At 37.4% G+C, this 144,179-nt stretch overlaps 1 protein-coding gene across 5 annotated transcripts; it reads right to left on the bottom strand.

The window, feature by feature from the left end:
- Positions 1–28,518: 28,518 nt before the first annotated feature.
- GABRG2 (gamma-aminobutyric acid type A receptor subunit gamma2) lies at positions 28,519–95,367 on the bottom strand (the record flags this gene model as incomplete). 5 transcript variants are annotated; one of them, XM_084268411.1, is made up of 10 exons in its annotated part: positions 28,519–28,794; positions 30,247–30,270; positions 32,152–32,357; positions 34,077–34,229; positions 62,687–62,824; positions 63,499–63,581; positions 68,747–68,967; positions 69,911–69,978; positions 71,564–71,712; positions 95,261–95,367. In XM_084268411.1, the coding sequence occupies 10 exons, from the start codon at positions 95,365–95,367 to the stop codon at positions 28,519–28,521; spliced, it is 1,425 nt and encodes a 474-aa protein (XP_084124537.1). The 5 variants fall into 5 exon arrangements, with proteins under 5 accessions (XP_084124537.1, XP_084124538.1, XP_084124539.1 ...); XM_084268412.1 differs by lacking the exon at positions 95,261–95,367 and having other exon boundaries at positions 34,077–34,247; positions 71,564–71,699; XM_084268413.1 differs by lacking the exon at positions 95,261–95,367 and having other exon boundaries at positions 34,077–34,226; positions 71,564–71,699.
- Positions 95,368–144,179: the final 48,812 nt, after the last annotated feature.

The following is a 144,179-nucleotide window of genomic DNA, read 5'->3' as shown; positions in this document are numbered from 1 at the left end:
TATTCTTAATGCTTCGAGAAGTTATATGCTGGAATCAAAGTGGCTGATTGTGTATGAGGGTTGACCAAGGTTGGTATTGGCATTACTGGATGCAGTGATTAATCTTCCTTTTGATACAAACCCAGAAGTATGCTAAGAGCATGCTTATGATGATGAATAGCAGAGCATAGCTGAGGAACTAGTACATTTATTTCAGCACTGTGAAAGGTATTTTATAAAATTATCTATTTCCCCACACCCACAGTTTGTAATGTTCTCTCGGTAATGGCGATGTTTGGGGGCTTTTGTGTGTGTGTTTTGTTTCTTGGTTTTAAGGAGTACTGTGTATTATGATTCACTTACCACTTTGTATTTGCACTGTTGCAGAAATCTCAGAGTTAGATTTGAGAGAGGCACAGCAAATCCTGTCAGCTTTCAGTTATTCCCCTCCCCAATCTGTATCCTTTATGGTAACTTGTTACATGTGGTAAAGTAATTCACTTGACATAAAGAGGAGCCCAGAACTGAAGCATGTTGACTTTGCAAGATAATAAACAGTGTCTGCATCCTGATTTATATTCCAAATAAAGAGATTGACTGTATTGTTTTTGTACATACTTTTGATCTTTTGATGGTAGATAGATATTCTTATCTGGAAGTTCTTGACAGAGAATAAGGTGAACTCTGCCTTGCAGATAAGTAGGAATACAAGTTGGAAGGACTTGGCACTCACCTAAATAACCAAATACTGGGATACAGCATTGGTAGCAGCAAGTACATTTGAAAACGTAAACTATGTAGAGATGAGAAAATGCACCAGCCAGAGCTGTCCTGTCCAGAGCAGCACAGTCAGTGGGCAGCAGTTACCTGCATCCTTCTATGCACATTATGAAATAATTTATAAGAAATTTCCAAGCTGGAAGTATGCTGCCTTGTCTGTACTAGCTTTATAGCTAATTGGGGCATGTATGGGTAGATGAGGGGAAGAAAAGGGGGAGGTGGGGGAGAGGGAAGCAAAGTATGCATTTGAATATCCTAAAGCATTTGTCAGCTTTAAACAAGTAGATCTTTTGAATTCAGGGTGAAATGTGGTGGGCAGGAGGGCTTCAACATTTTTAGAAACATTTCCTCTTTAGATGAAATCATCTTGGACACAAGCTTACTACTTTAAGCATGCAAACAACTCCAAGCACCAAAGGGAGAATTTTATAGTGACAAAGTTCAGTCCCATTACTGAGAAAATGAGAATTTGGTTCTGCAATTAAATCAAAATGTGGTGGCTGTAGCGCTGGCCCTACTGAAATACTTTTCAAGAAAGAATATTAAAATAAGATTATAAGTATTTTTTGTGTGTATGTGCCAGTATGAAATATCCCCAGGAAGATTTACCCAATTCAAATTAGATGATTCTGTTTTGCTTTTTTTTGCTGTTTTCATTTTTTTTTAATTTAATTGTGAAATGTTTAAATTTATCCTACTTCCAACTCAGTTGAGTCTTAAAAGTAAGGCTTACAGTAAGGTTACTTTTCACTTTGAAGCCTATAGGCACTACAAGGGGCATAGCTTTAGACCAACTCACTTCCATCTGTACCATCACAGAACTAAGAATAATGAAAGTATAAGGAAAACATCTCTTTCTAAGGCAGCTGAGGAAGAAAAGGTTATGTGTTATCTGGAGGTGACAGCAGTTCTATGAGAGAGTTAAAAGTGAGAGAGAGATATATACACATATATAGAATGATCCTTGCTCTTTTACAAAGACAAACTGTATTTTGAACTCTATTTTATTTTAAAAATAAGATTCTCTTATTTGTCTAGAGTAAAATTCAAAAAATTATTTACAGACATAATGGGCTGGGATATAAATGGCCTCATACTTCATACTAGAGGTTTCATGTGACAGATGTATTGCAAAATAGGCATGGTCCTGACCAGACAGGATTTATGACTGTGAAGGTCAGCAAACTTTGTAATAGTTTCTCTCTAATTTGAAATTTATTGTGCTTATCTAGGTTGCTGTGACTTCCAGAAGGATTATAAATGGTAGTGTACAGATGTTCTCACAGATCGTACTGCACATTACCTCGTAGGTTATTCTAATGTAATTGACTATTACAAGATCGCTATCAAGAGTGTTGATTCCTGCAGTTCCTTCCTCATCAGTCCAAATACAGATTAATAAGGTACTCTTTTTGCAGACAGCATGAAGAATAGGAGGGTAAAGATGCATTGACTTGACATTTGAGTGTGTTTTATAATGCATTTGCTACTCGAAGCCTTGTTGGCAACCAGGTTTCTCCCAGGCAACCACAGCCTCCAGTCCAGTTGGCACAAAGAGTTTAGTTAGAGAGAAACAGCATCAAATTAATTATCTGTGACTGATGCATTAGAGTGTGAATTTGCATATCATACTGCTTCTAAAAGAAGTATGCAACTGGCTGTTTCCTATGAGCAATGAGCACCCAGATATTCTAAGTAAGGGCATCACTAATATCTGAGAGCTGCAACTAATTTGCATATTGTTAAATCAAGAGATGCTTTGCCATGCCACAGTATTCATCTCACATCTCCAGATATTATCTGTTCATAAGCACAGCAGCTTTGTTGTGGACTTCCAGAACAAAAGCTAAGGAACTCTAGGATACTCTGCATTGCTTCTCTGTGAATTGCTCTCTTACCAGCTGAAACTGTTCTGGCACCGCTGCCCCTTTTGGCTCAGAACTAGTGTGCCTTACTCTGTTGGCTTTGCCTGGCACAGACTCCTTTTCCTTGGTGGCAGCTGGTGTGGTGCTGTGTTCTGTAGCTGTGCTGAAAACAGTGTTGATAACACAAGGGTGTTTTTCTTACTGCTCACCGGTGCTTACACAGAGCCAAGGCCTTTTTTGCTTCTCACCCTACCCTACCAGCAAGTAGGCTGGAGGTACACTAGAGGTTGGGAGGGGGTACAGCTGAGGAAGCAGACCCCAGCAGATCAAACAGGTTATCTCATACCCTGTGAAGTCATGTTTGGTAATAAAAGCTCAGGGAAGAAGAGGGAGAGGGAGGCATGTTTGGAGTGATGGCATTTGTCTTTCCAAGTAACCATCACATGTTTACTGTACATGCTGTCCTGGGGATGGCTGAACATCTGCCTGCTGATGGGATGTAGTTAATGAATTTCTTACTTTGTTTTGCTCACTCACTTGCATAGCTTTTGTTTCATTGATTAAACTGCCTTGATCTCAACCCACAAGTTTTCTTACTTTTAATCTTCCATTTGTTCTCCCCATCCTGCTGCAGGGGGAAATTGAGCAAGTGGCTGGGTGATGCTTGGTTGTCATCTGGGGTTAAACCACAACAATTATTAAAGATAGCTACATTGTGTGGATATTTCTGAGGATCCTGAGTGGAAATAAGCATTATTACATTGGCTTCTGGGGCAAATGACAAGGAGTTATGATGACATACAGACTCTGAAGCACATGAGCCATGCTGCAGGTTTGGGGAGTGACATCTGATTAGATTTCCAGGGAATCCCACTGCATTTAATGTAGTAACCTTCTTGGTAGTAACGCAGACTTCTTGGGTATAACTTAGCAGTCTGATAAGCCTAGGTCACAATGACTTTAGCTTTCAATGATGGCAGCCTTTGTCAATATCTCTGTAAACTCAGGATGGTTTTGATAATATTTGAAATTAGGTAATTAGATTTTTTTTTTAATGGAGCTTCACAGCAAATGTAATGATGTGTAAAAATTCTATTACATATGTGTGTGGAATTTTTATTCACAAGAACACGAAGGCCTGAATTTCTTTAGCTTGAGGAAGTGCACACTGTATAGAAATTTACAGAGAATAATGAAAATTGGAACAATTGGAGCTATGTGTCAGTCTTTGTTTTTATTAAGAATAAACACTGTCTCCTGCCTGACATAGGGTAGATTTCTCTTTACTAGTACAGCTTTTTCTTACGTATTTTCTTCTGTGTTTTGTGAAAGAATGGTACCACAGGGATTTAAAAAAATGCTGTATTTAAGGGTTGATTCATAAAATGCAGGAGAATTCTGGCATTTGGATTTTACTGATCTGTTTTTCCAAACACTATTTATTTGTGAGGCAGAAGAGTTGTTTGTCTGTTTCTAGCTAGTAATACGAGGAGTTTGCTTCTAGTTGCTATTACAGTCTGAATTGCTGGTCTGGTTTTGGAACAGACTGAACTACAGCTATGAAGCAAACCATTTGTCATATGGATAAAAGCTGCAGCTCAGTAATGAAGTTGAGAAAAAAGGGAAGAGTAGAAGAACATTTCTACAGCTAGAGTTCAACCTCTACTAGCTGTTAAAGCAGCAATAATGGTATATTTATATGCACTTTGAAAGAATTGTTCTTTTCCTCACTATTCAGCAAATACTCTTCCCACTGTTAAGCAAGGCAGAGAGGGAGAAAGCAACACAAGTAGAAATACTAAGCTGGAAGTGATGGTACTGAGGAATTGTGCTACAATAATAAAATACAACAACCACCTTCCTAATATTATTTTCCCAAATGACAAGGAAAAATATGGGATCTGTACTTATGGAGTAGTGGTTTATGGGTTCACATGGCCTAGATCACTGCAAGATGGCTTGGAAGTAAGTGTACACACAAAGAATGTTTAAGGAGTCTTGATGTGAAGTGAATGTAGAATATTAAGTAGATTTGGACAAAATCTGCTTAAATATAAGAAGCACTAAACCACAATAAGTTTTCCATCCTATTTTTTATTAAATAAGGGACAATAGATCATAACAGTTAATTACTATTGTTTGATCTAAGAGAAATGTCAGATAAGGTAACAGAAAAATGTTTTTATATTGGAAGTTTTTGCATTCCCTATCTTGTAAGTAAAGGTTTACTGCTTTTTGGATCCTAAAGATATTATTTAGGGCAGTTTTCCTAGTCAGCATGAATCTATGTAACTGTAAAACAGTTCAAGAGGTCTTGCATTTCATGATTATAGTAATACCTAGACATGCCCCCAAAGTTTAATGTTGTATAAAACATTTCTTGACTGTTAATTTTATGATTTTGTAAGGTTTAAGCTAATGCTGTTCTCCAGGACCCTCTATATACAAAAAGGTTTAGAAATATATTGACTTTGTGCCTGAATAAATACTTGGTGGGGAATGAATTGGTTGACTATATTCTTTTTGTAACAGGTGTCAGTAACAGTGGCAGACAAGGTCCAGCATTTTCATAGCACAACACTGAAGATTATTCTGAAGTACATAGAAACTCATTTCTTCCTCATTTTCAAAACTTGAGCTCATTGATATACTCCAGAATTAAAGGAAAAAGCAGCAGAAACAAAGAGGATGACTGGACAGAACACAAAGATGAGTATTCAGAATGCTGTGGGGCTGGTATGCAGCTGGGTTTCAAGTGGAAGTAGGTTTCTGAAGGAAAAGCCCAAACAACCCCTCAAACTGCACGGTAAAGTGAGTGTTGTGATAGAGGGATTGGAGTGTTTTAGTAAAGTATGTTTTATATAGGTAGGAGAAACAGATGTTTTTATGATTTAGAGGTAATACCATGCTGCTTCTGGAAGCTAAAATAGAAATCAGATTCATCCACACCTGTGGGCAAGAAAACACATGAAAGTCTATCTGGCATTAGGGATTATACTGATATTACTAACTTGATTTACAAAAAAAAACCCCAAAATTCTTATTGGGAAAAATTACACTGGTACAGTAGTTAGTACCTGTCCAAGAACAGGGAAATCCTCTTTTTATTTTCTCTTTTTCTGTGTTTTGGTGGGGTTTTTTGGTTTGTTTTTTTTTTTTTTTCTTGGTACCTTGGCTGAATGCACTACTAAAGAGAGAATTTACTTGGGTTTATTCCAGTGCCCGTTACATATATTATAAATGCATTGTTTTACTGTGTTTAATTAAGCTGGGTTTATTGAAAAGGCTGATGGTCTTGTTAATATTTTCATGTAGGTCTCCACAAAACGAACTTAATTTGAAAGAAACAAAACACTTCATCATATTTTGAATGCTTGCCTACTGTTTCTTTTTACTGTTTTCTCTAAGGTTCAAGAAAAGGAACTTAATGTATACTCATTACTTCTAAGTGCTAAGCCAGAATTCCACAGAAATGCATTTGCAATTGAAATGTAATTTGCAGCAAAAAGAATGTGCTCACTTTAGGCAGTATTGGTTATTTATATGAAGCACCTAATCAGAAATTTAAAAAATGACATTGCATTACTTACTTTACTAACACCTCCTGCATATTTTGAACACGAAGCACTTGTGATAACTGCTCCAAATGAGATCCATGGGCTCCAACTTGTTTGCGAAGGGATTGGATCGAACATTCCTATTGAGAAAGGAAATCACAAGCAGCTTGAGAACGAAAAGAGTGAAAAATAACTGACTATCCTTATAGTTCATAACAGATCTCCAGAATATGATGAAAAATTCACAAGTGAAATGTTGGCTAACTGTACTACTTCAGTAATAAAACATCAAACCTAAAATTAAAATTTGCAGTAGGACTTCAAGCCGTATGTTCGGCTGGGGTGGCTGCTAGCTGCCTGTTTTCACCATTGTCAGGCACAAAATACCAGTACAGGAAATGCTCAACTAGCCATTGACCGTGCCTTTTTCCTTGATAAGAAAGGAGACAATCAGAAGACACATGTTTGCTTTTGGGATTTAGGAAAGTAACACTTTTTTTCCTTCCCCTCCCTCTCCTCCCCTCCCCCCCCCCCCTTCATTCCTATTTCTTGTATTTTTCTCTTGTGCCTCTGAGAATTGATGTGGAATTTGACCTATGATTAGGGATAGGGAAAGAGATGGTGTTTTCTGTGACCAGGCAGCCTGTCTTGTTAGCTAGGTAAAAGTCTCTCTTGGAGGACCATATCCACATTTAGCTACTGTCTATCAAGGAAGGCACAGCAAGTGCAAAGATCTAGGAGAGATCCTCAAGAAATTGAACACCTAAAAACTGCACCCCTACAACTGGATGTGACAAAATGAAAGCATAGGGAATTTTTTCAACCTGAAAACTAGAAAGACAAGCTCTCCAAAGCCACAAGGAGTTATGATCTTAAAATATGGAAGTGAAGCTTCACATCTGATGAGTGAAAACTTTTTTTAAGACTGAAGAAATGAAACAGAGAAATGCAGTGTCTTTGGATTCCCCATCACTGCCAATCTTTCATAACAAATTAGATAAAAATTTCTTGGAAGTACATAGCTAGGAATAGCTGAGCCTGCTTTAGGGAAGGAGAATAGACTATATAACTTAAATGAATAATTTCTTCCATCACTTTTTCTTAGTATGTGATGACTTTAATGTTGATTTTCTTGCATTGTTCTGGTCAGCCCATAGAATCATAGAATGGATTAGGTTGGAAAGGACCTTAAAGCCTTCCAACTCCCTTGCTGTGTGCAGGGAGATGCTCCACTAGCTCAGGGTGCCCAAAGCTCCATCCAACCTGGCCTTGGCAGCCACAGCTTCTCTGGGTACCCTGTACCAGGGCCTCACCACCCTCACAACGGAGAATTTCTTCCTAATGCCTAACATAAATTAAAGCTATTACTTCTTGTCCTATCACTCCATGCCCTTGTAAACAGTCCCTCTCCAGCTTTATTATACCCCCTTCAAGTACTGACAGGCTGCAATAAGTCTTCCCTGAAGCCTTCTCTTCTGCAGGCTGAACAATCCCAGCACTCTCAGCCTGTCTTTGTGGGAGAGGTTCTCCAGCCCTCTGATCATCTTTGTGGCCTCCTCTGGCCTCAGTCCAACAGCTCCATGTCTGTTTTGTAATGGGGACCCCAGAGCTGCATGCAGTACTCCAGGTGTAGGATCTGATGAGAGTGGAGTTAGAGGGGGAGAATCCCTTCCCATGACCTGCTAGACACACTTTTAATACAGCCCAGGATTTGGTTGGCTTTCTGGACAGCAAGTGCATGTTGCCAGCTCATGTTGAGCTTCTTATCCACTAACACCCTCAAGTCCTCCTCTTCCAGGCTGCTCTCAATCAATTCTCTGCCTCGTCTGTCCCTCCAGCTTTTTGACATCACTACACAGCTTGGTGTTGTCACAGACTTGTTGAGGGTGCACTCAATCCCACTGTCCATGAAAAAGATGTTAAACAGTGCCAATCCCAACACCCACCACTGAGAAACACCACTTCTTGTCACTGGTTGGACACTGAGGCACTGACCACAACAGTATGACTGTCCAGCCAATTCCTTATCCGCTGAGTGATCCGTCCATGAAGCCCATTTCTCTCCAATGTAGAGACAAAGATGCCATGCAGGACGGTGTCAAATGCTTTGCACAAGTCCAGGGAAAGATGGTTTGTAATTTTCCTACTTGGGTTTATTCTTTATCAAAACAATGAAATGCTTTCTCTGTGTCTTAAGGAGCTGCTTTTCTAATAAACTTTAACAGAGGCTTGGTATCCATTCTCAGAAGTAATCTAATACTGAAGGATAACTTTACAGCAAGAGCTGTGAAAATATGCATTTGTTCAAACATGCAGAGAAAGCTTTCACATGAGTGCTGCTGAACAGGTTATGCATCGTATAAAGATATAAATGATTTGAAAGGACCTAATCAGTACTTCCAGAGACACTCTTTCTCCTAAATGGATAGTGATATTTATGAGTCAGTGGGAGTAAAGATGCTCAGGCTTTCTTCATGATATGTCTGTTTGCCAGTAAGTGACTTTTAGTGAGAACATAACTGCTCTGGAGTTGGCAGCTACATCTATCTATCCATATACTGTACCAGCTATGGTCATCTTGGTGCTATGTGGGAAGATGTATGAGTGGCCTAGCAAAAAGCTATCTTTTATGATAATGCAGTGTAACAGCTTGGGAAAATGCCTTTCTGTGGAGTTGGGTGGACTGAAAACAAGCCAGGCGCATCAAAGGAGCTAAATCCCACATGAGGGGTTTGAAAAATAGGTCTGGGCACACAGACAAACGGGAACCTGGCAAATTTGGAAGAGAATGAAAGTCTAACAGATAATGTTCAAAAAAATTAATGTTTGGGAATGGGCACCTCTTTCAAGAATTCACTTACTGCTTCAGTGAATGCTTTCTCATTGGGGGCAGGGGCATTAGAATGGATATTTTCTGTCAACCATTCCTCCTGCACAGCTGCCACTTTCTCTCTATTTATGTTTTTAATGAATCTCTTTGAAAATACCTTTTGAGAATTAGACTGGCTTGTATAGTTTGTCACCTTCAAGAGAATAGAATCTTTTCATGTGTCAGGTAAAGTAATAAAGCATGCAGGCTTGGAGTTAGGAAGCTGCTATCTTTTTCTTATTTGTTGTTTTCTTAGGAGACTTCAAAAACAGAGCACACGTAAGTGGTCAAGGAAGCTGGTAGGAAGATGTCAGGAGCAGCAAACTGCTGCTTTTGAGAAGGTAGTTCCAAAATCATCAGAATTTTGGTCAAGTCATCAAATTTAATATTATTTTTGGGTCATGCCTTAATGTTTTCTTCTATGCTAATAGATTTGGGAGGTGATGCTTGTGTGGGAAATAGACAGTAGCAGTGCAATGAGAGAGACATCTAAATATGTCTTCCCTCTCAAAATTAAGACTAAAAATATATACTTCACTGGATGTGTTTTTAAATGTTTCATTTGCTTGTGCCTAGTTCAGGGAAAGTGGAAACAAGTTTTCTAACTTGTCGAAAAACAAGTTAGATAATTGACTTGCTGTAGTAGGAAACTGTCCACTTACACAAGCAAATATTTGGAGAAGCAAATGGCAAAATTGTCTTTACTAATCCAGTATATTTTGCTGCGCTTCCATTTAGATTTTGTCAGCAATGTATAATATTTAGTGTGTTTGTGTTTATGTGTAAGGACACTGCATCAGCTATGGCGACGTGATTCAAACCCAGTCTTCTGGGATTTTAAAAAGGTGTTCTTTAAATACTCTTCTTACGGCTTTTCTCCCCTCAAAAATCACACCATATGTTTTTAATCCCATACTTTTTAATTCATATCTATTCCATTATAAAAGTATTTTAGGCAACATTCCAGAAATCTTTTAGGTTTATTTTTGGCTGTGCTTATTAGTGATAACTTCTCCAGCAGTTCCCTTCTATCCTGTATCAGCAATTATTTTTAATGTCTGTTACTGGGCACTTGCCACTAAACATCTTCTGGGCTCTTCTAGTGACCTGAATTTCAAATCTGCAGGAGAAGCTGTGGGTCTCAGTAGCTTTGAAAAATGAAGACAAAATTAGCTGGCTTGAACATAAACTTCTTAGGCTTTTATCTGCAAAACTAATTTCAATTTTGTCTCAATACTGCAGTGACTTGTCTTTCTGATTGTGGTCCATTTTGTAGTGTGTGTTCCAGGCAAAGCACCAGCAGACCTGTCAATATTCTCCTGCCCTTCCTAGGTCACTGTCAGCCCAGTAACTTGTGATTTTCAGTCCCTCTCTAATGGATTTGTATACAGTTAATTACAAAGGACCATTTTCCTGGCCTACAGCCAGTGTGTAAAGCTTTCTGAAAACCACTTTCTATATGTATCTGAACTTTTGGCTCCTCAAAGGTGAGGACTTTGAAGTTTGCTATTCATCCACAGAGCAGATGGTAGCAGTGCCAATTTCTATAGGACCAACTAATGTGAACCCTGACATGGAGAATCAGTCCTTTGGAATAAAAGGTTAATTAAATGTCTTATGCTTTTGAGTCCTACTTTTTCTAACTGTAGTGCTGATTTAGTACCACTGCAAATTTAAATAACGCCAACTTGCCTTAAGCAGCACTTACTATGTATCTCTATTAGCTTTCAGAAATCTAAGACCCAGACCTTCAGTTCAGCTAGACCAATTTTTTCTATATTCTACTGAAAAGCAACCTACAAGTTTGAAATATTGGCCCTGCATGAGGCAGTTTTGGGCCAGCAGATATACTATAGTGGTATATCTTGCATCAACAAAATGCTTTCCTATAGTATGATTTAAAGAGAGAATATAGTTAAAATCTTTTTCAGTATAGTTTTTTAGTTGAAAACGGAGAAGAAAAAGCACAGGAGATCTGTGTTCAACTGTATTTACTTATGTAGTATTGATAATATTTTGGGGAGAGAAAAGTGAACTGGATACTTCACTGAGGCTAAGGCTTCTGACAGGAGTATAATTGTTGATAAAGTTTTCAGCAATAAGCCTTTGAAAGACCTATGGCAGACTCTCAATGTGCTTTCATGGGATTGAGAGTATGGGGACAAAGCTGAAAAATCATACCATTTTCCTTCTGGAATTTTTGGGAAGATTTTATTCTGACATTAACAGAAATGAATGCAAGTTTCCAAACCGTAAGTTTTAGTAAAAGTCATAACCCATCATAGTCTGCTTGTTTCTAGAGGGAGATGAGTTTTAAGAGTTGTGATGGCTCATCTTAATGACAGCTGTAAAATGTTTTTGTCTTATGCTGTGTTTCCACTTACCTGAGATGCCCATCCTCATTGTATGGAGGGGACTCAACTGCTTGTGTGAGAATCGCCACTGGTTCCAACGCACCACACTAACTCAGCCAAGTCAGTGCCTGTTTACTGTGTGATGATTCTACAGTTATTTTTATAAACAGCTGAAAAGTCTCCTCAGAGGGAAAAAGAAATTTTCAGAGATAGGTAGAGATAGAGAAAGCCAGAAAGAATTTCCCCAGGATAAGCTTTTCCTCACTGATGAGTGAAATTGTTGAGTTCACATTGTGATCTTAGTGTAACTCTGTGCTGCTACTGTGAGACTGTCAATTACTAATTCTCTATAAATCCATGTCTTGCACTTCTCTGTTCTAAGTCAGTTCCTGATATTTATGATAACAATTTATTCAGAAGGAAAAAAAAAGGTGTGCAATTCCTAGATAAGAAAATGAAAAATATATAGAAATTGGAAAAAAAAAAAATCAACATTTCCCAAAATGAGACATTACAAATTTTCATTTTTGTTCTGAAGACAATTAAAATGAACTTGTAAGTTTGTTTGGTTTAACTAGTTCTTAGGAACCTAAACATATATACAGAATATTCACTGCTTGCACATGCCAGAGGTCTAAGATGACTTATTATGGAAAAGAACCTGCTGTAAATAGTTGACGAATCATAGACAGACATAGTGCTTGTCTACCTGTTACGTTTGGCTGTAAAGACAATTCATGTACTTTCAAGCTGAATAATCATACAAAAAATGATTTGGGATCTGGACAAACTGCTCTGTTACAAAAGTCGTAAAGGTATCCTTTTGGCTTTTAGGAATGTTTTTGTTATTTCTTTAAAAATTAAGTTATAAAAATGAGGCTGTCTTTGTTTCAAGACTACTTAGAGTCCTCACAGCCATACCTCTTATTCTAAACTTTCTAAACAGTAGTTACAATAGAAGGACCAGGAAAATCAGTAATGAAATCGTAGTTTGGGGATGGATAATCAAGTTCTAATCCCGAATTTAATATGTGTTCTGTGCTGGGATATGCTGTTCTCCAGTCTCAATTTCAGAATTTTCTAAAAGTATGGAATCATAGAATTGTCTTGGTTGAAAGGGACCCTTTAGATCATCAAGTGCCAACTACCACTAAACCATGTTCCTCAGCACCACATCTAACTGTGTATTAAATACCTTCAGGGATGGTGACTCCACCACTCCCATGGGGCAGCTCATTCCAATGTCCAACAACCCTCTCTGTGAAGACGTTTTTCCTAATAACCAATCTGTATATCCTCTGGTGCAACATGATGCCTTTTCCTCTTGTCCTAGCACATCACTTGGGAGGAAAGGGTCAGCCCCACCTCTCCACACCCTCCTTTCAGGTAGCTGTAGAGAGCAATTAGGTCTCCCTTCAACCTTCTTTTCCCCAGACTAAATGACCCCAGTTCCCTCATCTGCTCCTCATAGCATTTATTCTCCAGTCTCAGAAGTATTAACTCCCTTGTTGGCTAGCAAGGGATGTAAGATATCAGGTGACTGTCTTCCTCTGGCGTAACAGCTACTATCCTGGAAGAGGCACTACTCTCAGAAGTGAAATAACTGGCCTATATGATGTACAGTTCCCTTTTCAGAAAAAGGGAAGTTGTAGCTTTGTGAGTACAGTTAATACGGCAAAAAATAATTTCTACTTATTTTGACTTTTAATGAGAATACTATTTCCACCATAGTTGCATCTCATGTACTGACTCTTCATAAACTCTTTTGCAAATGTGATTTGGTTTGTGTGAACGCTGATTAAATGCAAATTTTTATTCAGTACTAAGATTTGTATAATCAAAACATGATGTTAACAAGTGGCAATAGTTTACCAAAGTCAGATCACACAATCAGGAAGAGAATCAATCTAATCTGAGTTTGATGCTGAGTGCAAGGAGCGAATGCTTGAACAGTCGAACACGCGTTTTGAGAGTTCTCTATACATTGCAATTCACAACTTGTAATAACTTGATAAAATACAGATTGTTTTGAGAGAGCAAAGATGTAAATCAGTTGAATTGTTAGCATAGTGTTTGCATATGGCTGTTCCATTCATAGTGCCACCACAGAACGTATTGAATTATATATATGTAGGCAAAGAGATTTTCATGTTGGTTTTTGCTGATATTTTTAGGTAAGACTGACTAGATCAAAATTGGAGTAGCTAGAAAGAAATAAGCTGTCATGAGTTTAAAAAAACAGTTTACAAGTTCAAAGCAAGCAATTAATGTGCGATGCACACAGGATTTTAAGTTAATCAAGAAACTTAGAGAAGTTAAATAGTGAGTAGAATATTTCCTGATATCAGAATAAACAATATGGATATTCTAGTGTGAGCTTGCTGCTAGAACTCCCAACAATTTCTTCTTGGTACTGGGTGTTGAAAATTAACACAATGATTAGCAATAATTTATCAAACTATTCTATTAATTCACATTTACAGTGTCAACTGCTGTTTATTTCTGTCATTATTCTGCTGCAGTAGAAATCTAAATATATTACATCATAAGGATGTCTATTCAGGACACTACTTCAGCCAGAGATCTTGGAGAAAGGTGTGGAGAGTCAGACTGCTCTATATTTAGCACTGTTAAATTACAATACAATGGAGCAATGGTTATGACCTGCTGACATTTTGTTCAAGAGAAAGCTGAAAATAAATATCTGCAATGTTAGAAGCTGATGTCTAAACTTCAGGGAGCTCTGGAAGTATAAAGAGAGAGAAAGATGTAAAACAAAACCACAGTATGAACTTGGGGCCTTTGGAACTGTCACTGTCAAAATAATGCTTTGAATTTCTGCAAAAGGAAATAGTACCTGAGAAAGTGGTGGGTAATGTGAGGTTCCCTCCCAGCTGAGGAAGTTTGTTACCACAAACAGATGAATACTGTGCTGCAACATCTCTTTCCAGATCTCAGCAGAAGAAATAGAAGGAAGCATTCCCTCCAATCTCAGGCAGCAGCTATGGTATGTTAATAAAATAGGTCTATGGGATCCAGAAAATCAGAACAGATGGATTTTCTGTCTACCAACACTCTTAAGGTCTTTTAGCACCCATACTATAAAAGTGGAGAAGCAACAAAAAAACCCCTTACAACCTGGAAACCAAATAATTACAATCCCTGTAGGCAAACAGGAAATGTTTACTTGAGATAGCTCACCTTTTAACTGGCATGGCCACAGTATGCAGCTGCTCATGTTCCATTGCATCTTCCAAGGTTCAAGGTGATTTTTGAGTAGAAAACAGAGAAGGGATTTTGTCTGGTGAACATATGCTATTACCTGATCTGTTTTCTACTTTAGTGAAACTTAATATGATTCCATTCTGACCTAGGCTATGTGCAGGATGGCAGTATACTATCAGCCAGTCTGGTAAGAGCATAACTTGTGGATGTGAGAAGCCTTGGGTTTCATCTGTTGTGATGGACAACTGTTATGATCTAATGTGTGGTAGCCCCTCACAGTTTTCAAGTGCATTAGTTGAAATACAGGGATCTGTATCACATAATCTAAAATACTTCCTCTCCTGATTTGCACATTCAGGCTCGGGGTGTCCTCACATGCTTTTATACAAAATGAAAAGTTTTGGTTACCCCCTCTCTCTCCACCCCCTTTAGTGTAGCTCTATATGACTTGAAGATACTAAGAAATGAGCCTACACTGCCTGACTAATATCATGGTGAATAATTCTAGGGTTCACACTGTGTCATTCTTTACTCAATGAGTAGTCCCAGGGAAAAATGACAAGGACTGCAGAAAATATGAACTGCTTCTCTGTGAGGGATAACAAGATATTTCACATTTTTAATTAAACTGAAAACTTCCATGTTTGCGTATTAGGCTGGTTTGCTTGCTTGGTTGCATACTCTTTTTGCTGCTCTTCATTATTTCTAAGCAAGAATCCTCCTCACACCTTCTCTTTGCTCTCTCTAAGCAGTTTGTTGTTTTTCACAGTTTGATCTTCACTGACAGCTTGCTTTGCTATGTTTTCAGTGCATAGAGAGCAAAACATACATTTCAGTCTCAATGACTTTCATTTTAGATTAAGAAAACTGAAATACAAAGCGAGAACAAATATAAAATCTTCATGAGAGAGAAAGCAAAGAATCTGTAAGATCTGCAGTTTAAAAACCTCTGTAAAACCTTTCATCTTTAATCCTCTTATAATGTTGTCACTGGCTGACAGGCAGGTGGAGAGATTTTTCATTTTATGGCATAGAAAAGACAGATTTGTGATTAAGGCATACATTGGGTCTCAAAGGATTCTAGTTGAGTTTACATCTTTTGATATAAACTTTGTATGGGTGTTGGTTTAGGCTTCACATTGCCTGTATCCTTTCTTTTCCTCTTCCCTGTAATGATAACATTCCCTCTGTCTATTTAGATGTTGTAATCTCAAAAATGCTGTCTTTTGCACTGGAACCATTAACTTTTCTATGATGTGAAATTTAGGCCTGATAAATGTTATACAGTAGCTCCAGTTCAGATGTAGTTGTGTGTGTGCCTAATCCCTTTGGAAAATCAGAGTAAAAGCATGCTCAGTGAATGTTTCCATACGCTCACCTGAACTGGTGCCAGAGAAGGAAACCATGCAGCGGTTTTCAGAGAAATTAAATGTACCAAACAATGCTCCTATTAGCAATAGGAAACCTACATAGTACAAAGATTAAGCAATTTTCTCTTCAGTGATGAGAAGGATGGGGATGTGCTTATATTTGTGTGTTGCTGACTTGGAACTGCAAGCACAAATGAATATCCATCTTTTTGATGCTGCACAGAATTTGAAATGTATCTAAACATTTTAAAACACTTTTATTGGAATGCTTCACTCACTCTATCTGGCATAAAGGCAATGTATTTTGATGTTGTTCACATTTAGTTGTGGTTTTACATCTCATCTGACTTTAATGCTGTTCAACTCCTCATGAAACCAGGTTCCTTTTCAAATAAGGGCAATACGCCTTGTTTTATTTTAACCTAATTTTTATGTATTGGGAAGCCATGGGAGCTCTCCCATGGTATTCAGTCTTCTAGATTTACAGTTTCAGTCTTGTGAAGATTTCTGCACCAGTGGAAAAGTGAATTTTTGATGGTTTGGCAAACAAAGATTTTAGGGTTGTGGGTTTTTTTGAAGTTATGAAACTAACAAATTGGGTTTTCATTACACACAAAGCAACCTTGAAACCATTTAATATCACTTGCTTACAGTTTCAATATCTGTAGGAAAGGAGAGCTGTGTCTCAAGCTGCCTCTTCACTTCATTCAGAATCCATAAAATAGACCCAGGCAAAAGAATGGGAGAAGACAAGCAAGAAAAGGCTTAAAGAAATCTTAAGCAATTGGCCATTGCCTTTACAACTTCTGCCAGGAGTAATACCACCAGAAAAGTTCTTGGTAGAAAGAATTGCTTGGTAGTGTGAATCAATATTTTTCCTTGCAGATCATGGAGTCCATACAGGAATATGGGAGGAAAGTTCTGTACTTGAGCCCAGAATTGTTGCTACTGCTCGATCTCCCTCATTCTTCTGTAATTGAGTCTTAGAAGGTGTAGGAACTGAGTCACCATCCTGTTGTCTGGTGGCTTTACATTCATTTCCTTCTTCATCAAGCAAAGCTTTCAGATGTACATTTTCTGATCATCATTACCTCCAAATACTCTTTTTCATCTTAAAATGAGCAAATTCTGGCTATGTGAATAAAAATTTTCAGATCAGCTGTAGAGAATACATCCTTGCTTTCTATGGCAGTGTCGTGGTTTCACCCGGCTGAGGGCCAAGATCCACGCAGCTGCCTGCTCCTTAAAGGAAAAGAGCAGGTTAAAGGGAAGGAGGGGGGGGGGATGAGAAGTAAGGGAAGGGAAAAGGAAGAGAAAGGGGCAAATAACCCCAAAATCAAGAAATTAAGAGGCCCGTGGGTTGGGATAAGGATAGTTTACTAAGATAACAGAAAGATACAATGTAACAATACTAACAGGACTTCAGAGCAAAAATATATGAAGCTGTTGCTACACAATGCAGTTTCTCACTGAACCCACAGCTCAGGCCGTGCCACCCAGAGCCGTCCCAGAACCCGACCGTCCCCCAAGAACCGCGCGTCCTGAGCCGCCCCTGTTCTTCCTCCCGTCAGCCCCCGATATCCTGGGCAGGACGTAACTGGCGTGGAATACTCTCTTTGGTCAGCTCGGTCACCTGTCCTGGCTTCGCCCCTCCTTTCTCATGAAGAGCTGAGAAAGTCCTTGACTGTCTGACAGCAACTAGAAACATCAGGGTGTTATCAGCACTACTCCCATTTTTACTCTCAAACACAGCATTCATCTGCTGTTACAAATGAAATTAACTCCATCCTGACCAGAACCAGGACAGGCAGCAAAAGGAATTGCTTAAAAGGAATGTACAAGTAAATTCAAGGTACAATTTTGTGGTATTAGATTGCATGGAGGAAGATTCTGGGTTTCACTATTGTTTCTTGAAACAGAAAAGTCTTCATTTTGTGCAGCAAAATTAGCCAACAATTTGTGAATCTTTATGGTGTTATGGAAACAAAGTCCTATCATTTTTCACTGCCCATGGGTGTGTTGTTGCGACATGTGAGACCATCCCTGCCTGCCAGCAGCCAAAAATTAAGGTCAATATTTTTATGAGAGTGGTAAATAAGCTAAAAGATCCTGTACATAGGTTATAAGTTGATGTAGGTTTTGTTAACATCAGGTAAAGGGGATTTTTAGTTTCCAAAGAGAACCAATAATGTATCTGTATATCATCCTCCAACCTGCAAAAAAAAAAAAAAACCCAAACCAAAAATTGCTAGAGACAAGTAGGGCTGCCTCTGTCTTGTGGGGACATTCATGCTGTTTCCCTCCTTAATGGGGTTAGGCAGTTTGCTAGAAAGTTTGAAAATGGAAAGCAATGCTTCACCTACTGTCAGAACGTAGCCAGGTGGCACAGTATTGCACATAAAATATTTGGTTAATGTTTATGAATCTCATAGAATGGAACACTTTCTTGTTTGCAATATTTGCTGCAAAACTTCCAGTTTGACAAATCCAAGGATTACTTAAGAAGACCGTATACCCAAATGGCATTTTCAGGGTGAAGTAGTAGAGCTAAAGGTATGAGGGAGAATTATTGGTGATTATTGTTGCCTTTTTATGCACCTTAATATTTAGTTTCATATAAGGAAGTGTTTGAAAGAGAGAATGTATCACTGAACTGATGTGTTTTAATTCTGTATGTACGTGTCTAACAATCTGAGAAGAGGAAAGAATAATTAACAACTTATAAAGAAGCTTGTAACTGTCTTTTGCATTTGTCCCTTTATGCTCATTTACATATCTTTGTGAGCTTGTGTATAGTCCCCAAAATCTCCTATTAAATGGCACAGGTCACAACACAGAGATGGTTCTGGTTTTGCTAACACAGGTTAAAATAGTTTTCTGCACTTGTATGCTTATGTGGTATATCTTTGCTCATATAGGTGGGGGAACTTAGGCGAGTTACAAAAATGGGCATATAACAGAAAGTCACTAGGTGCAGTTGAAAGGCTATTTTCCCTTCACTTTTCCAACATGTTACAATGAAATGTCAGTGTTTTCTCTTTAAAAGCGCTGGAGAAAATGAAAAAAAATTGATTCTGAAGTTCACATAGATGATTAAGTGTCTGAGATACATGGGGTTTTTAGTGTTCTAACTTCTCTTTAATTTTGGTTGTCTAAGCGTACTAAGGAACAGGTAAAATGAGATTCAATTAAAAAGAAATTATGTTTAAGGAAGCTTTAGGGAGATGATTTGTGTCTCTTTCTGAAAAAGATAAAATAAAAATATAGATCTACAGAGCTAAGTAAAGACACTTACTTACCTTCAGCTGGGGAATGTATCCATTGATATCAGAGAAATAGCTGTCCAGTGGTTCTGTTTTTTAATAATTATTTCAGATTCAAAGATGAATGTAAACTTTTTCAAGTGTGTTAACACTTAAAATATATCTAGTGAGTTTTTTACTTTAGGGGTTCTGTTACTTTACCATATTTTCAGAGAGAGTTCTTTCACCTGCTTTATTTTTATTTTCATCGCCTATGTAATTATTTCCATTTTTTTCTTAATAAGTAAAGGACTCCTTTTATATTTTAATTCTCTGAAAAGCATATTATTCCTCACAACTGACACTAATTGCTGAGTGTCTTCAGAAACCGGATGTTGTGCTCTATATCTTTCCAAAATGCATTCTGTTCTACTATAGTATGAATGATTTTGATTAGCATTTTGATTAATATTTTTTCTGCTACCTATGAATTAAACGAATCTTTAAAAGTTAATAAGGTTTTTGTTACTAAAATTGAAAAACTGATATTTTCCTTTTCTGTTTCAAAATGTTCATTGAATACGTTTTCTAGCCAACATCAAAGTGTCCATCCATTTATTGGAACTGTAAGAAATTATTCAGACAGGGTAAACTTATTTAAATGTACTAGTAATCAACATGATGTAAGGATCTAGAGCACTTCTCACAGGACATGATAGTCTTAGTCTACCAAGACCAGTTTTTTAAATTACCAGCTTCTTAATTTTCTATGATTTCTTTTAAAACAAATAAAGAACAAGTAGTTGATTGCAGAGTTAAAGTTTTTTTTCCTATTTTAAAAGCTCCCCAAATGCCTTTTCTATGTTTTGGTTTGTTGAGGTTTTTTTCCCCTGAAAGACAGGGTAAAGTAATGGCATCTTTGGGAAGGAGACTGTAGTCTTTCTTTGTACCACATGTGAATTCAAGTGTACTGAGGGCTAGCTCCTTCTGTGCCAACGTGCTAAGGAGAGTGGGAGGGAAGGTAGAAGGAGCAATAACATAATACTCAGCACTTACTTGGAAAAATCCTCCAAAGAGTTTTTACAATTATCTCAAATGTTCATGGGATGTGAACTTCAATCTGTTTACATAATCCAAGCCTGTTTGTATGCATTAACTGCTCATTGCTACTGGTTGTTCTTCTATACAGGTAAGAAAAATAAACTCTGGAGACTAAATTATTTGCTCACACAATGAGCTTGTAGCCAGCTCATCTCCCAGGAAATTCTACCATAGCATATCTTATTTCAGGTTTGGGATGAATTTTAAAGGACAAAATCAAACAAAACAAATGGATGATGTGATTCTCAAATTTCAGAGATCTTGAGCACAGCTAACCACTTAAATTTCTCTGGGCAGGCATCCTGTGTTTTTGTTGCCTTCACAATAGCTCTAAAATACCCAATTACAGACAAGATGCATGCTACTATTTACACTTTGGCCATTTCCAGTCCCAACTGCTACCATTACTAAGAGGAGCAGCCAGAAGCCAAACAAGGGTGGTAGAGAGTAATTAACAAAGCCTTCTCATTCTGACCATTATGTGTAGAAACCAAGTTTGCAAATAACTGTTGCTAGCTTTAACACTGAATCATTAACAGGTTCTCCTGTTCCTCATTGGTGCTGTGCCATTCTAACCATTCTACCTGTTCCACATGATGATTGTACATGCTGCCAGGAACTGGTGTCGTGCATTGGTTCAGGAGCACTGGACCAGCAAACACGAGTGAGAAGGCACCAGGTAGCATGTGAGTAATAATTCAGCAAGGCAATGGACAGGATATGCTAGTGGAACACACAGCTGCTTACACAAGTTGCAACACCCTTAATGAGAACCATTCTTCTAGGGTTCTTCATGGGCAGGTGAGAAGGCTTCTGAGAGGATTTTGGAAGAAAGCTGTGTTTTTTGGATAAAAGAATCTCATAAAATTTTTGAGAGCTCTGTTCAGTCTTGCTATCAGACACGTTTGGGGTTTGGGTTTGTTACTTTGCACACAAGAGGTAGGGTATAAGGTCAGTGACAGCTGGAAGGGGGAACTGTCCTACCTTTTCTTTAAAGTGAGTGCTCCAAAGGACAGAAAGGGCTTCCAGTGACTAAAATGGGATTTTATTAAAGCAAAGACTAATGTACTAGAACAAGATGGCTCTTCAAATAGAGAAAATTCTGATCTGCTATGGCAGATCATACAGAGTAGGTGGAAACAAATCTCTCCATGCATATTAGGAGTTTGCAAGGTGGTTTCTTTGGCACAGTTTTGTTTTCTATTGTACAGAATTTGGATAAATGTGTGATATGAGGTTGTGTGTTTCCCCATTCTCTCAATGAAGCCACCTGTTTGGACCTGTCTGTCCAAATGGTCTGTGGGAACCAGAGTGGAGCAGAACAAGTACAGTCACACTTCCTGTTGCTCGCTCACCTTTGCAAAAAGTCTAATTTGGAGTCTTTCTACAGTAAATTTAAAAGTAAACTTGATTTTGACAAATTAAAAACAGAGGTGTACTTAATAGTCTTTGTGGTTTTGTACAGAATTCTTGTTGGGTTTTTTTTCTTTTTCCTGTGGTAATTTTTGCAAAATATTCCACAGAAATAAAGGCAGGAAACCAGCTTTACAACTAAATGACCATTTTTTTTAAGCTGCTCTTGCAGTTTCATTTTATTGAGTGTTTTTATTCTTGACATTTTTTTCTACTTCCCAAGTATTTGAGATTAAGAACAAGTGTTTTGTAGTGATTTGAACATTATAACGTTTAGTAAACTGCCTTCTCTCATCCCTGTGTAGTCTGTCCCTGTAATTGTTTGACATTGAGACTCCTAAGGGCCATCCAGGACCTGTTCAGTTGGTGTCTATCTTTCCAAAATTGCTGCTGAAGACTTGTAAGAAACTGGCAAAGCTACTGGAACCAGGAAGGGCAGCTGAGTAATGCTCATGAAGTGTTACTTGGGGATTGAAGGAGTTAATGACAATTGAAATGAATGTTTCAGTGTGGCTGTTTTCTTTGCTCTCCAGAAATATTCAAGCAGCTTCAGCATCTGTAGAGAGCATCCTCAGGTGCTTGACACCAGCAGGGGTGCTGCTCTATGGGGCTGGTACAGCTTTATTGATTTGTGCCATGGCTAGGTGTTGTCAGGGTTTACATACTGCCAATACAAGTACTCTCTGAGCTATTACAATTCAGTGTAGAGAGACTGGGCCTTAGTGAAATCTGGCATCAGCTCTTCTGAAAGTAAAATAAAGACAACGTGAAATTGGCAATAGGTCTGTCTCATCTCTTCTTAGCTTCCTAATATTGAGTCCATTGACTTTACAACTTCTCTGCAGTTTCTTTAAAAGTGTTAGTTTTCAAATTACAATAATTTTTCAGAGTTGAAATGGAATCATGAATTTGGGTGAAGCTCTGAGGATGGTGATTTATGAGACAGAAGCATTATGCATGCAAGAAAGATCCAGAGCTGCTAGATAAGCAGCAAAGCTATTAAATTCAGGTGAATTTTCAGTGAGGGCAAAAGAACTAGAATGAGCAAAAGGAAAATTGCCTTTTTCTACAAGAAATCTCATTGTGGCAGCAAATTCAAGAGCACTGATATAAGGAGAAAAAGAATGAGGAGCAGAAAAATCTGTGAAATCTCTATAGGTTTGTGTGATTATATAATTGCTGAAATTGTCAGCCTAATCTTTCATTTCTAGTCTTAAGGGAAACACTGAAATGAATTCTGAAAATTTATGAATATTATTTGTTTTATTAATACAAACACCCAGACTTTTTTTATTGGTCATGGTAAGCTTTCTTTTTTTGTTTTGTTTGTTCTTTTAATCAAATTATCCAACATATCCAGATGTGCTGTATCTTCTCTAGCACGTCTATCTGACTTTCAAGTAATTTATAGTCTCATCTATTATTCTTATAGATGTCTGTTAAATACATTAGATGTCTCTACGTGATTGTGTTTCATTTTAGGAATGAAATCAGAAATCTTGGCTTGGAGGTTTTTTGGGGGAGGGATCTTTACCTTTGGGTAAATTAAGGTTAGGCTCCTCACAGCAAAATGACTGAATCTATAGTTAGGCTTAAAGCATATACCTGAGAATTCTAAAGAGAGTGATGGTTGATTAGACCTTATCAGATATAGATTTCAATATGCCAGTATCAAAAAGCATGTCTTCAGTGGAAAGATCAGTATCTCTAATGTTTTTCATGCTGGCTGAATAAAAGGAATATAAATCATTTTTCATTTATTTTCTATTGTCTAATTTTGTTAATCAATGTGAATTTTATGTGAGTCCAAATGAGAAAATCTTATTCAGTCTTACCACACTGTGCTTTCCCTCCCCCCTATAGAAGAGGCAACCTTTTAAAATATGTTTTTCTGAACTAATTCAACATTCTGGAATGAATTATTCAAAGGGGTTTGCTGACTTATAAGCAAAGCTTTTAGTTCATGTCTGTTATTCAAGATCTTTTAAAGGTCATGAACTTTCTTTTACATATTTAACAGATATGTTTTCCATTGTAAATCTTGACTTTAAAAGAAAAAACAGTCATGGCTAAGTAGGAAGTGTAAATCTTTTCATCTACAGGATCCTTCTAAATAAGGAAGGAAAGTGCATAGGCTTTTCATTTTTAGAAATGGAACAATAGATCTCTCCTAGGTATAATAAACTGATTTACCTGTGAAGTTTTTAATAAGATTTAATTAAATTATCTTTGCAAAGCAACTTAAATTTTGTTTGAAGGACAATACTTGCATTTTAAAGTGTCACTTTTTTTCCCCTGGGCTGTAATTAAGTTTCATTTAGATGACTCCTTTATTTTTTTTTTTTTTACTACTTGTGTTCATACTTACTATTGGATTCTGCCTTGGATCCTTTAGCTGAAAATAACAGGCTTTATTCTTCCAGCTGCATAACCCCATGGACAGGCTTTATTTTTCACAGCATCACCAAAACCTGGTTCCTCATCCATGTAGAAGAAGCCTGAGCCCTAAACACTCTTCAGTTCAGAGCTACAGATTTCATTATTCTGACCTTGTTTTATTTTCTATGAATCGTACTGAATTGTTGTCTTGTCTTGTTGATTCAGGCTACCTCTTTAGCCCATTAGTGTAGATGATTCTTACATAATTCAGCAAATTCTTTTGTTTTCTGCTCAAATTCAGATCTCATCTGCAGGCTGGATAGAGCAGATCAACTCACCCTTAACTTCAAGCTGTGTCATAGTCACACCTGACATTCATTCCTCAACTACCAGGTTCTCCCACAGACTTTTAGTCCTGTCTTTCCTCTGCACCATGAGAAACACTTCAGCAAACCTGTAAAAAATCACTGTTTATCTTCTTTCAAATCCCAAAGTAAAGCTTATTTCTGCCATTATCCAACAAAACCCAGATTTTCTGGTAAGGTAAATGATCTAGAACTATATACATTCCATGCCCCCACCTTCCCCCCTTTTTTTTCCATAACTATTCTATTTTCTTTTTCTATCTGTGCTTTTAGACTGAAGGCCTTTGGGGGCAAATATTTGCTGCTGTAACAAATGGAACTGATGCACATAGTGTATTGGACCAGACCATTTATGTTATATAGATTTATGTGATTTATGTGTCTGTGGAAAGATGAGGTAGAAATTAGTGAATTTAAAAAAAAAAACCCAAACAAAAAAAAACCACCCCAAAACACTTCTGGGTTGCTTTGGGTTTTTTTTCCCTCCTTTTTTGAGGGGGAGGGGTGTGTGTGTATGTATATAATCTGTTCTGAGAACTGCACCTTTAGAAAATGTGGTATTCAATACTGGTTTGATAAAGTGCAGTGTTTTGTGTTTGCCTAACACTGAAAAAGGGAGAACTATTGTTGACTCACATTATCTCTCTGAACACCAGCTCCTTATCTACAAACTGGAGTTTGTAAATGTTTTAAATGTATAAAGGTTTATAGACCCTTTGAGGGTGTTCTCTTTTGATATGTATATATGACATAATACCTGGGACAAGAACGTCTTGTCTTCGTCAGGACATCTACATACTCTTGGAATATATATATATACATAGTATATATATACACATGTATACTGGGCAAAACTCCTTGTGACCATCTGAGCATCCTCAGACATATCCCAGAGCAGTAGTAATTATCTGCAGTGTGATGAGCTTGAAAATATTTTAACTCTGTTGCATATGGAGTGAGTGTTACTGGGAGAGTTAATACATATAATGTATATAGTAATATTTTATATACAATATGTGTGAATGTGCCTATATACATAGGCTTCTGAGCAGTTTTCTTAGAAATAGCAACCCTTATCATACCTAAATGCTGTTTCACTTGATATTTTGTTTGCTGTGGTGTCGATCTGGCTTTACAATACAAATGTCATCTTTTGATTCTGTGCTGGAAAGATAATATAAACTCTGTTCAGAGGAACACTGCACTTTCTGTTTATTTATCACTAGATTGTGCTTTGGTGTCATTTTTCTCACTGGGAATTACATGTTTTTCCACGAACTGTCCTTTAGAATCTCATCTGTTTTCCCCCATTTTTCAGAAAATGTCAAATGACATAAATATGTTTGGCAGGAGGTTGAGTTGAGGTTTTGATTAAGGGCTCATTTCCTTTATTTTGTATATAATACATGGTGAGAAAGGTTCACTCATCTCCTTAACTGCAGGGGTGGTATGTTTTTCCATTTTGTGTGGTTTGCATTATTGAGATGTATAAAACTTAACTAAACTCCCCCCTTGCTGGAAGGAGAAGGCCAGTTTGCACAAGGGAGGGATCTGGTCGATTTGTTCCTGAACGTTGCATCCGATTCTTCAGTGTCATGGACTGTTAATAGGCACATCTAGTCTGATGGCTGAACTAGGGTGATGGGTCCCTGAATCCTTAATTTCACAGACTTTGAAAAAAAAAAAAAAATCCAAATACTTTAACTGGACTCGGAATAGTTTAAGGACTTGGAATTAAAGGGCTGGTTTGGGCTGAGATTCATGATGATCTGTATAAAACCTATTTTGTAGCAGGGAAAATTTCCAGGGGAAAAAATGAAACTGGAAATGTGTAACATAAGCTATTCTTATTCACTACAAGGAACTAACAGAAAGCTGTTAAATCACTGACCAATGAGAAAAAAAACCTAAAAAAATAAATGAATTAGTCATCTGTCTGGCACCAGCTGAAACAGATTTTCACATGGGAGATGATTGACATCATTCAGGGAAAGGAGACAGTCTCTAAGAAGATAAAGAAAGGTTATCTCTCTTCATTAGAATACTTCCAATTCAGTGATTCTAATAGTTTTTCAAGAATAAGATAATTTTCAAAAATGGTTTTAAAGATTTCATCTCCATCCTTGAAAGTTATGTGGCTGAACCAGCTAACTATAAAATGAGACAATGCAGAGGGTTATGAACATTATAGTCACCGATATTTAGGCAGCTGATGAATCAAACCAGTCGAGCAGTCCTGGCCTGGAAGCATGCTTTTAACAAACTTACCACAACCAAACTGAAACTGAGTGCAGCAGTTTTATTGAAAAATTCCACAGGTGTGTGCAATTCCTTTATTAAAATGTTTTCAAATACATTGGACAAGGAGCAGTTGATGATCTAGAATTATTCCTTTTTTATACATTTTTATTTCCAAAACTATACAAACATTGGAAAACTTTCATTTTCCTCCATTTTAGCTATTAATAATTCTGTAGTGTTGAGTTATATACCTCCCTGTTTCAATCTGCAAGCCGACTTTCTTGGAGGTGACATTTTGCATCTTTGACAATTAAAAAAAAGGTCAGTCATATTTACATGTGCTTAAGGTTGCATAATTTAGCATCATATAGGTTCTGAAAACCAGCAGATAAATGGTTTTCAAGATTCACCCAGGTAGGTGGGTTGAAGGTATTTAAATACACATAAACTGCATACGTATGGTTTAGTAGCCAAGACACCCTTTGTCCCCTTTTCAAGGATATCTATGAGCTGTGCTAGCCATGGTAAGGTTTGTTTCAGTAAAGGTACTCACCAAGTGAAAAGCAGCACTGACAACAGCTATTGCTGATCAAGGACATGAATGAGCAGCGAATTGTGTGTGGATATAGAATACAAAATCTAATGTTTCCAAATTAACTTGAAGCTCTTATGTAAAAATAATATCTAGAATAAAAGTTATTTCCTGGTTGGGATTAAAGACTTAAAAAAAGAACCAAACCATAAACAAAAAAAATCTCCACAAACACTTGTGTAAGGAAAACAGTAGAGCTCAACATGGGAAAATAACCATAGAAGCACATGGATTAAATTCAGAAGCTGATCTTGCAATGTATAATTACTGGAAATTCGGTTGAAATATAGCAACATTATCAATGGAGAATGAAGGCTACAACTGCAGCAGACACATACAGTATACTTTATGAGCTATTATATTGGCCATACAGATTTGTCTACATGTTATTTATTTGACTCCTTAAGGCTTCTCTAATGTCTTACATGAAAGTGCTTTCTGCTTGGATCTTCCATGCATGAGGGAAAGGGGTAATTTTTCAAGGAAAGAAAAGTCCACATTTCATATTACAATAGCACATCCAGAGACACAAAATAAAAGACAAAACTTTATGGTACCTTTGTTTCATTTATTTTGGCCCCCAAAAGATGCATGCACTAGACTTTATGTACTACAAGGTATTGAAGTATTTACAGCATTGTACATGTGCTCTTAAAGGGATGGCAAAAGGAAAAGTCTATTTTTATCTTGGTGGGAGTAGAAGTTACTTTTCTAGCGTAATAATACCTATTCAAAGTGAGAGATGACTCTTCCAAAAAGAAAAGCCCACAGAGAATAAAGCTATAGCATAATTATAGCCAATGTTAACAAACTGTACAGCACTTAACCTGGGAATTCTTGCCTCTGTCACTCCTGTTCGAAATAGCACTACCAACTATTAAGTGATGTTGCCATGCTCCCCTTGCCCTGGCTGTTCTATTTCTCTCTATTCCAGCAGGTATAGCTGTGTTTTACCTGTTTATATGATTCTTATTTCAAATTATTTCAGCATGTTGAATGGACATGTAATTCACAATAACCTGATGGCAATTTTTGGACAAATGTTGTGATCGATATTTACTGGATTATGGCACTAAAGAATTCAGACCACTATAAAGCACATTGTATATACTTCAAGTGGACATAGGAAACCATCTCTCTAAGAAACTCAGTGAGTAAGGCTCGTATCACTGATTTCCTTCTGCTTTTAAAGGTAAAGATATGATACCCAATACACCAGGTTAAACAAACAGAAGGCAGTTGGGAAGAAGATGCGGGCATAGGAGTCCATTTTGGCAATGCGGATGTGTATTCTGCCATGCCTCCATGCTCCTGTTCGACAATCCTCAAAGCAGCAGAAAAAACTGGCACAGTCCTTGCCATCAAGACACTCATACCCATATTCTTCATCCCTTTCTTGGAGGTGTGTAGCATTGTTCATTTGAATAGTAGCTGATCGAGGCCGGATGTCAATTGTAGGTGCCTAAGGTGGAGTGGCAGAAAAAGATGGCAGGAGGGAGACACTCTGTTATTTTCACCAGACCAACATGGAGCTAGAGACTAATGGTCAACATGTGAATGATGATTTTGCATGGGGTACATGGGAAATTGCTGAGGAGTTCTAATAGTAACGTTACCTTGAACTTAGTAAAGTCAGTTGCATCATACACTTTACAGGAAAGCAGCACATACTAGTATGAAGTTAACAGCTATGGACAGTTAGCTTTAAAGCCAAACTAAAGAAATATTAGAGGTTAAAGGAAACATTCAGGAATGTAATTGATGCTTTTTTTTTTTAGTCTTTTTTTATGTTCTATATTTTACATAGCTGTTTGATAGCTGGATAGAATTTCTGTATTGCACATGAGAGGAACTGAAAGAACCAATTGGAAATGCAGGATTTTAGGTTAGGGCTGGTTCTTGTTCAGACAAATAGATATACAGGAAAAAAGGCAAAAGCTGGGTCTTTTGAATAAAGTTAAGAGAATCTCTGTAAGACTCTCCACTTGTTTGAATATATGTAGTTCACCATCTATTAATGTGCACCAACTAGAAGGTTCAACATGTTCCAGATTTTGTATGGTAGCTGTACATATATACACACACACATATAGAATTGAAATTAATTGAGCAAAATAAGCATTTAAATCGCAGTTGAACATTTGGTGAACAGTCAGATGACAGGCATTGAAATTTCCTGCTCATAGTTATTAGGATGAAAGAACAATAATTCCATTCCATAAATATGTAAATTTGTTGGCTTTTCTTTTATGTGGCTTCATTTTTCCATGTTTTTTGTTTGTTTTGTGGGCTTTTTATGAAATCTCTGCATTTCTGAATGAAGATAAGGTGGAAGATAGCTAGATAGATTTGGTAATTGCTAAGAGTGTGTTGATCCACATCAATATATGTGCATCTTAAACCCTTTCAAAACTCTGACTTTTTTGCATAAAGAACAGCATTTGAGTAATTGATGATGACATTGAATTTTATTCAGGTCAACATCAGAACACATCTGGTTCTATAATTTGGAGTGAAATCACAAAGGTTGAAAAGGTGAGGTCAGAGCTGAGTTCCAAAAGGGTGTACTTTAGGTTTCTGCTGTGCTATTGGATCCCATGGCAAATTGAGAAAGAGAAGGGCAGAAATGTTTCAACATTAAGCTTTCTTAATTCATGCGATCCAATAGTGCTGGTCACTCTAGAACTTGGCTAAGTTCAGAACCATAGTGAATAGTATTTGGGCTGCTGAATCAACTCTACAAATTGTTTAGAAATAAGTAACCATTCTACTTGATTAGGAAGTTACCTTGAGTAGAATGCTTAGGTGTCTCATTAAAAAAAAAAACTAAAACAAAACACCACTCTCATATAAGCTCTACTAGTTAAATTCAGCAGTCGCATGCAGTGAATTTCCATTCCAAAAAACATTATACCTTGAAGGAAAACATCCGAAGAAGCTTTCATTTTGTAGACAGAAAAGAGAATCAGAGGGTTTTGGTTTAAATTAAAGAAAGAAAGGAAAGAAAGAAAGAGACAAAAATAATGTAAATTAAAAATATGTTTCTAAAACATAGTAAGTCAAAAAGAACTAAATTTATAGAAAGGTTGGCATAATAGCAATTTAAACAAATATCTGTAACATGAAACCCCCATGTGTTTGACTTGGCACTGTCTTGTAACTACATCTGGGCTGAAGACCAAAGATATCAAAGTCCTTTTAGATTTTTTTAATATTCCCAGGGAATTACAATCTTTTATGCTGAACTCTTTTGTAAGAGACCGTTCACAGCTTATAAAAACATTTTTTGAGAGAGAAAAACAAAACTTCTTTTTACCTGAAGGCTGGGTCCCGAACGCTCTAATTTTAAGTTTCTTAGACTCTGTGATTAGGATCCAGGCAATCATTTGTAGTTCTCTTTGTCCCCAAATGCTCACGTATAAAAAATGTAAAGAACAAGTAATCTGCACTTATATAGAGGTGTTTAAATGAGACAACTAAATTTGAGGTAGTTTATCTTTGTTTCTTTAATAGCCTGCGAAGGACATACATGGACACAGCCAGCCTTTTATTTCCCCCACAGACAGGCCAGGATGCATTACCCTCCAGAAGTGCCTCTTTCATTTGACCAAAAGAGAGGCATGTGATCCAATCCAACTTTAGCATACCTAAAGTTAGGGGAGGGTGAGATTTCTTCCTCTCTAGTCTTATAGATATTTTCCTGCCTGTTTAGCCACTAGAGAGTCCTTTTCTCCTTTTAGTTTTTTCCTGAGTTTACTTCTCAATAGCTTTTTAAGTTGAAATTATAGCAATAGTGTGTTATAAAAGATTCTTTACTATTTTTTTTTTGTTCAATATTATTTTTGTGCTGCATGTTAAAACTCAGAGAGAGTATCTTCATAAGTCCTGGAAGATTTTAACAGAGCAAATCCCAGTGACTTCACTGTTTCTTAGATGCCTGAAACGGATTTGAAAATACTCACTATTCATGTAAAGCACTTGTTCTTCACATTCTTTACAGGCATATTTGGATCGTTTTGGGGGTTGTTTTAGACAATTAAGCTAGCTTTCCCCCTAGGATTTTACACTAATATTTTTACCCCAGAGTTTCTAGACAATTCAGAATTTTCTGCTCAGTTGCAAAAGGCAAGAAGATACCTTCTGGAACAAAGTAAACAAACTTTTTCTCTATCTGGGAAAAACCCCAAGTCCCTACTGATGGTAATTTTATTTTAATTATGTCTATTATATAATTTCTCTTTATAGTTGTGTAGCATGCATCCACAAGCAACATTGTCATCTGATAGCCAACTCACTTTCTAAAGGAGAGAAGTAGATAAAGAAGGTAAGAAATACAAGAAAAAAGATAAAGAAACAATGAAAAGGAAACAGGTTCTTAAGGAGAAATCAGAAAAAGCAGACTTGGTAGTTAGAATATAAAAGTTTAACTGTAGTCCTGATAATAAGAAAAACAGTCATGTCAATAATATGGACATAAACTAATGGCAGAGAATATTGTTACAGCTCGGACAGAGAAACTGACAGCTCTTCCTTAAAGGTCACAATAAGAACTCTGTCTATGACATAATGAATTTGGTGATATGATTTGCAGAACGCTTTGGTTAAAAGGATCCTTATTCTAAGAAATTAGTTTTTCTAGCATCCTGACAACTGTAATATATGAGCTTTTCACTTTCAAGGTGAATATTTGCATTCCTATTAATACAAAGGAGAAGTATATATGTAATAATAAGGTCTGAAAAGAAAGTACAAGTAGAAAGAGGGTATTTAAATGCTTTCTCAGAAAGCCTAATTAAATTGATAGTAAAAAAATACATACTGGATTTTTCTTCTTTTTGTCTTTATCCTTGCTTGGCTTTCTGTTGCTGACAAAATAGTGCAAAGTTCCATACTCCACCAGTGCAGAGAAAACAAAAATAAAGCAGACTGACACAAAAAGATCCATTGCTGTCACATAGGAGACTTTGGGAAGAGATTTACGAGCAATTGTACTTAGGGTGGTCATTGTCAGGACAGTTGTGATACCTGGTAGATAAATAGAAAACAACAGAAATACAATGACTTCAAGTAACAAACTTATTTTGCCAGTTATCTCTCTCTGACTTTCTGAAGTATGCCTGGAGTTAAAACAAATAGCAAAGATATTAAACAGCACATTCCAGCAGTGAGATGTGGGTTACAGGAGAGCTTCAAGGATTAGCACAGAGTAGGAAACTTTTTTTGCATGACATACCGCAAGTGTTGCTCTGCAGAATATTTGATTAGATATGGTCTGATTGTAAGAAATTTAACTTAGTTTTTAAATTTTGTATTTTATTCCTAGGGGCCTTTAATTGAGCAATTTAATTTTAGGGGTTTTGTACTCAAATCTTTAAACAGAGCTAAACAGAAGACAACTTGTGTCATAATGAGAAAGTCGTGACAGAGGTTAAAAATCACTTTACTCCATTTTGGAAAGGCCAAAATTTTTGTGCTATTGGGATGTTTTGCTGCTGCTTAGTTGCAGGATGGTGATACCAGCGTCAGTAGAAGACACGCTTGAAGCCGTGTGAGGTAGAAATTAAGGAAAATTCTTAAGAAAACATGTAATCCAGCAGGAACTTCAGGACAAAACATGTAGATTTGTGCGTGTGCTACATAAAGAAATAAAACTTCATTTCTCTTGCCTAAATGCAATCTAGCTGTATGCAAAAGATGCTAACCCCACACAAATTCTCTGCTGCCTGTTATTTAAGTGATTTCTTGTATATCAAGATGGAGAGTCTCTCAGGGCTCCTTATAATTGTAGTGCTTTGACATCAGGTTTCTCTCTGTGCCAGAGCAGTATCTCTTCTGTTCTTCATAAGTGACTGTAGTCTATAACTGAGAAGTACTCTGACATGTCTCACCATCCTTTCTTTCAGAACATTATTCCCTGTACTGTGATGTGAAGAACATTAAAAATGCATCAGAACAGTTAAAATCCATCACATTTTATATGGCTAATTTCATACCACTGGTTTTACTTCCTCAGTGGCATAGACAGACTAATTCTCAACATGAGGGACCAGTCTGTTTTGTGTATCGAAGTAAAATTTAAAATAACAGCTGAAAGCCTTTATTAGTTTGGTTTTTTTTTTTTTTTACTTTTAAAAGCAGATTTTATAACTTCTTGTTGAAGAGGATGTGAAAAAGGCAATAAAACGTTCAAAACTTTTTGTCATGGGAGCCACGGGTCTTCTATTCCTTTGTTTCTTTCAAGGCAGCTCTGAAATGAAAATGCTGTCCATTTTGCACTCTAGTGCTCTGTGCTGTAGCTGTGAAGAAATGAGGAGGCAGAAGGAAAAAATTAAAATGATTCTCACTTGTGTGGATTGTGTATGAAGAAGTAGAAAGTATGGTTTGCTTTCTCTAGTTGAGTATTTCTACTTTGCTGATTCTTACAGCTACAGCTGCTTTGCACAGGCAAGGCTAGCTTGGGCGGTCTGTGTCAAACAGTTGCTAAATTTGTAGAAATTGCTAATTCTGATTAATTGGATGGATGTCTCATTCTCATGTAGAGAATTTTAGATACCATGAAATTCAGTTGATTTTGTGGCCTGAAGTCTGTTTGATTGGTGGTCCCAAAAGTAGAAGTTTGAGTATTGTATTCTCACCTTTGTACCACTACGGCACACAGCCAGCCATATGCAAACTGGTGATCCACAGAAGTGTCAGTTAAACATCATAATGTTTGAAGAAAAGCAGGAAATAAAAGTAACTTACCCAGTGATGTTCTGGCTGGAACAGCATCCTTATTAATCCAGAAAGAGACCCAGGACAACACAACAATAAGTGTGCAGGGAATGTACGTCTGAATAGTGAAATAACCCATTCTCCTGCTCAGGTTAAAGTAAACAGACATGACTACGTAGTCTCCTGTAAAATAAAAGCATACTGAGGTAGTATAATATGTAAAAAAAAGAGACAGTATTTCTATATAATGGTTAGGTTTTTCCTGTTCTGTGTCTGGGGTATATGTAATAAACTGATTACAGATACTCTGATGGCAAATACATGCAAACCTCTCTTTCATCACTGGTATACCTCAAGAACCTGTGGATTTTCCACATTGTTAAACAATGGCCATTTCACTTGGGTAACACTTACTTAAGTATTTCAAGGATACTCTCCCTTGCCTGGCACAGTGGGCTTCTGTCTACCCAAGTCATTCCTCGTCACTTGCAGATGCCTGGTATAGTCCTCTCAGAGCAGTTGAGTGAGTGATGGTGGTCCAGCAAAGCCTCAGTCACCATGCTGTCCTGTCAGCATGCTCTCAGCTCTCCTCTCAAATAATGCATGCTTTCAGATGTACTTTCTAAATTATTCATACTCATTCTTCAGGGCTAGGCTGTGTCAATAATTAATTTTTTATTTCTGCAGACCTTCTGTTGTATTACCTCCTCTAAAAGGACTTGAACCCACATCTCCTAAGTGCCCCAAAAGCCGAGCTATATGTTACTCCGGTGTGCATAACACATCATTCCCATTCAATAGTTTAGTAATTCTTTTTCCAGGTTTTTCTTCCTCTCTCAAACTATTAAGTAAATTCCATCTGGATTCAGGAATACAGCAAAGCATCGGGTTTTGATGTCTTTTTACTGAACTAAAAAACCCTAGTGCTCCTCTTTACTTCAGATTACAGCACTCCTGGGAAATCTTGATTGCAGAAGAACTACAGAACCCCAGGCTACAAAAGACTTCATCTCAATTCAGTGAAATGCAGTCCAGAGAAGTCTCAAACTGAAACAGAATAGGATTTGCAAATTTACAGTGAGATAGTTTTCCAGCACTATCAAAGAGACTCTGTGGCTAATATGTATTCTGCTTAGATCAGTACCTTTAGTTAACATTGAGTTCTCTGTTTCTAGGCATAATTAAAATTTTAATTTTCCCCAGAATAATCCCTTTGAACCTGGTCACAAAAGAAACTTCAGAGATCATTTTTCAGCTGGTGCTTCTTTGGTTGTTTTTTTTTCAGTGTGGATGTCCATATCCCAGGGATTAACTGGTTTTAATTTAATTATGTTCTGATTAAACCAAAAACTTAAAAACCAAATTATATATGTGTGGTTTACAAGGAGATATGACTAAATATGAGCAACCAATTTTAATAACTACAGTCTGATTATCCCCATAGTTCACAGATAAGTTTGCATTAGATGTGTAATTCCTTCATATAAAAAAAATCCCAAAACATGAACAACCAACCCCCAAAAAACCCACCACAACTGATCCGGAACGCTGTGAAGTCATAAAATTGCAGTATGACTCATCCTTCATCTCTCTGGATCATGTATTAACTTCCTGAGAAGTGATTATTTTGTCAATTTTGAGAATTAATATTTTTATTCACTCACCTTCATATATCTATTATTAGTATTTCAATTTTTGTTTCACACTATAGTATGGTAGAGATTATTTTAAGCAGTAGCTGTATTACTTCCACACCAACAGTTTTAAGGAGAAGGTTGTTTTCATGCTCAGTGTTATGTTAGTTTGTTGAGAAAAAAATATTCCAGAAGAAGGAGGTGAAATGTTTTCTCATCTATGTTTAAGTACCAAAGATTAGCTCAGAATTTTCCTTCTGTTACTGCTGCTTTGTCTGAAGCTGCAACTGCTATAGGCTCTCTTGGAGTAGCTGAAAAGATACATCAAAGTTATATTTTCTCTGTATTTTTTTGTCCTGTACTTTGACAGGTCTTTTTGCCACAACTGTTTTGGCACTTCTAGCACTGCTGACTTGTAGGATCTTTTATTCAGAAAATATCAAAATCTAGTATACAAGCCAGAACTTTCTTACAGGTATTAGAGTAAAATCCAAAATTCATCACCTGTGCTGAGAAAACAAACACATAAATCCAGATGACCCTGACCAAGGTATACTGCAAAGACTTCGTGCATTCTTCTTGTTCAGTTACAGTGTATGCACACCAAGGCAAATGGTGGTGTGGATAACATGAATTTTACATGTATGTATGTAGAGGGAGTAGTCTCCATCCTTCCATTTTATAGACCTTTTCCACATTGTGTTTTCCTAGAAAACCTGATGATGATCATCTGGTCTCCTTGGAGACCTGTTGGCATTTTTCTCTTAATGGATGGAGAGTTTTTTATAGAGTAAGCTGTTATGATAACATTTTTTCAACATTTACTCATTAATAAAAATCTTTTTTTTGTTAAAATTGTAATGTAGAAGCATTTTTTAAATGATATAAAGACCTTGTTCCATTCAGCACGAATGGACATTACATTGAATTCTCTATCAGCATAGGACAAATCCGTTTCTACAGAACAGCAGCAATGTCCTGTCACAGAGCATTTGCTACACAAACGTGAGGCACTCCAGGTAGAAGTGTTTTATATCTAAGTAAACACATTCCCTCTTTTTTTCCTTTCCAATACTAGACATCTTAACCAACTGTGTTTAAAAATAACATTTTTCTGTTCAAAAACAGTTTAAAAATTATAGTTATTTAAATTTTGTTCAACTCTCACAAATGTTATTATTGCACCTTTCTTTGTGTAAAGACCTTTGTTGCTAATGGATATGTTTGTCATGGTTTGATCCCAGCTGGTCACTATGTCCTGTCTTGCTGCTCCCTCACTGGGCCCTGGTGGGATGAGGGAGAGCATCAGAAGGGCAACAGAGAAATCTTGTGGGTTGAGATAAACAGATGAAACAAAAGCAAAGCAATACAGGGAATTCATTACCCACTTCCCATCTGCACTCAGGTGTTCAGCCATCTCCAGGACAGCAGGGCTCTACCATGTGTAATGGGTGCTTGAGAAGACAGATCCCTCTGAGCGGCCCCCCACTGCTCTCAGTGTTATCCCTTAGCCCTCACCTGGCAAACTGATAATCTGTCCCTGAGGTCTGACTCTTGTTTATCCAGTACTGTCTAACAGAGCAAGAAGGCTTCTCAGACTGGTGTTTGGAGGGCTAATATACTTCTGAATTTTTCCAGAAATGAATGATAATGCAGTCTGGCAGTATCTTTGTAAGACAACCTACTAAGGTACTTAACATTTGGCACCCTAATTAGAAGATTTTGGATTACTTAGACTTTCACCAGAGACCTTACAGTCCTGCTGCCCACTCTAAGGTATCTACACAAATTACATATGTCTAGAAAATAATACTTAGATAATTTTTCAGTTTTTAAGGAAATGCAAAATTTCCCTGGAACAAATAATCTTATTACATTGAAGAGCGTAGCAAGTAATCCTTAATATATTTAGAGCTCATATCTCTCTCTGTGAGTACGTGTATTTCTTCTTTTCCTCTATAATCACCTATGCTTGTAGGTATAGGCAGACACAGTCTTTTTCATCTGAAGATACAACAGCCAGTTAATCAGTTTCTTCAGTGGCATATATTTAAACCTGAATGCGGTCCCTTGGGAAAATGCATTCCAGGTCATGTTTATCCTCATGTATAAATAGTTGTCGTATGTTTTCTACTAAATGTTTATTCCTGGCAATCATATTTGGAAGATCATGAGATGCAGGGCAGGGTTCTGTCTTGAGCCACTGCGTGTTCATACTGCTACTCTGAATGGAAGTTGTAGATTCCTCATGGTGCATGGGCTTTAATTCACTTCTAGAGTATGAGATATTCTGAAAAGGAGATGCATAGCACCACTATCCAGTGATCATGACCTTAGGCCCTTATAAAAGATTTATTCCTAACGGTCCTGGGTCAAACTAACTTATACAGACTCAAAGTAGGCTGTGTAAACTTTGGAAACTAGGAAGCTTCTCCTACCACTTCTGTGATACAGCAACTCGAGTACCAGGATTCAGGCTCTGTTAGACAGTAGAGGAAGTGAATTTCTCATCTGAGGAACCATCTGTGCATATGTCCTGGCCTAAGTCCCAAAGGTTCAATCGGAGGAATTAGTCGTGCCAGGAAGCATAGCCAGGGGGAATGTACACTGCACTTAACTGATTTAATCAGCACAGTGGGTGTGATCCTTCACTGCTTCCTGGTTGTGGAAACATTTATACCTGGGTGAAGTGAATGGGAAATTATACCCATTAGTACTCGCTCTCTGCATGTTTAAGTGACTGTGCAAAGTGTACGGTACTGGGGAAGCAAGCCTCTAATTTGTACTCAGAAGTGATTTGGAAGCTAGTACAAATGCTAGAGAAAAGAACAGCTTTCTAACATCACAGGAAATTGGTGTCTTAATTATAGTTCAGGTAGCAACACATAGCTGAGATTGTCTCACGCTTACTATTATAAGCTTCTGGCTTCTGTTGTTTAAAACATTGCTAGACTTCAATTATGAAAAGACCTGCAGACTAGCTTCAGAAATTATATATTTGCCACCTGGTCAAGTTATTGGTATTGACACTGAAATGTGTCATTTCATTCTCACAGGTAGTTCTGTAGTGGAGAAAATTCAGTGGTGGTTTTCTGTTAGATATGTGAGGTTTAGCACAGGGAATTTCTAGGAGGTGAAGGGCTGGCCTTTGGATGTGTTGGCATTTCTGTGGAAATCTTTCATGACTAAGTTAAAAGTTTTGGAAAACAACCAATGTGTGTGCAGACGTGTGTCCATAGACATAAGGACTTCTTTTGAGAGTTTATAAGAAGAATTTTTTCTGATTAGCCCTGTGCTATCTCTGTTTCTTACAAAGCCATGCACCACAACTAAGGGCACAGCAAAAACAGATGGATGGTAGAGGTGGCTCTGTTCTTCTCAAACTTTGTTGTATTATTGGTCCAATACTTTTAACATCCAGATTTTTTGTGTGTGTTGAGGTCGTTGCCTCATGCTGACTTTCTGTTGTCAGGGAGCTTCATCAAGGAGCTCACCCCCCCCCCCCCCACCTCCCACAGGAACTCGAGTTCTATCCAAGGGTCTGAAGAGGAGCTTCCTAGAGTATTTGGTTACTTTAAGTATTATTGTCACTGTTTAGTAGTCTGAAAATCAACGTGTGTTTTCGTAATTCTGATAATGTTTATAATTTAGTGCTTTTTATACCTCAAATGTAAAAAAATTGTGGAGAAAAAATATATAGGAGAATATTTATAATGAATCAATAATTGGCAGAAAAACACTAGCAAGTATCTTTATTATATATTTTTAAAACTTCAAGTTTTCCTCTACTAGGCAGATTTGTGAAATGGCTGAGAGAAAAAAAAAAAAAGGACAGGAGAAGAGTAATGTATGATCTAAACTCTCCCAAAACTTCAGGCCATCATTTGTTCTTTAAGGATTTATAAAGTGGCTAGCAACTAGGATTAATGTAGGTCCCTGTTTGTATGGTAACAAATAGCCACAATTTTGTTGGTGTGGCCAATATTAGTTCACACAGACCTAGACATGCACCAGTTGTTCAGGTTTTTCCCTTTTCTAATTTTACACAAAAATGATACAGAAGAAAACAGGCACTTATAAAAGCTTTGGTCAGAGAAACATATACATAGAAATGTACCCTTTTCTCAAAATTAAGTCGTATAGATGAGTACATAAATAAATTGCTTGTTTATACACGGGAAACCCCATCCACTTCATCTGTTTGGATGGGAAAAAACCAACTAAGAAAAGTCGTGCCACGGGAGGGCACTGTCACCTCAGAATAGATAAGAGAAACAATTGCAAGTCTGCCAGTGGAAAACCAAATCTTTGAAATTTCTGTTTATTCTCCCTGTTAAGTGTTTATACAAACACCCAAATGACATAACGGGCTTGTGTGGCTCTGCTAATAGAGGAACCCTTGTAAGAATGGAGCTGACTCTTATATAATACAAATATTACCAAAGTAACATCACCTTTGTGCTGAAAGTAATGAGTATAAACTGCATAAATTGTTAATGAAGAACAACAGTGGCAGCAGAATTTATCTTCTTTTCCTTACAAATAACTAATAGATACATCCTTGTTCTCTCTCTCTTTTACTGTTAACATGACCACCAGTCTCATTTTCTGTTAGGTACAGATCACAGCTAGTATTGTTTGCTTTTTTTTAAAAAAAAAAATGAACAGGTAAATAGTAATTTAATGGAATAGATGTGTATTCTTGGGTTAAGTCATGGTATGTGAAAATACCATTAAAATAGTAGCATATGATTTCCATAAACATCTTTTAAGGTGGGAGCTTTAGTATAAAATCACTGTTTTCCATAGTCTAAGTAAACTCTCACCTTGAATTAATTGTATTTAAAAAGAAAAAAAGACATCATGATGAATTTGGGGGGGGGGGGGGGAGTGTATAAAGTGGTCTGAAATATTTTAGCAGAACTGAGAGGCTTTAATCAGGTTTGTTTCATGATGTACCCACACATAAACCAAGATGATCCCAGACCCAAAGGGTTTATTGGCTAAGTCTGCAATATTCAGATTTCTAGAACATGTGAAAAACATCTGTTATTTTTCTAGAGCTGGTATTATTGCATCTTGCTTGGTCTTAATTCAGTGCCTTACATTTCTGGGCTGAAGCTACGTACCCAAATCCTACTGAAACTAGATGAACTAATTCTCTCTACCTCTTAAAATGCCAACCTACCATACCAGTACCAACTACAAAAATAAAAGCAATAAAGCAAAGTGGGATCCTAAATGCATCCTTCCTCTTTAAGAGAGTTTAGCATAATGCTGTTTTTATACAGCTATTCTGTAATAATAATTGCTTGGTAAGCTTGTGGGCCACTGCAGGTTTACAGATTTACACCAGTTTCCTTCACTTTGTTTACCCTTCTTCTGTTTCTGACATACTGGAGGGCTGCAGCATTACTCAAAAACTGCTACAAATGGAGAATATATGTATATATATATATATATATATTTGTTACAGGAAAGGATTGGTAAAATATGGAAAAAGCCTCTCTCTTTCATGTCAAACCCAGGTGATGGTACCACAGGTCTGGTGTATGCTCAGCAGTGGCTGGATGCAGATTACTGCCAGTGGGAAAGGGGGTGAATGGGAGACCCTGAGTCAGACTTCTGTCTCCCAAATAAGGCCACTGTCATATTGTGGACTACATTGTACAATGCAGCTCTAATCCAGGATGAAAAATAATGTAAATGGTTTAAGACTGGTGTATTTGTCCTGATGCGTCTTCATTTGGCTTTTGTCCCCATCTCTTTTCTTGCCTTGGCAGGTTCTATACTTGGAATTTTGATGGCATTATACTGTCCTGTTATTGAGCCAGCCTCAAGATGAGGTTCAGTGAGATGTCTTGCACTGTTATGGTGGAATGAGGAAAACAAATCAGTTTTTTAAACACTCAATTTTCTATGAGGTTTCAGGTTTAACATACCGAAATTATTTTCTTGGATAAAATCCAAATTGATCTATCTGTGGTTTGTTTGTTTGTTTGTTTTTAACAGAGCAGAAAGTTCTTAAGTGTGCCTAGTTCAGTACTAATGAAACAGGACTTTTAAAATTGGCCATTTATCACATGAAGAGATGATATCTCCTCCAGTGTAGTATGTTTTTACATATATCACAGGGAAATAATTTTGGCTCAAGTATTTGGTCATTTAGCATATGAGTGAATTTTCATAAAGACTGGGCACAAATTTGATCACAGTGCTGATTATAAGCTGAGATTTATGAGATTTGTTGGTGTCCACCGTCCAAAATTAGAAGTCTGGGGAAAAGGTAAAATCAGAAGGAACACTGTCCCCTAGATAACTGACCATGAGACCTTCTCATGATCTCATTGTTGCCAAATGCCCTTTTCATTGTTTCTGCCCTTGAGAGTTTTTTGTTCCTCCATTTACTCTTTTTTTTAGACTGCATAAGGAGCAGGCAGTTTAAAAAATAATTGTCTCTTCCTTTTCAAAAACGCTCAACAGTCTCTTTCCCTCTGAGGTTTAGCAGCAAAATACCCCTATTGTGTCATCGGGAAGTCGTGATGTGAAATGAAATACAATGGATGTTTAGCCTTTAGGGCAAAGACAGAAACCTGCCGTGGGATTGTCGATATTTGCTTGCAGCAGCCTCCCAGCACTTGGAAGCAGTGCCAGTCTCTACCTGGCTGTTGGCACTCGCTCCCTCTGTGCATTACATAAAGAATGGGGCAATTCATGGTCATTGCTGATCCCGAGCAGCAACTGGACTAAGTGTTTTCACCCCAATCCTAAATATCCATTTCTAAGCCCTGATTATAGCTTGATTATGTAATGAGGTAAAACAATATTAAGACTTTCACAAAGCTTGCGCTGTAGTCCATTCATGTGAGATTATCTCTGGGATTCGGATAGCTGCAAGCCTGGTTTTCAATTTACATTCCAAAGGATGAATCCTAACTGCATTGCACAGCAGGGCAGAGGGCAGAGGATGGGAGCTTTTATCTTTTCTGTTTTTCAGAGTAACGTGTATGTCTGTATGTGAATGTGTTTGACATCAAACACCTTGATTTCCTGCGGGAACAGGGAGAAGGGAACTGGAATTAGTTTATGTTTGTGTGAAATGACAACCCCAGCTGATGAAACTCCTGCAAAATGAGATGAATCATTACAGCCATTCAAGTAAATGAAATTTCTTTATGTATGACATGACTTTCTGCCCGACAGTTCTGGGTTTTGTTTGGTCCTTGGCCACTCATTCCACTTGAAGTGCTGTTTTCTCAGTTCATTTGACAGAATGTGTTCCACTTCTCATTAGTTTCTAATTATAGGAGGAAAGAATGTAATGACACTAGACAGTAATTAAAATCTATTACTGTTGTTCCCACCTTCCCCTTGAATTCACAGAGACAAGATTCAGCCTAAGAATTTCTTGTTGCTGAAAAATGTCACCGTGTGGAAATGTATTATGGGGTTGGAGGTAAAGAGAGGTGTGTTGGTTTTTTTAAGTTTCTGTCTGTGTATACTAGAAGTTCAAAGGGAATGTTACTGACCCCATATAATTACATCTGATTTTTCTGTGGTTTGGGACATAATGCTGAACTACTGATCTTTTTTGTTTGTTTTTGAAGGCAGCAGAGCTACTACACTGGCATTAGCAAACACAGGAGGATTTTTATTGTGCAGGATTAGTGTTCAGACATGGCAGTAGCACGATGTAATAGGTTGCAACTGCTGTGAGTGAACCATTATGCTCAAATGTGTAAATAATCTGCAAATTATAGAACCTTCTGCTCCCTTTCCTGCTCCCTGCTCTCCCCCAAGGAAGCATCAACCCAGGATGAAAGCTCAGCAGCTCATCTCTGAATGGTTAGATTTTTAAATAACCTGTTTGCCTTACTGTGATAGAAAATTGGAACAAAGAGATGAGAAACGTGAGGATGACAGAAATCTCAGTACCATGAGAAAGAAGAGAGCCACAATCTCCAGGCAACACTAGCAGCTGGGGTGCTGTTCTGTTAGAAATCTTGCTGCGCCTGACACCATCAGGTGTCCTGTGTCCTTGGCTCTTTTGTATGCCTAAGGAAAAGCTGTCTGCTTCAAAAGAATTACAAACCACTAGCTAAGGCTCTGTGCATGCTGAAAACAATGACTTGATAATTTTGAATATTTGACCGCTCATTGTTACAGTAACAACATTTTGGAGACACGATGAAACCACCAATATGAGAAAATAAGAAATGTGGGTTATTTATACCGTTTGAAGGTATCCAGATGGTATACCCACTTCCTGGCAACATCCATCCCTGCCTGCTCTCATATACAGGGAGAACTGGAAATAACTGGTTTGTTTCCATATATCAAAGCATAAACTATATGACATCCCTGATACTTGAGAACAAACACACTATCCAGATTATGCAACAGCATGAAATAAGAATTGTCAGAGCTATGTAAATTTTATCACATTGAAATTTTCAGTAGTTTGCATCAAGGAAAAATAGGCACAAAGTGGTGACTGGTGTTGTTTTACAAGGGTAGTAAAGCTCAGCATTTATACTGTAGCATGGGTCTACATATTTGGATTTTCTAGACAATTTTGCAAAGGTTTTGAGTGAAAAGTTAATGTGGGCAACTCCAGTGTAGAAAAGACAAATACAAGATGTAAAAATGGGAAGGAACTTCCAAACTAAACCATTCTATGATTCCTTAAGTGAAAAGAATCTTTTGGGCCTTAGAGGCCTAAATTAAAAACTGCTAACAATAGGTAAAGTAACAACATTAAAAGCAAATGGTCCACCAAAAGGGACCCCCTTTGGAAGCAGACCTTACATGGACCAATTCCCCTCATGGTGTCATCTGAGCTAATCTGTTAATGGGTGAGTCTGTGGATAGAACTGCTCCCATACTGGCTGAACAAGAGACCCACATACCATCACTGTGCTCTAAAATAGACTTCCTAAAATTTCAGAAGTGATTGAAAATTAAATACAGGCCTAGTTAGTGGATGCCACAATAGAAGAAATAAAAAAGTATTTTAATATTCTGGTCCAAACAACAGAATTAGAGACATGCTAGAAAACTCCCTTGAAATCAGTACTATTTAGTGAGCTTTGTGCATGTCCTGGTTGCTGAAATGACTGCACAGGACTAATACAGTTCATAAAACACCACTTCTCAAATTCGCTTTTACATCTTTATAAATCGTCTTGCATGGCAAAGGTCATTCTCGAATTCCTCTGAAAGCCTTTCATTCTGAGAGAAGAGGAATTTGAGGATACAGTACATTTAATCTCTGATCTTGATGTTTCCAGTTATTTTCAGAGCCAGGAGACAGTATTACATAACCTGGGGCTGCAATAAAACTTGATGCTTTCTTCTACGTCCTCTCGAGAGGAGAGAAGGCTTGACTGCATGGAGGCAATGTTCTGCAGGGGAGCTACAGATTTCACAGATTCATTCTCTCTGAACCCCCCAGCAGCAGAAATATTTATACAAGAAAGTACCACTTGAACACCAGCATCTCGCTTCCACTGAACGCACAGGGAGATTACTGGAAAGACTACCGTAAACAAAGAACCCAAGGGATGCTGGGAGGAATATAACATGCTTTATTGCTTGACTTCCAGCACTATTTTTATTTTTATTTTTTTAGGACTTCAATTCCATTTATTTTTGGCTTCCTTTAAATATTTTAGAAGATTTCATCAGTGAATATTTAGTTTTAAACCCCCAGGAAACCAATTTAAGTAACCAAAAAAGACTAAAACTCACCCGGGTATGAGATCCTGGAAGGCAAAACGTCAGGGAGCAAAAGCAGTACAGATCAAACTGAACTTTCTTTAGAGCTCAGTGTGATCTGCTACCAAATGTCATGGGCTTCGGAGAGTTAGGGCAGCTCAGTAATAAAAGAAGATGACTTTAAGCACAAGAACCTAACAAAGATACATAGCAAAAAGCAAGCAAATAGTCTTGTTGGAAAACACCATAGCCCAAAAATATCTCAAAGCAGTGGTCTGGATTATTGATTAGGACGCTGAAGCAGCAGTGTAGTTGAAGTATGTAGTTGAAAGGTAACAAAATCATTCATTTAGTAGTTAATTAAAATGTAACTAAGCGCATGAACCAGGTAGCGATTATGCCATTGAGAGAGATGGTCCACAATTTTCTGTGTCTTATCAGTGACAGGCACTGTTGGCAACAGTACATAAGGGGCAGTTTAAGCTTCTGTTATTTGCCTCTGTTGAATATTGACTTAAAATGTAATTACATGGCAAAAGATAATTCTCTTGCTTAAAAATCCATGCTTTTATCCTAAAGGCTTGCAATGTTGTAAGGCATGCTAAATTCTGCAGGGAATCCTCCCAATCAGCCTTCCACTTCTGTTAGTTGACATATTAAGTTCTTCAGAAACCTGTTGTTTGCCCAGATACAGAGAAGAGAGGAAGTTCTCAAACCTTGTTAAACTGAGTTTCACTAGTGTTAAACTGAGCTTTTTAGTGTTTGTGTAGGAATTCCAGTGTATGTTTTAGTGTTCATCTGCATTAATAGATGAACATGTAACTGGTTACACCAGGAGGGGTTGCTGTTTGAATGAGTATTGAACATGTCTGTGTATCACATGTCAGGTGACAGGAAGAAAGGAGAATAATGCACGTTTTGTAACTATTTCTGAAGTTTTAGTATTCATCAATAATCTCCTTATCTGTATGTAGCAACATATGGTCCGTTTGTATAGCAGGAAGGTGATAGGTCTATGTAAATTATGTTAGGGTCTTTTTAAGGATGGATGAAAGTGTACTCGTTTTCCTCTAATTCATAATATATGGTTGCCTAGAACTGAAGGTCAGAGAGTTCCATTTGACTTCTACAAATAAGTTGAGTTCAGCTGCATTTAACTCTCTCAGATAAAACTAGGATTTAAAGTAGCCCATGGTTATCCATGCTCCTAGTTTGGTCATTCTGGAGAACATATATTGTATTTTTCTAATTTATGAATGTATACATATTTATATTTGAGCTTGTCTCATAAGTCCTAACCAGAATTCTGGTTTGTTAAATTCCACCATAGCAGACTTAAACCCAGTTTAGATTGGCTGGAATAGTACCTGTTGACCTATGAGAAGAAGTGTGATGCAAAAGAAAACCATTTTCCTATATGAAATACAGGACACCTGATGAATGAGCTGTGTTTGGCTATTACAGAGGTCTATGCTGCTCAAAAACCCCAAACATGTTCTCTTTAAGGTTTAGGAGTTTTGTCTCAGTGAACTATCTGTTGTCTACCTACTTTCTGAGCGGTAGGTGCTGTCTCTCACAAGTCCGTTCTCTCCTGTGTAAGCTGTACTTTTTCTCCTGCCATTCATGCAAATGGCTATATTGGAGCAGGTTACTCCCATTAATATACACATTGCAGGAAGGTATTCCTCTGCCTCAAGATAGTTGATGTATCAAGGATTTAGAGCTCAAGGTACAATTCACCATAAACTGAGATTAGTAAAAAATTCATTTCTCTATCTAAGTATGTGATGTGAAGTCATATATAGTATGTAGATAAGTAGTACATTGGCACATAACTGTACTGCACGCAGTTGTAAATACAAGACTTTTAAAAAGCTTTTGAAATATCCTGTCCTATACACAAAAGCTCAGAATTATTTTTTTGAGAAGAATATGGTTTTGTATTTAGGTTTACTTGTTTAAGGGTAACTTTATTGTCAAAATTTTGTGAATATCTAAAATTTATTAGAACCATACTTTAAAATTATAACATCCAGACAAGCCATTTATGTCTAAAACCTTTACTTTTCCAATGACAAATGTGGAAGATTTTCAAAGACATTTTGTTCCACATTCTTAAGTAGACATATCCATTATATTGCTGTAAGAGGAGAAGAATGCTCCACAGTTTGCATCCATGACTATTAAAAATAAGATATTCTGAATCGTACATGTGGGGTTTTAAAATGCTTAGAACAAATTTAAATACAAATATCACAAATGTATTTGTTTTCCAATTTGAGCTATTTCTCTAGGTAAAGCTGTTGTGGACTAATGTTTAAGAGTTAAACAGTATCCTCATTCTCCCGCTATCGGTTTGCCTGAGGACAGTGCCTGCTTTGTGTGCAGATTCCAAATTGTTTCTGGTTTCTTAAGCATTTTGTCTTGCAGAAGCCAGGTGCAAACCTTCAGCAATGTGCAAATTAATCTTGTTCACAATCACAGCTAACATGTAACAGCAGAAACATCCGCTGGCAAAAGTAGGTGTTGCAAAATAGTCTATGGTGTGATTGGTGAGGAAATGAAATGGAAAAAAACTACCTCTAATAGAACAGTTATTTATATGCTAAGAAAGGAAATGGCAAATGTGTTTGGGTGTATTTTAACCTCTTGAGCTTTCTAGGAGGATATTATTGACATCAGGTAGAAAGTAAAATCCATTAGAGGGAAAGAAAAAGAAGCTGTCAAACCCAGAATTTCTTTAGCTATTAGAAGGGGAGGAAAAATTAGTTTTAAAATTAGAGAAGAAGAAGAAATGAATGCACTGAAGCAGAAGGAACTAGGTTATGGTTAAAATAGTAAATAAATGTAGAGTTTAAAAAGTAGGTGTCAGAGTTAGTGAGAAAGAGAGAGTGCAACTGTGAAAAATGGCAAACAATGAGATGATGTTCTGAAATTATATTTAATGCAAAGAACAAGAGTAAGACAAGTCATGGGCCTGCATGCAACAGGCCTGAAGGGAAGAATAGAGATGAAGAGGATGCTTAGTTTGAAGATCATGTCTCAGAAGAGCCAGCTATGAATGATGAATAATTCATAACCAGTATTGCCATTTCAAGTTAACAGATCAAGCTGAGGATGTAAAAAAATTCTTTAAAGACTACAGATACCATCTTGAAGTTTGTTACCAGTTTCACAGGAATAAAAGGTAGAGCTTCTAGGTGTATATAATCACCCTAGTCCAAATCCTACAAGGTATTTAAATGGTTTGCCCTTTTCAAGAGGAGACCTCTGAAGAACTATTTATTTCTCAAATAGAAATATTCAGGATAACGTCCACAGCTATTACAAAACAGGTTCCCCTGGGATTCTCCACTCCACGTCGGAGTGTGAAAACATTGTATGTTTTCAGGCCAGGAAGTGCAACCTCTTAATCTTTTCTTAAAAGTGAGGTTATAACACTGTGAATCCCGTGGGTTATGTCTTTTGAAGTCTTTCCTCTTCTAACATTTGAAAACGTTATGTCCTGGACAGCTTTTAAAAATGAACTGGCAATTCTGGATGTGAAACACAGAGAAGGATGCATTTGGAATCTCCCAGGACTGTGGTGAGGGAACTGTGGATTGAGCTTTACCATGTGGGCTGGAATGTACCCTGCATGGTGATGTAATATGAAGTCACTGGAAGCTAGATCTCTGTAAAGTCTCCTACATTGCTTTTTAGAAGCTCAGCTGCTGTGTTTGTAACTTGACAGTCATAAAGCTGCAATTGGTGCTAGGTACCAGAAAAGGTTAGTATGCTTAAAAGAGCTTTTTGCACTTATGTTCCTCTGGAGATCACTATCATAATAGACTTAAGGGTTGAGATGATAGGTTGAATGCAGAAATGACGCAATGATCATTCATATCTTGCAGGTTTATCTTGTTAGAGATTGTCTAGAGACAGTCAGTCATGATGTTAGATGCTAAAAGAGAGAAGGGTACTCAAAACCCACGAGGCAAAGCAGTATGCTGCAAGCAATGAGTTCTTACACCCACAAAACAATATTTGCTTTGAAAGGGGCTCATGAGTTTCCTGGAAGGGATGTGGATATGAAATGCCGTCTAGTTTCCTTCAAGAAATCAACTTTCCCACCAGACAAATGCAGCACTCCTCCTCCACAGCTCCCTTCTGGTTTAGCTCTGCTGGCCCCATTCCCTAGCAAGCACTTTGCCATTCATATGCACATACGACAGGTGGGAGAGAAAGAGAAGCCCGAGCCAAGCCAGAGTTTAAAATACTTCAGTAGACAGAAAAAGAGAAGACAGAGGTTTGGGTTTTTTGTCATGACTTCCAGTTTTTACCGCAGAAGTGACAGCAGTGTTCTCAAGTTGCACCCCAACTGTTCCCTGCCAGAGGAATTTTAAAGATTTTGTTATTTCTAGAAGTAAAATAAGTTCAAAAGATGATGACTTGATGGTAGCTCTTGAAAAATACTTGTTTTACTGATGTAGTTTCCGCCATGTTTCTTGATCTTAACAACTTCATGTGAACATCTTTTTAAACAAAGTGAATATTTGAAAATATGAACATTGGTGTAAACAAAGTCCTCCAAGCATCTCTCATGTGAAAATTTATTTAGTTAGTTATTTTACTATGAGCTAGTAACCCTGATCTTGAATTAAAATTTCACTGTCATGGAAAGTTTATCTAGAAGAAAAAAAAGTTTGTTCCCCAAGTTTTCATTCCCCAAGCGAGTGAGTCACAACTTTGCCACATCAAAAATAATAGGTCTCATTGCCCTTTTCTAAAAGGCTACTTTTTCCTTTAAATTTATTTTTGTATTGTATTTTAAGTTTTGTATATGGGTAGTACCTGTGGCACTGAATCCTGATGGGCACGTTAACAATTATCATGCATTTATCTTTGATTTTAGCTAGTACAGGTGGAGTAAAGCTCACTCATTTAAGTAACCTAGTCTGAAGTACGGGGTCCACATGTGAAGAACTTTAGCTTGGGCTTAATTTCCTCATTTTCAGATGTGCTAGAGTAAAAATTTACTTTAAAGGCATTTCTATGTAAAATATTTTTCACAAGACTGCTTAAGAATCTTCATACAAAAGTTCAGTATGTATAAGAAAATTACTACCTCTCTAATTCTGTGCACCAAATCTGAACTGTTTATCTGGACTGTGCATAGAATTGCCATTCTTCACCCCACAAATATTAGATTGAAAGGCTCACAGATTGTTTCAGTTGTTTCCTGATTACAGTTTGATTCCTAATATTCTCACTGGGATATTTTGGCTTCTAGAGTTTGAGTTCAATTGGGAGGTTAGAAATACAGTGGCTTGTGAAATCTAATTAAAAATGAAGCAAATAATGAATAGCCCTTTTTTATAAGCCTCAAAAATGGAACTGTTTAAGCTCTTGTTAAAAGTTAGAAAAGCATATTTCTTTTTAACCCTTTCCTCTAAGGCAAATCAAGGGTATATTATCTCACACCCTCCTTGCTTATAATTCTGTAAATATTGATCAACTCTGAATTTTAAGACAGAAAGTGCAAAGTGACAGAAAGACAGGTAGAGGCATTTGAGGGACTGTCATATAATTCTGTCACTCCATTCAGTCTTCCTTCCAAGAAAGGTTAAGGCATGAATTTGGTTCTTGTTGGACTCCAGAGAAATGATGTACAGAATACTTGTGAGGAACGCTTCGGCTGCTGAAAAAGCTTAAATTAGCATGTATAGGTTCAGTAGACAGTAGGGAATTCTGCCATGAAATGGGAATCTAAGAAATCAGCCCTTCTGCTCACAGAACTATTAATTTTTCTTAACTCTTCCTAGAGAAAATCTCTTACCAGACCAGGAAACAAAATTCCATTTTCAAACTTTTAAGGACATGGCATTAGGGATGAGGTGTGCCAGAGAGAAAGTGAGTAAGACATAGAGATTTTTTTTCTTCCCAGCTCATCAGGCTTATGAGCACAGCATTATGTTAGATGATATGGTTAGATGTAAAGATGCCCAATAAAGGAAAGGCAGGCAACAGAACCGGCAAACTCAGCAGGTGAACGTCTGCTTGTGCTTGCTCTTATATTGACTTGTTTCAGAACGTAACCTTGGCTGAGGTAACATATAAGATGATTCATCCTCCTGCACAGAACAGGCACTGCCACATCTACTGGCATGCCAGCTGTGTTATTTTAGATCAGCTGGCTGCTAGGAAGCTCAACAGCAACAGCCTTAGTCATTACAAAGCCCTGAAATAATTCGACCGTGACCAACAGGACAATGTTCTACCACAAACTGAAATACCCTCTGAGGGAAGATACTGACTGTGGTACCTTTCCTCTCTGGGGTACTGGTGGGATTTGTGCTTGGCACGTGAAATGAACTACTTCATTAGTTCAGAGAGAAGTTGTGTTTCCATATTCAGTATTTGAATGGTTGATCCTTTTCCTCTTTCACTTTTTTTTCTCTGACTTAGAGCCATAATGGGTTTGGAATACTTGCACTGTTTGCTAGTAATAAATTCTCTCAGTGAAATTCTCTGCTTTTCTTGTCACAGTAGTACAGTGCTTCTCTCAGAACTGAAGGCTAGCATAGATTTCCTATATCTGTGCCTAAAAGTCTCCTCCTTTTTTCCTGCAATATTGCTGATCTAGTCATACAGTTTTTTGACATTTATTGTTTGGGTTTTATCAAATAATAGGAAAAATAGAAGTAATTTCTTCAAATTTGATAACATTCTTGCTTTTCCCAGTATGACCACAAATGGTGAGAGTTTTTCAAGAACTCTTATTTCATAGCTAAAATCCTTAGTGCTAGGGCAAACATAGCTGTAGTGACAGTATGCTGTCCTGATTGTCCTGGTTACTGCTGTTGCACTTGTATGACCAAAGTTAAGATGTTCTGTTCCAAGACATTGCAGTTAGACTGTACGACTCTGAAGCTGGAGCTATGGAATAGCTCTGTTCCAGACCAGTAATTTGCTGCAGCGGTATAAGAACGGAAATGTTGGTGAGCTACAAAGGTGGCTGGAAGTTTTCAACCTGGTTTATTTTGGTTTTAAATAAATGTTACTGGATAACAGCAGAAAATAATCTAAGAAATAACTGGTCTTTAATGACTGTGTATTTTTGCATTTTGCATAACTAGATAAGGGATGTTAAGTAAGATCAAGTAGCTATTGCTGTCCGGGTTAGGAATGAAGAGGGTGTGAACTTGCTTTAGGCTTTTTGGAGGGGGGCAAAAGAAGAGAGTTGTTTGGTTTGGTTCTTTTCGCCTACACACTCACAGAACAGAAACAACCTTGTATGATTGATTGTTACCTGCACAGCATGACTCTACTTCCTCTTCTCTTTCATATTCTCAAGATTAAAAGAGAAGAAACTGAGCAATAGTCAACAGGAATAATTTACTTGGGACTGTCGAGTTTTTTGATCATTTTATCAGTTACATACAAGATAGGACAATAAGAAATATCCTGACTAATGTCATGATCGTTTCTGTTCATTGAGACACACAAAGGGTGTTGTGGTGCTTTATGCATTAAATCTTGAAAAATATTTTAAAATTCTGTTATGTAGGGCATGATGCAAGAAAGTATTATTATATAAATTTTATCCTGCAGCTCTTTAGCCTTAATTATGCAGTCTTCTCGAGAGTAGCGAAGAATTTGCTTAATAGACTGTATCACTTTTTGAGATAAGTGGCATATTTATAGCTTCTATAATGTACATCAAATGAGGACGATTATGCCCTGTTTAAAAAGGCGATCTTAAAACACATGCTATTTACAATTAAGAATTTGTTTTAACAATAAAATGAGGGGCTTAATGTTTGTGAAACATTAAATGATAATGACAAATATTTGAACGTTACTACTATGCTTAACACACTATTATATTTCTTCATGAGATTATGTTGTCAAAATTCTAGGATAGTTTTATGGAGTTACAGATAATACACATGAAAAATCTAAGTAGAACATTTTATAATCACAAAGTACTGTAGAGAGCTTTAGAAATTTGTACATAGTGTACACATTTTCATTTAACATCCTTTGTTCCTCCTGTTTTACTCAACACAAAAGATTGAAACAAAGCTCACTGGGAAGGTGTCTTTAAACTTTGTGGTGTTAAATTAGTTTAATTTGCTTTTTACATGGGATATTGGCTCCCATTAATGCCACCTGACTTGGATACTCTTGTTACTCAGAGTTATGTCTCTTATTTCCACACAATTATATCTATTCAAGTACATTGAAGACCTCCCCCAGTAAAACAGCATCCTGGATAAGTAGGTTACCAAAGAAGCTGTGTAATGACATGAGATTGAGAAGCTAGAATTGTACTTGCAAATTGAATGGATTTAACTGTTTAAGAACAGCCTTAGAGACCTAGGTTTATTATTTAGGGCATATATGTACCCCAGGCAAATCTGAATTTATTTCAAAATACTGTCCCCACACTATAGACAGGATGAATGTTAAGCTGTCATCACCTTCAACCATCCAAAGCAAAGTTTTTCTCCACTGAAAGAGCAGGGAGATGGTGAGCATGGTAAAACCAAGGGTGAAATAAGTTAAATAAATCATCTTAAAACCATTGTATTACAGATACATTTTTTTAACACAAAAAGGGTTTAGAAGTGAAACATCACTGAGGAAATCAACCACCAGTGCTATGCTGATCAATTTATAGGTTACAGAGATTACCTTGTGACTCTACAGCTGAAATGTTGAAGTGCTCAGGTACCCTTCAACTTATTACAGGATTTCTTGAAGTTTAAGTTTTTAACCACCACAATAAAACTTTTATTTAAATCAATAATTTAAACATACTTATTCACTATGAACAAAACTTCTGAAAATGCTTAATATTTACAGTTAGTTTCATGCTAAAAAAATTGTGAATATACATCGTACTTTATCTACTTAGGTGTTGTGTCTAACCCTTTTGAACCAAAGAGTTCACAGTACAATTCATTATAATTAGGTCTAGCTCTGGTTGCAAAGAGTGGAATTACAGTGATTTTCTCCTGTAATATTGCAACAGTTTCTGTGAAAGTCAATCAGGGATGGAGTATGATGGTTTAATTACCAAACAGGAATTAAAAAAGGGAGTAGTGATGTTGTTATGCTGTGTCTCATAGTCATCAGTACTTATGAAGGTATATTCATAGGGGAAAGAGGCATCACAAAAATGTGTATGCTTAGTTATTTGGAAAACAGGTTTTACCACACAGAATCACTCTTAGTTTGCTGATTTTATCATAAAATTAAAAGCATTTAAAATTACATCTTTTTTGTTATTTTAAATGATTTAGGTTTCCTAAGAGATCTAATTATTTTGTTGCTATTAAATAAATACTATTTCTTAAAGTCACTGTTCTGTTGTATCCACAAAACTATATTTATTACAAAACCAGTCTTGCCTTTAACATCTGTCCTTTTGCAATTACTCTGTATTAGGTTCAGTGGAAATGCTTGTAAGATTCCACATTATCCCTTATTCTCTGATTACTTGTATATTAATCCTTTTTATCCTTACCTGACCTTTCAGATAGGGCAAACCTTCAGAAAGACAAACTTGGGAAAAATAAATTTGACCCTTGAGAATCTTTGTTCAATTGGGAAATCATATGGGGTGGGTTGAAAGATGTTTCACACCCCAAGGACCCTTTTCTTCAGGCACAGTCATGATTTCACTTTGCTGGGGTGACTCGGTTGACATTAAGTCTGGGAAAAACTGACTAAAAAAGGGCTGAATTACTGTCACTGGAATTTTAAGTCAGTCATTAACCCCTCTCTAAAGATAATAAAAAGACTTTCAACTCTTCGTATGATCAGTTAGAAGCAGGTGAACTTGAATGCCTAAACCTGAAGCTATACAGGTACAAACCTGAACAGAAAAGTCTTATTCTGTCAGTCTATAAGAACTTTAAAGACCCTGAATCCACAGGAATAGTGTGGTGTTTTTTTCCTGCCTATTCAGCCATGCAGATCACAGAATCGTAGGGGTTGGAAGGGACCTCAAGAGATCATCAGGTCCAACCTCCAGGCAGATCTAGCCTGTCACTGTGAAAGATAGCAAAGTTAAGGAGTCTTTGTGCTCTGGATGGGTTTTTTGCATTAACATCAAAGCAGTGATGGCTTTTCAGTCCTTAGTCACAGCTCTGTTGCTACAGCCATGGCTTGGTGCTTCTCACTGCTTCCCATCAAGCTCTTTCCAAGGAGTCTTCAGGTCTCTCACAGGAATGGGTCCATCATGATTTCAAAACCAGCTAGAGGCCAGATGATGGAGAGAGAGATGTTTGGATGAATAAAGCAGAAAGGCAACTGTGCAGATTTCTCAGGCCTTTTGAGAGGCTGCAAGAGCCAAAGCAGCCAGTACCAAAGAGATCTGAGCAGCTGACTTGAGTCCTAAGGAGAGGCCCCTCTCCCTCTTGTTTGAAACTCCCTGTCCAGTTTCCCAGGCAGCCTTCTGCTTGTCCCTGTCTTGTTGTCTGTCTCACAGGGATTTTATAAGGATTAATGGTTCTAAGGTGTCCTGAGATTGGAGTTCTGATGAAGTGCATGTACATAGATCTTGGATGTCTGTGCGAAAGGGAGGCACCAAAAAGCTTACTGAATTAGTTCATTTATGCAATCATGTGAATTCATCTATAAATATGCCTTTGCAATGAACTAACTTGGATGAGAAAATGGGGAGAATACAATAGGTATGGGAGGGATTTGTACTACATCTGTAGTCTTTCAAGATGTGATCCTGAAATGTAGACTGTGTATTTTCAAGGAACAAACTTTTCACCAGTTATAACTTTAGCAAGCATTCATTAGTCACTGTGGTTTGATGAACAAAAAAACAGGTATAACTGCATTATTTGAGAAAAGTTTGTTGTTCATATTCACTATATGTTTGTTATTCATTATCCTTCAAAAAAAATTCAGGACTAATTAGCCTTATTCAGGTTTTATTCCCTGAACTGCAACACCAAATGGCTGTAAGCTACCACCCTAACAAAAATCCTCATCCTGCTCACAGAATTGTCTGTAACCCTTCATAGTGGTGGCATATGAAAATTCAATTACTCAACTCCTCCTTTATTTTCTTTCAAATAATGATATGTTGGGTATGGTGATGTTAATCAGTGGCTTATGCAAGTTAAATAAGGGAAAGTTTAAATGAAGAAAAAAAAAAAAGAAAAAATGTTCCTTGGTGTTGTCTTTCTGGAAAAGTGACAAGAATATTTATATTAGGAATAAAATTTTAAGGTATAGCTATTAAGATATTTTAGGGTTTTCATATTTGCTTGCAGCTGAGGATTCCCTTTGAAGCAGCAAACAAAAATTGGACTTCCAGTGCATTGTGTCTGCCTACTGCTTTAAATGTTTCACTGTCCTAAAGGGACAGTAATATTTTAGGACATATGTTTAAGGTAATAATTTAATATAGCTTTTAAAAGCCCAAGGATTTTGAGGTAAATACCTTCCTAAACCATTAAGGGAACAAGATACACAGAAAAAAATAAGAATAGGCTGGGTTTTCTGACTCAAAGCTTCTCTGCCAAGTGGGTACAAAGTGTGTTTAAATTCTGCCAAAAGCAAAGTGCAGTTACTAATATATTGTACCTCTTCACTAGATCAAAATCTTCAAACAGGGAATGTTTTCAATTCCCAGAGGCACCTCCCTGATGATGTCATATGCATCATATCAATCCACTCTAGAACCTAGAGCTGTGCATGAGGCTGTCACGAATTTCCAGGCACAGTGTAATCCACCTATGGCCATTTTTTAATGTCAGGCCTATTTCCCAACTCTGATTTTCAAATATAATATACAGTTGTGCTATCGTGTTTTGACTTAATAAAGAAGCAAAGGGAGAAGAGTCATGGTTTCTTTGAGTATTATGAATCCTCTGGAGACTGCATGTCTGCCAATAGTTCAATTCATTATGATACAGCATTAAAATAAAGTATAAAAGCCTGCAAATATATTCTCTTCCACAAAATAACAGCCTTGACCACATTTGCCTAATAAAACAGAAACCACACCCTGATCTATTTGTGTGAATTAATAGAAGCACAGCAAAATAAATATTAAATTATTAATTTGATGCAGTTAATCAATTATAGCAATACACTGCCTCTACTGCACAGCTCTGATTAGCTCTGTAAAACGCAGAACAGGAAGCAAATAAAAGGGAATTTATAGATATTGGCTCACCAGTCTCATGGATCCTGTGCAGCTTGTTGCATTGCTATTTATTGATTAGTCTCATAATGCCTTTGTATCTAATTAAAAATTCAGGACAGGCTCTGTGAATAAGCAATAGACAATGTCTGGTCTAAAAAAGGAACTACCAAGTCATAGAAACGAACTGGGAATACCAGAAGCTCCATCTGTCTTGAATAATTACACATTCACAAACTATTTTGCATAGCACAATATTTTGTACATTCAATAACCCTGGAATAGGGAGTAGAAATGCAGTTTGTCTAGTAATTTTACAAAATTCACAGCAACTTATTGATGGGAAGATTTTCAAGGTATAAATTAGTCCATTCCTCTTAGTTTGAGGTATGATATCATAAAAGCTCTGATTTTAGGGTTTCTACAGTCTCCCTAAGTAGAATGTGCTAATGCTGATTATTATTATGGCTTAAAAACTGAATATTTCTCCCAAATTCACACACAACACTCTGAGTCATGCATCCAGAATAGGTGGGTTTTTACAACAGTATCACATTCTCTACCCTTGTGTGTTTGTGGACTGCTACAGCCCCAAGAAAATGTTTTTACACAACTACTAATCTTTCTATATTTGTGGATGTGATGATTTCCTTCGTACAACCTTTCACTCTTTATTTAAAGTAAGTAAATATGAATTTTGGAATTTTCCTATTTTCTAGTTTCCAAAGTGCAACATGTCCCTGATCTGTGTAATTCACTTGTATGTTACATTTTGAAAATCTTATGCTTCTGTATCAACACATCATATTGCAGTAACAACCAGAAAAATAAAGCTTATATTTCTTGCTAGTTAAACCTGAGTTGAGGGAGTTCTCTAGAAAAACTTGCTTGAAGTTCTTCCTAAGCAATTGACACCTTTTGTTTTATAACATGATTCTGACTAAGCTCTACAATATTTTCATTTCGACACCCAAAAAGTGAACAGCAGCATTTGCTGATATTCCTAAGTGGGAGACTTGCTGGACTATTTTCTCATCTACTTTGTTGTTTCTTTTTAACCCACAGTGAACATAAAAGGTCAGAAATTAAATATAGAACAGTTTTTAAAGTAATAAAAATAACTGACATTCATGTGAATTAGAGGTATTGTACAATAATAAATGAAAACAGAGAGGATGGCAAAGTACACCCTGTGCTAGACCAGTCATTTTTGGTTTTCTTCTCTTTATTATTGCCTCTTATTGTATGATGCAGCTCTTTTTGTTTAATGCTGTGCCCACTTTTAACAGATCAGTTTACATTTGTCCTATGCATAGACCTTATGTAATAAATCATGTACCCTTAAATAACTAAAGAACTTATAACATGAACTCTGAACATGTCAGTAAAGCAACTAACTTTACTATGCAACCTCAGCATTAAGTTCAAAGCAGGAATTTGTAAATCTGATGCTTTCGTTGTAAGGACAACTCATTGTATCAACTATCCAAACTTCAGCAGTTAGGGAATTTTTATTCTCTAGACTTTCCATTTTTTCATCCCTTTTTCATTGGAGAATCTCACTGCCATTCACTGGGAACAAAAGGATCCCACAAGAGAAATGGTACTTTCTTAATCAGTGATGGAGATGCGCATTGCTTGAGCAATGACTCTGGATGTGCTTCAGTAATCCAAAAATCTTAACCCCATCTCAGTTTATAAGTGTGTGAGGTCAACTGCAGCACTCTATATAGACATAAGGTGTTATGTCTTAACATGCCCTTTACTGCAGATCATCTGAACTAAACCACTGCTGTCTACACATCATGGGTTGTAGTGAAAAAGCAAAATACAGGTGATATTATGTAGAGAGATTAGTCATTTTAATGAAATGTTCACAGGGCAGAAGGTTGTGAGTTAACTTTTCACAGCCCCTGCTGTTCATTCGCTAAGTCACTTCTTGTTGCTTGGTCTGTGACTTTTGAAGAAAATTAGTCACATGTGAACGTTCAGTTCAGAGGGAAAGAAGCTGACAATTCAGGATGACTCACTTCAGATAAGAGAAACAGACAGGGTGGCTTTGTAATATTCCAGTTGCCTTTTCCTGCTGTTACTGGGATTTGTTAACTGATCAGGGACAGAATTCCAACATCTGGCTCTTTCTGCAGCACATGCAAAGGAGTCACTTTAGCAAGTCCATCAGATCTTATGAAGCCTACATTCAAACAGTCCTCATCCTTCTCTGCCCATAACTCAGCCAGGATCTCAAATGTTCAGCTATGGCATGAGAGAAAGAGAGATAAGAGTTTCTAGTGACCAAATCTCAGCCATCCAACAGAGATGCTGTTCTCTGCTGCAGTCACGAAGGAAATATGGCCCTCAAGGACTAGAATGTGTTAGTCATTAGGAGGCATGAACCTGGAAAAAAAGAGGGTTCTTTTGGAATGGAGTAAATGAAGACATAGAAAGTTTACTTTAGTTTCACGTCTTGGCACTGCTCCCAGGGTGCTTCTGTTCTGTAACTGTGGAATCTGATGTTCTCTAATCCCCCCTGCTTGTGTTCAGGTTTCTCTGGTTTCTGTTGTCATCTAAATTTAGTTTGCAGGAAGAGTTCTCAGGAGTATAGTCTAGTCCTTTATCTAACACCTCATTAACCTTTCCATTGCCTTGCCATTGTTGCTCAGCTCATACCTCCACCAAAGCAGTACCAAAGTGGTGCTGTCACTAATTTGTACCTAGGTTTTATTCTACTCAGTGCTGCAACTAGTTGCATAAAATCTCAAGCCTTATTTTGGCTATGAGGGAATTCAAATGTTTAACCTGTGTACTCAGTCTGCACATAGGCTTCTAATGAATCTACAAGATTGGAATATTTTTCCTTGTCTTTTGTGGAAACTATTGAAAATTTGTGCATGTAAGAGAGTAATTAGGTTGAGTACGGTTTTGGCTGAGGAATATTGGGCTTAATGCAGTTTCCCACATGCTAATAAAGCACTTAGGTAAGCAACGAACACACTTTGGCTCTACCAGCTTTAGCAAAAATATTTTTAGGGGATGGACCAGATTAATATAAATATAATAATATTATTGTTATTTGTGTGTGTGTGTGTGTGTGTGTGTGTGTTAAACTTCTAATTATTTAGATACTGCACCTAGGTCAAAATCAAATCTAATTTTCTTGCATGTCTATGTTTATAAAAACAAGAGGAGCAAGGAAAAATTAAATGTAGGATTACTGCAGCAGAAGAAATACAACACAGGACATTTTTCCAGGTTTTTATACTCAGCAGGTCTTTGAAAGCAGCTCAGCAGGCTGAGTAGCTTTCACAAACATTTCTTCTTAGGAATTGAGTGATGACTAGAGTGACTCTTTGCTGCTTTAAAGTGCATGCTAGCTGCTAATTACTTTTTTTTTTTTTCAAGCAAATTAAAAGAGCTGGTGTGTGTTGTCATATTAAAAAATACTGATTCAACCTTATGGTACTTGAAGTGCTTACTACAAGCTTGAATGGCTATTCCTTGGAAAACAGAAAAGGTTTTCTTTGCAAGGGAAAATATATTTTTTCTTTCTGTCTTTTACTGTTTGCTTCCCAGTCTGTGCTTTCCTCACATTAGGAGAACATAGGAGAGTGATTTTGATTCACCAGTGCAAGATGTGCTGAGTCAGTGGACCTGAAGCTTGTGGCTTCTTAAGATTTTATTGCTTTCTATCTCTGGCCAAAAAAAGAGATTATTAGAGAAAGGCTCAAGCAGAACATGAAAGAAAAAAAACAAATAAAAGAAACTCAAATTAAGGCTGAAGTAAGGTTAACTTTCAACCTGGGCAGGAGGAGACCCTAGGCCACGCATAGGTACAGTGCTGCCTTTTGTGCTTTGCTTCTTGCAGGGGCAGTCTGAGGTGAGGTGTAGTGCTGTCCCTAGTTTTGCTTTGAGAGCAGTTCCACCGTTAGCAGCTATGGCTCACACACACTCTGCTCTTTGTCATCTTTTGCACCTTTATTTTTATTTTCCTGGGAAAATGAGAAAGTTCAAATACATCCTTGAATAGCTGACTAAATATCATCCTCAGCTAAAATGGCAGAAGATACTACAGTAGCTACACCTGGGAGGCTTCATTCCATTTTTGCTCTACTCATAAAAATAAACACATTGGTGCTTAATGTCCAGTGATTCAGGAGTGAATGAATTCCCAACCTCTTTGTTTGCACCCTAGTGTAGCAGGCTCCTCTCATATCTTGCTCTCCTTTTGCATATAACAGCAGTGCTGATCTTTCAGAAATAAAATGGGTGGGGGTATTTCTGAAGTCAGAATTAACACAGATGTCTGAACTTAGTTCAATATATTTGCCAGAACAATAAAATAAGGTAAAAATCAAAAGTAACCTGAAAAGAAAAACTGCTTTCATTTCACTGTTCTTTTTGAAAGTGAGAAATCAAAGACAAGGGATATCATGCATGTACAAGAATATTAATAAGCAATTCCTCTTTACATCCTTTTACATATTCACTGATTGCCTTTCCACTGAGAAATAAAACAATATATATGTCTGGAGAATGTATTTTTCTGCTTAGTTAGTAAGGTTAAAATTGCTATTTTTATTAAACGTTGAGTACTTCCTCATTTATCATTTTAAATTCCATTACTTGTTTCCAAGGAGATAGAAATATGCAGGAAAATCATCTGAGACTCTGATCTGTAAGGCCATTCTCTTTAATAAGAGTTGAATGTGCTCTGTTTCAAGGAAGAAAATAAACTTGGTGCTGCTGTAGTAAAGAGGTTAAGACTTGGAATTTCATGACTGTGCAGGCCTACTTTCTGCTTCTGGAAGTTGGAAGTGGACTGTAAAACACTCAAACCAGTGTCAGATTTTTGTTTAGTGGTTTAGCTGTGCTGTTTTCTACTCTGAAGCAAGGTAAGAAGTTCCCTTGCCCACCCACTCCTCCTAGAAGTGTCTTTCTTCTGACAGCTCTAGGTATTTCTTAGAGGACAAGGAAGGACAGCAGGCATCGACTGATTTTTCTTTCTGTGAGTTCTTATTGAGAAATACTTAAAGCCTGGATCTTTCCATAGCCTGTAACTGTGTGGGGAAGTGTCAATGCTCAGTTCTCTCGTCTGATAAAATCTGAAGTGAATCTGAAGACAAACGTCTTACCTGAAGTAGTCTTCACCACCTCAGTTGTATTTCTTAATCCTGTAAAGGAGAACTGGTAAAGCCTCCAGGACCTGGTGTCCCCCACCTCCACTGAGCTGCGCTTCCATTGGTAAATGATCTCTTCTCTTGGGTAGCCATCTTATTGCAATGGAAAATACAGAAGGTTTGGTTTCATAGTTAGGATTTTAGGATGCTTTGGGGAGTAAAAATATTATTTTCTATTTCTGGAAAAAACTGGAGAAGCACTTCACAAGTGAATAATGGATATGTTTTTGTCAAGTAAGTTAGTAGTGCCTTTTACTTATTTATTTACTATATTATAAAATTATTTTTTATGTACATTAAAATACCCCTTGAGATAACTTAAAAAAAAATATTTGTTTTCCACTTTAGTGGATGCAGTATGATGTCATTGTGGACATCCTTCATTTATGGCCAGAACTTCTGCAGCTGCATCAGGAATTCACGCCCTGAGCTTACCAAAAAGAATAGTAAAATAGTAAAACACCCATGTACAGAGACAGTATCAGGTCATGGGGCTTCGATGCTGAAAGTAAAAATTTCTACTAAGATCTAAGCATAAATTAATTGCATAGGTCCTGGAAACTGTGTAATTTTTATATAGCGTTCCTCAATTATATTTGGGAGCATATATGATTCAGGTACTTCAAAATAAGGTCAAAATAAAACTGAAAACCGTCCAAGTATGTGTAGTTAAGGACATAATCCTCACTGACTCCATGTAAATACAAATTTATAGTAAGTGGTTTAGTGTGGGTCAGAAAAGGGATATTTCTAAGCAGGTTACTTACAGCTTGAAAATTCCAGGGGGCAGGAATGAGCATCCATTGGGAAGTTGTGTAGCTGTAGCTGACACTCGGCATCAATTGTCAGCCTGAGGAGAAAGAGATCAGGATGTACAGAAGGCACTTGGAAAGTTTGTCCTCAAAGCTACATCCTGGCAAGCAAAACTAGATCCTTACTAACATGCAGCCTGACTATGAAATATGAAAAGTATTTATTTTTATATAGATATAAAAGGTAAACTATTGATATATATGTATTATTCTGGATATTCCAAGCATAGGAGTACATCATGGTTACTGATAAGTGGCAGGGATTTTTTCTTACCTAGGCCCTGATCCTCTACTTTCTGGACTGTGTAACAAAATAAGATATTAAAATTTTGTTCCTATGCATCTGAAATGGCAGCATTACTCACGACTGGCAAATCCATAAGCAGATATACAGGTCATCTCATGAGCAGTGACAAATCTCTGTGTCACAACATGCCACAATGCACTAGGGAAATGTATTTTATGTGACAAAAAATTCTATTTCAGACATGATGAATGGGAGTCCAAATTTAGGCATCCTCATCTAAGCCAGCCATCTAGACTACCTGCATAGCTAGTGGAAAGGCACTCTGGGGGTATTCTTCATTTCATTCCAAAATAAGACATTTAAATCAGAAGAGGAATGTACTGAAAGGTGTTTCCATCCACTGAATACCAGGAAAGACTCCATGATAGCCTGGGTGGAGTAGGAGCTATAGATCAGGTAGAGACATGTACTGCTAGAAATCCAAGATGAGATGAGGTGTGTCCCCTGATGTCTGCTAAAAACTTTACCATTTTTCATTCAGTCCCTTAATTGTTGCCAGCCTATACATGATCTCAGCCCTGCCATGACCTGCCTGATACTCGGGCTTTGGAAAGGAGGCAGGAAAAGGAGAAAAAAATAAGAGCAGTGATGTTTACTTTATCCATGAATGTCTCAGAAAAATACAGGTTTCTGGACTTTGCTTATTCCTGGGTATCCCAACGAATACCCCTGTGGGCTGGTTTTGTCCCCTGGCTCCTGCATGTAGGTGCTGCATGCAAGTGACTGCCTAAATCTAGTACGGTGGGATGCAGAGGGACTCTGCAAGCACTAACCACCATATCAATGAAGTGAAAAGGAGCCATTTCTGCATTAGGGATTTAAGAACAAATCTAATTTCCTTTGAAACGAAGGGAAGTTCTGTTTGTGACACAGATGGAAGGCTCATTCTATGTGCTAATATTATTGCACTTTCTCTTTTTATTTCCATCATATTCAGTTTCATTTCAAGATAATCATAATATTGATCCAAAAACTGATTAAGTTCTTTCTTTGATATTTTTTTCCTCTGGTGAATATATTTAACACTGTTTAAATTTGCTATAGTCTCAGATTTACTGCTGGGTTTTGTTTGTTTTCTCTTGTGGAATAGAGTAGATTTTGTTCCCTAACACACAGCACAATCCAGACTTTGAATGTCTCATGTTTAGCGTGGAGTTTTCTGGGTGGCCTGTTCCACTGCTTGAATATTCTCACGGTATAAAGGTTTCTTCTTAAGTTTAAACAGAGTTTTCTGTACTTCACGTTGTGTTTCTTGCTTCCTGTGCTGTTACTAGATACCACTGAGAAGTTTATATATCTGCCTCCTTCATCCCTTGCATTCCCTGCCTTCTCTACCCACACCCATCTCTCTACACAGAGAAGTTTCTCTAGGCTGAACAGTCCCAGCTCCCTCAGCCACTCCCTGTGCATCAGGTGTTCCTAGCCCTTCAGCATCTTCCGTGCACTTGCTCCAGTACGCTTGCACAAGCTCCCTCTTGTACTGGGGAGTCTGCCACTACACCCAGTATTCCTGGTGTGTCTCACTAGGACTGGGCAGAGGAGAAAGATCACGTTCATTGACCTGCTGGCAACAGTCTTCCTCATGTAGTCCAGGATGCTGTTTGCCTTTGCTTCAAGGATACTTTTCTGGCTTGTGGTAAAGGTCCGCTGTGATCCTTAGGTGTTTTTCTGTAAGGTTCTTTTCAGCTGATAGACCCCTCCCCTGTGCTGGTACATGGTGTTATTCCTCCCCTCGTTCAGAACAACATTTTCCTTTCTTAAAATCCACTGAGATTCCTCTTGGCCTATTTCTCCAGCATGTTGCAGTCCCTCTGAGGGGTAGCACAATCCTATGATATGGCAATCACTCCTCCCAGTTTTGTATTCTCTGCAGACATACTGAGGGTGCACTCAGTCCTATTGTCCAGGTCATTAATGAAGATGTATTATTAGCCTACACCTACTGGGGACTACACTACTAATGACTGCTTTCTAGTTGGCCTTCATGCAGCTGATCCCAATGCTCTGAGCCTGGCAGTTCAGGCATATTTAATCCACCTCAACGGCCATTTATTTAGCCCATACCTGATCCTCCTCCACCAAGGGTAAGTCTTCCTTCCTCTGGTTTCCTACTGGTCTAAGGGACCTGGAACTGCCAAAGGCAGGATTTTACCAATAAAGACTGTGGCAAAGAAGGCATTGTGTACCTTGGCCTTTTCAGTCTCCTTTGTGACAAGGTCCTCATTTCCCATTCAGCAGTACACTCACATTTTCCATAGTCTTCCCTTTGTTGAGGATGGATGTGTAGAAACCCTTCTTGCTTTCATGTCCCTAGCCAGATTAAAGTCTAGCTGAACTTTGGCTTTTCTAACCCCATCCCTCAGTGCTCAGACAGCGTGTCCATATTCCTACTGGATTACCTGCCCCTGCTGCAAACCCCTAGTATGTTTGGGGTTTTTTCACAGTTGAGTTTTGTCAGGAGCATTGTGTAGATCTGTGCAGGCTGCCTGATAACTCTGCTTGATTTCCTGCTGGTCGGAATGGACTGTTCTTTAGTTTAGGAGGAGGTGATTGAGAAAATCAAACAGCTCTTCCAGAGCCCTTTTTTCTTTAGGCCAGAATCCCAGATCTGTGATGTTACTATCACATTTCATTTTTGGATTGATCCAGGCTCCAGGATGAATACTGACTGGTGGTTGCTGTGACTCACTAGAACAACTAAGTATACTTTAATAACAGATAACTGTTTCTCAGTGCAAAACTTGGGAGTTTGAATAAAAAGGTTATGAAATGAAAAGAGAAAGTAAAGGAGCTAAGACCAAACTTAAAATAGAATGTGTTGGAAGGTCATTTAGGCCACCCCCCCTGCAGTAAATAGGGACATCTTCACTAGATCAGGTTGCTCAGAGCCCCATCAAGCCTGACCTTGAATATCTTCAGGGATGGTGCCTCCACTACCTCTCTGGGCAACCTGTTCCAGTGATTTACTACCCTCATTTTTTTTCCTAATATCCAACCTAAATCTCCCCTTTTCTAGTTTAAAACCATTACCCCTCATCCTATTGCTACATACCCTTCTGAACAGTTCTTCTCCAGCTTTCATATAGGCACCTTTCAGGTACTGGAAGACTGCTATCAGGTCCCCCTGGAGCCTTCTCCAAACTGAATAACCCCAACTCCCTCAGCCTGTCTTCACAGGAGAAGTGTTCCAGCCCTTCGATAATATTTGTGGCCCTCCTCTGGACACACTCCAACAGGTCCTTGTCCTTCTTGTGTTGAGGATTCCAAAGCTTGACACAATATTCCAGGTGAGGTGTCACCAGAGCAGAGGGGCAGAATTCCCTCTCTTGGTCTTCTGGCCACACTTCTTTTAATGCAGCCCAGGATGTGGTTGGCCTTCTGGGCTGCAGATGCACATTGGTGGCTCATGTCCAGCTTTTCATCCATGAGTACTCCCAAGTCTTTTTCCCCAGGGCTGCTTTCCAGCACGTCCTCTCCTAACCTGTATGAGTAACAGGGATTGTCCCAACCCAGGTGCAGGACCCTGAACTTGGCTTTGTTGGACCTCGTGAGGTTCACCTGGGCCCACTTCTCCAGCATGTTCAGGTGCCTCTGGATGGCATCCCATGCCTCTGGATGGCATCCTATTCCTCTGGCATGTTAACCTCACACCCCAGCTTGGTGTCATCAGCAAATTTGCTGAGGGTACACTCAATCCCACTGTCAATATCATTAATAAAGATATTTACCATTTCAATGGGATATTTATCAGACCAACTTTGATTTTCACTAGATTTCAATTCCAGTCATTCTCTTAATCTATTCTTGTGATGCATTGTGTAATGAACATAGAAGAACTATGAAAACTCCTTTTGGTAATCCAGACAGTTGCAACATGAAAAGATTGTCTTAAGCAAAGGTCCAGATCAATTCATTAACAGTATAATGAATGTGTTTTTCTTCAAAACTCAATATTTAGCACCCAATAAAACAAAAGCAGAAAAAACACTTTCCAAAAAAATGCAGTCTACAACTCAGATGGTTTTATGACTAACATCTTTGATTCTGTATTCTCATTTAAAATTATAAATTCTCTTGGACAAATGTTGTCTTTATCTACATTTTACATAGAACCAAATATTATCTCATGTTAGAAAAAAGAAAAAAAATGCACTTAGGATCTTCATATTTAAGAAGTATCTTATAGTCAGTGGGAAGAAGATATTTGAGTTGTTACATATTGAGTCTGTTATATTTCAGTGTGTAAATTCATTATTTAAAACATAGTTTTAAAAGATAATTTGTCTCAAGAGAAAAACTATACTTCTGACTGAGAAATCTGGAGATGAGTGTATCAAGTTCAGATTCCTGAAAATTTTAGTGGAACGGGGCATATTTGTAAATCTTGGATTAAACAGTAAATGACCAATGCTGAAATGACAATCCTTATTTACCTAGCTACATCTAGACAACTTGCAATTAATCGAGAATAAGAGGACTTTGTTGTATATACTACCATCTTTTAGACTTTAATTCAAGAATATTTTTAATTCATCTGTTTAACCCAATAAAAAGGTAAAAGATAATATAAACCAAACCAGTGGCAAACATTAAAACATACCTGAAAATTAATTACTATAACAATGCTTATATTCATTTTAGTATGGGAATGTGACTATTGTGGAGTAAAACAGTATAATCTGTAGGAGGAAATAAAACTCTTTACTGTGCTAAAATAAAATAAATTTCATACAAATAATACCTTCTAAATATCTCCCTTTTTCAGGTCTGTATGCATAATTAAATAGGAAAAAAGAGTGGGTTTTCCTTCAGGTTAATGTCAAATGACCTGAATTTGCAGGACCTTTCTCTGTGACTTTCCCTAGAGAAACTGAAATTAAGATCAGGTATAAATACCTCAACGTGTACAGCACTCTGCCGTCATTCCAGATCCTGAGCATCCTATTAGGAGTTGTTATCCAGTGAGCATCAGCTTTCTTGGAATTTCGGAAAAACGTATCAGGTATCCAGATCTTCCCAACCATGTTGCTGTTTAATCTGAGCACTTTTATAGTGCTGTTGAACTTCAGACGTCTGTCATACCACGTTTGGGCGAAAAATATATCAATTGTATATTCCTGTTGTGTTAACCAGAAATACTGATGAAAACACAGTACTCAGCATTTCACATAACTCCTGATATTCTTCCCTTAATTTCTTATGAAAGAAATGTGAACTACAGAAGATGATACTAGAACTGATAACATTTTTTGTAAATTTTTGGGGGCATGGTTTACCAAATGTTATTGTTTAAAAACAAGTTATGCTGTTATTTTCTCACTGACAAGTGAAATTAAGATGCATTTGGTTAGTAAATGCACCTTTGTAATTCTGTGTCCTTGCACCTCAGCACATGCCTGATCAGGTCAGAGAAAAATTACCTATTCCCTTGGATCTAGGACAGGAACAATTTGAGCTGACTCCGCTGCCTTAATTGCCCGTCCCCCCAGTTAATATTGGAAGTGATGAAATCTCACTTTCCCGGGCACCCTTGGGCAAAAAAGCTGCAAAGGGAATTACAGAATGGAAAAGAGCGATCTGAGATTTCTTTCTACATGCATCAACTACAAGAATGGCGTTGTGCTAAGGCTGGAACACTTTCCCTCACCTCTAAGAAGATATAATTAAATTTTTCATTTGAAATTTTGGAAAGAGGAGAGGACAAGAGGATCTAGGCTTTTTTCTTTTTATCTCTCAATGGCAAGAGTGATAATATCACTGGTGAATGATTTTCCTTATTTTGTAGCAATCTGGAAGCTCAGTTTTACAGGACTTAAACTGTCATAAAGGATTTTAATATATCTGAGGATATATTAAAACTATTATTGTTACATTTTTTCAGCATAGAGCTCTGTTTCCCTCTTTTGTTGAGATGCATAGCTCATATACTCCTCACATTCATCATCATATTAATAATTAAAAGTAATATAAAACTAATACTGGAAGCTTTGTAATGTCAAAAATGATGGAGGCTCTGTAGCAAAGGGAACACTGTAGGAAAACTGACAATAGTTTACCTACCATATTGATAGCATTCACAGGCCCAATGCTGTTTACGTACATGTCAGTGTGAATTACTGTCGGTTTAACTGTAATAGAAACAAAAATGAATCAGTAACATGAGTGAAGGTCAAAATCAATTACATGGAAGTCAAACACAAGCAGAAGTTTATTATAGTACATCTCTTGTGTGGGTATGGTTGCCTCACATTTAAATGTGCATATACAGGTTGAAATTACTTGGAGACACTTTGAGACAAATTCTTATATTGTTTATTCTGTCATAAAAAATTCACTTATGCAATGAGAACAAATACTGAAACCAGTGGTGTTACCTTAGAGTGACTCATATCTGACTGAGTGTGTGTATATTTTGTGTCAGGTCACAGCAACACATCTGACAAAACACTATCAATGAAAGCAAACTTATTCTTCTTATGATGTCTTGCATCACTTGTTTTACATTATTATGCCAAATGCATCATGACTGCTGTTGCCTGCAGAGATGTCTGTGGGTAAGTAACAATTTCAGGAGCCCAAAGCAAAAATAATAGCTAAGGCTCTAAAACAGGAATGAAAAACAGTTTTTAGATTAATTTATTTCTAAATTACTCTGTAGTAGCTTTATTATTCTTATAAACCTTAACTAAAACATGATTGTTTTTCCCAGATGCATTATGAGTGCTTTCTGTTTCCTGAAGTGTTTGGGAGAACAGGACAAAATGGGACAATATACATACATTGACGATGAAATACTCGTGTTATCCTTCACTGTGAAAAATTCCTTAGTTTGTAAGCCTCTATAAACTTATTAGAAAGAGATTCCATCATAAACCTTGCTGCTCTCTGCTCTCCTCTCCCTGCCTCATCCATGAATTCTCTGTGTTTTTTCTATAATCTCATTACTGCTGTAAACCCTTCTACAGAGGTATTGTTTGCATGTTCTGTGTCAGCCTTCTCAGACTGACTTGCAGCAAGTCAAGGACATGTATATCTTCAAGCTTCCTCAGGAACCAGTGGAGAGGAAGATGCCTGCACAATGTGATTCAGTCAAGTAAGATTTCCATTCTGAGTCCAGTCTTGGGTTTCTATACACATATTGGCTGTGGGAGAAATCTAGGGAGGTTTGCCTTACTTGACTGCAGTTCTCTTTTGTGAGCTTCTTCCTCTGAGCCCCATTCCCCAAGTCACTTCTAGCCCAGCTGTGCAAGTGAGGACTCCTGCTGCATTAGTCAGTGCAGACCTGGTGTTGTTAGAGGCTCTGTTGGCGTCCATCACATCACACAAGTATTGGGCTGTGTTACACTCATTTCACCTTCCTTTCCAAAATATTGTGACTCCCAAACAGTCTCTTAGATATACAAGAAGCTAGAAACTTGCTTTTTCATTCTCCAAAAGTTGCATTGTAAACTTCCTATGCAGGTGCATCATTACAAGCAGCCTGATTCAGCAAATCACAGCAGTGTTATAAGATGTTTCAAGACAGATTTAGCAGTCTTTATTTCAGCTTCCAAAATCGTAACTACTTTTTGTGGCACCGATGTTTAACTACATTATGCTTTGTTTCATAACTGCTCTGAATAGATTCTGCTTCCTGTGTAGCATTAATATGGTATGAATACTCTTTCTCTTCACTGCTTAATCAAAAGTGGTCTAAAAAGTAAACCAACATACCTCCTATGTCAGGTCTCAATTTGTTGTCATATCCTTCTAGCAAGCCATTTAAAATAAGAGTGACATCACTCTCATGCACTTTGGGAGTCAAAACCCAAGTCTTATTTGAAGTGTAATCTTCATAATCATCATCTCCCTTTTGGGTGGAACTGTTAAAGAAATAAAAATGAAATGGAAAGCCTTGAAAAATATGAATTTGTAGGCAGCATTTAAAGGCAATGCAGACATAACCCAGGTTTCAACAGTACTGTAGAAAACATTGAAAAATTGCCAGCTTTATAAAAGGAGATTCACAGTAAAGATTTCACGTAACAGTTGAGGCTACAGTTCACTTCAGCAACATTTCCTTTTAGTACAGCTGAGATCACATTCTGTCTATTCGAAGGAACATCAGTGCTTATCACCTTTCGCATGCCTATTTTTTCTCTCACTGACTCAGGTGGGACCTGTTATGAAACAAATCTAATTGTCACTTAGCTTATGCAACTCTCCACCAAAATATCACTTAGTATGTACACAGTGTTGTTGCATTACTTCTCTTTGAGAGCACGATTTGATGGAATGCATTACTGACAAGACCAATAATTAGATTCATTCAAACAGTCACACAGTTTCTCTCCACTCTGATGAACTTGAGCTTATTGTGCATTTGGAAAGTTCAGCACAAATTTTTGCCAGTGGTTTTCATTTTCACTCTCCAGAACCCAGAGAGAATAAAAAGTCTAACTTTTTTTTCTTTCTTTCTTTCTTCCCTTGCTACTGAGGAGTATAACAGCAGATCTGATCTAATATAATTCAACCTGCTTAGCACAGTAAAAAGGGCAAGTTAGGAATCAGGAATGTGTAACTAGCCTTGATAGATGTTTTGTTTTCTTCAAATCTGTGTGTTCAGGTCTAGAGGAGAACATAGAAACTACTTTAGAATATGACGTCATCAGATATTTTCATTTCGGAATGTCAGTGGTAATCAGCTTAATGGTGCTGGGCTGTAAGTTTTTGCATAATATGCTAGTGCCCTTCTTTCCTGTTGTGCTTCTCTGACAAAGTTTGAACACTGCTGGATATGACAAATCTTAACGACACTACAAGTGCCCCAAGTCAGTGGGTGGAGTTTGGGTATGAATGGGCCAAAAGCAGAAACTTGATTTATTTTCCTGTTTTAGCCAGAATCTGTACAGAAGTGGGAAAGACCACAAAGAAGTAGGTTCTCATGGGGTTGAGAATCATGTTTGGCACACAAGATTAAAAGCAGACTCAGCTGGTCATGCGTGCCATAGTGAAGGGATGACTAGTCCCAGAGTCTGAGCGTGCCATTCTGTTAACACAGATCCTTGCTCAGCTGAGATCTGGCCCACTCCTCCCTAAAGTGCTGTCCTGCTTATACCTACCCAAATTTGATGGCTAGAATGCTTTCCTGTGTTCAGCTTTTGGGAGCTGTAAGCCAGCTACAGAAATACATCTGCCACCTCCAGACATCACCCTGTGCCAGCGATACACATCTGGGAGTTTCAGCTGCCCAGATCAAGAACAGGCAGCCCAACCTCCTCCTTCTCACTGCACATGTCTGAACCTGCAGTGCTTTACTAGCAATCAAAAGCAGTGTTTTAATTGGCAATATGCTACATAGTATTCTGCTGGTACTGACAAAGAGGTGAGGATAATGAAATTGGTAGGGGAAATCTGTTTATTCAGCTGCCTAGAGTTCAAGGATCGAATTATAATTCAAAGGAACATAACTGAAGCAAGGTTCTTCCTCCTGAAGAAAAGGAAAGCCTTCTTAATAGAGTCTTTGCAAACAGAAGGCACTAGATCATCTGTTTTGAGGGAAATGAAAAAAAACTAACTTTATGTATAAAAAGCGATGCTTTTGTTCTATAACCAATTAAACATCCATTCTCTGAAAAGAGCATTTTTTTCTGAATTGAAAAGAAAAAATAAATGAGTAAATGAAATAAATTCTTTCTGAAAGGCAATGTGTTCATGAATACTAATGTGATGAGAAAGCTTCAAACATTAAACAGCTAGGTAATGGAGTCTGGTGTACTGGACAGTGCCAGATGAGAAGATGAAAAAGTATGTTTGTTTAGGACTTGTCTCAAACAAGTATATACAACCATATTGAGCAGAAGCCCACACTCAGTAAAGCTTCCATTTCCTCTGGGTATTTATTTGTAGGAAAGAAATAGCTACTTGTTTGTTCCTCTGCCATCTCAAGCCATTTTGGTACTCCAAATCTCAAAATATTTTCTGAGATTAGCATAAGAGAAGGAGAACACCCAATGTAACTTGGGAAAAACTCCAGCTTTTATCCAAATTCCAAGTGGATCATAAGTTAACATGGGTATCCAGTTATCTAAATGTCTCTGCAAAGCTGCACGCCAGTCAGAACAATCAGAGGTGCATCTCCATCCAGATGAGCAGGGCTTTAGCTGTGCAATGCCATTAATAATAATAAAAGTTATAATGACAAAGCCCTTTTCATCTCCTTAAGACTTTCAGATCAATCCTTCTGATTACATGGCCTAAATTTTGCAAGTGCTTTTAATATCCAGATCTAATTCAATAAAGTCCAGATTACACCCAAATGTGTATTGAAATCTGGTTTTATTTTTATGACTGCTGGAAGTTTTCAGATCTATTAATATAGGCCTGGAAAGAAAAACACTTGCCTATTTGCAAATTGCAGTATAACTTTTTGAAAGTTAATGTTTCAGCCACTGGTACAAACTCTGACTGTCCAATACATTCCCACTTTTGACATTAATGCCATTACAAGATGTGCACAAGAGTGCTTCACATAATTCCAGTTTCCCTACTTGGAAAAGAAATGGCTTAAGAGGGTCAGAACCCAAATTTGAACCTTCCAATCATAATTGAAGGTAGAAGGGACTTTTCGAAGTCATCTGATCCAAGCCCTGCTCAGAGTGTCAGCTAAGCCTGTGTGAGGTAGCTGGGATTTTAATTACTTTATATATTTTAATTACAAATAATTGTATATATAACCGTGGTTGTGTCTAAAATTCAGGGGGCTCTTTCTGTGTGTCAAATTACTGGAAATACATCTTCACAAAGAAGATAAAAGGCAGAAATCACTACATGCTAATAGGCATTTATTATTTTAGATCAGAATGTTCATTAATTTAAACTACAGGAATATTTGGGGGGTGACAACACCAGATTGAGTATTATTTTAAATTTTTTTGTTTTATAAAATGTGCAAAGATCTATGAACCTCTCTCTCTCTCTCCAATTACACACAAACCTCATTCTGCCAATGAGGTTTTCACCATGGCAGGGCCTAAAAAGAATTTTTTAACTCATGTTTCTTATCTTTCTCACTATAAAGTACACCTGCTATTCCTAATTCTGCATTAAAGAATTTGTTACTTGATTTATAATGTTTATATTGCTCTTCTGAGTTCTCATTAGATGTAACTTTAGCACAAATTGAGATTACATAAACTAGATGTGCAGGACTGGATTCTCCAGACCTTTGCTAGTGCACATCATAGATAAGATATTTTGCAATCCCATTTGCAACATTTAACCACTGTTGTCAGTGTAGCCTCTTTTACAGACCCCTTAGCACTAAAGGCATTATTTCTATACTGGAAACATGTTGAGATAGCATAAGGTTAGTTTGGTCAGTCTCAATGGATAGGTCTGCTGAGAAATCATTGATGTGTTCTGAACCGTGCCCAGAAGACACAGCAAAGCCCAGAAATTAAAGGTTTTGTTAAGGTGATGATGTGCTATTCTCTTAGCATTCCAAAACCATGGAAGTGCACACTGTAGTTTGGACTTGTTTATAGAATCACTTGTTTATAGAATCAGTACAAGTTATTTTCCTTTTTGCCTACATTTTCATGGAAGTAAGATTGATACCTATGTAAAAATCATCACTTCAATAACATTTAACAAATAACTATATTAATGGTATTTAGCTGTCTTTTAGCTTAAATTATTTAGTTCAGATATAATAAAGGTTGGATTAGCTATTAAAAACTACCGTGTTTTAGTTAGTTGTTAGCACATCAGCATCATAACTTTTCCTGATCTCTGCTGTTCCATTACATTTTTGTATCAGAGGCACTAATCTAACTTCCAGAAAAACAGTGTGTATGTTTTTTGAAAGACACTGTCATATGTTGGGAAGGATGTTATTATACATTATTTAAAATCACAGACAGCAGCAATAATTTTTCAGGCTAAACTGATGGAAAGATGGGCATATCTTAGTGAGCAATAACTCACAGAGGATATCCCTTTGAAATAAGGTAAATATTTCCTAATTTACAGAAAAGAACATGATTTTCGTAACTCATTACAAGTAGGAGAAGGGAAATTATACTTTTCTGTTTCAAAAACCTGTGACGACTGCTTAGTCTTTGAGTGTTCAAGTATGAGGTCATATATTTAGCTGGTCAAAATCTCTACAATTCCAGTGACTTCAAGCAAGATATGCCAATTTCTACTTGCTGTGGCTTTGTCATTTAACTTTTCTAAATATAGAAAATGAATTTTAACTATTTCCAAGTGTTCTATTAAGGAACTGCACACAAGAGTCAATTATCCCTGCTGGGATCTGCCTGCTATTGCATTGCTGTTTACAAGCAGAATCGAAGTAGCCACAAAGTGCCTAAAGAAAAAGACCTGTAGCAGTACTGAATAGGCAGCAACTAATTAGTTTAACTCCAATTAAAACTTAAGTGTATTTGTCAAAAAAGTCTGACCAATTTAATCTTTTATAGCAAGTAGGCCACAGACGCTACAGAGCCTACAGCAACGATTTAATAAACTATTGACGCATACAGTGAGTCTTCTACTTAGAGCACCAATATTTTCTACCTCTCAGTGAAGGACTGAAACAGGACTTGCCATTTTACCTAACCACACTGCTTAAACTTAATGAAGAGTCAAGCTAAATTCATTCTCTTACGCGCGTAACAAATTCCCCTAATCTATAATGGCCTAGGTTATTCGTGATGATAATATGGACACTGTGAGGGAAGAACATCTTCCAGGTTCCCACTGTGCATGCAGAAATGTTGTATGCAGATGTGACATATGACTATGTAGAGAACAGAGTATTTGCAGGAGATCACAGTGTCTGTGCACAGCCAACTGTATCTATATTCTCTCTTGACTGCCAATCATATTTTAAGTAAAGCTATCTCAGTTGAAATAGAAAATGTTTTCACAAAGCTGTACTCCGAATTCTCTCTCCCTGTTCGTGTTCCTATTCTGTCCCTCTGTATTGCCCAAATCCTGAAGCGTGCCCAGGACCATGGCCCTATCTTTGCCATAAGAATGGCACCCATTTTCTGTTTTCTTGCTTAATACTCATCACACCCTTTACTTCTCTCAGGACTGAAAAATCATGCAATGTGAAGATTTATTTGTCCCAGGTTGATTCCCACATCAGAGACAGAAACTCAGAATAGTTTGCTTAGTGAGGAAAAGGGGAGATCCAATAAGTTTTCAGAAGTTCTGTAAGAGGAATTGGAGACACTATTGAGAGATCTGGGAGAGTCTTGTCCTGCTTCCTGCACCTTGATCTCTGGTGCTACCTGGTTGGAGCTTTGCTCCAGAAGAGCCTGAAATACTCAAACCTTGTTTCAGGATTAGCCATTAAGGAGTTACTAGCTGTATTTTGGCTGCTTGAAGTAGTCATGTAGTGAGGGACGCTGAAAAAGTTCACAATGAGAAAGAAACAAGTTTTTACCTCTACTTCATGGTTCAGGTAGGTTGGATTTCAGGTGGGTCAGGTGAGTTTATTTCCTAGGCCACAGCTATAGCTATCATTCAGTGAATTATTCAGTGTGTGAAGTCTTTAAAAACTTGTTGTGAAATGATCACTGCTTAAAAACAAAGCAAAGCTGAGGGTGTGTTGTCATTCCTAAATCACAGGAAAAAATTAAAATAATACTACATTTCTGATATATAAATCACTGCAGCTGAAACACTATGATTAAGTAGTGACTGAACACACGAGTCTCAAAACAGGTATTCAAGACCCAGACATCACTGGAATAGAACAGATAAGTACTCCCAGCAGATGACTTTTCAGTCATCTTTTCAGTACACGAAGTCCCCAGATTGCCAGGAATTAAACAGACATTTCTGGAAACTATGCCTACACTGAGATTTAAAGGCCAGCCACATTCCTGTGAATGTTTCCACTGTTTCCCCCTGAATGCAACCCTGGTTACACAGAACCTACGTGTCACGCTGTGGATTTAACAGGCCTTTCTGTAGTCACTCAGCAGCTCACATTATCCTCACTGGGACATGTCAGCCAGTTTGAGTAAAGCAAGTCCAGTTCTCACACCTCTTCTCAGGCTTCTGAAATACTACATGGCAGTGATGTTTTGTATTAGTCATTATACCACTGTCAATAGCAGCAGACTGGTTTATTGTACAGTCATTCTACATCTTCCCCAAGGTGTGCACTCACATTACAACTGTGCCTTAACACATCACAAATTTTAGCCCTTCATAGTTACAGCATCTTTTATCTTTGCATATGTGCAGACTTTGCTGAATGTGGCTACAGCAAGTGTTTAGACAGAAAGGTTGAAAACAAAATGTTTAACTTGGTTTAAGTTCTTCTTCCTTCCTTTAAGTCTGTGAAAATCCTTTTCAAGAAAAGCCCTTTAGAGTGTATTTGTTGAGAGTGCTGCCAATAAAACTTCTGGTCTGTAGTATTTACCGTGTTTTCTAGTTCACTGTGCTGAAAAATTGCTGCACAGTTGTTCCATTGCACAACGGATTGGCTTCAAGTGGTGAGGAAGCAGGAGTATTGCTGTCCCTCTTAAAGTATTTCTAGTACCAACACAGTGGGCTCATGGCCAATTGTCACCAAAATTACCAGAAATGGGGACCAATGTTAGCAGACCTGGCAAAGAGCCAAAAGCTGACAGGTAGCACCCACTCTAGAAATGGTTTCTCCAGCAGACACCTGAGGGACGTTTTTTGAGTGATTTGGTAAAAGATTTTCATCTTTGCGTCTGTCAGAACTGAGAGATGTAATTGATCAAAACTGAATTATACCACAATCTAAAACTTGTGAGCAGGAAGAGGAAACACATGCTGCTCCCTGGAGAACAGCGAAATGTAGAGGGATGAAATAAACTTACATAGCCAGTGAGGAACAAGAGGGATAATTACAGAAACAAGCACACATCATTCATTTTGAGCAGCCTGAGCACAAAGTGCAGCATTTATACTTACGAGAACTCTGGAAGAAGCTAAGATGTGATCAGATGATCCAGATAAGCCTCCATAATTTAAGATTATTATTTCAATTTTTTTTTAACTAGAATTTTGTATATTTTCTTACATTTTGTTTACTAGAGGTTATATAATCTACTCACGTATCTCTCTACTGCGGTTACAGCTACTCATTTCAGCAGCAAGTGAAGGAAAACGTTAGATAGAATAGAACAGAAAAAGGAGAAATATGTTCAGATATACTTCTTCATATTAGGGTTAGCTTGAATTGATTGACTTTATTTGAAATGATCTAGTTATATCTAATTGTAAAAGGTGTAACCTTGGCATTACATGAACCTTAGAATGTTTAATTTTTGGTTTACCACCTTCTCCATTTCTCTCCCCTCTTATGCCCTGGTCTCCTTTTTTTTTCATTTCTTTTAAAACTGGTCTGTGCATCTCTGCCTGTGAAATCTAAGGCACTTGAGGCATGATTGTTGCCTGTTGCTATTACTCAGCTCCTGCAGATTTCTGCTATAGCTGGAAGAGCTCAAGAGGAGTTAAGTTAATGGCCATTACTGCAATGAGATCCAAGTAGGCCTTTTTGGGTGTGAGATCTCTTGATGTTTTATGTCTGTGTTTTATTGTATGTAGTTGCCATCTGTTACTATTATATGTAGTTTCTCTCCCCCAATAAGGTACATTGCTTTTAGAAAAGATTGCTCTAAAATCTCACTGTGAATTGACAAGAGGAGTGAAAAGCTTAATTCTGTTCTCAGTGATTAGGAAAACATGGATGCCCTCCAGCCATCTATTTAAACAACATCAGCTCAAAAAACCCAATTCAGTTCCTCAATTAGATTTGAAAAATGGAAGAATAAAGATTCTGGTTCTCAAGTACCCTATGAGGTACTCATATTCATTTCAGAATACTTGCACAACTTTTTTCTCTATTTTGTCAGTGTGGTAATTCCAACCAGAAGGAAGTCACTTCATTCATGATGTAGTCAGCTTTACACCACTATCTGTCAATGTTTAAAAACAAACATATGAAGTGGTAGAAATGTCAGCAGCTTTGCTTATTGAGTAACCCTCCTGAGCATTTTTTAAATATGTATTTAGAATATCTTTTTTTGTCTGTAGATGTGAACTTTAAAATTCAGTTAACTGAGTATAAATCCCCATTAGAATTAAATCTGTCAGGACATTTGTTTGTTTGTGTTTTCCACGTCTCAGTACCCAGCAGAACACTATAATGTGGTGTTCCCAGTGTTGGCCTGGGAGTCAGGAATGTTGAATACTTACCCACATTAAAGGACTAGAGTTTTTCTCCTTGCTACGATAAGCCAAGTTACATCATCTCTGTAAATATTTTTACAATATAAATAGGCACATGATGGTCCTTCTTACTTGGGTTTGGTGAACTCTAGACATGATGATGTGTCCAGATCTGGGACCCCCAATACAAGAAAGATGTGGGACTGTTGGAGAGGGTTCAGAGGAGCCACGAAGATGATCAGAGGGCTGGAGCACCTGCCCTACGAAGAGAGGCTGAAGGAGCTGGGCTTGTTCAGCCTGGAGAAGAGAAGGCTGTGGGGGGACCTCATTGCAGCCTTCCAGTATCTGAAGGGAGCTTATAGGCAGGAGGGGATTCGACTTTTTAAAAGGATAGAGAACGGCAGGACAAGGGGGAATGGATTAAAACTAAAGGAAGGAAGGTTTAGATTAGATATTAGGGGGAAGTTCTTTGCAGAGAGAGTGGTGAGGGGCTGGAACAGGCTGCCCAGAGAGGTGGTGGATGCCCCGTCCCTGGAGGTGTTCAAGGCCAGGCTGGATGGGGCCCTGGGCAACCTTGTGTAGCTCCAGGCCTGAGGTTGGTGTCCCTGCCTGTGGCAGGGGGTTGGAGCTCTATGATCCTTGGGGTCCCTTCCAACCCATGCCATTCTATGATTCTATGATGATAAACCATCTCATTATGGACAAAACCCCAGTCACTGACTATGCCTTAGGAAATTACATTGCATTGCAGGGAATTGGACTTCCGATGTACTTGTCAGCAATGTTGTAGCCCATGTCTTTGGGAAACCAAGTGGGTCTGATAAGCCCTAAATCACTAGGGAGCCAGTCAAAAAGAAATTTAAAACTGGTATAGGTGTTTTCTGGTTATATTCTTAATTCTTGCTCCTGTCAGATCCTGGAAGTATCATTGCTGACATGTTTATTAGATAGAAATGTGACTTGAAGAAAGAGCTGAATGAACAGAAAATAATTCCTTGATACACATCTCTTTAATTAACTCATCATGAAGCTAACTCATTCAAAAAATGAGTGTAAGCAAATGGTGAAAATTAACTGGGTTTTGGTTTGTTTTTCTTTCCTTTTTTTTTAAACAATGCTTCTGATTTAACTTCATTTTAATGCATGGTAACCAATAGTAACTGATGTGTTCCCACATAAACCAACTTATATCATGCAAGACGTTGTTTGCACTCATGCTCATAAAACAGACTGTGCAGGGGTGGATGTGGAATTTAGTTCTGATAACAGGGTAGATGTGTGATATATTAAGAATGTAAGTGGCATGCTAATGTCTCTGTGTCAGCTGAGTAGGAATATTGTCAACAAGTGTGCCTGTATTTCCCCGATGTAATGTATTTATTGTGATGTAATGGCCTGTGCTGGTTTTCTTATGGAATTCTGATGAGCTTTCCTTGGTAGTCAGTACTTTGAGGGTATCTTCATGTCAGGGTCTCCTTAATTCTGTGGGACATGTGAACATCCTAACTTCTGAGTAAGGATGACTAGCATCTCTGCTGTAATATGGCAGGATTATTGAATTGGCAGTGTCACCCCATGCCTATAGCCCTCTGTGCTGCATCCCACAGACAGGCCTTGTCTTCCAAGGCCTCTGCTTGTATTTCTCTGCACTACATAACTACATAACTCACTCTTCACAGAGACACCTACTGTTACTCTTGTCTCTATAAAACTATGGTCATAGCATACAAAAAGTCAAAGAAATTAGCCATAGTTGCCTGCTCAATTAGAGAAATTACTGTGGCAGCTAAACCAATGAAAACAACACTGTGGGCAGGTCAAGGAAAGTTCAGACACAGCCGGCCTGACAAGGCCCTGTCCTGAGGCCTTGCAGGCTCAGTGCAAAGGCTGCAGCCTGTCATTGCAATGGCAGCATTGTGTTGCAGGGCTACATGCTGCGAATGACAGATGTTATTTCCAAGGTAAATATGGATGCAGTTGCTCCATCTTCCTTTCCTGTTTATGCCCCACTAAGACATGTTTTGAAACACAATCTCAAAAAGAAATGCCAGGGTACAGAAAAAGATGTAAATCGCATACCTCAGATACCTATTCCATGGAAAGAAAATCTCACTGTTAAGTGTATGCAGGTCTTTATGCAAGAACTGCAAAATCTTTTTTTAAAATGTCATATTGTTTTCATGGTGTTAATTAATTGGCAGTATGATGATTCTGCAACGTCATTTTAATGGGAAGAAACTGTTTATGGGTTTACTCAGTGTCTTATTTCTCTCTTTTTGGCCGTTCTATCAGTCTCCAGTAAGTAAAATATAAGGCACATAACATGCAAATTTTACTTAGCTCTGAAAATTTTGACATTTGAGTGGGCTAGGCATAATGATCTCTGCAAAGCCTATCTTCCCATCCCCTATATTTAAATGTGATTATTAAGGCTAGTCAAAACATCAGGAAAATAGGAGCAATTTCTATTTCACACACATACAAACATTTATCTCCCAGACTTTCTTTTGCCTCCAGAATTATTTTGGAATAACTTTTCTGTATTGTCTCTCATCAATACAGTAGAGTTTTACATTGTAAATTGACATTGTTCTGATTATGATTTGAGAAACTTGTCTTTGTAAAGGGAAAGAAAATTTTAAAGAGAAAGCTACGGAGGCTTATTTGGAAGTAGATAGTATTCAGGGATAGGAAAAGATGGATGCCTCATAACTCACAGAGAGGGCAAGAATCAGAAGAACAACTGAGTAAAGCAGAAGCTAAGACTGTTTGATTAATGTGAGGAACTGGACACAAGGGTCAGAAACAGCAGTAGGTGAAGCCATAAACATATTCCAAAAACATTATTTTGAAAAGCTGCATTGGGAGCCAAGTTTATAGCATGTAACTATTACCAATTTATTTCTGAAATTCCTGGAGGGGAGAAGCCACATTAATGTCTGAGTGATGTAGACTTGTGTAAATAGAGTTTCAAAATATGTTTAGCAATGGAGTAACGCAGAGTGCAGAAGATACTAGAGAGAATGATAGAAAATACAGCAAGACATACAGAGGTGAAAACATTTCCTTCAGTTTGAAAGATTGTATAAGAGGATTATTTTTTTCCTCCTTGTCTTTACTGCTCTATACTGTGACTGTCAAAAGATCCACCAAATGTGCTGCAGAGACTCTCTCAGATGTAAACCAAAATATCCAAATATTCAGGCCACAATGTCCAGACCCCCAGCAGGTTTTCTTGGCCCTTTCTCAGAGCTCTATGAAGCATCCACCACGGCATAACAGCAATAAGCTTTCAAGGTGAACCAACACCAGACCAAGCAGTAATAGGCAGCTGGTGCCATCTGACATTACCAGGTCATCCTGAACTAGTGCATTCCCAGCTGTGGGGACTTCACTTAAGAGATGTGAGCACCAGCTACATGTGGTGTCATATATGGAGATTGTACTGTTTGTGAACACTGAAACACAATCCATGAAAACATTTAGGGTAGCTGCACAAAGCATCATGGCAATTATGAATAAGCTAATTGTCAAAATGCAGACGCTTGCAGACCCCATTTTCTATGGGTACAGAGAAAGCTCCATCACACTTCAGAGATTTTGTTGGACCTTTGTGGATCTTATCCAATTTCCATAATCAGGAACTTTTTAAAAATAGAAGAACCTTTTCATGAAGCAAGCAGTTACCAGGTGAGGATGGAGACCTGAAGACTTGGAAAGAGGGCAAAACCCTGTAATTAATGGAACTTGAGCATAAGCTAAGGAATGATAAAGATGTTTTACTAGCCATAGTATATCTCCCACATAGATAAATTAATCTTCAGTTTCCCTTGCTACAGTTCCAGCAACTTTCTATGAGGTACGAACTTGTGCAAAATAACTGGCAGAGTATTGATGAGAAGAAATTCCACTGGAAGCCACTGAAGCAAAACTTCTACATGCAATTTATTGCCCTGAATCCCTGGGGAATTTGGAAAACATATCTCAAAATAATTTGTTAACTAAAGAGAGGGTGCTCTTCCAAGCTCTACTGTTTTCCAGGAGACATTCTCAGTAAAATAATTTAGAAGAGAGGATATAACTGGGATACACTTTGGGGCAGTGTTGGCATTTTTAGTTTATATCTGTCAGATTTTCCAGGATTATGCTTTTCATACTGCCAGCTGCTCAGTATTCTGATTCCAGTGAAGAAAACTGTGTTGGTAAACATTTAAACACAAGTGAAAGTGCTTTGGCCACTGAAAACCTTGCATAATTCAACCCCAGTTTAGCTGCCCCAGCCAGTTTCCCAGAGGGTCATTGCAGACATGGTATATCTGTTAAAGAAATACATTCTTCACATGCTGTTTGGAACTCTTGCAGGTAAACTAAAATGAAAAGTCATATTTAAAATATGTACTATTTATGATTCATATAATTCACTATATTGTTGTTGCTGCTCTTATTGTATTTGACTGGTTGGGGTTTTTTTCATTAAATCCCTTCATTGCTATTTTATTGAGGAGTGCAGAACATTGCATATGCAGGTAACAATTGCACATAACACCTGCTTATCATTCTTTAATCTGAATATATATTGCATTGAATTTAATCACCTCTGCTGCTTACCTACTATAGAGAGATTAAAAGAGATAGTGCTTTGGAAACCGTAACAGAAGAATTGATTTTACAGATAATAGTGTTTCCTCTTTTTTTCCTTCCTTAACAAATTGTATAATTAAAGGAAGAAACAATTTTCTGATACTCTCAAAGAGCCTTCACATACTCAGAACTTTTTCAAAGTTACTATGTGAGCTAAAATCTTGGTTTCTGGCCAAAGATTAGTTTTATTTCAAAGCTTAAAATAAAATCCACTTTTTGAAATCCATATGCTAAAATTATTCCTATTTCCTTTTAAAATCAAATCTATATAGGGTTTGTTTATACATATATAATCCATAGTTGACTGCATAGTAAATTCTGGAAATTATTATAGAAATAATCCTTATTAAGAAGTATAGCCAGAGTAAAAGTGATTGGATAGTAAGTGGTTAAAGTGTTAAGTGGCTTTAAAAGTGGTTGGATATTAATAGCAAATAATTTGGAATCGCTTAATTCAATTTCTCAGCAATGAACCCTCTCTAGAGGCAGCGGTGGCACGTTGTGAGAGGAAAGAAAGAGCATCCTCACTTAGGCTAAATAGAGGTTTCCTAGTTTTACAGCCTTTTGCCATCAAAGAGGCAGAGTTGCAGGTCTGTATCATAGTAACCAGTGGCAGAGAAGAATATTTTGATGTTGCTTGCCATTCCCTCATTTGTTATGCTGGACTTGGAAGTTAAGAATTTGGCCCTAAAATCTGTGGCAACTTTAATCTTATGTGATGCATTAGAGCATTATTAAGGTTTTAAGTCATTTTAAGTGTATTCTTTAAGTCTTTAAAGCAGCTTAGTGAGGTTTTTTAGCATTTCCTTTAGAAACCAGGAAAATAAAATTTAAAAAGCCAATATTAATGTAATGTTGGTTGTCCTTGCCCCAAAGAGCTAACAATGTAGTCTTTGATATGAGTTAATTAGTTTGGTCTAATACCAAAACAGCAGCAATATTTGTTATGCTATTCTAAGGTCCTCTAAATATTTTACTGATGGTAACCTTCCCTTCTTCCAAATCTTTACCTTCCAAGAAAATAGTGACCCCTTTGCTGCATTAGAAAACATGATTGTAGTACTCAAACATATCTGGGTTCACAGCCCTCACAGGCTGTAGGAGCAAAATGCATCATTTCAGCTACATGTACAGAAGCCAAAAGATGTCTTTCCAGACTTAAGGTTCAGCTACTAAGACAGTTGTTGGCAACGTAGATATTATTACATAGATCACATGCCTCATCTTCTTTCCCAAGCCATCTTAAAGCAAGACCACTCCTCCAACCAAAGTTACCTATTATAGTAAGGGAGTTTATTTCTCTGCTTCTCTCTCCTTTCATTGCGTGACTGAGAGCTACTACCATCTTTCTTGTTTGTGTTCTTATTTGAGTGTGGCATTTCCTTGGCCTCTAAATTCCAAAACACATGCACAGGCTATCTTCATGCAAAATGTTGCCCTGCATTTGTCATCTTTGTTGATTTGATCATAATAACTCATCTCACTGAATCCATGGATTTCTATTTGAGGTAATAGCAGGCTTCCTGTCACTATGTTTAAAATCCTGTGTAATTCCAGCCCTCATAATTTCCTTCCTTGTCTCCTTCAGTTCTGCCTGCCTTTCACAGTAACTGTATAGCTTTTCTGGGCTCATAGCTGGAGTCCTTACTCTCTGTATTAGGTAAAGCTGACCATAATTTTAATTATACATCAATTATTTGGTGGTATTTTTCATTCATGGATGTTTGTGTGCCTGTTTGCCTGTGGTGGAGTATCTGTCTGGGCAATGGTTTTGAATTGTTTTGAAAATATTTACCATTACACAAATAAGCATCAGCTATTGATCTACATATAGAATTTTTGAAAAATGGCCTTTAGGCCTATAAAAGTAGAAACTGGAGATGTTCAGGATAGCAGAAGAGTAAAGATGATTGCAGACAACTTGTTGATCTGTTATCCCTTGCCTGCATCAATATCTGCTGTACCCATGATTGAAGCTTGTTTAGTGTTAATTTAGTGTCTTCAGTAGTTTTTGGGAGAGGAAAAGCAGAGTACATCCTACCTGATTCTTTCATAGAATGTTTGTGAAATGGCCAAAAGTTGACATCACTTTATCTGACCATTACAAGTATAATTCATCCTGCTTTGGTCACATGCTTTCTCCAGCTTTATCAAACATATGCATCAATCAGTAGGTCCCAGAAGTGCTTTATCACTTAATAATATATTGAATAATACATTGATGAGTTTAGTAAGGCTTTCTAGCATTACCTCATTAATATTAATTGTTCTTAATTAATTGTTCTCTCTATCATTCTTTCTCCTTCTATCTTTTTTTTTCTCTCTCTTGAAAAATAATCCAAGGGAATTAAATGAAAGTGGAATTGAGTAGATAATCCCCAATCTGTCGCAGCAGGCAGATTTCTGTTTAGATCTGAAGATATCTTACTACAGATTAACAAAAGCTTCATATGACCAGAACATGCTATTTGTATTACACAATACAACATTGAATCACTGTTGAAGGAAAACATTCATCACCCACTGTTTTCCAGGGAATTCTGTCAGAAGGTTATTTTGGGTATGCATGCAAGCCTCTAAGATGCATTTCTCATCAATGTATGGAGCCATAGGTATTTTTCTGTAGAACATGGAGCACTCAAAAAGTTTAAGATAAATAGCTGAGAAAAAAGCTGGCTCTCATCTCAGAGGTTCACACCAAAGTCCAAGATGATAGTCAGTAAAAAATACAATTTGATACACGATTACCTGCATCGTTTGGGGAGAGCTAATGCAAGCAGAAAAAGTAGATATCTTCTTTTTCCATTCCTTCCAAGTGCTGATTATTGTTCTTCATTTCTTTTGAATAGGTTTTCTTGGGGTTTTTTTCTGTACATTGATGTTTTATTTCTGGTAATAATCTATATATGTTGGCTTAGTTTTTGTAGAAATGCTATTTCCTTAATGTTGTGCTGTCTGTGAACAGATGAAAGCTCTATCTTGTGAAAGTAATATTTAGTTCATATACAATGGCCAGATTTCTCAGCTAGGCCTACGCCTTGTGTTGTACTTCACTGAATATGTGTGAACATGTCCTTCCACTAAATCTGAAAAAATAGAACTGATCCTGTAGATCAGAAAATCTGATTTACATATCGGTGATTTTTCTTCCTTAATGATAATCATGTGTTGTATTGAGATTCTTGAATAAATTATTGAAGTTCTATTACTTTGCAGTAATCATAATGTAATTAATACTCTGGGTCACATCAGTTATCTGTTGTGCCATTTATTTTGCATCTGGCAGATGCCAATAGCAGAAGCTAACAGCAGAAGATCAGGGCAAGAATATAATGATGCTTCCCTGGTAAAATCTCTCTGCTTCCAGAAACGTGCAGCTAGAGATTTCCTGTGATGAAATGTTATCACTGAGTTTCAGGACTTTGAAGTGTTTTTCTTCTTTTTAAATCACCTATATAAATCTTTGGGCTCTGCATTCCCTCACTGGTTGGAAAGAAAACCATTTTCATAAGTTTTCAGGCAGCCAATGATAATTTCATTGGGTGCTTAATGCTCTTTATGTAAGCAAAACCAAGTAATGCCTCTGTAGTCAACTATTTCCATGTTGCTTAGAACATCACAGGAAAAAACATTATGTGACTGAGGTAGTCATTTACATGGGAAGGTGTTTGCTGTATTTCTCTTCTGCTTATGCAGTCACTGCTGGTTTTCAGCAGCATTAAAGCCTCCTTTTTTGACAGAAGTTGTGTTAAAAATATTACCCAGTTACATAAACAAGAGGATATTACCGTGTGTCAGACTGAATACCCAATATTCAGTCTGACAAGCCTCGCATATTAATTTTCTATCACAACTATACAAATACCCTGGAATCACACTAGATGTAAACCTCACTGTTCTGTCAATAACTTTCTCCAATCTACCACCTTCGCCCTCTTTTACCTCAGTTTGTCTCAGCCAGTTGGCAGGTGCTGGGACTTGTGAAACTGTGTACCCACTACCTCCCTCTTCCCACTCTTTTTTCATATGGATGAAAAAAAGAGATTTTTTTTTGTAGATTTCTCACACTGGAGGAGATGGTTGCACATTCTGATAGAAATGTATTTCTAACCACTTCATATGACAAATTTAAAAGCCAGTAATATTATTTTCTTGTTTCCAAAGCTAAAATGAAATGCTGTTTTTCCTCAGCTTCTGGCTTAGTGCAGAGCTGAATTTCTTCTTAATTGGAAGAATTGAACAGGCAGGTTACTTCTGGACATCACAAATAGAAATCTGGATCAGTTCAAACAACAGCAAAGCTCCCACTTACTGTACCAGAGCTCTACTGAGCTAGAAGATCACCTAAATAAAATGCCTGTAAAGATGATATACCTCTGTAGATATATGCACTAGGTGAATTCAGGCTCTTGTTGCATCATGGCAACCCTGCATCATGAGGAAGCATGCAATGAATGTTAAGTGTTAGGTTATCAGAAGTCACTCATCATATTGAGTCTGAAGTCTAAAAAAATCAGTGCATTTAGAATGGGCTCTTTACGCTGTTTCTTTCTCATTTCTTCTTAGGCTAAAATAGCTCTTCACCCTGGTTCTTGCGCTTTGGCTATATTCACTAGGGGCAATTGTAGTCCCTAATTTCATCAGTACTAAACACGTTTGGTTTTAGTCTCATTCTATGAAATAGGCTCTTCCTTACCTAGTAATAATTACCTGACTGTGGTGATGGACTTTTTTGGTAGAGTTATTGGTTCTTTCCTGGTACTTTCTGCAATCCTTATATTCGACTTGTTCTTAGTAAACAGCCTCCACCTTTGTGCCTGGAGGCATACCATTAGTTCCTGTGACTGTCTGGATATCTATTTCTATCATCAGTTGTCATCTCTTTTTTAAAAAGAGATAAACAAATGTGTTTGTTTCTCTTTTACTGCCACAAAATCTTCTTCATTCTTGTTCAGAACTTCCATTCACAGAAAACTTGATTCTGCTCTTGAATGGAGAAATTCTTTGTGTCCAGAGGGCCAGGACAAGATCTATGTGCCACTTAAGATCAATTTACATTACAGTCTGGAGGCTGGAGTGGAGTGTGAAGTTTAAACTGGATCTTCTTTACAGAGTACAAAAGAAGAAATGAAGAAAAAAGTGTTAGAGGTATTGTAAACCAGTTAGCTAGAATGTAGGCTGAGAGCTTTCTGCAAGAAGTAAAAGCATTATGCAGTGTAAGAAACACTTCTTGAGGATTCTTACCGAGTTATAATCTAAGTCTGGGTTATTTCCCAGTTCTTACTTATGAGCACATAACTACCTGTAAGAATTTATACTGTAAAGGTCCTGGCCTTTCCCTCTGCACCAAACCAACTTCTGTGGGCCAGGGATTACTGACTGAGAGGTTAAAACTAGACCTGTCATGTTAGAAATCTCTGAAAACTGCTGAGATTTTCAGCATTGCATACTGGGTAGGGTGTTAATTTCTTAGTATACATACTGGAAAAACAGACAACCAAACCTTACCATCTGTGTTAAAGGTAATTTATATTGCAATAAATGTCCATTAAAAAGCAGGTACACCATTATATAGGCTATGAAGCATGAAAATGAAAAAACACCTTCAGTTTTAACACACCTATGTCTATTTTTTTCAATATTTTCTAAGCTCAAATTCATAATAAGGAAGCCCCTGGCTAGCATTATATCTGTCACTGCCATTCTCACATAATGTACCTCTTTTTCTGTGCTAGACTGTGAGTGGGACTGCATGTAAAATAGTTTGTAAAGCAGCAGTTTGGACTGTGGCAGTGAAGCAGAACCACAGGACACTCTAGTTACTCTGCTGAATGCTTAAGAAGAAATCAAATTATCACCCTGATAGAATCTCTGTATCTAGGAATATAGAGAGCTTTTATAGCCAGGGTGGCTGAAGATAACAAGGCAAAGGCTACAGGATGCTAAGATAGCTTCAAATGAGCTCGTGCATCTCCACATAGCAGGACAGTGCCAGTCAGTTACTGACCTTAAAACTGCCTCTGCTTTGGAGTTTACTTGGATGCACCTCTTCAAGGTTCTGTACTGATCCATACAGATACACTCTAAGCAGGCATAAGAGGCAGCCTGAAAAAGAAAAATCAACCTTCCTGTAAGCATGTGCTCACCTGTGTCTAATGCTTTATCTAATCCTTTACTGATTCATGCTTGCAATTCACAATTCAGTTCTTTGTTGGAGAAAGTGGGGTTCATTACACCAGCATATAAGGATTTAATTGCACTGGGACTGAAACCTGGAATGAGTTTACTTTGAGCAGGAATTTGCTTCTTTTCCTTTCATCTTTTCACTCCTATCAGACTCTTCTTCCCTTTTACGTTTTTGTCCAACTGCTACAAAATTTCTTGATGTTTGCCAAATGTAGCATAAAGAGAACAATACAACCACAATCCAACTCAACAAGGTATTTTTTCCAGATCAGCAGCAATCACTAACAGTTTAAACTTAAGACCCAAAAGCATGATTTGTATGGCAGTGAAGATGACATATAATATGAATCATATGGGAAATATTACATTTAAAAAGTAGATTCACTTCCTAAGCTATTTTTGCTTTTAGTTTCTATAGTTTTTTAATTAACAAGTTTCTGTTCTCAGATTTTCAAGGATTGAAACTTTTTGAAAGACTTTCTAACATCACTTTGCATATGCATTTTTTTGGAATATGTGAATTTTGTCATGCAGTTTATGGTGAGGTGGTATTGTCACTGAAGCAGAAGTTTGTTAAAGGACTTAATCCATATCTCAAATTTCTTATATATTTGCAACTAGGGAAACAGTGTTTGCAATCTATTTGTCCCATCTGGTTTTTAATAATGAGCTAGTAGCATTGTATTTAATTCTTCAAATCACTTTAGCTACGTGGCTTTGGTAGTCTTATTTATTACAGTAAGAGTTGTCCCAAGTTTCTAGCTGAGCATTACAGCTGATATTAGTCAGGAATGCAGCACCACTATGAAAAATTCGAAGTCAGTTTCACCCTCACTGCTACCCCTGAAATGTTCAAATAGAGTTCTGCAGCTTGCAGAAACAAACACTGTAGTATGTAGGCCAGTCAGCACTAAATATTCAATTTAATGGTATCACAGAGCAGGATAAAGTCATCATTTAACAGCACCTAGTTTCACATCTTTAGAAGGCACTGTTCCTCATTAGTTAAGAAATTCTCTCTTGCTGAGCAACATCCTATTGCAATAATGCTCCAAGTGACTTCAGTGGGACCTCTGACTTGCTGCAGCTGCTAGAGACTCTGTTGGAGCATTGGAAGCTCGTGTACGAATAACGACAGCTGCAGGATTAATACCAAACCAATGCTAGCAACCTTTGCAGGGATTCTAAATGACTGTTCAGCTCAGGGATATTAATGTCCCTTTTAATCATTGTTATTATATCACTTATCACACAGTCTGAGAACACAACTGACACTGCTAGTGCTTTACAAGAAAAAAACAATTTTATTTACTCCCATGTACAGTAATTTGCTTGTAAAAACACATATATTCACATATGTATTGGTGCTACTTTGCAGCTAAAATGAGTGCTTCATTAATGCTTTTTTCTGATCAGTCTTGACAGTTTTCAGTTGCTATGACACTACTTGGGCACTAATGAGTGAAAAAAGACAAGTAGCTGGTGTCCAGCATCTCACATCTGGGTATGCCACTGCACCGTGTTCCCGTGATTTTTGCTGGCAAGTTGCTAAGCTAAGGCCAAAGTAACGAATGGTACTTACATGTGAATGGTGTGCAGAGTACAGCTTTAAATCTACTTGAAACTGTGCTGGTGGGTGAGTTCTATTCCATGTAACATGTTGATTGCTTACTATATGTTCAAGTGTAATCAAATAATTAGTTCCATTTAAACCACACGTTGAGGTGGGCAAATATTAAACTATTTTATTTATGGTTTTTAAGTGTTTCTAAATCCTGAAATTTTGATGCACAATTTTCAGAAACTTAGAGTTTGGTTTGAAACACAACTTAAGTCAATATGATAGACTGCACAACAATCTTACAGTCCTTTAAGTGATCAGATGATGGGGGAACTTTATGTAAGAAGTTTGCAGTACAGTTATGAATGTCAAGAAAGCAATTGGAAGAAAGCATTTCCTAAATGTTTAGTCTTCCAATTGTAAGGATGTACTGTGTATGTTTAATAAACCTAACACATAAAACTATTGTAAAGGTAAAATCCTGCAGTGCTGTGATATGGCATGTGCTCTGAATTCATCCAAATCATGGTGTGTGGAAGTCAGTATTAGCATTTTAGCTGCTTCCATAATGCCTTGATGATGCCTTAGATTTCCTCTTTTTCTCTAATCTTCTAAATATTGACAATTGCGCAACAATTAATTTCTTTATATAGTAATATTTTTATTAATAGGGAAAAACCTCAGCACAATATTTGTAATCAATTTTTATGTTTTCAGTTACTCTGCTCTGACTCTGCAAATACTTTTGTGTGTATTCTCATTTCATTCAACATTTACTCATATGCATAACATGGTGCACATATGTAGTGTCCAATTGCTTTAGCCTTTAAAAGTTTCAGTGTCTAAGAGAAGCAACACAGAATTCAATGATATCTCCTCCTTCTGAAGTGTTTGGGGAGCTTTTAACATGGAAAAACTTTTTCTAAATATCCAAGTTCAACTTTTGTAACTCTGTCTTGGTCCGTGAGTTTCCAAACCTAACATTAAGGTTTCTTCCACAACAGGAGGAGAAAAGTGTCCTGATTATTAGAATTGAAATCATATTTACATGTTGAATGATTTCAAATATTTCTGTAAAGCACTAAGAATAATCCTTCCATTCACTTGTAGCTTTTTAATATTGTTTCTCTGTCTATGATTTCAAGTTTAAAATTATGAGGTCAGAAAGCTGTCAGAGGAAACCATCTTGGCTATCAGATGGCTATGAACAGAAAACAGAAGCTTTTGCTGAGTTAAAAGTTTAATTTGCCTTATGAAGAGTCTCTTTTAAAGCTTATGAAATAATTTTGGCAAAATTCCTCTCTGGCTGTTATTCTGAAAGATGAGTGAAAAGAAGGAAGTGTGTTAAAATAAATATCTGGGATTATTTTAGTGGAAGTTTATGTCAACATAATTTGAGAGCCTGTGTTCATGAAATCCTCTAAAAACTCATTTCCATTGCTGTATTCACACAATAATCATAAAGTATTTTGTAATAATCAGAGAGAACTTACACCTATATTCCTCCCAATAACAAAGTATCCCTCATGATAGGCTCACCAAGTTTTAGTTCACTTTCTTTTCTTTTCAACCATTTTAAGTTTATTTTCACAGGAATTCTTCATGAAGTCCTTTTGGTGTAAAGAAAGTTACACTAAACCCCAGCAACTTTTAATTTCCCTGGACAGTAATTTTTGCCTTTCATTTTGCTTAGGACTGAAATCCTGCCACTGCAGCTAAAGTCTGATTTATTTTTTTTTTAACAAACAAAAGCCAAACAGGAAGAACCTACTTTTTAGCATGGCAGTATCCAGGTGAAAGGAGGGGAGGAGAAAGCAGGTGAATTTGAATGAGGAGCCTGCATTAATACAGCGTCAATAGTGGAAAAGAAAGTGGGCACAAAGTTCCTTAGTGGATCACAGGCAACATGGCTTGTGCAGCTGTGGGGAGAAGTCAGTTACCACTTGAGAGGCCAGGGGCATTGTGATGCTCCTTTCTCCTCTAACCTGTTAAATGCACAGTCCACACAGTTTTGCAAGAATGTCTGGTTCAGCGTAATGCTTGGCACTGCAGCACTACTCACTCCTCCCTCCACTTTCTACTCATCCACTTACAAGCTCCTTCCTCTGCTGTTAAGATTTTTACCTCTTTAAGTGTACAATACACACATGCAGCATTCAAACAGTACATGTGTCGGGGGAGGGGGAACACTATTGTAAACATCCATATGCTCAGTGAACACTATTACATCCCAGTGCTTGCTCCAGCAGCAAGAAAAGCATTTCAGTAACTGGGAAATGCAGGCAGCACCTCGCTGCCTGCCTTGGGAGGGCTGTGCAGAAATCTGCATCCCTGTCCTTGGTCCTAAATCCTCGCTCACACTGCTCCTCACAGATGGAACAACCGAACGGGCTTCAGAGCCCATCGCCCAGGCACAGCCATGATGTGGCTGCTGAGGTGAAAACACACATGAATGCACTGACATTCTGCCCACAGCACACAGCTGTATTTTAACTCCATGCACTGTAGCAAACAACAATTCAGACATAAAAAGCTTTGTTAATATGGCATCAAATTCTCCGGAACACCCGGCATGTACCACCATCACACACACCCGCTGCTTACCCTCCCTGGCCATTTCACAGCGACAACAATTGTAAGAGAAATAAAACAATGTAGGAGCTCAGCTGGTAGGAGATAGATGAATGTATTGTCACTATCCAAACCTCCGGCATTCTCACCACAGCTCTGCAAATTTGCAAACAGATTCTTCACCCCCCAGCCCTCCCTCTCCCCCCACCCCACCCCCCCAAACAGAATCAGAAAGCACATCTTACCACTGGATGAGAGAGAGGAACAGAAGTGCCCACACCATCATTTTGAGAGAAAATGCAGGATTCAAGAATGCAGTGCTCCCCAGGCTTGTTGGATTTGGAGGAATCATCTCTTTTTCTTTCCCCCCACCCCCCCCTGATTTTTTCCCCTTTCCTCTTGGTTGCAGATGGATCCGTCCCCTTCTTTTAAATTTTTTTTGGTAGTGGTTTCCCCCCCCTCCCTACCAGGTCCCGTCAGTAGGATGATACATTGCGCCCAGCTGCAGGAATTAATATGCAGGGGGACAGAAATTAGATCTGCACAAGCCCTTTGCAGATATAATCAGAAAACGTCAGCTCAGGCAGCAGGCAGCAGCTTCCAAATCTAGGGGAATAACATAATTGGGAGAAAAGAAAAAACCCACAAACAATAAACAAAACCACAGACATTCACAGAATAAAAATAGTCAAGGGAAGAAGAAACACATACACATGCACACATTTACAGAACTCATACACATGCAACAAAATCTGATAAAGCAATAGAAAGAGGAAATGAGAGGGGAAAAAAAAAAGAATAAAGCAATGGAGCTTCTGCCTGAATGCAGATTAACTCTGAGGTCAAAGTGGAAATGATGCACTCTGCTGCAGCACAGATTAACACATGCGTGGTGTCAGCCGGGGTGCTTTTTAACCTTTGATTACACATATGCAAGCAGCCTGGATTTTCATTTTGGAGGCGAGAAGGATTTGGCAGGCATAAAAAGGGAGGTTGGAAGGAAAAGCTTGCCCTATGCCGCTGAGCATCCTCATTTTTCTAAACAGCCTGGAAATCGTGATTGCAAAGGGGAAAAAAAAATGAAAGGATGGATGGGGGAGTGGAAAAGGGAGGGATGGTTGTTGCTAAGTAACTCAGGAAATGGGGAAAGCGGCATTGGTGGAGTCAGTATGAATGAGGTGATTTAGTGTGTGATAGGATTAGGGGGAATATGCAAGGTTTTTATCTCCCCTCCCCCTAAAATCAGGCTACACAGACACAGGAAATACTTCCTGGCCAGAAGGGAAACACTAGATGTCTATAAAAGCTGAACCTTGCCAGATTTTCAAATGAGAAGCCCAAGTTTTGTTGTCCAAAAAATGCAATTTAGTAGCAACTGGTGAAGAAAAAATACAGGGAATTTCATGATTTCCTAAAGTAAGAGCACCTCAGTTAAAAATAGGCATGATCAACAATTATAGACTTTTTATCTCCCGATTTTTTTTCTGCCTAAAACCAAAGCAAAACCAGACGGCATCAAGCTTTCTCAATGCTTCTATAATCTGTGAGATTGATGTGTAAACATAATCATCAGGAACTGGGAGATGTGACCTGACATTGTTTCAGTTCACAGCCCATCTTTCTAAAGCTCAAGGGAGAAATAAATAATTCTTCTAAGGAACACCTAAATGGAGAGATAGTGAGATGCTCATAATTGAATAAAAGCATCAAAATTTCCCTCTGGACTGAGTCTAGTGTGAACCAAACTTAACACTTGGATCCTCTTCAAACCTGTTAATACCCAGGCCAATGTGGTAATTCTCAATGTGCAAATGCAGAATGAAATTTATCCATAAAAAGTAGATAGTTACAGTAGTTGCTACCCCCCCAGCATTTAGCCATAAAGCTAATTTCTTTCATTTCCAAACTATGTATTTGACTACAACAATACATGATAGTTCAATCCTGAATGAAATACATCTTTGCCTCTGTGATAATTCAAGCCCGTCTAACTGTTACTGTGTTTTTATCAGGGTTACCAAACAAAGTATCAAGTTGTGACACAGGTTCCCTAATATTTCCAGTCAAAGGTCCTATTCTTAATTAAGTCACTTCACCAACTTGTGAAATACAGCCACTCCAGACACAAAAAAAACCCCAATATCTCAACTCTCTCTGCCGATCTGTCTCAGAGTATAGATATATGTATGTATGCATGTTCAGATGTTAACCTTTGCTCATGGTTCGCTTCATTACCTGTGAACACACCACTTTTATGATTTTACTGCTGTAATCTCTCATCAGTTATCAAAACACTCCTTTGAAGAGTAACACCGCTGCCTATGTTTTGGTGAGGGAATGAATCAAAATTGTTCATGGCAAAGAATTTGTGCAAAAAGTTGCTGTCTTAGCTACAGCCACTGTGTTATCTGTAACATGGGGACTATCAGCTTTACACTGCACTTTATTTACTGAGGTTTGGCCCATAGTGAATGTTTCACATCCTTCTTGTCTGAAAATAGTTCCTGGACCTCCGACAAAATTGTTGTGCAGTTTGATTCTAGAGGTTCAGCTCATTATTCTTGAGAGGGGCAGGAAGTCTGCGATAGAAGGAAAACCTGCTGGTGTTTTTTCCAGGCTTCCCATGGGCTAGAGGGTATGTCAAAAGGATTTGGACACTGTAGCACTAATGCTTAACTGCTTAGAGATAAGTAAGATGTATAGACACATAGCCCACTGATAATGTTATTCCTATTTGTAGTTTGTTAGCTGTACTTCCTATGCACATTGTTAACCAGCTGTTAGTGGGTTTGGATGGACAAGCACCCACTCAAGATTGCATAGATTGAACTGCAAATTAAAACTTGCATCATCATTTTATGATCAATTGTTTGTTTCAGATGCATCTACTTTGATTTTGTTTTCAGGTGTGTGCAATTAACATTTAGGCACCAACTTTGGTGGTGGGGACTAGGGTCTTCAGCCTCTGATACAGTCAGTGGCGCAGGTAGAGGCTAAGTCAGGTTTTTCAGTACTCCTACGTAATAGATATCAGAACTAACATCACCTAGATATCAAAATACTTGACAATGATATGTAAAACTGATACATCACTAATCAAGCAACAGCAGTTTTGATTGTAAGCAATTTCAAATGCAAATTGAAGTTCTCTGCAGCGTTGGCTTAAAAAGGAAGAGAAAGCAAACCCAGGGTTTTTGCTTAATGCATTTCAATATTCAGATCTCCAGTTATGATGGCAGCTATAACTGGTACAGGACACACAAATCTAGTAGGCTGTTATCTATTGGAATGTGTGTTGTCTTTGGAGCACAGGGTTCTGATTTTGTGCCCACGAGCTGGGATCAGACAGTGATGCTTTAGAATTCCATCATAATATATTATCGCAAAGGACCGAATTGACATGAGGACACTGCCTGCTAGCCTGCCACCTTTTGGATGATAAACCAGTCTCACTTAGCAATTTGCTCCTGATCACAATTGTGGTAACTTCACAACAAATTACTTAAAGGTTTCTGATGGAAAAAATGTCTTGTGACGAATAATGAAGTGAACAAGCAATTGGTCCAAAAACATATATTGTGTATCAGACCAGAATAACATTCAGAATTATGTTGTTCTGGTCTTTGGCAGAGAGGTTGTTCATTTACATGGAGGTTCTCAGCTCTAGCTGATTTCCCCAGGTGTCTGTATCTTTAAGCCCAAAGAAAACGGCTCTAAAATTATTTTTTTCCATGTACCAAACATTACATCTTATATTAGTAAAGAAAACAAGAGATACATGTGAGAAAGCAAATGCAAAAATACCGTCATAAAAGGTAGATACAATTTTGAAGTTAACAAGGGACATTGTCAGCATCAGTATATTGCAGTTATCCACAAAAGGGGTTTTTGTGGGTTTGGTTTTTTTTCTTTCATTACACGTTCATATCTGGAAGTTCTTTCTGTTTCTACTTGTAATTCCTTGTGTTGTTTTAGACAAAAAGCAAAAATAAAATGTTAATTTTGCTATCTCTCAAATGACATAAGACTGGGGGGAAGATGTTAACAGGTTTTTGTGGGCCCTGCTGCAGATGGATTCTTAAATGCAAAAGAAAGAAACATCTAGGTAGCTAAATTGTCTAGTGATGATGAGACTCTTAAATGCATATCAAATAATGTTTTGATGCTTAGAAAAAGGCATTAAATGTTTCAAATTGTTTCTATCCAGAAATAAATATCTTAATATAAAGAAAAGGCTTTTGAACTTCATCAATCTGCATATTTTTTAAAATAGCTTGTTTAAAGGTAAATATATATATATATATATTTATAGTAGCAGCAATAACACCGAGGGCATTTTGATTTCCTTCAAGATTCTCCAAACATATTCTAGACCTGAGGAAATATATTAATGCTAAATTTCTGAGGAAAATAGCATCCAATGTAAAACATTTTTTAGATGGAATTCTAAGATTTGATATAATCTCACAATTTTCCTCTGACCTATATACTAATGATTACCTGCTCATCAGTGGGGGTATAAACATATATTAAAAATGTAAGCAACTAGAAATGAATTTTGTAAAACTCCTCAAAGAAAGGTACCTCGTGTTTACGTACATTTATTAATGTACATATACATTTGTGGTCGTGTATGTCAGGGGGTGTGTGGTTTCCAATTAGCTTATTAGTTTATTAAAAGAAAATTCTGTACAAGATCTGGGACTGCCAGGTCTGACTAGTTATGACCAAGACAAGGGACTGTGGGTGGACATTTAGTTTAGAAGACCTAGATGTCTAGTTCTGGTTTATTTTCTGTGCACAAAACACAGAGGAGTGAAGGAGTGGTATAGAGGTGGACTGAAGTACACTTTTTAGTCATAGACTAAATTACTAGTTTTGAGGTGATTGTTTACTCAATGGACAGGAAATCTGGGCCTTTCAAAGAGTTTTCTTAACTGAAATTATTGCAAGTGCACAAATTTATACATCGATATTAGTACTGAGTAGATGAATTCAAAATTCTAGCACATCATGTGACCAAATACAGATCTGTCTACTTTGGCAAATGCCAGTTAGATCCAATTATTTATGGTTACCTAACTAAAAATAGTCACTTCTTAACATTGAATCTCCCTGCTACTTTTCCCTGGAAAATACTGGATGAAGGAGTAAGACAAATTGTGTATCATTGTGTAGAATATGCATAATCTAGATGGGTAAATCAGGACTGCAGATGAATTTTATGATTTAACTGGACAAGCATAATTTATTTCAGTGCTATTTATTAGAATTAAGTTAGTTCACTTGCGCTGTCAGAATAAAAGAAAACATAAGACTAAAAAGGTGGAAATAATTCTTTCAAGAAAGCTATTGTGCTGAAGCCAACTTCTTAGGGGATTCAGCCTGCTGCATTTTTTAAAAAGCCTATTTCTTGTGCTCCTTGGGAAATTATTTTTTTAAGAAAAGTTTTAGAGCTTAGCAATAAAAGAAAGGATTTTTTTTCCTAAAATTTGTATACAGTAGTATTTCAGGATTTTAGGCAAAGTGAACTTTTTTTCAGAAAGATATCTATTTAAGCTGTATTATCATGTTTCTGTTTCAAGCAATCACTTGCTGAGTGTTTGACATACAAGAAAAAATGTTAGTAGCCTAAATACAACAAAAACACAAAACCAAAATACTGTTTGTTTATGTGCTTTGATCTTGTGCTAAAACAGTAAAGAAATCAAGTTTTTGGCTAAGAGCTCTCTCCCTGTACTTAGATTTACAAGCTCCTGCCAACAATAGACTTAGCGAATGCTACTTTGTGCTGTAAACATCTAAGATTTTCTTATGATAAAACTCATTCCCCATCTCCCTGCCACCAACCTGAGAAAACTTTCATATCCTGTAATATAACCCAGAGGGCCCAGTTCCATGGCACTGAACTCTTGTGTGAGGAAAGCATCATACTAAGACGCTGTCTGAGGAACAAAAGAATGGTTGTTTTCTGAACAGTTTTATTAGGTCTCTGCTCCACAAACACGTGGTTTCTTGTTTGCAGTGTTGTGAGTGTGTTTGTACTGTGCAAAGAGAAGGTATGGGGGAACTCTGTTCACATGAGATGTACTTTCAGTGGGATGAGTTTAGTTCGGTTGTTTCAAGTCTGATTTTGATCAGTGGCCTTTCAGCCCACTTGCATGTTTCTTTTGGTGGCTATCTTTCTGCACCTGCATGGCATAAGGGAACCTGTAACTTCAGATGTTTTCTATTTAGCAAAGAGAGAGGAAGAAATATGATGTGTACAGCATCAGCACTGAATTCCAAAGGGAAAGACTCTTTAGAAATTTGAGGAAATACTTTTTGCAATAAGTACGTTCTGGTGCTTGAGTATATGTGTATTGGAATGAAATCAAAAAGGGGTTCTTGAAATCCTCTAAGAAACACTGCATTTGATGGACTGATATGCTTGCAAATATATTTTTGTCTGTGTATGCTCACAGTGGGATTATATTCTGTTAATGCTTTGTTAATGGTCTAATGCACTGTATATATACCAGAGAGCTATCAGCCCACAGTTATTTCATACTGCCAACAGCAAGTTTTCCATTATATTAAAAGCATTCACTATCACTTTATTTTATATTAAGGTATAGGTGAGTAGATAAAGTGAGGAACAGAGTATGGCATTTTTTCTTGAGTTGTTCAGTTTTTGATTCCTTTTAATGCTTTTGGAAAATTAAAAATTATAGAATTTTGCTTATTTATTCTTAAAAGAAAATAGCACTCTTGAGCATGCTTAATTTGTTCATTTAAGCTGTAGACATCCACAATATTATTTTTATTCCCAGATGAAGAATGAAAATTCTCAGAGACCAGGAAAACATGGTTCTTTCATTTATTAGTTTCCCCCAACCTATAATGCACCAAGAATGACAGCAAAACTAGATAACTGATTTCTGCACAAGAAAAAGACCTTGGCTCTCTTAATGGTGACTACTTTAAAAAGCTTTTCTACAAGTTTATATATTTTTTTCAGAAGAATAAAGTCTGCAGGTTTCTGACAAGAGGTCACAGGAAGTAACTTGGAATGCGTGCTTAGAATGAAGCTTAAGTCTCAAAAATTTGATGAGCGTTAAAAGCAAGTTTAGCTGCTGTCTCTGTCATGGTCCAAGTCCAGGTCTTACTTTGTATGAAGTGGAGTAGCCTTTTCTTCATTAAGGCAAGAGAAGGCCACTGCTCGACAGTAAGCTGTTCCGCCTCAGAATGCCAGTTTTCACATTTGTAATGACTCTTTTCTCAGTAAAAATATTTCTACTGTTCCTGATATTCTCTCATACCAAGAAAGTGAGATCTGAAAGTAAAAAGGTGAGATTTTGTAACACAAAACCTGACTTTGTTTCACAGTGAGAATTTTAACACACCAGTCTCCAATGTCTGTATTACAGTAAACTTTGAGAGTGTGCCATTCTTCCTGTCAGACCCAGCCTCATGGACCTTTTCTGTGGGTGTTATCTCTTTTGTACAGAAAATCTGATTTGATGTAAACTATAGGTTTGACATTTTATTTACTGTTCACAAACACAGAGGAAAAAGCTCTGTATTTCTAGGCCAGATTCAGTATTTCTTAGACGGCAACGTAACTTTGAGATCTATTTTGATGTATCATTATTTCCTGTGACTGCACTGTTCAAAGTCTATTTCCATCAGCAGCAATACAGTATCTTGTCCCCAAGTCAATGTGAAGATAAGCTTCCTGTCATTTGTCTAAGAACATATTTAGGCACAAGTACATTTGATTTTGTGTAGGTTGAGTTGAGCAGGAATGCCTACATCAGGAATGGGTCTAGAGTACTGAGGTCTGAGCAGTCCATGCCATGAAAGTCATACAAGCAGCCTTGTCAAGAAAACATTATGCCCATTCTGCATAATTGTTACAAATGAGTTTTGATATTGTCCTTCAAAACATTAATGGAAGTAGTAGGCATGTACAAAACATGCCTACCAAAAACCAGAATCGGGCAGTTAAGCTTTTAAGCACAAAAGTAAAAAGGTGATATCCTGTGTATCTTTTTATCTGTAAGGACTGATAGAAATGAATATATTTAGTAGGGTAAAGGGAATTCAAAACATTGCATGCCACAAAAATAAAAGCATATATTTTTCATTATTTAGATGAGAACAAAATAATGGGGAAACCCACACATATTAAAGGTAAAGAGAAATCAGGCACATGAGTTAAAAAACAAATGAAAAAAAGTAATGGGACATTAGAAGTACTGCTTACAAGATCAAAAGAAAAAGTATGGAAAAAAGTGATTTCCAAGGATGTTATATAAAATTTATAGCCTCTTTTCATCTCTGTCTCTCAAGTTCAGGTTTCTGACATGAGAGTCCACTGCTAAGTAAAGACTTTCAGGAAAATATTCCTAAGCAAAACCTGAAGCTTATTGCTTTTCATGTTATTTGGTCTTGTATTACTTAGCACATACTCAGAACTCCAACTGCATTGAAAATCTCTTCCAATCTGTAGGACTGCAAGAGACCTGTAAAGCTTTAATTCGTCTTTCCTATTTGTTTTTCTGCTTGTCTTTTATGTGTGTTTGCTTTGTAAATGTTAAAGGTTGCATCATTCTCTTGTAGTGGCCTCTTTTGCACCTATAAATGACACAAACCATATAATAAAAAAGATATTTGAAAGTGGATTCTCCACTGAAGTGCAGGTTGTGTGATAATCTCAGTTGCAAACTAGATCCTAGCTTTTACCCATGTCAACAGATACCTGTTTCAATGTTTCTCTCTGGTTTTAAGTTTTCAAAAATCCTAATACCCCAAAATATAAAATTCTTTATGTATTTTAAACAGTGACTCATCAAGGGAAAATTAAGTGATGTAGTTTAACGTCATCCACATTAGCAACCCAAGTGTATCTGAAACAAACATTTCCCCTGCTGTGAAGGCTTATACTCACAGCTTTGTCTTTGGCTACCACAGTTTATTTTTTCAGATTAAATGAGGATTCAGGAGCTGCAGTGAGGCATACAGTGACAGGAACTAGAGACATTGTAGGAATTTAGTATTTTACTTTTTTTTCCAGCACTGCAAGGCTCTTAGAACTGGGACTGAGAACAGGAAATCTCTCTAAAAAAACCTGTCAGGCTGAAACCTTAGACCTGGGTACAGTGTTGGGATGTACTCGTAGAATCAGACAGGCAGGAAGGGGCTGCATGGGATCTCTCATCCATCTCCTGCTCAGAAACAGTGTCAGCACTGATTGAATTTAAACCAGACTTTGCCTGGCCAGGTCTAGAACAGCATCAAGGACAGAGATTCACAATCTCTCTGGGAAATTTGTTCCAATCCAGAATTCTGCTCATAGTGAATTAGTTTTTACCCTGCTTTCATTAACAACCCTTTTATCTAGCAGTATTTTCTGAGCCACTTTCCTGGGGTCCTGGGAAGGTTTTCCACGTACAGCCACTTTCATGCCCCCCTGGGCACTCACTTAAAGTTATCAGCAATTTTCTTGCCCTGAGATGTCTAACTGCTCCAGATGTGGTCTGATGAATGCCAGGTAAAGGTGAATGATGACCTCCTTACTGTTTGTCTTCATCACTGCCAGGTGACAGTACCTCCAGCTTCCCTGACAGTCAGTCCCCAGCCCTCCCCTGGGTGGGGTATTTGGCCATCCCTTATGCAGTACTTTGTACTCTTGCTGAATTTCATAGTATTCCTGTTGGCAAATTCCTTCAGCCTATTGGAAGCTCTCTGAATTGCAGCACTGCTCTCAAGCACATTGATATGCCCCAGTTCAGTGTCATAAACAAACGTGATGGCCATTGTGTCCAATCTCCTCTAGCACAGATTTTTATTGAGAGCAAGATGTAAAATGTAAAACTGCTAGATAAACCAGACTGAGAACTCTAAATAATATTTTAATTATATTTTTTTTTAAATTAAGAAATAATTGTAAAGTAATGACACTGCCTGCTTCCCAGGGGCATATGTATTTGCTTGTTGATGCCTGCTTTGTATTCCAGGTGCTTTGTGCACCTTCTTATGGTAAAAAGATGTTAAAAATTAATCTGTAAATTATCTTTATTTTCAAAGGAAGCTAGTTTGGTTTCCCAGTTCTCTTACAGCAAACGATTTATTGTCAGAGGGGTAGTTACAACTAATGAGTTCATGTTTCAACACAATCCCATTAGAACTTCAGTAAATTAACTGCATTTTGAAGGAAAAATAGCAGAAAAAAAGAAAAGTAAGTTTGAACAAATTTAAACTTACAAACCACTATAACGTCTAATCAGGTTAGTATACTGATTATTATCAACAATGCTAATTACTAAACCACTGTGCTATTATTAACACTTATCACGTGGTAATCATAGTGAGGTGGCATTGCCTTGTTTGAAATCTGAAGGCCTTGAGATGTGTGTGCTATTATTCCACGGGCTTGGACTAAAATAAATACCAGAGCATATATTAAACATAAAACAACAAAAGCAGAATTAAAGGAACCATTAGGAGAAAGCATTGTTTTGAAGGGATCTGGATGCAGAATCTGAATAGAGGTGTCTGGACAGGCTGGATCAATTGGCTGAGGCCAACTGTGTGATGTTCAACAAGGCTCAGTGCTGGGTCTTCCACCGGGGTGTCAACAACCCCAGACAACACTCTTCTCACAAGTAACAAGAGGAAATGTCCTTAGGTTGCACTAGGGCTTGGATTTTAGGAGAAATTCCTACTCCAAAAAAAATTGTCAAGCACTGGAACAGGCTGCTCAGGGAAGTGTTGAAGTCACCATCCCTGGAGGCATTTAAAAGACACGTAGATGTGACGCTTAAGGACATGGTTCAGTGGTGGACTTGGCAGGGCTTGGTTAATGGTTGGACTTGATAATCTTAAAGGTCCTTTCCATCCAAGCCAATTCTATGTTTCTGTGGTTCTATGAATATCCCTGTGCCTACTGTCACCATCAGATACACAGAACCCATTAGAAATTAAAACGGGAGAATCCAAAAATGTATCCACCTGAAATAGAAGTGTACTGTCCTCTGACACAGTAGTGAATCCACTGGGGAACTGATACTGCAAGAAGCCATTAAAAGGAGACTTCCAAATACTTTTCAGTTATTGGCTAAATGGTACACGTTCTTCTTTCTTTAGAATAGTGTCTCAGAAACCATAAACCAAGATTTATTTTCCTGAAACTTTTGATCTCTTTCATTCAGCAAACATTGATTTATTTTTTTATACTTTTCCCAAAGAACAAGCAATAAACTAATGGACTGTACACTTTCATCTTTGTCAGATGGTGTCAACAACAGTAGTGCCAAGATGGATCCAGGAGTAATGGCTAACCTGCTCCTTTTATATCTGGATGTTTAGCAGTAGGCTAAAGGAAACAAATTTTTTTTTTTAAATGTGCTTCTTAAATAAGTTTTTTTATAATTTCAGAGCAATACTGAGGAATAACAGAAACAACTTTTTATGCCTCTGAGGTAGCATGTTTGCATAACCACCAGCAAAACATTTACTTATGTATTATTCATCAGGGTCTGTGAAACAGTTTGTAGGAAAAACAGAGAGGTGTCACAAAGCTCACAAGTTTAGATTCAAAACTGAAATTTTATGGACCTCAGCAGAGATATTGGAAATCAAAATTTCAGAAATTGAACTTGTTTTAATGCTCATTATCTTACTGGCCCTGAAATAGTTTTTTTACATGTGAAATATCTCTCTTTCCGTTTTTGAAATTGATAAGCTCACCCTGCTGCCCAGAGTTCTGCTTTGAACTCCCCAGGCAGGGAAACATACAGCTAGTCCAGTGTTTGTGGACACTTTCTCCCTGAAGGGTGAGGAAGAGCAATGCTGTTCCCCTCTGCTGCTGGTTCCCACTCTGCTCCACTAAGGCTTCACCAGAGAGGGCAACAAAAAGTGGCATTTCTTGAAGGCAGAGTGCATTGCTGAGATTTGAAGGGATTTAAGGTACAGGTTACAGTGCCAGAATAGATGCACTCTTTGGGTTTTTAAGTATAATTTTCTATCTGAAGGTGAGCCCATTCTTACTTTCAGTTAAACACACATTGTTCTTTAAGATTACTCCTCTCAGTTGCATCTCTTCAGTGTTCATTCCAGGCTGCTGCACAGTGGTAGTGGAATATGTGGACAGTTTTTCCAGGGAGGAAAAATGCTACTTATCACTGTTTAAAAGAGAAAACAGATGGGGAGGCTGTTTCTCAAAATAATCCTCCCTAATGGTCATTGAAGTCACAGTCCTGTAGAAAGAGAGAGAAAAAAAAAATTGTCTTTGCAGCATCTGTGAAAAGAAGTCCTGGTAAACAAATAAATTAGGCTCTTTTAAACAGACAAATGACCGCACAAGGACCCAGAGTTATTTATACATAACAGCATGTTTGCTTAGTTATTTTCTTCCATTCTGCTTATGGATGGTTTAGCTGAATTTTCAGATCTGTCCTGTCAGAATACATTCCCAAACCTGGTTCTTTTACTCTGCTTCGAAGTACGGACAGCAATTTGCTTAAGCAGATGGGAAATTCTTGGCGTCAGGATCCCAAAGTTAATGGCAGCCAAGCTTAGGCCAGTTTTTTGCCGCTTACTCTTGTCCTTCTAACCAACATAGAAAGTGAAATGTTGAAGTAGAATTTTTTTCCCTTTTTTTGCTTGAAATGCAATCCACATATGCAAATATTTCTCATCACTTCTGTTCTCCTTTTGGCAGTGAATAAACTATTAATCTGTAAAACTTCACAGAGGTCTAGTTCCATCCCAATTCATTTTTAGTGTGATTAAGTCATATTTTCTTTATTCTATTTGTTGATCTGGGCAGTGTCTTGTATATTCCTTTGTAGTGTCTACAGGCTAATTCTAATACTTGTTCTGTATCCCAACATTCATTACAGTTCTGCTCTAACATTTCAGTTCTGTATTTATAAGTAGACAGTTCTCCTTTTTTAACAACTTCCTATGTCAAAAGTCTTTCTGTTTCCAGAATTTGCATATTCATTGTTTGATTTGGTCTATTAAATTGTATGGAAATAAACATGGGTTTTCCCTGTAGCAAAATGTCACAGAATGAGCTTCAGTACTGCTAAAATGAATTAAAGTAGGGGAGTGCAACAGCAAAAAAAACCCAATTGAGTATGCTGGAAATAGGAGTAAGAACAGATGGCCTAAGTTAACATTTTTAGATATTATATTACATAAAGTGGTAGGAGGGAAACTAAAAAGGTAAATAGCAACCTTTTTAATAGTAAAAATGTTCTGTTGATACTCTCATCCAAGCGTATCTACAGTGATAAAGTAAATAGATCGCCTTAATAAATTGCAGTTATTCTCTCTGCCCTGTACGGGTATGAGAACTGAAAAAAACATACTGTTAAATAGTACCAACATGCAACTGGTTGATTAGCTAAATTGGAGTTGCAAGGATACCTACAGTAATTGAGTATCTGCTCGTTGTGGCTTTGTAAGGCTTTCACGTTTATTTCAAAGAAAATAATTATTATTTTACATGATCAGATCTGCACGACTCATTTACAAATTAAATTCACAGTAATATCCATCAGAGACACTGTCACAATGTGTCTCCAAAGGAAAGAGGAATGTCTCTAGTTTGTGGCTTGAAGCTGTCTACCACACTTCATGCTCGATTTCTCCTATATCTAACTTTATTTAGGAGCTCAGTTACCACCCAAAATTTTTGTGATATTGCCAAGAAATGTCCATTTTAAATTCAGGAAGATCTTATTTTATTGTGTGACTAGAAAAACAGAATAGACTTGCATATTCTGCACAGGGAAAGGTTGTTCAGCATAGTGGCTGGGACAAGATAAAAGCTTTTTTTATCTGTTTCATTATGAAAAATGGAAACTCCTCCGGTCTTGTTCCACATCTTTATCAATGACCTGGATGAAGGGATTGAATGCTCCCTCAGTAAGTTTGCAGATGACACTAAACTAGGAGGAAGTGTTGACCTGCCTGAGGGTAGGGAGGCTCTTCTGAGGGATCTGAACAGACTGGACCGATGGGCTGAGACCAACGGGATGAAGTTTAACAAGGCCAAGTGTAGAGTCTGCACATGGGACAGAACAACCCCATGCAGCGCCACAGGCTTGGGGAAGACTGTCTGGAGAGCTGTCAGGCAGGGAAGGACCTGGGGGTGTTGGTTGACAGCAGGCTGAGTATGAGCCAGCAGTGTGCCCAGGCAGCCAAGAAGGCCAATGGCATCTTGGCTTGTATCAAAAACAGTGTGGCCAGTAGATCTAGGGAGGTGATTGTGCCCCTGTACTCGGCATTGGTGAGGCCACACCTTGAGTACTGTGTGCAGTTCTGGGCTCCCCACCATAAAAAGGACATTGAGGTCCTTGAGCAAGTGCAGAGAAGGGCAACCAGGCTGGTGAGGGGGCTGGAGGGCAAATCATATGAGGAAAGGCTGAGGGAGCTGGGGTTGTTTAGCCTGGAGAAGAGGAGGCTGAGGGGAGACCTTATCACCACCTACAGCTACCTGAAGGGAGGTTGTAGAGAGGTGGGTGATGGTCTCTTCAGCCAGGGGACAGGAGATAGGACAAGGGGGAATGTCATGAAGCTGTGCCAGGGCAGGGTTAGATTGGATATTAGAAAAAAATGTTTTACTGAAAGAGTTGTCAGGGCTGGAACAGGCTGCCCAGGGAGGGGCCTGAGTCACCTTCCCTGGATGTGTTCAGAAAAAGGGTTGATGAGGCACCAACGGATCTGGTTTAGCTCGGGATGGGAATGGTTGGACTCAATGACCTTCAAAGGTCTCTTCCAACCTTGTGATTCTGTGATTCTGTGATTATTAAATTATCACTGGCATCACATTGAAAACAGAGTTATACATATAAAATTAAAGATCGTAGGTCATGTTTAAGGTATAAAGTGCAGTACCAACGATACAACGATTCTGAAAATGGTCTGTGGTAGTGGTTAGTTACTGTATCATGCCTGAGAAAGTTGTGGTCCAAACCATGGAGGTATTTTGCTTAGCTTTGAGGCAACTGCTTAGGATATGCTCTTTGGAGGAATGCAATGTAGATTTGAATTCATTTAGACAGAAGGCGGCCTCGAACCTGTAACAGAAATGAATGTTTTAAGGCTGCTTTTTTAATGAAAAATGCATTCCTGCCTGGGTTAAAGGAGAAATCAGCTATATCTGAAATGTTTCAAGACAGTCTTCATTACATATGCTCCAAAATCATTCACAGCCCAGCTTACCTAGGATGACTGGAAGCAAACCAAAAAGTGTACTACTTCTGAAGATGCTTAGGAAGACCAGATACACAACTGATCAGCATGATCAGAACAGGCACAGATCATAAAAGCAGAATCAGGGGCCTCAGGTGTCTCTCGCCCACAGCATCTGGGCCTTATCAAGGTCACAGAGAAGCTGAATGACCAGTGTCAAGATACATCAAAATGTAGGTGCCTACACCTGAAATGAAAGTTCCCTTCAGGTCTTTGAATCCTTTTCTGAGTCTGGACAAGTACACTGAAGATATAAATAAGAACAGAGGATGAAGAAAGGGTGAAGAGAAAAACACTTTCTAAAATAAGCATTTACCTTTCAAAGAGTGAGCATGTTAGTGAATCCATTAAGGCCCCAAACACAAAATGAGTTATATCTTTAGAAGCGAAAATTTTGTATTGAAGTCAGATGTTCTTCACTAATTTATTAGCTAAGACACTTCTCTTACTTGTTCACTTAAGACATGCTATCTCTCTATTCCTGTCTAAAGCAATTTTTAACACAAGTATTAAACACATTTCACTGAGCCATTTAGTTTGGCTAAAATGCATCTGTCCAATTAGATAAGACCGGAGCAGCTGTTCAGATATAGTCATAAACCTCTTTATGACTGTGCCTGTTTCATATGGAAAATCAGATAGTTTCATTATATTCACATCTTTCAACAAAGTATTTCTCCCCTACATTATAAGAAGCCATTTTCCTTTACCTTTTGATGTCTCTGCCAGTCAAAGAATATGCCATTTACAATAGGCTAGTCAAAATGTCATAGGAATCAGAGTTCTTCTGTGAGCAACTGTGGTGGGTCATATTCATCTGTGCAATGAGAATGAATGCATACATGATTTATTTATGTGATTGTATATTTTGCTTTTGTAATTATGTTTAATATCATGTATTGTACATCTTCAAAGATGTATTTTCAAATGGATAATGGATAATTAAATTACATAATTCCTTAACATGATTTTAAGGAGTGCTATGAATGAGGCTCATCATTAACAGATTCAGCTGTCTGAAGAAACTGTTTCTCTACTTTCAGAAGCTTTGTCCATACCAGCAAAAAAAAATTAAAAATGTTTCTTCTGCATTTGCTTCCATTTATGCCAGCAATATTGGTTTAAATGCATAAGCAAATGTCGATGAGAGCATGATTTAGACAAAACATAGACAAAGAGCTTTATCTAGATGAAGTATAGTTCATTGGTTCATTTAATAGATGCATTAAGGACTAAAAGTACGTTATAAAATAGAGCAGAAAACCAGGCTGCAGTCAGATCCTCACTTCAGCTGAAACTCTAGTGTTTGAAAGCTTTAATACAGTAATGGCAGGATTTTACAGATTTTTAAGCAGTTTTTAGATGTCTTTCACAGTCTCTGTAATCTTTCTTGTAGACATCTCACTGGCACACTTGTCTACTCACTGACAGAGTACTGCTGGTAAATTCAATTTAAGAGCTATACCTTCACAAGCATTCAACAACTTTTCTAGCCTTACTGGGTTATATTCCTGCAATAAATTCCAAATTTCTTCCTAAATCTTGCTGTGAGTTTTTTGTTGTTTAAAGACCAGGCAAGAATCTGTAAAAAATAGCCACCCTGACAAAATCAGACACACCATTAATTTGGGGGGGGGGATTTATGTTGCATCAGATGCATAATAGCAGGAAAGAGCTCAGGAAATGAACCTTTCAATGTACACAACTCACTGCCTACACTCAACTAAAGGGTTTTTTTCTCTCAGCAGCTTTTTGAAAAGTGTTTTTTCTATACTCACCCTCACTGTCTTGGACAATGTTGTACTCTTTAGCATTGAAATATCTCTTTATCAGTGATGTCTCAGAAGAGATTAAAGAAAGCGATGTTGTTATTCCATGTGATTGATTATTAACTTAGCTTAGCTTAGCTGAGTGTGCTTGTATTAATTCCAGAAGTATGCACATCAAATGAGTAATCACATTTCATCAAATAGCAGATGAATCTATAAATAAACCTATAAATAAATCAGTCCATAATGAATAAGTATAGGGCTTATAAATGTATTTTCACATTATTAGTCTTGGTTCCATAATTTTTTTATTCCTTACATAGTTTTATAGCTCTAGAAGAAATATATCATAATTAATAAAAATATATATTCAGCTATTATGTATAGATGCTCACCCCCTTGAAGGCCACAATAATGTAAATGACTCATTTCCAGGGAGGATAATTTTATTTTCTTGTAAAAGTATTTTTATTTAGGCTAGTAGTAGAGAGGGAAAACAATTGAATAAATAGTAAATAACACTGTATCTTAAATATATTTGGTTTTGATACCAGTGTTTCCATAAACTTCATTCAGGCTCTGCTGAACTGTCTGTGTATGTTAATCCTATCAGAGGGAGAGAAACCCTTGTGGAAATAAAATAAAACAAGCCTCAAGGCAAGGTAGAGGCTCTACCATTATATTTCTGATCCTACGTGCTAGTTTTGGCTGGGATACAGTTAATTTTCTTCATAGCAGCTGGTATGGGGCATGTTTTAGATTTGTGCTGAAAACAGTGTAGATAACACAGGGATGATTTTGCTCCTGATGAGTAGAGCTTGTACAGAGCCAAGGCATTTTCTGCTTCTCAAATCACCCCACCAGCTGGATGGCTGGGGGTGCAGTAGAGGTTGGGGAGGGGACACAGCCAGGAAAGCTGACCCAAACTGACTTAAGGGGTATTCCATAACATATAACATCATGCTCAGCATATAAGGCTGAGGGAAGAAGGAAGGTGGGGAGTGATGGCATTTGCTTTCTGAAGGAATGCTGATGGAGCCCTGCTTTCCTGTGGATGGCTGAAGACCTGTCTGTGATGGGAAGTGGGGAATGAATTCCTGATGTTACTTTGCATGTGCATGGGTTTTGCTTTGTCTATTAAACTGTCTTATCTCAACCCAGGAATTTTCTTACTTTTATTCTTCCAAATCTTTACCCCATCCCGCTGTGGAGGAGTGAGTGAGCAGCTGTCTGGTGCTTAGTTGCTCGCTGAGGTTAAGCCAGAATGTGGTTAGAAGTGGGCCCAAGTGAAAAGGGCCTTTAAATGATCAGTTATCATCGATACAGTAACTGTCTAGATTGTGCTAGCTGCTCTAGTTGTATCTTGTTTTTTGAGAAATGCTTCATTACAATATAACATTCATATTATGAGAGAAAAGCATCCAGTGATCATTTGTAATCTACTTTATAGTTTAGGAACCATGCCTCTACTCTTTAATTTTAATTAAATTTATTCCCCTTAACTGAGCAGACATTACAATAAAACAGGTGAAATAAAGCCAGGCAAAATCATGCCAGGATGGTTTTCTGTACTCTTTTCTGTTCCGACTCTGGAAACTTTTCAGACTTTTTGCTGTGTAATAGCTGCTGAAGTTAGGAGTCTCTCTGGTGTCCAATCAGCTGGTTATTTCTTTTCATGTAGGCTTGCATTGACTCAAGGTAAATCATACAACTCTAAGTATATTTATCATGGGTTAAAAGGTTTGTAAACATAATGACAGTATGAATCAAGCTGTATGTATTACCTGATGATTAGCCTGTCTGCTATGCACAAGTGAGAGTAATGTATCGAGTCTGCATATTCTTGGGCACTGAGAGCACAACACTGGTGACATTTTACTTCTCTAGTTGCTTTTGAATTCCTACTAGCCTTTAAGGTTTATTTTCACTCTCACCTTTTATATTTTCCCTTTGTACTAATTCAGTTTCATTAGAAGTAAGTTCTTATCCAATATTTTGAAAATAAAAGAACAAGGGAGACATGGATTAACTACAAGGGTTTCTTCATGTGGTGCTAGTATAATGGAGCTTAGCAATAAGGGGATTTTTTCCCCATGATTACTTACCAATCTCACATGAACTCCATTAGAAATTATGATGGAAATGGCTGATATCATACAGGAGAGTAAAAATAGAAAATTTCAAAACATTTCAAAGTACTCTAGATGAATCACTTAAGTGACAGTAAAAAACAAAACTAAAAAAAATAGCAAAGGCAATGAAGAACTTGATTCACAAATTGCCAGAAGCACAGGGGAGACCCTTCCAATCTCTTCTGGGGAAAGAAAAAGGAAAAGAAAAAAAAGTTTTAAACTGTGAGTTATCCAGCTTTGTGTAACACTAGGTTCAATTCCTTCTACTGCATAAGGGCATCTCAACCTAGAGCACCTACAAAAGCCTTCTAAACAGTGCACTCTGGGGTAACACGGAGTAAGGTACTCACTCACCATTTCCCCCATGTGCTGTTACTGATTATTGTATATTCTTTTAAATAATTGCTAAACGAAGGAAAAACAGATCTGTAGAGTTGTCAGCAGTCTGTCTGTTTCTAATCCCCAGGCTGAATCAGACAAAAGCTAGAAGTGAATGGAACTTGAATCACTATGTACTGTGCAAGTATCTGCTAAATACATTAATCAATAGGAACAAATCTATTCTACTTCTAAGCTTGGTGCAAGACAGAGGAGAAAATATAGAAGCTGATAGATAACTTGGGTGCTACCTCTTCTGCCCCACACATTGTATACCTCATTTCCCTGTCAATAAAACACATTTTAAAAGTGTTCTTTTCTTTATTTTTTGAAAGTTTATGGTAAGATCTCAGGGGAAATGACCAGTTCTTGATATATGCATGTAGTAAATGTGCCAGTTCTGTTCTCAGCTGTGAGCACTTACTGTAATACAGATATGTTCCTCATAGCAGCACAGTGGCTCTCTCTTTTGCTCGAAATCAAGCTGAATCCTCTTAATAAAACTGTGACATCATGACAGGAGATACTGTATGCAGATTTGCCACTTATAATCAAATAATCATTTCCTCTATTGGTTTGGTAGCTTTATTAAGTGACACTTACAAGTAATTTTGATGATTAAATGAGCTGTTCTTCACAACAAGCACGTAATTTCTGTTTCCCGTGAATATAGATCAAGCCATAATGACAGAAGTTCTGTACTTGGTTCATCTATGCCAGGTGTAAGAAAGTTGGTTTGGAGTTTTACTTCCTTCTTTATCTGCTTCTTAAATGTTCCCATCACTTGTAGTATATCTTCATATTTCTATTTGATAGGAATTATTTTTTTCCCAGAGGCAATCCTGATAATAACTGTGCATAATTATCTTTTCTAGTAAAAGGGGGAGAAAAGGAATACAAATTCATGTGTTCCTACTGGTTTCTTTAGGAGTTGTTAACCGTCATTGTGACATCAGGTGGTATCTCAAGGTTTAAAATTTATCCTACAGGCCTCATGAGCGAATGGAAGCATTATTCTTTTCACTCAGTCCTCCTGTTCAAATGTTATTCACACTATATCTAAATCCCATGGAGTGTAAGGAAAGTCTGTCTAGTTACTTTCTTACTCAATATGGTGGAAGATGTTAAAACATAAGAGGTATTAGGTATTATGAGATCTTTAAATAAATCATTATATGAGTAATTTTCACAAAACATGAGGCAAATGTAAGAAATAGCAACAACTTAGTATATGAAGGACTTTCCAAGTTGTGTCCTTTGGTGCACAATTGTTGAATTTTACTTTAGGCAAATAAAACAAAGGGCTCTACCTTCCACGGTGATATATTCTATTTATTAATTTGACAGGTGAGACTTCATCATAGATGAAAGGAAACCAGAGACATATTTGGTCGGAGGGAACCATATTCACAGCTTCATCCATATACACTTTATGATCTTTGAGCACTGTATTCTTTTTTTGTAGATGTTTATTTTGTTCTTTGCTGGCAAGGCTAGAATTTCTAGCTTTATACAAGGTAGTTATTTCACATTCCGAAGTCAACTTTAAAATTGATTCCTGTCATATGAGATATATGTATATATTAAAGTGCTAGGAAGCTATTTGCCACATTTTCAGAACTCTAAATCCTAAATATTTGTGCGTGGAGCTATAATATTTGGAACATACATAATCTTAGGTTTGTTTCTGTCATTGGGTATTTATATTAAAAGTATAGTCAGGCTGAAATGCAGTACTTGCTGCTAAAAAATACCAAACCACCAAACCCAATGGAATATGTGGAGTAATATTAGGGCCTTGTTTGCATTAGCAGAAGTTTGACTTCAGTGTCATTTGTTGTAACTTTTCTAGCTATCTAACCAGTCACATGTCACAAGAAGTTTTACAAAGGCAGTTGGGATGGTGACACCAGTGTCTGCAGGTGGTGGCCAAAGAGCTGACAACGCACCAGATTGTGCATCCTTCAGGGAAGATGAGTGAAATGATTCACTGTTAGGGGGCCCTACGCAAACCGGCAAGCAGAGCACTAGCAGTCTGTGAGTGGAGCTCTCCCAGCCCACAAGTACAGTAGGGAGGAATTCCAGCTTTACTACAGCAAAGGCTTGCACACAAGAGAGCCATCGAGATAAAGAATTGAAAGAAAAGCATATAATGCTATAAATATATAATATTATGTGAATTTAGGAAAACAAGTGATGTATTCTACTTACCAGTGAGGTTTTTTTCTTTTACATCACATAATCCTAAAATGTATAATTCTGCACATCTTTACTCCTTTTTATACATTTCAATTACAATATTTTTTCTGTTGCTTATTCAACTTTTGTTGCTTTATTCCATAAAGAGAATTTTATTTTCCTTTTAATGATGTGTTTCAACACAAGCTTTTGGAAAAGTATTATAGAACAACTTTCTAAAATAAGTACTGTCATACACATTAAGGAAAAATTCCATCAATTCTAGCTGCTTGATTAGGTCGATATCTTTAGAACTTACTAGTCAATACCTAACTTCATCAGTTTTTTAAAAAATAATAAAGAAATAAATGCATATTAAGATTTATGTTCTGTTTGCTGAGAACACAGTATAATTGTTCAGCAGTATGTTAGTTGATTGTTCTTTTTGTAGCTCAAATTCAATTTTAGATTATGTTTAAAATTATCTGATGTATTCTTGGTATCAACTGCCAAGCACATGATATTCTGGAAAGCTGAAACTGCTAAACCTCTTATGCAGATTTTTTTTCTAAATGTTATCCCTAATTTTAGCACTGTTAACATTGTCATCTTGCAGTTATATAGGGGCATATACAGCATGACCTGCAAATAATGTATCAGCAAAGGGTTTTCCCTCCTACAGGCTTCTATTTCAAATGCTTCATGAAATCAGAAGGTATGTAGAAGTTATTCTGAGCTACTAGCCCACCTACAACATGTCACTGTCGATTGCTGAGAAGTACTATTAAAAAAATGAATTTAAGGAGGTGAAGAGGATAGGAGTCATTATTACTTTTGTTGTGACGGAATTTGTAATCTGCTCAGATTTATGAGTCAGTTAAAACCAAAAGGGAGAAAGAATATAATATTTCAATCCAGAGCTTCACCAAAGTAGTTTCATGAGTTATTATGTTGCCAAGTGCCAGATGGTCAGTGACTTATCCCAGGGCTTAGATAATTTATTGAAAATCACATTCATTCCTTTATATCATATTTCTATTTATGAACAGTGTGAGGTCTGTTTTACTACCTTTCTTCCTATGCAGTGAGTGAGTGAATGAAGATGTTTGGTATGTCCTTGTTGCTTTGACCCATCCTTGGGAAGGAATTCATGTGGGTAGTTGGAGTTTTCTGTAGATGGCGAGACAGGATCCGATGAGTGCACAATGACTTTCCAGTTCTGAGTCATTAGTAGATCTCTAACTGAGACTGAAGAAAAGAGTTGAGTGGGGCCCGGCTGGTACAAAATTCAGTACCGTATCATTCAGCAGACATTGACAAGATCAGAAGCTTACAGCTCAGTCAGGAAAACATGCTTCTGTGCAAGGACAATTGCAGTACCCCAAACAGTGGTCCAGGTGAGCGTGTAAAGGATGGAGGGAACAAAGAGGCTTTGTCTGACAACTGACCCTATTTTTGTCTCCCCTCCAGCTCTCCCCCCTTTTTTTTTAATTTCTCAAATCTTCTTGTTGAAAGGTTGGGTTTTTTTTTTTTAATTTCTAAGAAGTATGGGAACAGCACTACTAATTGCCACAGACACCAGAGATCTGATACAATGGTTTAGCAAAAGGTGGCAGTTCAGAAATTTTATGTAGCTGAAAATTGAAGTCCTGGACTAGGGATAAATGTCTAAGAATTATGCTCAGCTATGGAAGGAATTGGCAAAACTCATTAACTTCAATTGCTCAGAGTTCACTCTGAGTACTTTCTTAAAAAAAAAGCCCAGTCTACAGTAATGAATATTACTGAGGGTTTCTAGCTGAGATGTTCTTTAACTAGGAGTTTTGAAATAAAAATAGAAAATATTTTTGTAATGCTCTGAAGCAAGTCCAGCTCACAGAAAGTAGTTCCCTGGTACTATTGTTGGGCTTGCACATATCTCAGTAAGTGTAAGAAACCTGCTTATGCTTTAGAAAATTAAATCATGAACTTATTACAATACAGTACTGAATGAAAAGTGGAATTGTTGAATTAGATGAACTCCATTGAATGTCTCGTATCTTAGCAAAACAACGCAAGTCACCAGAAGAAGAATCCTGCAACCTTGACTCTAATAAAAAGAGATAAGAGGAAAATGAATTTTTCTAAGGGCAGGGAGCATAAATAGAAGCTGTATGGTGTGCTATAGCAATATCACAACTCATATGACAGTATTGTGCTCAAGGGTAACAGGGACATACCATTCATTAGGTATGCAATTAATAGGAAACATGGATAATGCTGATGAATCCATCATACAAGAAGAAAAAAAAATATATACTGGAACACAGTTATCCAAATGAAGAGAGATATATCAGTGAAAAAAAAATTCTGCTCAGAGTGATGTATTAATCTACCATTCTGTTGAATTTGTATTCCAGTTCTGGTCTCAGTACAGCAGTGTGTGCCAGTTTGGGGTATTTAGTGTAATATTTAATTTAAAGCTGTGATTGACTCCTGGAAAATCTAACAAGCATTTAGTTTCATTTATTAACATCTAAAGATGCAGTATTCATCATCAGTGATTTTAATTAGTGTTCCCCTTCAGCAATGATATACAACAGTTAGGTGACCTTGATGAGAGAACATTCCATACTACTAAATAATAGACATCCAAAAGATTATTTTGATTCCTGCATCTCCCTGATGTGTTCATTCCTTTGGCAAAACTTGTTCTTGGTAGAATAAAGGCATGCATGTAATGAGACAATTTTTGAATTTAATCCATTTGTCTTTAACTTTTAAATTGAAGTTCAGCTTCCTTTCGGGGGATTACTTCTAAATATTAAAGGTCAGTTCCCAATGAGTTGTTTTTGTCCAGTAACTGCTTGTGCTTTGGAAATTTTTTTATCTTTTCTAGAGAATTATTACCATATAGAGACTAAAAGTTGCAAGTACTAGTAACTAGATAGTACATATTTATAAGACAGATTGTATAAGTGCCCCTCCAGGATACTTCAGATGATATTATTCAATGAACTTAATCAAAAGACTTGGGGAAAAATACTTTTACCTACCACTTAACATGGAAATGATCCAAAGGTAGGAGAAAGTTCAGTAAGGCTGAGAAACATTGAAGAAATACTTTTTTTATAGTTAAGGGTTTGATTTAAGAATTGTTTAATAATAAAAAAAATCAAGGAGGGTTAAATGATGAAGTATTACAGTAGGAAAATATTTTGTCTTGCAAATTTATTCTTTAAAGTCCACAATTTCAATTCACAGTCAGTTCTCACAGTAGGAGACAAATTCATTGTTTAGTTATTATTTCTTGCTATGCTAGTCACAGGGAAGAGAGAAACCCTATTATGGTGGGCATAACCTCCTGAGAGTAGACTCTCTTCTGCATCTGAGTTCATTGAAAGACTTGTGATAAAAATACCATAAAGGAGGAGAAACAGTACTACTTCTGCTGTGCTGAAAATACAGTTTCGACCTTTTCCACTTTCAATTTCCCCTCACCTACTGAAATAAAATGTATTAAAGACTCTATGCCAAGGCAAGTTTGAATATTTTCTCTTAGTTGTATCAGGATTTTCCTTTACTATATTTCCCAGGAAGGAATTTAGTAATGTCCTTCAGAAGAACATTGGTTTTACTCTATTTACAGTTGTTACTTATTTATTTATTGGGTGCTAATGTAGAAACAGTAAAAAACCATCAGTGGTGGTGTTCACTTAATACCAGAATGCATTCTGTCCTCACTGTGCATTCTGTGCTCACTGTGTTCTCTCACCCATTGAATATATAACAACTTAGATTAGCTCTGCAAGTCTCCAGCCATGTACCATGAAGCTGCTGGTGATGACAGAGGTAACGTTAGCCATCTCATCTTATTTTCTCTGAAAACAGAAATGACAGAGATTTTGAGTTTGGTGGTTGGTAATATGGAGTTTCTCCATGTGTTTGCACCCTGAAAAACTACTGCGAGTCAAATGGTGAAACACTATAAACAAAGAAAAATAAGGTCAAATCAGCAGAGTTCTTTTTTCTACATTTAATGTTACCTTGAGTTTGACAAACTGAAATTCTTTTTAAATTGGAGCACATAGAAATTATTAAAGAAGATGAAATTAGGATATTTAGATTCCAAGCATGGAGAAGAGAAATATAATTCACCAAAAAGAAAAGTAGAGAAACTGATACCTTTTCTCTTCTACTGAAATTACTGCTTTCTTTTCAACATCTCATGAATTGAATTTTCTCAGGTCATGGAACATCTGCTCCTTTGTACCAAATTATAAGGCAAATTTAAAATAAGTAGGAGCTTATTTTTGCTTCAAAGGTCTTCCAAAGAACCTTTCATTAGTATCACTTGTTTGCAGTTGGCTACACATCAGTTCTTGCTTTTGCTGATAATGTAGTTGATGATGCAGCAGGTGGGGGAAAGTGCTTTCGAAAGTGCACTACTTATGTGTGTATATATATATATTTAGACTCCTAAATACCTTAGAAATCCAACCTCTGGTCATTGCCATGGAACTAATTTCTGTAGAGTTCCAATTCAAAGAAATACCTGTAGGAAACACAGAGGCTGTTTTCTAAGAAGTAGTCTCTAATCAAGAGATCAATTAGTTGACTATCCTCAGCAAAAGCAAGAGTGTGCTCAGGTTTGCATACTTTGGTAAATGGTCAGATTCTATAAAAAACTGGTATCAGCACAAGTTGGTTGGCTGGGTTTGCTTGTTAAGGAAGAGGTAAGTGTTGTGAATGCAAGGTGGGGCTTTGGGGAACTTGTCTACAGGATGTGAAAATGAAACAAGTGTCCTGATTTCAGTTCTTGTTCTGTGTATTTTGTTATTAGTTGTGTAATGGAAAAAAATACTGCAGGACCTTACAGCAAAAAGTTTTTTGTTGATATGTTTCATTTGCATTTTATTATTCTTTGGGTAGCATACAGGTCTATTCTCTTTGTTCCCATGGAATGCAACTAATATTTCTGATCTGGACTGGCTTACTTAGAAAGTGATATGTTAATCTTCAGTAGTTTCTCCAAAATCTGTCTTTAATTTTCTTTCTAAATATGATTGCTTAGTGTACTGTGATATCTTGCTAAGTGAAGGTTCAGCAGTAGTATATGCCTGAAAAAAATGGCAGTGGCAGGTTTACTGTTTCTTGGCAGTAGTTTATAATGTATAGTGTTTTAAGCTGTTGAGAAGCTAGCAGTGTGAGAAAGTAACATTTTCCTATGGACCTGAGGCTATTACTTGAGTAGTAGCCAGCCTGCTGAACAGAAGTGGTCATTGTCATAGCAGGAGATGTAGGTTTATGACTGTTTTTTCTCTTTATTCTTTGTGGTAATTCTTTTTTTTTTTTTGGGGGGGGGGGGAATACAGTCAGTATGTAGAAATTAGTAAATACCTGCCATTTTGAAAAGTAAAACTATGATCAATCTTACGGTAAAAAATATTTCCTTGAAACTACTATTACAGGGTTAAAGGATGCTTAAATTAAAAGAAGCCTTAAGTACCTCATCCCATTTTAAAAATGCAGTAGCTTCATTACATGTTTACAGAGGTAATGCTGTGCTGCTTATCTTGGGTTACGTCTTGTGTATTTTTTCAATGGTGGAAACATAATATGGTGTGAAATCTAAACCAGCTGTGTTTCATCTACTGAAGATCCAAGAAAAAATTCCCTAAAAACACACTTTCAAATATCTCTTTTAGTTTTTCTGCTGTCTCTATTATGACTTCTATTGCCCCTCAGGCTTCATATGGGGGCACTCAAAGTATATCTGAAAGCTTAGTGCTCCTTGGTTTTGTGCAATAAGGTACAAATGGAGGCTATTTCTTTGATCAATAGTAAGCAAGGGGAATTATTTAGCCCTCCTAAAAGTGTCACTCTTTATTGTTTGTTGAAGTTACAGTAATAGTTACAGTATTCCTTGTTGTGGCCAGCAGCTTATACTCCCAGGCAGAGTTACAAAAGACCAAATAAAAAATGAGTCAATGACTGAATACCACATCACATGGCTGTGCTAGGGTGTCTATCCACACCTCTATATGTAGTAGAAAGTCTGACTCATTGGGGTAGGTTGACCTTGGCCAGCAGCAGCTATGTGTCTACCCAACTGCTCGCTTGGTCCCCCTCATCAACTGGACAGGGGGCTAAATGGGATGGGGAAGTTTGTAGGTCAAGATAAAGACAGAGACTGCATGCCTGTTTGCCATCATAGGCAAAGCAGCCTGACCTGGGAGAAAGCTAATTTATTGCCAATTAAAATAGATTTAGGTAGTGAGAAGGACAATAAAATATACCCTTTCCTGCTGTGCTCTGCAACTGAGGTGCTCCTGGTGGTGCCCCATGGGGTCTGCTGGGGCTGGCCTGAGTTCCAAGGAGTGACAACTTTTCCTATCAAGTCCTTTGCTCAGCAAAAAACATCCAGTTGAGTAGCAATGGATAATTATTCCTTCTATAATTATTTTAAAATAATTTTCTCTTTAAGCTTACAATTATGAATCTTAAAAAAGTAAAAGACCCAATAGCATCAATATAGGAAATCAAAGAATGCCTAAAAAGAAACACAGTCCTAGAGAGTTCTGTAGCTGGAGGTTTGAAAACAGAGTGGCCAACCACATTTGCTAAAGAGACCGAAAATGGAAAGCTATCATGCAAAGCAATGCAAATTAGACTTCTGATACTACTTCAAGGGTTTAGCAGCACAAATTAATAAAAAAGGGAAACTTTACTTCTGAGTTCCATAGGTGATTGATTTACCATGGTTTCTTTGAAATATGTTATGATCGGATGATCAGAATAGTGATTTGTAGTTTTATCAACCTTTCCAGACTCATGTAAAATGTATAACATAAATCCATTTTCCTCTATTTAAAAAAAAATATTTAATTACAGAAAAAAAACAGAGCTGCTGTTGATTTAGGAATCACTTGAAGTCTAGTGTCTGTATACAAACTGTCTAACACAAGTGCTGTATCTGTTATGCTGACTACCCTGAAGCTATCCAAATGTATGAACATCGAAGTCACTTAGTAATTTTGCTGTCACTCTTAACGTAAACACCATGGATGAAACTTCAATTTAAATCAACACCCTTTCTGATTCCATTCCTATTTTTGCATTCACTTTCAAGTATAACTGAGAGTAGTTTTTTCACCAAGATGCAGTTAATGGTCTAACCTTTTAATTGCAAAATATTCTGAACTAGGGTGTTTGAGGGAACTGTGTGTGATTGTGTTCAAATGTATGAAGCAGCACTGCAAGAGATGCTGGGCAGCATTGCTGTCCTGTTTTCTGGAAGAGTGGTTGGCAGTGGAGTTATGGGGTTAGGATCACTGAGTTCAGATCTAGCTCCAACTTAGTCTTTGGTTAGCTTTATTAAAACAATGGACTGCTGCTTTAGTCATTGTCCTGGTTTTGGTCAGGATGGAGTTAACTTCATTTGTAGCAGCGGATGGGATGCTGTGTTTGGGAGTTAAAATGAAAGCAGTGCTGATAACACCCTGATGGTTTTAGTTGCTGTCAGACAGTCAAGGACTTTCTCAGCTCTTCATGAGAAAGGAGGGGCGAAGCCAGGACAGGTGGCCCAACTGACCAAAGAGAGTTTTCCACGCCAGTTACGTCCTGCCCAGGATATCGGGGGCTGACGGGAGGAAGGCCGAGGGCGGCTCCGGGACGCGCGGTTCTTGGGGGACGGTCGGGTTCTGGGACGGCTCTGGGTGGCACGGCCTGAGCTGTGTGGTTTGGTGAGAAACTGCATTGTGTAGCAACAGCTTCATAGATTTTTGCTCTAAAGTCCTGTCAGCATTGTTATATTGTATCTTTCTGTTATCTTAGTAAACTATCCTTATCCCAACCCACGGGCCTCTTATTTCTTGATTTGGGAGTTATTTGCCCCTTCCTTTTCCCTTCCCTTGCCTCTCACCCCCCTCTTCCCTCTCCCCCTGCTCTTTTCCTTTAAGGAGCAGGCAGCTGCGTGGATCTCTGCTCTCAGCCGGGGTGAAACCACGACAGTCACCTGCAAAGTGGATGTGATAGTATCCATCTTACCAGGGTTATCTATGGCATCGTCAAGAAGAACATTTAAATCTTTTAAGATGGTTACAAAATTGTACAGCAGTAGCATTACCCAGAAATGCTAAAATAATGAAATAGATTTAATATGAAGGAAATCCTGTATCCAAGTGGCTTGCAAAGAATGTATCCATTGTAATGACATTTGAAAACAATTGGAACAGAAATAGTCCATTTATCAACAGATTTGGAATATTTGATTAAGTATTTGGCCCTTTATACATTCACATAATTAAATTGGCTCAATTCTACTAATTATTTTAGATTCAAAGCTCTGTTTTTAAATAATTTCTGAAAAGCACATATTGTCTCTGACAATAGCTAGAAAACACAAATAATTTGTTGTGCATCACAAACTGACCATCCTTTTAAAGAGAATCTGAGAAAAAGAAAATCAGACAACTTAGAAAATGTACCTTTTAGTGGATAATCTGTTCTGAAATTTGTAAATGTTGTCCTTGTATGTAGCTTGGAAACACTGAAACCATGGATACCATATATGTTTTAATCATGACTCTCTTCAAAATGTGTAGAACTGTGCCTGTTTTTGAGGACTTTCTGCTCGGGGTTGTGCTATAACTTTACCCTATTTTTTTCTCTAGACCCTGCAGTAAGATTTTTATAAGGGACTAATCACTTTCCTAACATGCTGTTTTACATGCAGTAGCTGAACAAGCTGACCAGTATAATGGAATTAAAATTTCTAAAACTTTGCATATTGCAGCCAGGGTCAAGTTTAGGATGAGTAAAATGGAAAATAATATAACTGGGGTCAGTGAATTCATACTGATGTATCACTTGTGCCAGTGGGACGTAGTGGCTACTGAAGAAACAGCTCATCACCTGAATCTGATCTGATGTCATTCATTTTCTTTAGATTTGTTAAATACTATGTCTAGCCACCTGAGCAGTTAACATTGTTTTTACAGAGAATCTCAAGTTCTGATGAAGAATGAATTCAGTATTTTGAAATCTAATTCAAATAGGTTATCTCTGGGATTATAAAAATGGAGCTACTAAGAGATTTCAAGTTTATGTATGGTTTTAGATATTTGTATCTAAGCCTTTCCAGATCTTTTCTGTAATGGGATTCATTTGCTTATAAACTTTTGAAGTCTTATTGGGTTGTCTTTTATTTTAACTTAAACCACTAGCTGATTTCACCAATGTGTTTTCTATAGCACCAAAGAACCCTCAGGATACCAAAATATTTTTCAATGTTTTTGGAACACATTCCTGAGACTCAGTTCTTAAGTTCTATTTAATTTGACTAATAATTTCTTTCCTCTACTATCAGTTTGGCCTTCTCAAATCTCCTACTGAATTAATGAAGTAATTTTTTTTGAGGGATATTTCGGACCTACATCATTAACCATATTCTGGAAACCTTTGTACTAAATGCGAGTCGTATGGGATGGTTTTGCTGGGATCTTTTTCAGGAATGTGAAATCAGAGAATGTGAGTATATGTTAATATCGTCTATGAATATCCATTTGGCTGAACAGATTTGGTTTTTTTGGTTGGTTTTGGGTTTTTTGGAAGCCTGGCCTACCACTGCAAGCCCTTACCATTTCATTTGCAGTTAATGTCCTTTCTCTTGCACTTGAACACAAACGCTCAACAGAATACTCAGTCATTTCTTATACGTGTTTAGGATTAATGAAAAGTTCTGAAATAATTAGTTGGAAGGTTTCTGGGTAGGTGTCACCTTGCATCGATGTAAATAGCTCATGCCTTTGTGTATAAGAATAAATTCTGATACCACCAATGTACACATAGGGACCGATGATACATTTTACATTACTATTTTCTATAAAACAATAGCATAAAATTTTTTGGCAACACAAAAAAACCCTTCAAAGTCTTTGATTAGATTTTTACAACAGTTAGGTGATCTGGCTTGGGATAACATTGTTCAGTAGTAATTAAAAAGAGTGTGAAAAAATTAAGCCAGTTGGCAGGAAGCAACTTCTCTTTAGTCACCATAAGTAACCATCTGAGCAGATGAGTATAGGAATGTGACAGAGCAAACCGGTTCTTTTATTTACTTCTGTGTTTCCTTGTAATAAAAATGTATCGTGCTCATTGTCTCTGTGATGGTCTCTTGTCTTTTAATCTGCTGTCACTTATTTTCTTAGGACCCTTTTTGTATTTCCCCAGACTTCTGCTATTTTATTTTTCTAGCTTCATGCCATATTTCTGTAGGTTCTTATTTGCAAGCACGAACGTCTCAACCCACCTCTAGAATGACAGTGTGACATGATTCCACCTGCTCGATGTGAAATCATGACATGTTTTTTCTGACTTGTACTCACAGATGAATTCATCTCCTCTTTAGGCAAAAACATACATGTTTTCCCTTTTGCTGTCGTCTTTCCCAGAGACAGCTCTTTCATTTCTCCCCTGTGTATTGCTTTTTGCTCAAACTTGTATCTAGGTTATCATGATAATTATTCTGAACAAAGATATGTAAAATAAGCTATTCTATCTCTGCAATCGGTAAGGGGTTTTTATTCGCTTCCTCTGGCATCTGGTTGTGATAATCTACGTTTTCTTTGGCCTAAACCACTTTAAGAAGTCATTAGCCTTACAAATTGCTTTCATTACCTTGTACCTCTCTTGATCTGCTTTTGCACTTTACAGGCACTTTTTGCGTAATCTGTCAGTCAGAACCAAGAGATCAGTCATCACATCCTGCACCATGATGTCAGCCTCTAATCTACGTGTCCGTACAAACAAATGCTCTATTGTATGGGTATCATTGTCTTGGGAGAGGATATTTTAGCAATATTGGGATCTTGAATGCAAAACACTGACAGCTTTCTGCTGTCACCTTCCTGGTGTTCTGTTGGGTGTGATCTTCTACGCACAATGACTTCTTCAGGCAGATCACTTTAGGGGTCTCATGCCTCTGTCTGAAGTAGTATTTTTGGATTTGTATGATTTTTCAAAATATTTCATACTTGGAGATAGATTAATCTGTCAAATGTTAATTTTTAAACTTTAGCAAATCAGCTCTGAGGTATGAAAACAATTGCCATGGCTGAATATTTCACTTCACAACATGGTGAACAAAAATGCCAGGATAGTTTCCTGAAATGCTTGTGACTGCTGATGACCTTGCAGGGTAGTATTACCCCACTGTTCACTTGTCTTATAGCATTTCAGACTCAGAACCTGTGAAATATGAAGCATTGTTAGGTAAAGGTTTCTGAATTAAATTTTTGAAGATAATCTGTAACTGTTTTCACCTTTACTCTTTGATACAGCCATTGAACTGTCCTAGTATTTCCAGTAAGTTGCTAAGCTCTTTTATTCTAAATCTCTGTGTTGGTTCTGAGGATCTTAGAGTTTGTCATTCTCAGTCAAAAGCAGCAGTGTGTCACTGTCCTCTGCATTTTGGAGGAATTTTGATAAATCAAAACACAATAATTACTCTAATACTCCTATGACTGGATCTTTTATTCCATACTACTTGATATTTGACAATGGCACTACATATACTATATATAAACCTAATTAGAGAAGAGCTCTGATTACAGAAATTATTGGGCTATTTTTTCAACTTGTCTCACAAGATACGATCTCTCATTAGACTTATCATTGTGAAAAAATATTTTATTAATGAAAATGGTGTCTCTGAAAAAATATTATCAAGCATAAAATTACCCCGGATTTTCAAAGGAACAGTAGCAGAAAAATAGCATCTAGCCAATTCCCAGTCTTCATAAATTGTTATGCAAGAAATTATGTTCAGATTATTGAATTGCATTAATAATTTACATCTAGCCAATGTGTTTGGAGTTTTTAAAATGAATGGGTCATCTGAAAGTAATTAACATTGTTGTTATTTTTATATACTGAACAAAAAAACCCCACTTATGTTAAAATTTCATTAAATTTGTTATGAGCCAACAAAGGTAAATGAATTCACTAGGACTAGAATTTAACTCTCTCTTTGTCCTTGCTAACCTAATAACTGAAGCCCTTTAAAAAGGATTTAGTTTTATTGGTTTCAAAACTCTTCATAAGGATCGTGTGGGATTGTTTATAGATATTACAGATAAATATTCTTGCTTTTGAAATTAGGTTTTCAGTATTACAAATTTTGTCTTTCGAATTTCCACGCTGTAAATGGCACTACTGTAATCTGCCCAAGATGAAGAAATGTGTTTAGAATGTGTTTTTTAGAAGTGTATATATATATATATTTTAAAATCCTACAACTTATTTACCGTGTACCCATCTGTCTGTCAGAAATACGCAGCAACGTAATCAGAGATTGGGACAAGCTGTTGACACAAATTTTCCCATCCATCACATTCTTTTTTTGATTAAATCATTGAAATTTTTGAAATCTGCGGAGGTTTAGTAAAATACAGTAGATGGCAGGAGCTGAAGAGGGTAAAAAGAGTTGAGAGATACTTGATCTAATTTTCCCTTCACCATCTTAGCCTGTGGATATTTCCCAGGAACACTGTGAGGCATCCTTTGAGGTGGTGTGGGAGGGCTGTTGGCAGGCATAACACAATAGGCTTTGCTGCATTGCACACAAAGAAGTATTTCTGTGTCCTGAGGTGATACTGTACCATGGATAAACCAATCATTTCTAGGATGAAAATGTCTAGAATTGTGTAGCTATTGGGTATTTGTCCTTTCAGAAGTTGACAATTCTTTATCAAATTACTCCTTTGCAATTAGGGAAAAGTGAGAATAATATTTGATTTTTTTTTCTGCTAGAATTTCAGGAAAAAGTTCTGGAAAGCACACAACTTAAGGCCACTGAACTGCCAAATCAAATTTCACCTTCAGCTTTCTGCCCTTATTTCATTTCGCTAATCTACTCAGAACTTGTTTCAGTATTTATAATGTGGAAGGAGAACCCTGGTTCTGAAACTAAACTCTCTATTGCCTTAAATTTCCCACAGACTCAGGATTTACAAAAAAAGCAACAACAAAATCCCAAACAGTTAAATATGTGTAAAAGCTTCCTGTACTGAAAAAAAACAAACAAGCTTCTTCAAATGAGAACCTTTGAAAACTCAAGCACAAGCTGAAATGTCACCTTATAAAACATTTTTATCAGACTGGACAGGTTTATGATATGCTGTATCCCATTTTTCTCCAAACAGTACAGTAAATTTTATTTTACAAGCTAATGGTGCATGACTGGAGTGGGGTTTACATGAAAAGAACCACCATGTCATTGACCATAAGCACTGCCAAAGCTGAAATATTTATGAAAAGTGTTTTTCAAACATCAAATCAAATTTACCCTAAACTCCTGCTGCAGCTAGAAATTTTGTGGTTTGGACTCAAGAGGAGGTTCACAAGTCGTTTCTTACGTAACTGAAATCATTTTATAGCATTAAAATATGTACTTTGATATTTACATCTCAGTTGACTGTTAAAGGAATTTAGGATTCCAGCTTTTGTCTTTTGATTAACACAGTTACACACCTGAAACAACTTGCAGTAGGTGCTCAGAAGCTTAATATTTTTGGGGGTTTTCCTTCTTCATGAAGTGTCATAATTTGTGTCAGTAAAATTAGTAGAAGATGATCTGCTGTCTTGCACATTCATTACTTAATAATTTAAGCCCACTGAAGTCAGTAGCACTGTAATCCTTTGTTCTGGCACTGCACGCTGTAGCATCACTACATCCAGTGTGTAGTGATCACATGAGCCAGTTACTGTATACAGAAATTAGTCTTTGCACATATGTTCCTCTGCCTGGTTTGATAAGAGTGAATTTCATTTCACCCCTCAGAACCACCTTTATATTATCCAAAAATGTTGCCACTTCAGTGCCATCAAGGAATAGGATAGCTAGCATACCAGAACCTGAACGATACAATGCCACAGTAGCTGTTGCAATGGCAGGATGTGTTATTGCACATCTTTATTGTGAGGATACATTTTTCAGTGTGGTCATGCATTCAGGGATTTTTTCCATATTTCAGAATTTAGCTTTTTTCTATGCTCCCTGAATATATACGTGTGTATATATGATGTTTCTTTAAGGCTGGGTTGTGGGAATGTCTGAGGGCATGCATGTGCCCTAAACCACAATGATATTAGCAGTACTACCTGTTACAGCAGGTCTCTGCTTTTCACTGTCTGTGGGTAATATTAATGAAAGCTGTAGGGCTGAAATCACACTTCTTGAAATGTATTCGCTCTGACTTTTAAAGCTGAGCATGTCCTTTTCTACTGAGTAATGATTAGTTTGAATGTTACTCGATAAACCAGAATCCCATCTAGGCCAAATACTGCAAGAGCTCCTCCTAATGGAGCTATCAGAAAGAGGAAAAAAAAATTGGAAAGGGGATACGTGGAAGTTTCCCTGCATGGTGACTCTGCTTCCTAATTTGAATGGTCTCACCAAGCTGCTTGAAAGGCTTTGGTACATGTTTATCTGAAAGAACTTTGGGATGTTTCATAGACAAGTAAGATTTTACAGAGTGAGATCTGGATTTGGGTACCTGGAATAAAGCATTTTAATGCTCTTCAGGTTTGTGAGAAAGCTGGTACAATTTTTCCTCCAGTGAATGTCTTGTTGGAAGGGCAGACTGGCATAGCTGCTCACAAATGCATCCCCTTTCTGATTACATGCTGTAACTTAAGTGCAAAGCTAGTCTCTTTGCAATGACCAATCTGTATGCAGCGAGCATTTTATATGATGAAAGGATGACTGGGCTAAATTCATTATTTGGTTTATAATAAAGTCTTATAGATTCCAGTTCTATAGATCCCAGTCCTGTTTCATGTCTTCAGCTGCATGCATGCTTCTACTCACTGGTCTGGGTAAGGATGACAAAACAGAAACTTAATCTAAGCTGACAAAACGCTCTCCACAAACAGATGAATGTGTTTTAATTCGAGCTGTTGCCAGTAGAAGAATGGGCTGGCTGGGTACAGCAGCCTGCAGCAGGTTGATAGGGACAGCCTGTTAGGCTTTTATTCTGGTGTGGCTTTTTTTAGGGTTTGGTATTTGGGTTTTTTTCCTTTCTTTTCAATATAAATCAAAGTCATCTTGGAACAGATTTGAAATAATGACAGGTTGTTAAAATAAATAGTTGTTGTAATCTAATGAATTATCATGAAGTGATTTCTACAAGCTGTGACTAGAGACTTTCATATTTTGTACAGAAGTATGGTAAGTTTTAGAGGCCATTTGAGTCAGTGGAGCTACATTTGGCAAAGAAACAGATGGCAATTGTGGCAAAGGCAGTTTTCTATCACAATATTACTGCTAGGCCCTTCAGTCACAGGTGTAAATGAGAGATCCCTGGGGACTGCTGTTTCACATCCAGCTGTGATAATCTCTGAGGGGCTATTTTAACAGATGGACATCATCGCAAAGCTGCTCATACACGATGTCTCTGTGCTAAAGGCTGTCAAAAGAAGTGTGTATGGCTTTATATTGAGATTCTCCACCCCTCTTGGAGTCCTGTGATGTATATCATTATTTAGATAATCTCTATCTAATTTCTACAGTGAGAGCTGTCCAAGGCGAAAAGGCAGATTTAACACAAGCCAAATCTGCTCACTAACTTTTTCCATGGGTGCTTTTAACTCCCTGGCCAAAATATGTGCATATGTTTGGTTCTTGCATATTTCAGAAGGGTGGCTGTGATAAATAAAATGGCATATGTTGCGAGCATCATAGTCTGAAGACAGCTGGTGATTTTTCAGCTAAGACACAGTAGGCCATATTTTATTTCCACTTTGCTTTGAAATCCAGAGAACTGACAGAGCTACAGCACAGTCATACCCACTGTACAAAGTCCTGGTTGGCTCTCTGATGGTCCAATATTTAAATAAATAAATATGTGGATAAATCCAGGCCAGGCAGATTATACCATTCCATTAGCACATGGTTTTTCAGCAATGACAACTCTGGGTCTATAGGAAGTAACGTCCTAGAGTAGAATTCATTTGTTGAATTTTAATCATCTCAGTTTGGAAGCCAGATAAGCTTTCTAGTCATTTTAGGAGAAGGCCACTCCAGCAGAATTTATCATATTTGTGTTACTCTGTTTACAGAGTCATCATGTCAAAGGTGCCCAGACGATGAACTTAAAACATTTACCTTCTACTCAGTGTAATTATGGTATACAAACCATTTGCCTTTGAACCATTAAGTTCAATTAATTAAATTAAAAGAATGAATTAAACTAATATTTGCTACATTTAACTTGTCCGATTCTAGTACTGAAATGGCTCACTGAAACCAATTCTTGAACAAATCAGTAGATGACTTGCATTTTAAAACTAATCATATGGAATTGTAGAATCACTGAATATCAGGTTGGAAGGAACCCCAAAGATCACTTGGTTCAACCTTTCTTGGCAAAAGCTCAGTCTAGACAAGGCGACCCAGCACCCTGTCCAGCTGAATCTTAATTGTCCAGGGTTGGCAAATCTATCGCTTCCCTGGAGAGATTATTCCAATGGCTGATTGTTCTTATTGTGAATTTTTTTCTTCTTATGTGCAATTGGAATGTCCCCAGGAGTAGAAGACCTGCTAATTGCCAACTTACATCAATACTTAATTGTCATGTACTTTTCATGAACTTGCCAGTTCATCCTACAAGAAATGGGTATTTTTAATGTTTTATTATTATCTCTGTGCTTTTCTGTTCTCCATTTAGGTAAAGAACCTTTCCTACTCAGCTCTTTTGACTTGATGGTCTGTCTTTATTCTCTTTTTGTCACTTCCTTCTTTACCAAGACTCAGTTATTTCTCCCCGTTATCAAAGCACTTGTAGGACTGATTCTTAGAAGCTTGCAGCATAGTTTGGGGAAAAACTATTTTATTTTCCATGACTGTTACTCCACAATTTGCATTTAGAACTACACAATCATGACAAAACATGGCTGTTGATGAACATTCCAACAACATTTACCATTCTGTAAATAAAACATATCCTGTAGGTAACGGTGTCTTTTCTCAGCTAACATCCTGAGTGCAGAGAGACTGGCTTTAGGCTTTTCTGTTCTACAAAGAACAGAATACAGTTGGAAAGGAGCTGAGACGAGCAGAATCTTCAAATTCCCACAAGCAGTGTCAAGAACAAGGTATGTGCTGTATAATCACTTCCTGCATGACAATAAACAACATTTAAGGTCTAAATGTCACTGCTGTATCGTTCTGTAAACAGTGGCCTGAATCAGACAGGCTGTTGTTTCATTTTTCTATGTGGTAGAAATAAAGCTAGAAACTTTGGGTATTTTGGAAAAACTTTTTGCCAAAATAGTATTTTATACAGTGTGATTTCTACAAAACTTCTCTTCCTCACTTTAGTTTAATGGAAATGTCTATAAGAATAAGATGAGGTGGACTTGGCCCATAAAGGGCAGTACAGTAGTCTCAGATGTAGGTACAAAGATCAGATTATCTGATTCATAGTCAAAAAAACCATGAGCTGATTAATGAAATTGCAAGTTTCATATCTATAGAAACATTTTTACTTAAAATAATTGTGCCATTAGCTTGACAAAAGCAGTGAACCTTTTAAAGACTCCAAGTCTGTGTCAACAACTCCTTTCACAAGGCTGTACTTCATCGTGTGAGTTGGTTGTGGTTAGATATGCACTTTGAGTTCGTGTCAGCATTCTTCTGGTTTTGTCACTTGCAGGTGACTCCCTCTCATACCCCACTGCTCTTGATAGGAATCCTGCTTCAACCCAACTGTCTAAATGTGAGATGTACTGGCTATAGTGGCCAGTGCTAGAAACAGAACTGAAAGCATGATGGAAACCTGCTGAACTTGAGTCAGCCTGTCAGCCTTTTTGGTTCTATTGTTGGGTTTTGTCCATAGTGTAAAAGGCAACCTAGCTTAAAGAGCAGTGAATGGGGATAAAGGAAACATGCAATAAATTCTCACTTTTCACTTTATCTACTGAGACCTTCCCATAGCTCACTTTTTTTTGCAGCATTGTCATGACTTAGTGATAAAGTGTCTGTGCTAGACCTCAATTTGGGCAGAGTGTGGTAGCTTTATTATTTTGCAGTGAGCCACTCAGAATGACCAAAAATGTGGGCAGGCTTCAAAATCAAGTTTTATTGCAATACTGAATAAAACTTTTGGAAGCAGAGAACTGGGAGTGGGACATAAGATGTATAAGGCATATCTTTTAGTGTACACTCATCCATTATATCTTTTAAGTATGTCTTCAGTTTCACACTCAGACTGCTAAGTCAGTGGCTTTTTTTAGTTTAAGCAAATTCTGTCAGTCTCCTCTTGAGTCCCCAGGGAAATTATAACCCTCTAAAGACAAGTTGCATGTCTGCTCAGTTCTTTCTGTGGCACACCGTGGGCTTTTTTGCTTGCTGAGTCTTTTTTCTAAGTCTTGAGAGCTCGAACAAGCACCAGGGAGTTAGCTGACATAAAGCCAGTCCTGCACCCATCTTACAACTTGGCAGGGAACAGAGATCATGATGCTGCCAATTTTTTATAAATGCAGGAGGAATTTGTGATTGAAGAACAAATACAGCCAAAGTAATGAAACATGTGGGCTCCTCTGCACCATGCACAAAGCTTGGGAGTAGTTAATAAATTCTGGTTTACTGTTTGTTTAGATGTTGGGCAGATTTTTTTTTAATGTCTAAGTAGTAAGAAAAAAATATAAATTGCAAAGCAAGGGTTTACAGTAAGTGCAACTGAACCTTAGATGTAAGTACAAAGTATTATAATTTTGAAATAAGTCCTACTCATTTATGTCTTGAGACCCTTATTGGGCATCCCCAACACTTCTGTGCAGTGCCACTGGCCAAGACAAACTCATTTCTAATGCTGATGCCAGTTAAGAGCTCACACGTGATTTAGCATGTAAATCTGTTTGTAAAATAAATGCAACTCTGGCCAAATTATATTAATTTATCCTGTCTCAGACCAGCTTCCTAAGTTCTAGAAACAACAAGCTTACAAAAGAACCAGGCATACATACAGGAAAGAATTGCTTAGAAAAGTCTTTGGCAAACTATAGCAACAGCTACTTCTGGACTGCCACAATGTAAGATTTCTGGTTTAATCTGGGGGTTTCTGAGAATATGATCCAAACCCAGTGATATTTTAGAAGCTCATCTCTTCTTTGGCAGTTTGTCAATGTCAGAAAATACTTTTTTATATATAAAGTAAAAACTTCCTCTTCATGCCAAATTCTGTATTTTGTCAGATTCTGCTTCCATTTCATTAAGCTGAGGGAGGTTAGTCAGTCTTATTTTAAGAATTAAGTTCAAGACAGTATTCAGCAAAACAAACTGCTGGTTTCAAATACTTGGAGCTGACAAATTGGGAGTACAGCAAGGGTGGTGTCTTTACTGAATGTCTGAAGATGGTGATAGTTACTAGTCCAATTGCAATGCAGTGGAAGGGTTTTTTTAAGAACTAGAAAACGTTGAGGGACACCTCTGCAACAAGCAGTATTTAAGCTGGTAGGGAATCATTCCCACAGCCACATGCTGGGCGTGGGAGCAGGTGGTGTGTCTGTGCAGAGCACTGAAACACAGTCATATGGAGGTGACTGTCACATCAACTAAACCCCACAAAATAAGGATTAGTAATTATTTTTGTTGAGTACAGCTCACTCTTTCCTCAGTCCAGGAGATGACAGCTGTTTGTTATTAGAGAAAAGTTGTTTCTCATGGATGCTGGAGAAGAACATGTTCTAAGAATAATCCTTTTTTTCATCATGAGCCACATGCCAACACCTTTTTCTAAATGGGGGAGCTTCAGCTCAGATGTCTTTGTGGTCTTTACCATGCTTTCCCCAAAGTGAGGAAACAGCCCAGTCATTTGAAGCTGAGAGCTGAAAGGTCAATGAACTGATCTAAAGGAGTCCTAACAATATACCTGGTGTCATGAATAGACAGAAGCATCTGGCATTTGATATGGCCCCTAAAAGGGGTTAGACAGCTAATACTGAGCTGGCAAAAATGCAGTTGCTGTACCAAGATTTGTAGAAACTAGGAAAGGTTTTTTACCAAACAGAAAGGGCGTGGGGTAGGGTTGTAACCTAAGAAAAACAGTGGTGATGTTTATTTTTATGGAGACAGGTGTACAACAAAGTATTTCCTGAAACATTTTCTCAGTATTTATTCTTCTTTTAAATCTTGTTCAACACAACTCATTAGAACTTTTGAGGGGGTTTCTTTATTTTATACAATAAAAGAAAATCAATTGATTTTCTTTTCATGAAAGAATTAAAGGGAGTTATGAAAGCTGTGAGTCATTTTTGAAAATAAAAGGTAGATGGAAATATCCATGGTAGAAACATTAGGCATATGCATTAAAAAAATCTGAATACTAGTGGACTAATCCACTAGAACTTTAAGATGTGGAAAATGTAACTGCATAAAGATGCAATTCAGGAATAACATTTTAATAGGGTAGGTAGTTAACCTTTAGAGAATCTAACAAGGCAAGACAAGATGATTCTCCATATCTTATGTATCTTATGAGTTCTGTTTTAGTTTGGTTTGGGTTTTTTTAAAATAAGAAATTCAGTACCTGAAGATTCTGAAGAAAATACCCTAGTGTTTCTAACCCAATTACATGCTTGAGCCAAAAATACCTGAGGAAGGTCCTCTTTGCTTATATTTTACATAAAGTCAAGCTTGAAGGTAACAGTGGTCCTGTTGCACTCTGAAATCATAGAACGGTTTGGGTTGGAAGGAACCTCAGAGATCATCTAGTTCCAACTGCCCTGCCATGGTCAGGGACACCTTCACTATACCATCATCTAGCAGTTCATTGATTTAGCCTTTCTACAATTAAAATACAAAGGATTTTGAGAGGAACCATTTGCTAACCAAACATCATATTGTTTATATTTACTGGGACATAAAGCAGAAAGCAGCTATCAAACTGCACAGTCCTTAAATCCTTTTATCACATACACCTATGATTATGTCCAGAATTTTTTGGCTGGTCTAGCCTGAGAATAGTAAAGGATATACCTGTACCTGGAAACTCTGATTTGGGACATAATGTATGACAGTGCCAGATAGAGTTGTTATTGCTGGTTGCTTTTTCCTTCCGACTGGCAATAATTTCCCATTACAAGCTGAAAAGCTTTGAAAAGTACACATATAAAGTGAAGGCTGGATTTCTTTTTTTAACACCAGCAGCTGGCTGCCATTCATCTGAGTGCTTGACTTTTTTCTTTAAAAATGTGATTTATTTGGAAGAGATTTTTCTGTGGCACTTTGTTTCCCCTCAGGCTATCTCACAGTCCATAGTGCTGGAGATGGTGGTTAATGAAGACAGATGATGTTCCCAGCCCCCAGGCAACTGTTTTCATTTTTTCAATACAGCCTTTGCATCAAGGAGTGAAGAGAGGCAGAGACATTCTCTGCTGACAGCAGGGTCTTTGTTTTGTTTCCCAAAGTTCTTTCTTAATGGCAATAGAAAAATTGTGTTTCTACAATTATATGTGTTGTAGGAACTTTAAAAGACAGCATTAGCTGTAAATTCAGTGTTGAAAGCAGCCATGTTCAGGCTAGCTAATGAACATTACTTGCCATTTTTTTTTCTTTCTTGTACCAGCCCTGTCATCATTTGGTAGGCAGTGGTGGGGTAGAGACTTGAGTGGGTAAATGAGTTTAGCTGCTTTGAACTCAGTGAAACTACTCAAATGGAAATTTTTCCTCTATGTGACTGTTAAAGTATTTTAGAATCTTTTTGAGGGAGGCAGGTGATGTGTGTGTTTGCACAGCAAACGTAAGGCCTTGGGGCCTAAGTGAATAGCTGGAATTTGGCTTGTGGATTAATACACTTGTGTGATTTTTGGGATCATGCTATTTGCCACTTAACTAGGTCATCTGGGTCTCATACAGTGTGTATGCAATTACTAGTACCTCAGTGAGCTCAGATCAAAAAAGTGGTAGAATTTATTTTAAAAGAAAAAAGAGAAATAATGGATTTCTCCATAAACATGATGAGGTCACTTGAGCTCTAATTACTTTCCAATATGACTGATTTAGCCCCAAATATTTATAGATGTGTTTCTCTTTGGATAGGAAAATACAAGGATTTTTGTTAATAGATGCTCATATATATGATTTTGCTCTCATGACCACGTTTTTGTTAACACTCTGTAGCATTACCACTGGCCTTACAGCTTCTGCAATTTTTCTCCTATTAGGCTATTTGCTAGAATATTCATGAAAAGCAAATATGTTAATTAATTTAAAATAAATGTGTGTATTCATTTACATTAATTTGGCAAAGTTAACTTATCTGTTTAATACAATGCAGGGTTTAAAATAATCAAGACTGAAAGATGGAACTCTGTATTTAAAAATAGTAACGCTTTCTATTATTATTATTGTGTAGCTTTCTATCAGCTTCTCTCTTTTTCTGAGTCTTCTGCTGTGTTCTAATTGCATATAATTAGTTTACTGCTATAAGTAGAACACTTCCGAAAAAAATCACAAGATGGTTCATCTCCAAGAGAATAATCATATTTGCTCCTTTCAATTTCAACAGTTCAAAGTTAAAAATTCAAAGATATAAGAATCTTTGAAGAAGGACCGTCTAAGAAATGTGAAGATCAGTCTACCTGTTTATATTTCCTACTCCTACAGAGATACAAGAGATTCAGGAATAACATTACACATATATGCATGTAATCATCTTTGAAGCACAAAATCCTCTCAAAGTCAATTTGTATCTGACTTCAGTAGAATCACAATTTTCCCTACACTTTTTGAATTTTCTAGTTGAAAAAAGCCTGTGAAATGGGGAGAGCAAGGAAAGTCCACCTCAATTTTGTGTGGGGAACTGAAAGTACTAAGTAATGGAAAGAAATGGAATTATTTAATAATTGAGTATTGGAAGCAAAACCAAATAATGAGCTAGCTACATCTCTTCAAAACAACCAAATCTGAAAAGACAATGTGCTGGTGATTTTTATAAGCTGCTGAATTTCTTAGAATTGCCATGATGAAATGGTGGATGTCTTCTGTAGTATATAGCTGTTAAGGGATATGGCACAGTGAATTAAGGATGAATGAACAATGAGGTGCTGTCTGTTCTCTAGCATTAGTATCACAATATAAAATCAGTGCTAAGAAAAAGGCTAATTTGGAAAAAAACACATCTGTTTGGAGAATGGTAACAGTAGCAAAATCCACAGACATCTTTAAGGACTTGACTTCTGAGAGGGAGTTCAAATTTAACAGGATCTTACAAGCCATTGGCAAGCACATTTATAAAATATCTTTCTTCTTTTCAAACCTCAAAATCACCCTTTCAGAAGGGATGGGTGGGCATGGTGTGAGCACCCTTAACAATTAAAATCAATAAACCAGTGAGAGTTTTGCTCTTTCAGACATCAATGGTAATTTGAAAGATTGCTTTTAATGGAGAAAATTCTTTGCAAAGGAAATAGTTGCCAAATATAAAACAGCTATACATCAAAATAATAGGTAAGTTGTCCTTAAGTAGATCTGCAGAAATTAACTTCCCATTTATAGCATGTGCTGTACTTGTTTTAAGTAGTTCTATACCTGAACTTCTCACAGACTATTTCCCACTGTGTTTTTTAGTTCATCTCCTCCCACATGTATTAACTCTCTTCTCCTCCCCTTTTCCTCATTGGAGGAGAATATGGGGATAGTAATTGTGAAGTTTGACATGACCTTTGCAAGATGGTGTATTTGAGCAAGTGGGAAATGAGATACAATGAGGTCCCTCCATCCTGAATAGACCTGACAATAAATCACGGTCTCTTTCATTGAAAAATCAGAATTCAGCTACATTAATTCAAGAGATAAGGTTGAAAAATGTTGCCAAGTCAATGGAATTTCTCCTGCCTTGGGAATGCAAGGAGCAGACCCAGTGTCAGCAGTGAGTTACAGCAGTTTGAAAAGGGTCACTGATTGCTCAGCTTTGTCAAATGTATTCTACTTCAGATTATAAATAGAACAATTGCACATTAATCTCATGCTCTGTGAGCATCAGGTATGTATTTGGGGGCTTTTGGACAGGGAAAGCTCACAAGAAATAGCCTTGAGTATGTTTCAATCCTTTCAAAATCCACCTGATTATTTTTTCTGAATTCTGTTTTCCCTTCCTCACCAAAGACAGAAGTACTGAAATAATATATTTCTTTGGGATCATAGCAATGAAAAAGATAGATTTAGGCCTATCTATATACAGTTCTGTCTTAATAAAAATATCTCCAATTTAACTAGAGGTCTCAGTTCTTTATTTTTCTTCAACTTGCTTGTTTTGTAGATATTTCGTACTTAGGTTTCATAAATTGGTCAATGTTTCTTCCTTTTGGTCGTGGTAATCTTCATCCACTCAGCCTCAGACTTTTTAGTCTGAACCTGCCATGGTTTTGTGAATCTTTTGAGCCCCTTAATGTTCAGTAGATACAGTGTTGGCTCCTGGGCATAGAAGCCCTAGTGAAGTACAAACTGAAGCACTGCATTAATTTTGATTCAATTATCAGTGATAACTTTGGTTTGTGACATGCTGCTAAGAAAAGGGGAAGGAAAGCAAATTTGTTCCCCAGATAAAATAAACTTGTTAGAATAAAAATGGGTTTAAAAACCAGCAAATGTACCAGAGAAGAGGAGGTCTTTGTCATAGGGAAGGAAAACTGTGTATATTCCTTGATGACACTTCCAAATCCTCACCTTTGTACAAAATTCCAGTGGCTGAGCTTGGTGCTTTGTGTCGTCTTCCATTGGGGTGAGTTGCTCATTTTTCTTTAAGGGTCCTGATCTTGTAAGGTATCCGAAGTCTTGATAATTTGTTGGAGAAAAGTCTTACAGAAGATTTCTGTGTATACTAGCTAGAACTTTTCTAAAACCAACAGCAGCAAGAACAGAATTCTGTATGTGCTTTCGGAATATTTTTCTGAGCAAAACTTTGTTTAGGTGAAAGCTCCTTATCCAATTAGTCTTAAATCAGTGAGTAATTAGTGAGGTATGGGAAGTTGTACTTAAGTTGTACTTTCTTTTGAAATATCCGAGGATTCTCAGCGCTTCACTATTTTATGACATTGAGTTGCCATTGAACTGAATGCTTTAATAGTTGGTCATATTTCAAATGAGGTATATTTTTGGCACTTTGGCAAGTATGCCAAAGCATGGTATTTGTATCTTCTGAGGGCCTGCTCAGGTGGAAACTCATGAGTTTTTGGGAGCAGTCTCTCACAGCTTCCTCTCATCTGTCACTGCAGTTCAGGGATATCCTCACCCCCAGAAACATAAGCAATTAATCAAAGTTGAGGCTGAGGTGCGTGATGAAGAGATCAATACTGTGTCTGGTTGCCTTAAGTAACAAATTTAAAATAGAGAGGCATGGTGACACATGGTGAGGCTGGAGCAGAATAGATGATGACAGATTATTTATGAATTGGATTGAAATGTCTCCTTTCCCTCATCTTTATCCCATTTTCCAAGGGAGAAAATGAGAGATTGTGTACATAGTACCTTTGACCACTACTTGTTCTGAAAAGATTGTGTTCTTCAAGTCAATACAACAAATGCTGGGAAGAGGAGAAATTCAGAAAACAAATCATAGCTAGATATGCTGCAATTGTTGTTTTGGGAAGGAAAATTAGTTTTCTTTCAGTGATCCCTAGACTTCAAAATCTCGATGTGGTTTAATCTCACAAGCAGCTGAAACAACCACACAGCCATTCGCTCGATTCTACCCCCACCAGTGAGATGGGCAGAGAGTTGGGAAAAAAGGGTAAAACTCGTGGATTGAGATAGAGTTGAAGAGGACAGAAAATGAAAATAATAATAATAATAAAAGTGTATACAAAACAAGTTATACACAACACAATTGCTCGCCCCCTGCTGACTGATAGTTTCCATGCTGCAGTACCCCGCTGGCCAGCTTCCCTCAAGTTCTATCTGCACAATAATGTCATATGGTATGAAATACCCCTTCTTTCCAGTTTGGGTCTGCTGTACTGGCTATGTCCCCTCCCAGCTGCTTGTGCACTGCCAGCCCCCTTGCTGTCACAACAGTAGGAGAAGGTGAAAAGGCCTTGACTTGGTGTAAACTTTGCCTAACAACAAGCAAAGGGTCAGGTTATCAACATTACTCTCATCCTAAATCAAAATGCAGCACTATACGCACTATTCAGAAGAAAATTAGTTCTATCCCAGCCAAAACCAGGACATCTCTCTGTTCAGCCTTATCAAGGGAAGCTATATAAGTTTTTAAAATGTATGATGTTACTGTACCGATGCTGTTACACAATACATTACATCACTCTTCATTCTGAGGGTGGGGAGGCCCTGGGACAGGGTGCCCAGAGAAGCTGTAGCTGCCCCTGGATCCCTGGCAGTGTTCAAGGCCAGGTTGGATGGGGCTTTGGGCGCCCTGGGCTAGTGGAGGGGGTCCCTGCCCATGGTTGGGGGTGGGGCTTAGATGGGCTTTGAGGTACCTTCCAACCTAAAGCAGCTTTGAGGTATCTTCCAACATAAATCATTCTATGTTTCTAAGTTTGTTTTGGTTTTAATGGAGCCATAAGTGTATTTTGAAAGCATAGTCCTGTTACCTCTGATTAAGGAGAGTTAGTGCTCTAAGATTGTGAATTTTTTTTTAAACCCATTCTACATGAAATCTGAGACACAGTCCACTAAATTGTCCTCTTATTCAAGCTTACACAGGTATAATAGAAGCTCAAATTCACTACAACTTAAAAAAATGCTGCACAGAGACTGTCATATCACCTTTCTGCATTCTTTTACATTGACCTTGCCTTGAAGCAATTGTAGAGTAAGTTGTCTTTTCCCAAAGAAAAGATTCTTCTTTCAGTCCTTTTCATTTTCTTTTTCCTTCTGTTTTTGACACCTTAAATTGCCTAGTATTTTCCCTCAATTTTGTTTTAAATAAACATAGGAAATTCAAGATAAATATATAGGAGTGTATAGAATTGCTGGGAATAAGCAAGAGGACATAGTCTGGACCTGCACAAGGGCAGCAGAAATTCCAGCTCTTTGGCCCTCCATTGCCCCAGATTCTCCCTTGGTCTAAGCCCAGCTGCTGCTGCAGGTTTAGCTCACAGCCTTCAGTGCTCCTGCCAGGCACTGGCTCCCCACTTCACAGACAGGTTCCTTCTGCTGATGGAATTGTGTCTCAAGAGGTTTCCAACCTAAAGCTTTTTGCAGATCTCTTGGTCTCAAAATCATGATGGAAGGGGGTAGGGAAGAAAAAAGTTGAGAGTCTTTTTTTACATTGCAATTCCTATTGCACACATTATCTGTTTGATTAATAACAGGTTTATTCCAAAACATATTTTATTAATGCTCCTGACAGATTCTGGATAGTTTTCCTATAATAATTTTGTTTCAGAGAGTTGCTTACATATTTGGATAAGGACATCTTTAGCTTCACGGACTGAATTACCTGAGCATCTTCTCT

This window comes from Gallinula chloropus (assembly GCF_964237585.1).
Source record: "Gallinula chloropus genome assembly, chromosome: 10".
Classification (NCBI taxonomy): Eukaryota; Metazoa; Chordata; class Aves; order Gruiformes; family Rallidae; genus Gallinula; species Gallinula chloropus.
The sequence above is the reverse complement of the archived record's forward strand: the minus strand, read 5'-3'. Positions and strand labels throughout refer to the sequence as shown.